This window comes from Leucoraja erinacea, chromosome 21 (genome assembly GCF_028641065.1).
Source record: "Leucoraja erinacea ecotype New England chromosome 21, Leri_hhj_1, whole genome shotgun sequence".
Taxonomy (NCBI): Eukaryota; Metazoa; Chordata; class Chondrichthyes; order Rajiformes; family Rajidae; genus Leucoraja; species Leucoraja erinaceus.
This window is the reverse complement of record NC_073397.1, coordinates 19,240,034-19,362,929: the sequence shown is the minus strand read 5'-3', so window position 1 is coordinate 19,362,929 and position 122,896 is coordinate 19,240,034. Positions and strand designations below refer to the sequence as shown.

The following is a 122,896-nucleotide window of genomic DNA, read 5'->3' as shown; positions in this document are numbered from 1 at the left end:
CTGGAATCTTGAGCAAAACACAGAGTTAGAGGAGCTTGACATGTCAGACTGTGGAGAGCATGATGTTTCAGGTCAGGACCTTTCTTTTGGTTCTTGCCGGTTTTGTGCAAGGGAACCTGCGTGTCACAAATTTGTCTGGGTTCAATTCAATCTGCTGTTCCTTTGCCCATTTTCTCAGGTAGCCAATAGACTTTTGTCATTGTAAAAATCAAGTAAGGAATGAATAGATGTGTACAAAATCATGAGAGGAATAGTTTGGGGAAAATGCACAGTCTCTTGTCCAGAGTAGGGGAATTTGGAACCAGAGGACATATGTTTAAGGTGAGAAGGGAAAGATTTAATTAGAACCCGAGGGATACCTTTTTCACACAAAAGGTGTGAGTATTTGGAACAAACTGTCTGATGAGGTAGTTGAGGCAGGTATTATAATGTTTAAGAAACATTTGGATAGGTCAGGTTTAAATGGATATGGGCCAAACGCAGGCTGGTGGGACGTGTAGATGGGACATGTTGGTCGGTGTGGGCAAATTGGGCCAAAGAGCCTGCTTCTACATTCCAAGAATCTATGACAACATTCTACACGATATCACCAATTTTGAGGTAATCTGCACATCCTCAATAAAACCATTAATTATATATGACAAGCAACAGGTGACCCAGCACTGATCCATGTGGTACATCTGAATACACATCCCTCCACTATAATCCCCTATTTCACCCTGCAATCCCTTACGTTCTAATTTTCACTGTCTGTCAACAGGTCAGCAATCAAATTGAAAATGGCTCTTCAGGAGGAATTTTAAACTCTGCAGAATTGGAGGAAATGCAAATTACTTTATGTTGCAACGGTTATGCTGCCTAGTTAATTACTGCAACAGACGATGCATTTAGTAGACACAAGGATCTGCAGATGCTGTTTTATCAGACACAGTGCAAAAGTAACTCGGCAGGTTTGGTAACATCTCTGGAGAAGGGTCCTGACCTGAAATGTCGCCTATCTGTGTTCTCCCGAGATGTTGTCTAACAGGGCTGCTAACATTGGGTGAGAGTTGGGAGTGAGAAATTGCGAGACCAAGCCCAAAGGAGCATAGCGACCGGGGGGGGGGAGGGTGTGAGAGGGGAGTGCACCCCTCCCATTGGTAAAGATCTTTTGCATTTTTCAACTTAAAATTGTGCAATCTGGTGCATACTGTAGCGAGTCTTTTAACTTACTTTTGAATGCAATATTTATGCTTTAAATTGGATTAGCTATGAATAAGGTTAGGCTAAATTACAGTCCTAATTACATTCCACAGTAGAGCCAGGCTCTGATTAACAGGTGCAGCACATGAATGATCCTAGTGTATTCATGTATGGAAATCAGATCTGCTTACCTGCTTAGGTTCACAATGCTGAACACCCTTTGTCCCAGCCTTGACTGCAGTACTATTCCAGACCTTGACTCTGGATGCAAACTTGACCTTGCTCCTAGCCCCTCTGCACTGACAATCTATCTGGCCCACACATAAAGCCCCATATCTGACCCCCTGGATTTAACCTATTACGTTCAAGTCCACATGTGCTTATCTAATGCGGTAACCTTTTATGTGTAACAAAATTTGCTACATCCATTGGCTTCCTTGTTACCCAACATGCTAGTTATTTTGTCAAGGAAGTCATCAATTGGTTGAACACAATTTCTCATCCATAAAATTATACTCACTCAGCTGTATGTATTCTGTTACCATTTCCTTCATTTTCTTAACAAACTGTCCTGAAGTCATTTTCACCCCCAATATTTTAAGTATCCGAAAATTTCTTACTTACTAATTACAGGAAAGGAGACCATTCTTACTGGAGTAGCCATACACATAATGTGGCATACGTGACAGAGCAGCCTGCCTGGTGCTATTCACTCATTCCATCACCGCTGCACAGTAGCAGCAGTTTGTACCATCGACAGGATACTGTACAGCAACTCATCCAGGCACCTTGGACAAACCCTCCACCTCAACAAGCTAGTAGAACAAGGGCAGCAGAAGCAAGGGGAACATCACCATCGCCAAGTTGCCCCTCACAGCTACAAATTTGGAAATATATCACTTCCTTCATCATTGCAGTATACGCTACATATATGTAGACTACATTCCCTCCAAAGTTTGAAAGATGCAACATGGAAACAAGCCCTTTGGCCCACAGAGTCCATGCCATCCACCGATCACCCGTTCACACTAGTGTTGTTATCCCACTTTCACATGCACTCCCCACACACTGGAGGCAATTTACAAACCCCCATGTCAGGGCAGAGAAAACCATAATTAAGTTGGCAGTAATTGTAAATGCTGCCTGGACTAGAAGGTATTAGCTACAAGGAGAAGTTGAAGGGAGACTTGATATAACTATATAAAATTATGAGGCATAGATAGGATAGACAGTCTGAACCTTTTTCCCAGGGTGGAAAGGGCATAGATTTAAGGTGAAAAGGGCAAAGCAAAAAGATGTGCAGGGCAATTATTTGTACAGAGTGTTGGCGCCTGGAATGTGCTGGATGGTGGTGGAGGCACTTATGATAGTGGCATTTCAGAAACTTCTAGATTGGCATATGGATATGCAGGGATATGGATTACGTGCAGGCAGAGAGCTTAACTTGGCATCATAAGCAGCACGGACATTATAGGCTGAAGTGCCTGTACCTGTGCTATATGATCTCTGTAACTGACTCTGCTGGTCCAGCAGTGAATGTGAATAAGGTTCTGGTAGCTTAAGTTGAAAATAATTCGCCAGATCACCATCCACTGAGTGTCAATGGTTGACCAATAATAGCCTTATGTAAGCATGTTAACGGTTAAGCAAAGGAAGGCAAATCTATGCCTCAAAGAGTGTTTACAGTTATAATGCTGAGCTTTGAAGCTATGGTTAATATTACAGGTCAGTAATAAGTACACCAGCTGGGACCACACATTGGAATTCACATCCTAACCATTAGTTCAAATGTTTGAAAGGATCATCTCTAACCCTCGGAGATGTTTCTGTATGGAAGTTCTAATGTACAATTGTAAGCACCTGGCCTGTTAAGAAAGTGAGATTCTGAGTACAGTTCACTCTGTTGGTCTTTAATGCCTCATTCTCCATTCCAGGCTTCAAAAGACATTTGGACAGATATATGGATAGGAAGGGCTTAGATGGATATGAGCCAAATGCAGACCAAACTCAGTCGGCATGGACAATGTGGGTTAAAAGGCTTGTTTTTGTGCTTTATGATTCTTTGCTAGGAATGTGGCAACTTGGATTTGAATTTAGGCAGCAGAGTGGATGGTCATTTTTAACTATCATACAGCATGGAAACAGGCCTTTCAGTCCAACTGGCCAACACTGACCAATGTGTCCCATCTACACTAGTCTCACCTGCCTGCCCCTTGCCCATATTCCTCTAAAACTATCTTATCAATGTATCTGTTTAAATGTTTCTTAAACATTGCAATCATACATGCCTCAACTACCTCCTCCAGTTTATTCCATACACCCACCACCCTTGGAGTAATAAAGTTACCCCTCAGGTTCCTATTAAATCTTTCCCCCTTCACCTTAAACCTAGAACATAGTATTTTTTTATTGATATAGCACTATTAAATCAAATCACGTTGAAGCCAGTAGGGTTTCTGAAGAAGGGTTTTGACCTGAAACGTTGCCTATTTCCTTCGCTCCATAGATGCTGCCTCACCCGCTGAGTTTCTCCAGCATTTTTGTCTACCTTCGATTTTCCAGCATCTGCAGTTTCTTCTTAAATACAATAAACCAAACTGTTTAGTAAGTCTGAAGAAAGATTCCGAGCCGAAACGTCACCTACTCCTGTTCTTCAGAGATGCTGCCTGACCCGCTGAGTTACTCCAGTGGGTCCATCTTTGGTGTAAACCAGTATCTGCAGTTTCTCCCTATACTAAATTAAACGATTTTCAGGCTTCTGAACGGTCCTTCCATAAACGAGGGTATTGTGCAATTCACATTTCCTCCACTGTGGACATTGGACTTTGTCTCTGGAACTGATGCCCTACAATGCTGAGAATTATATTCTGCACTCTGTATCTTCCCCTTTGCTCTACTTATTGTACATGATTTTTAATAGATTAGATTGATGGATTGTATTATCTTATCTGAGAGCATGGCAAAACAAAGCTTTTTACTGTGCCCTGATACATGTGGAAATAACCTAAACCTACACAACGTTTGAAGCTGAGATGTTTTTTTTCTTGAACTCCTTGGAGGAACAGAGTCAGGGGTCAAAGCCAGAGAGGTGGGAGTCAGAGAAGAACAGAGAATTCAAGTGACGGCAGGCAGAATGGTGGTCATGTACAAAGTGGTCACTCAACCTGCATCTGGTTCTTCCATTGTAGAAGAGGTCACATTGTGAACACTGAATGCACTAGGTTTCGATTTATTGCATGGAAACAGACGCTTCGGCCCACATAGTTCATGCTAGCCATTATTCACTTTCACACTAGTTATGTTATTCTATGCATTTCCCTCAAAATCTACCGCTCACCTATGTGCTATATACACTAGTCCTGTTATCCCACTTTCTCAGCCACTCCCTACACATTAGGGGCAATCTATAGAGGGCCAATTAGCCTACAAACCCACACATTTTTGAGATGTGGAAGGAAACTGGAGCACGTGGAGGAAACCCAATCGGATGGGCACAGGGAGAATGTGCAAACTCCACACAGACAGCACCCAAGGTGAGGTTTGAACCTAGGTCTCTGATGCTGAGGCGGCGGCTCTACCCGCTGCACCACTGTTGGAGGAAGTACAGATGAATCGCTGCCTATGTGTGGGTCATACAGCGTGGAAACAGGCCTAGCGGCCTAACTTGCCAATGCTGACCAACATGCCCCAAGTCCCAGTAGTCCCACCTGCCTACGTTTGCCCATAGGACGACAGATAGCACAATGGGCTAAGAGTTCGGCTGGCGACCGGAAGGTAGCCGGTTCAAATCCCGCTTGGAGTGCATACTGTCGTTGTGTCCTTGGGCAAGACACTTCACCCACCTTTGCCTGAGATGAGAAAAAACGGCGGCAGGCAGAGACACCGCGACGCCCTGGAATTCCCTTTCACAGAGATGCTAAAAAGGCCATTTCGTTGGCTTAAGCGTACTGACAGTGACAATGCCTCAATAAATCCTCCGGCAGCTCATTTTCACAACCAAGGGGTTGTGGCTAACAAGAAGATTGTTCCTCATGTTTTCCAGAACAATGGTTCTTTAAGGATAAGGGGGAAGTCTTTTAGGACTGAGATGAGAAAAAAAAATCCACACAGAGAGTGGTGAATCTGTGGAATTCTCTGCCACAGAAAGTAGTTGAGGCCAGTTCATTGGCTTAAGCGTTGTGATAGTAACTGCCTCAACTAACTCCTCCGGCAGCTCATTCCACACAACCATCCTTTGTGTAACAAAGTTACTCCTCAGATTTCTATTAAATGTTTCTCCCCCCTAACCTTAAACCCATGGTCTCTGGCACTTGATTTACCTACTCTGGGCAAGAGATGCTGTGCTTTTATCCAAACTATTCCTCTCTTGACTCTGGGTACTCCAAGATCACCCCTCATCCTCCTGTGCTCCAAAGAATAGTCCTAGCCTGCTCGACTTCTCCCTATACCTCAGCTTCCTTTGCTCCAAGGAAAGCAAGCCCAGCCTATCCAATCTGTCCCAAACCTAATGTCCTTTATACCAGGAGTCATCCCGGTGAATCTCCGCTGCACTTTCTCCAGCACAATGCCATTCCCCCTACAGCACAAGGACCATTGCAGAACCAATATTCCAAGTGCTTTGTAATGTTGCACCATAATGTTTTCCACTTCAATCTGCCCTAACCCTCGTGATCGCAACAGAAATTCAGGTAAGAGTTTAGACTTTAGAGATACAGTGCGGAAACAGCCCCTTCGGCCCACCATGTCCATGCTGACCAGCGATCACCACGTACACCAGCACTATCCTACACACTAGGGACAATTTACAATTATAACAAATCCAATTAACCTACAAACCTGTACAGTTTTGGAGTGGGAGGAAACCGGAGCACGGGAGAACGACAAACTCCGTACAGATAGCACCCGTAGTCAGGATCGAACCCGGGTCTCTGGTTCTGTGAGGCAGTAACTCTAGCACTGTGCCGCCGCATGTTGATGTTTCAACAGACCGAAGAGAAAATTAAAGCTACTTCCACATAATCTAGCAAAAAACATTTATTAGACTAGTGAACCTCATCATTTTGTCTTTCTCTCGTGGTCATGGTATTTGGTGGATGAAGGCTGCATCACAAATGTTTCAGTTTCACAATTGAAAATTATTTTTAACATCGTGTTTGCCACTGGCCCTTAGGGAGGTGGGGATACCTGTGACGGGGTTGGCAAAGTCCAACTGGCTTGGTGCATGTGGCTGGAGGAACAAGCAAAACGATCGACCATTGTGAGGGGAATCCAAGGGAAGAATCATCCAGGCACCTGGTCAGGAATAGGACAAAGGTCAGGGATGCAGGTTCGGAGAGGCGTCTATTCGCTATTGAGAGGAACACCTTGGTACCAGCAGGGAAATTCACTCTAAAAACCAGAGCAAAGAACAATAATGTACAGAAGACCTTGATTGGTAAATCTGTGGAATTCTGTCACAGAAAGTAGTTATGGCCAGTTCATTGGTTATATTTAAGAGGGAGTTAGATGTGGCCCCTGTGGCTAAAGGGATCAGGGGGTATGGAGAGAAGGCTAGTACAGAATACTGAGTTGGATGATCAGTCATGATCATATTGAATGGCGGTGCAGGTTCGAAGGGCCGAATGGCCTACTCCTGCACCTATTTTCTATGTTTCTATTTAGTTGCCTCTGGTTTTATATGAGTGTTTCTGCCAATCATTCTACCAGGAGAATAATGGCTGTGGTGAAGCATTTTGGTTGGCAGGAAACACGTTTCGTCAGAGCTGGTAATCAATCTCACAGCGACAGGATTTCCCTTGAAACTACGTCAGATGAAGGGACAATCAAACTGAGGAGCTGGGCTCTGCATGGCTGCGAGATTCAACATCACTGTGAATGTTATACGTACCGGTCAAACCATGGCGTCACACAGCACGAAAACAGGCCCTTCGGCCCAACTTGCCTATGTCAAGTAAGATTATCCATCTTAGGTAGTCCTATTGGGCCATATTCTAAAAAAATTAAAACCTATATCCTTTTGGAAAACCTAGAAGAGTGCTACTGAGCTCAGGCAGCAGCTGGGAATGTGTGACATGTCATTGAGAGCGAGCCAGAGTTTGCATGGCTACAGCTCATTGTGTCTGTTATTGCTGAGGATCTGGGTGTAGCCCTTGTGTCTCCTTGGTTTGTACTGTAGCAGTTTGGAATATTCCAGAAGGAGGCGCTTCCAGTAGCAGGAAACATCAACCATCCGCAAGTGATCCTGGATGAATCTGTGGCCCCTGGTGAGGACAAACAAGGGAGTTACTGGAGAGACAATCTTTATAAGGAGATACAAGACACTGCAGAAGCTGGAATCCTGTGCCAAATATAAAGTGGAGCAACTCAGTGAGTCAGACAGCATCTGTGGAGGGAATGGATAGGTAACGTCTGGGTTGGGGCTCTTCTTCAGGCTCTTAGTCTGGAACTGGGCCTGAAGTCGGCTCGAAACATTGTCTGTCCATTCCCTCCCCAGATGCTGCCTGACCCGCTGAGTTCCTCCAGTACTTTGTTTATTTAGTTTAATTTACAGGTATAGCATAGAAAGGCCCTTTGGCCCACTGAGGTCATGGCAACCATCGATTATCCGTTCATACTACTTCTCGATTATCTTACTTTCTCACCCACTCCCTACACACTGGGGGTAATTTGCAGAAGCCAATTAAACTACAAACTCACGTGTGTTTGGGATGTGGAAGGAAACCGGAGCGCCCGGACAAAATCCATGCAGTCACAGGGTGAATGTGCAAACTCCACACAGACAGCATCGAGATCAGGATCAAACCTAGGTTTCTGGCACACCGAGGCTGCAGCTCCTCCAGCTCTGCAACGGTGCCGCTCCTTGTATTGTAGTTTGTACTTTACTTAATCTTTACAGGGGATGGGACGTGCGACTGGGCCTAATAATCAACGTTGACAACAGGGAAAATATTGGAAATTACCTGCAGATATGGCTCCTACTGCACTCCCCGGCCTCCCAGTGAGCTACACGCGGCGGCAGAAGCTCCCAGCCAGTCGCGGCCATACCTCAACAGCAAGCCTGGCTTGCCCGCTGCAGAAACCAGGGACCCTCCTGGAGTTGTCTGAGGCTCGGCTCCTGCTCAACCCCGAAGACCGGGAACCGATGAGGAGGACTGTGATGGCGACGGACAAAGGGCCTTTTCAAGAAGGTGGCGGATGGAGGAGAGGATCTGTGCCGCGAGGCCAACCAGCCTTTAAGGTTGGCCTTAAGGTATAAGACTATACTGTTAAGAACTTTGTGGGAGCCTCGTTGTGTACTGCCTCTGTAAAGTCTACAATTACACCACAATCATTGTACGTTTGTACTTATCTATGATTGTGCTTTTCTATAGTATGATTTTATTTGATTGTATGCAAAACAAACATTTTCACTGTGCCTTGGTACATTGACAATAAATACTGCCATGTGACAAAAAGTATCATCATTGTCATCTTCACTTGCTCCTGCCAGCAGGTTGTTGGTTCAGTTCCCACACAAGGGACAGGAAAAGGGGCTGATGCTCCATACAACATGGAAGAAACTCTCCGCTATCGGGGCCGAGGCACAAGGAACTGCAGTGCTGAGATGCATCAAAGCTGTTCTCACCTTGCCAAGACTTGGCGGCAGATTGCCGCAGTAGTAATGCAAGTAGATAACAGTTGATCCTGACATTATGTTTAGCACAAATATTGTGTGGCGAAGGGCCTGTCCCTGTGCTGCACTAATGGCGGGGCAGACTCGAGGGATTAAGTTGCCTGCTAGTGTCCTTGTGAAATAATATCCATACTTCAAGGTACATCACTGGGCAAGAAGTACTTGAGGATATTGCCAACAGGAATGCAGTCTTTGCATTCAGCACCTGAAATCCAGTGCACCAGTCTCGGCGGGACAGAGAGAAACACGCACTGGACTTGAAGAAGGGCCATGACCCAAAACTACATTCTACGCAAGATCATGGCATCTGCAGTTCCTTGTGTCTACAGAGCTTGAAGTTCACTGTTCTGGGGACAGTGATATTTAGTTTGAGAGTTAACGCCCAGTGGTGGAAGCAGAGGAAACGTCTGGCATTACATTCTGCTCATGTTTGGTCACGCTGAGCACAGCACTGACGCACAATGCATGAAATGGGAAAGGCTCCAATCCCTTGCAATTAACTTCAGAGAACAAAACTAAAATTATGTTATGCGGCAGTGTTGAGTTGCTGCCTTACAGCACCAGAAAAATGGGTTCAGTCCTGATTACGGGTGCTGTCTGTATGGAGTATGTACCATCTCCCTCGTGGGTTTTCTCCGGGTGCTCCAGTTACCTCCCACACTCCACAGGTTTGTAGGTTAATTGGCTTGGGTAAAAATTGTAAATTGTCCTTAGTGTGTAGGAAAGTGCTAGTGATCGCTGGTCGGCGTGGACTAGGTGTGCTGAATGTCCTGTTTCTGCGCTGTATCCCCAAACTAAACAAAAACTATGGACATGATTAATTGTCGGTAACCCACTGCCTGTGTAGGGCTGATACAGAGTCCCGACCCGAATAATCGACGGACCCTCTACCTCCACAGATGCTGCCTGACTCGCTGAGTTACTCCAGCAGCATTTTGCTCCAAATACCTGGATCTGCAGTCTCTTGTATCTACATTTAAGTTGAAAACTGACAACTTAGGGATTTATACTCACCTCTCTGCAATCTCTCGAGCAAACTGGTCATTTTCCTTAACGAACTGCAACAAGTTCCTAAAAGACAGTCAAACAAATAAACACGCTGTCCTCTTATACACAGATACAGACTGGAAGCCATCCCTTCAACCCACCGAGTCCACGTGGCCATCGATCACCCGGTCACACTAGTTCTATATAATCCCACTTTCTCACCATTCCCTAGACACTAGGGGCAATTACAGAAACCAATTCACCTCCACGTATTTGGGATGTGGGACGTAACTGGAGCACCCAGAGAAAAACAATGCGTTCACAGGGAGAACGTACAACTCCACACAGACAGCACCCGTAGTCAGGGTCTCTGGCGCTGTGAGGCAGCAACACTACCGTTGCGCCACTGTGCCGTCCCACTGTTCCTCCAGCATTTTGTGTTTTGCTCAGGATTCCAGCATCTGCAGTTCCTTGTGACCCTAGAGGAATGTGAAATCGAACTCTGGCTCAGTGAGGCACAGGAGCCCTAGTCTGCGTAGCTGGTGCCCATGCCACAGGCTTACCGTACGTCAGAGAGGTCCCGGTTGACAGGAATGTAATGCATCCATGGCTTCAACTGTGGGTAAAAGAACTCCAGCCATTCATTCCCAACGTGGAAAACCAGGGATCCGCACAGAAACAGGTGCTTGAATCGGAAACTGGCTGCAACTCCTCGGAAATTAAACAGATATCTGAGTAACGAAAAAAATATAGGCATCCATTTCAGTGCAGTTTCACTATCATATAAAATTATAAAAGGACTGGACAAGCGCGATGCAGGAAAAATGTTCCCAATGTTGGGATAGTCCAGAACCAGGGGCCACAGTCTTACAATAAAGGGGAAGCCATTTAAGACTGAGGTGAGAAAAAACTTTTTCACCTAGAGAGTTGTGAATTTGTGGAATTCCCTTCCACAGAGGGCAGTGGAGGCCAAGTCACTGGATGGATTTAAGAGAGAGATAGATAGAGCTCTAGGGGTTAGTGGAATCAAGGGATATGAGGAGACGGCAGGCACGGGTTATTGATTGGGAACGATCAGCCATGATCACAATGAATGGCGGTGCTGACTCGAAGGACTGAATGGCCTCCTCCTGCACCTATTTTCTATGTTTCACTTTACAGCTTCCACGAACACTCCAACACCTTACTATGGATCAACCAACCTACAATTTCACAGTTTACCGCTCTTGTCCTTTCTAGGGAATGGATGACACCACCTTCCCTTGGTCATCGGTGCCGGCTGATTTGTTCTGTACCTTTTCATACCTCTAGTTTCCTTCCCCGGCTCAGTTTGAAGAAGGGTATCAACCCAAAACATCCATCACTTATTCATTTTCTCCAGAGATGCTGCCTGACCCGCAGAGTTACTCCAGCATTTTGTGTCTATCATCTTTGTTAAAGACAAGTTATGTCTAATTAATTTGAGAAGAGTATTTTCTGATGAAGCAACAGAGGGATGATGAAAGAAATTGGTGAGATAATCAATAATCATTCGGTAAAGTACCTTATAGGCTTGTCCACAGGATTGAAGTCCATGGAATGATAGACTTGATTTAAAATTACGAAAGGTATAGTTAGGACAGGCAGAACCTTGTTTCCAGGGTGAAAATGCCAAGGACAAGAGGGCATAGCTTTAAGGTGAGAGGGACAAAGTTTAAAGAAGATGTGGGGAGGTTTTTTTTTTACACAGAAGATGGTAGAAGCCTGAAATGCGCTAATGAGAGTGGTGGTGGAGGCAGATACGATAGTGGTGTTTATGAGGGTTTTAGAAAGGCATGTGGATATGCAGGGAATAGTCGATCATATAGAGATACAAGATCGAGAAAGGTGCAGATAAAGTGCAGCAAAAAAGTCCGTGATGGAGAAGCACTGAACTAGGAGACAAAGAAAGATGATCGAAAAATGAACTAAAAATGCCGTGAGGACAGAGCGGCTCAGTGGCAGAGTTGCTGTTTTACAGCACCAGAGTCCCAGGTTTGATCTTGACGATGGGTTCTGTCTGTATGGAGATTGTACGTTCTCCCTGTGACCCCGTGGGTTTCCTCTGGGTACTCCGATTTCGTCCCACACTCCAAAGACATATGGGTTTGTAGGCTATTTGGCTGTGGTAAAAATGGTAAATTGTCACTAGTGTGCAGGATAGTGCTAGTGTACGGGGTGATCACTGGCCACACGGATTTGGTGGACCGATGGGCCTGTTTCCGTGCTGCGTCTCTACAGTCTAAAGTAAAGTCCCAGACTGAGCCATCAGGGCCTGGAATTCCGTTTAGGGTAGAAATACGAGCAGATCCAATTGTAGCATTCAAACGGGGAGTGTGCAGAGGTATCTAAAAGGAAAACAATCGCAGGTCTACGGGGAGAGTTGGTGAAACAGGACCGGCTGGATTACTGTTAGATGGAGACAGTATGAACTCGATCTGCCAAATGGCTGTCTTCTGTGCTGTTGCCATTCTGCAACTCTATGAATCGACCCTTCCTTTTCTGGTGCTGGGATAATAAGTTATCATGCAAGCGATGGGGAAGGATAATTCTTCACAGGATGCAGAGCAAACCACAATGAGGACATATGCATCACTAGCAATGTTGGCTTTATTGACTTTTCCTTTAGGAAGGATGTCATTAAGCTGGAAAGAGTGCAGAGATTTACGAGGATGTTATCAAGACTTGAAGACCAGCGCTATAGGGAGAGGTTGAAGCATAGGAGGCCGTGGTGATCTTATAGAGGTGCATAAAATCATGAGGGGAATAAATTGGATGAATGCACTGAGGTGTCTACCCAGAGTAGTGGAATCAAAAACCAGAGGACATAGATTTAAGGACTGATAGAAAGGTTTAATGGGAACCTGAGGGGCGACTTTTTCAGAAGGTGGCAGGTATATGGAACGAGTTGCCAGAGGAGGTAGTGGAAGCAGGTACTATAACAGCATTTAAAAGACATGTACATGGACAGGAAAGGTTTTGAGGGATACGGGCGAAACGCAGATATGTGGGACTAGAGTAAGTGGGACATATTGGTCAGCATGGGGTAGTTGGACCAAAAGGCATATTTCCATCCTGTATGACTCTGTAACTGTCTGAGAAGATAGTGTTGAGCTCCCTACTTGAACCTCTGTAGTCTGCTCTTGTTCTGGTTTGATATGACTGAATGGTCATTTCAGAGGGCAGTCAAGAGTCACACAAAGCCAAATCAGCTAAGAAAACATTTTCTCCTATCGAGATTAATGATGCGTAGTTTTGTGGTTACCCTTACTGAGATCAGTTTTTATATTTTTGAATCCAGGGTATCAAGTTAATTGAATGTTTAATTCCACAACTACCATGGTGGGATTTGAAGTCAAATGACTGGATTATTAGTCCTGGCCCCTGGATTGCTATTTCAGCAATTTAGCCACTGCACCATCATTCCTGTGACATACTTGTATTTGCAATGCTCCACCAATGGAATTTCTTTAGCAGGGGGGTTTCCCAATGTGTCCTGTAAACAGATCAAATTAATAGATCAACAATTTACATTTATACGGAGCCTTTGATGTATAGAAAAGCCACATGGAGCAATATCAAGAAACAATGTTAATCAAGAAGGCGTTATGGCAAGTAACCAGAAGCTTGGTCAGATAGGAAGATTTTAAGAAAGAACCTAATCAAGGAAACGTTGAGAGCTGAAGAAATATAGGGATGGAAATTCCCAAATCAGGGTTAGCTCAGCTGTCTGTGGTGGAAACAATGACATTCAGAGAGTCCCAGAGGAGATCAGACCTGGAGAGACATAGTGATCTCAGGTTTGTAGCACAAAGGACCTTTCAGTAGGAGAAGCCAGTCTGTGAAGTAATAACAACAAAGACAAGGATTATAAAACCAGTGTTGCTAGCTTAGGAACTGAACAGACACAGGGCAGGTGGGCGTGGGTTTTGCCAGGATGAGATCAATTAATTGAACTGAGATTTGTAAGTCCTGCCTTCACCGATGTTGGTTTCCATTTCCAAAGGCAGGGTGAATATAGTTGTTGTGTACAAGGATTCACTTCAGTCAAGATTTTTCATGCAGTGGAACTTCGTGCCAACAGAGAGGGTTTGCACACAGTAAACTAATTGAGCTTCAGGTAGAAGAGAGTTTACAGATTACTTCAATTCAGCATCCAACTCCTACATTTTACCTTCTCAGACTTCCAGGCTTGGTTTTTAGTGTATTCTGCATCGACAAGCAATGGATCCTCCCGAGAGAGCAGAATAAGAGGATCTCGTTCTGAACTTGTCCTGAAATGGAAACAAACCGCTTTATTTCAACCTGTCCAACCTGATATCTGATGCAGACTGTGCAATCGTTTCACTGCACACCTACGCTCAGTTTGCTTTAGCCTACGCGATCTCCCAGTTCCCAAATGCTTTAACTCCCCTTCCCATTCCTATACTGACCTTTTCGGTCCTGGGCCTCCTCCCCTGTCAGAATGAGGCCAAATGCAAATTGGAGGAACAGGACCTCATATTTCGCTTAGACAGCTTACAATCCAGTGGTATTAACATTGATTTCTCTAACTTCATGTAACCCTTGCATTCCCTCTCTCTCCGTCCCTCCAACATCCTAGTCGTTCTACTGGTTTGACTGTCGTTCTGCTTAGTTTTACTGCTTCACTCGTTAGTTTCACTTGTTATCACCTTCTCCATAGCCAACAATGAATCATTGTGGGCTCCACCTTTCCTTAATTATTTTTGCTGGTTTTGATTTGTCCTTCATATCTGTTTCCCTTTCCCATAACTCTTGTTTAAGAAGGATCTCGACCCGAAACGTCACCTACTTTTCTCCAGAGATGCAGCCTGACCTGCTGAGTTACTCCAGCATTTTGGGTCTATCTTCTGATATCTGCACGTCGGATGTCAGGGAATAGACAGACTTAGACAGATGGAGCGGCACAGTGGCGCAGCGGTAGAGTTGCTGCCTTCCAGCGCCAGAGACCCAGGTTCAATCCTGTTTACGGTTGCTGTTTGTACGGTGTTTGTACGTTCTCCCTGTGACTGCGCGAGTTATCACTGGGTGCTCCAGTTTCCTCCCACACGTCAAACACGTACAGGTTTATAGGTTAATTGGCTTTGGTAAGTTGTAAGTGGTAAAATTGTCCCTAGTGTGTAGTGTTAGTGTCCGGGGTGATCGCTGGTCGGCGCTGACTCGGTGGGCCGAAGGGCTGTCTCCACGCTGTACCTCTAAAGTCTAGTCTAGAAGATACACAGATAGGAATCTTGTGTAAGAATGTGCATGTGATAATAGAGTGCTATCGGTGTGATAGTTTTACAGAGCTGCCACTGTAAGTGTGTGCCAATGAACATAATAAATCTGTCATGCACGTACATCACGTAAACCAGGGGCAGACTGCAAGACAGTAAAATGGGAACTGGATTCTGTCAATGGACCAATCCAATAATTGCACAACCTTCAACTGTGATTCATCTAAATACAACCTGTTCCCTGAGATTAATACCCCAGGGTATCAACAGGACTGCATCTCTCAATAATGTGCTCTTCCACATCAGTTAAAAATCCTCCTATTTTTTGTAGCAAGACGGTTTATTCCTTTAATTCCTTTACTACACTTTTAAGCAAAGGTAAACTTTGGAATTAGCCCTCATGCTGGGAGGCAGAAGCAGCGAGTGTCAGGTTCAGAGACTATTCAAAACCACGTGGAACACCCTTTTTAATTGAATTACCTTGATCCTCTAAAGAAACCTTTTGAGACTTTCTTCTCCCATGGCCATTCTTCAGCTGATCTAATAGGGGAAAGAATGATATGTTGTGTTAGGTGCTGCCGCCTGGAAACACACACCGCTTTCATGTACCAAGCACAGTTTTATCTTTCCTACCAAATAGTTTGTTCTCTTTGCTGCTTAAAATTCAAAAAGTCTATTTAAATTTCTATTAGAGATATTCCCTTTGTTCTTCCTCAAATCCTTCCAAAATTCCTACCTCTTATCTTAAATATTTGTCCTCTAGTCTCATACATCGCAGTCAGAACATAGAACAGTACAGCACAGGTACAGGTCCTTCGGCTCACAATGTCTGTGCCAACTATGATGCCAGGGTAAACTAATCTCCTGTCTGCACGTGATCCATATCCTTCCATTCCCTGCACATCCATGCTCCTTTCTAAAAGCCTCTTAAATGCCAGTACCTGCCTCAACCACCACCCTCAAGCAACACATTCCAGGCACCCACCTCCCTCTATGTAAAAAAAAACTTGCTCCGCACATTTACTCTCCCCCTCTCACCTTAAACTTATGCCCTCTGTTCTTTGACATTTCCACCCTGGTAAAAGGTTCTGATTGTCTACACTGTTTGTGCCTCTCTATGACGCTAATACTAATCACCATCAGAGCCAGACTGGAACTCAGAATACACGGGACTTGGAGGCAACCAGCACTCCCACTACATGCATGGGCAAACTGTATGAGGCGGTCTCTTCAGCACCAACTCCGCCTGCAGATCCAACTCACGTTTTCATATCCTTCCTCATCAGGTCCCAGCGTCCAAGCCCAGTGGGGTAAATTGGCCAAACTGCGGGGCCTCCCTCCCAGAAGGTCCATGCAGGGTACATGATGTCATTGTACTCTGATGTCTGTGAGAGAGAGAGAGAGAGAGAGAGAGAGAGAGATAAGAGAGAGAGAGGGGAGAGAGAGAGAGAGAGAGAGAGAGAGAGAGAGGGGGAGAGAGAAAAGGGGGAGAGAGAAAAGGGAGGGAGAGAGAAAGGGGAGAGAGATAGCGAAGAGTGATAGGGAGAGATAGATAGAAATAGAGAGAGAGATGGAGATAGAGAGATAATAGAGATAAAGAGAAATAGAGAGAGAATTATATTTAAATACACTGGAAAGCCAGAGTTATATATCATTTGATTACTGTTTATCTTTCAGTCCTATACCAGGCCGCCTGAGAGCAGGAGGTTGAGAAGGTGCTACATATTTTCCCCTTTGCTCCACCTATTGCACTTGCGATTGTATTTATATATAGTATTATCTGATGTGATTGGATCGCATGCAAAACAAAGCATTTTTCTGTACCTTGGTACACGTGACAATATTGAACATAAATGTAAGGTTAAATTCCCTCCAGATATGCTGCCTGACTGAATTCCTCCAGCACTTTGTGTTTTGCTAAGGATTCCAGCATCTGCAGTTCCTTGTGCCATTGTGTAAAATTCACATTTCCTTCCACAAGTTCTCTATGAGCATAAATTCTTACATTGCCTCTTGGGCAAAGACAAACTAAACAGTTTGCTGGCTGAATGCTCTGTTGCTCTCTACCACCCCCTACTGCCAGTACTGAACCAACACAGACACTGGACTGCCTTGGTTGCTCCAAATACAAAATAGTTTTTTGGACTATCATGATCTAGTTTATAGAGTAAATGATAGTTTATTGTATTCAGTTTGGGTTGCATCTAATGTACCTGCAAAGCTGCAGCAAGTAAGAATTTCATCTTTCCGGTTCATATCTGATACATATAACAAGTAAACACTCTGAACTCTTGAAATGTTGTTCATTACCCGTAGCATCTTGGAATCAAAGAGTGAGAATCTAGGCATTGGCACACATAACAATGAAACACTCATGACACTTGAGGTTTAAGGTGAGAAGGTAAGGATTTAAAGGAGACCAGAGTCTTAATTTTTTCACACATACCAGAACTGTGATCTTATTTGACAATCATAGAACATAGAATGTCACAGCACAGGAATGGGCCCTTCGGCCCACAATATTTGTGTCGAACATGATGCCAAGTTATAGATACTGTAGACGCTGGTTAACAGACAAAAGGACACAAGGTGCTAGAGTAACTCAGCGGGTCAGGAAGCATCTCTGGAGAACATGGATAGGTGAGATTTCGAGTCACCTATCCATGTTCTCCAGAGATACTGCCTGACCTGCTATGATGCCAAGTTAAACTGATCTCATCTGCCTGTTCATGATTCATATCCCTATATTCCCTACACTTCCATGTGCCTATCTAAAAGTGTCTTGAATACCACGGTAGTATCTGCCTCCACCACCACTCCAGGTAATGCGTTCCTGCCCCCCACTATTCTCTATGTAAAATAACTTAATCTTCATTAAAAGACAGCAAATTTTCATTACATTTTCCCCCTCTCACCTTATAGCTATGCCCTCTAGTGTTGGACATTTCCACCCTGGGAAAAAGGTTCTGACTGTCTACCCTATCTATGCCTCTAATAACTTTATATACAATGGTACTCTTACCTTGCTGAAAGATAAAACAGGCCTGACGGGTTTCATCCATTTAGGAGCCTGTGGGTAATCTCGGACATTGAGGACAAATTCCATGTCAGGGAGATCACTGATTATTTCCAGTATAAAATGCTCTACCCCACTGCACCTAAACACAAAGGAGAAAGGGCTGAGATTCCTCTGTTGATCAGGAGTTTGAGCTACAAATCTTTGATGGTTCAGTTGAGAGGATTTTTGGCCCAGTTGGAAGATTGTCGGTTCAATTCCCACTACAAGTTTTGAACCCAAAAACCTTTATTCACATTCTGAGTTAGATTGTGGCAAGAGCAGGGATTCCCTCTTTCAGAATAGAGATAGTGGGAGACTTTTGCAACGGCAGAGATGCTACAGTGATATTTCATCTGCTCCCTTATCTGCTTTATTCGGAAGAGGAGGGACTCTATACACGCTGCACCATTGTGCCGTGCTAAATGATGAAGTCAAGTTTTCATTGTTAACAGGTATGGGTACACAGTGGCGCAGCTGGTAGAGCTGCTGTCTCTCGGCACCAGAGACCCGGGTTAAATCCTAATCTCAGGCGGTCTGTCTGGAATTTGCGCGTTCTCCTTGTGACCGCGTGGATTTCCTCCCATATCACAACTACTTGCAGGTTTGTAGCTTAATTGACTTCAGGTAATTTGCCTCTAGTGTGTAGGGAATGGATGAGAAAGTGGAATAACATTAAACTAATGACAACGGGTGATCGATTGGCGTGGAAGTGCCTGCTTCCATGTTGTATCTCAAACACTAAAACAGATGATAAAGAATTTCAGTCAAACATATTTCAAGAGAAAAACGCATGCATATAGTCATTTCAATGCAAGAATTTTAGGCAGCCCAGTGGCGCAACGGTAATTGTCGCCTTACAGTGCCACAGACCGGAGTTCGATCCTGACTACGGATGATATTCTGTACGGAGTTCGTGCGTTTTCTCTGTGACTATGTGGGTTTTCTCCAGGTGCTCTGGTTTCCCTCCACACTCCAAAGACATACAGGTTTGTAGGTTAATTGGCTTCAGTAAGTTGTATAATTGGCTCTCGTTTGTGTAGGTCAGTGTGCGGGGTGATTGCTAGTCGACGCGGACTCGGTGGGGCAAAGGGCCTGTTTCCACGCTATATCTCTAAATTCTAAAGAATAAATGCATCAAATAGCAACAGGCTAGACTGCACTCCCACCTGGCAGGAAACATGCAGCTGTCTTGACGATAGAGTTGGCCCTTAATTATCTGGTAATGCGTCCCCACTTCTTGCCCAATGATCTCTGCCATCATGTCTTCAGAGATTCCTTGTCGGAAGGGTAAAAGATCTTCCTCAAGCACACTGCATGAAGTATAAAATATGTTCATCAGTCACTTAAGCGGTTCCAACATTTGTTAGTGGTTCTACAGCAAATATTGATAGTCTATTGCATATGTTAGAAATTGGAAATAAAAATGGATAATCCTGGAACATAGTGGGTCAGTTAGTGCAGTCAGTTTAGTTTATTACGTCTACCAAAGTACAGCGAACAGCTTTTTCGTTGTGTGCTATCCAGTCAGTGAAAAGACTATACATGATTGCGATCAAGCCATCTATGGTGTACAGATACAGGATAAAGAGTATAACATTTAGTGCATGATTAAGTAAAGTATGAATAAAGTTCATTTGAAGGTCTCCTGATAACAGCTAGAAAGAAATTGTTACTGAATCTAGAGATATGCGTTTTCAAACTTCTGTATCACTTGCCTAATGGGAGAGGGGAGAAGAGGGAGTGACCTGGGTGACACTGGTCCTTGATTATGCTGGTGCCTTGCCGAGCAGCATGAAATATAGATGGAGTCAATGGAAGAGAGGTCAGTGAAGAGAGAAAGAGCGTAAATGTTTTGGATCAACCTAAGATGTTACAAACCAAGGAAATATCAGATTCAGATTCAATTTAATTGTCATTGTCAGTGTACAGTACAGAGACAACAAATATACAATAGATGGAGGATAAGGAGAGTGTGAGGAAACAAACAAATCCTGGGCTATAATTGAAATAATTGGTTCTAAAGCCAAATGAGCCCAGGTACAGAATACGAGGAGGTAGGTTACTGTACAAATGTTTTAGCACACCCTATCAAGATTCTGAAGTCTCTTGACAGAATGGATGCATAGTAGATACTTCCTCTCAAGGGAATAATTAAAATTAGGGAAGAATAAGTGGTTCTCCATTTTAAAAATATGGAATTATATAGCACTGAAACAGGCCCTTCGTCCCAACTTGTTCATGCTGGCCAACATGCCCCATCTAAGCTAGTCACATTTGCCAGCATTTGGCCGTTTAAAACTTTCCTATCAGGAACCTTTTAGTACATTTACCAATCCAAGTACATTTTAAATGTTAAAGCATCTGCCTCAACTACTCCTGGCAGCTCATTCCATATAGCACTCACTGAGTCATGAGTCTTTAGAACTCTTTACTGGAGGGTGGTGGATTATTTAAATATATTTTTAAAGCGAAGAGAGATGAATATTTAGTGAGCAGATGGGTGAATGAACACCACAGGTAGACTGGAAATATAGTTCTGTTTCTTCATGGTCACTGAATCTCCTAGCTTTTAAGGGTAATTAGTGAGAGGCAATAAACACCTGCTTTGCCAACATGAGAAATGAGATGATCTAGCTTGCCTGGTGTAGCTACTGGGAAAGTTGAACATTGAGAGATACATTATCGTAACTTTGTGCCTTTGGCTACTCAAGATTCCAAACCCTGGATGTGTAGCTGCAGCTAATATTTACCCCCCCCCCCGACATTTCATCAACAAGCAATGGGATCAGGTTGAAACCAATCCAATCTTTAAATGGAGGGGGGGGGGGGGGGGGGGGATGATGGAGCCAAATGTACTGGAGCTTACAGCTGTAGGAAATGATTAAATCCAAACATAATTCAAAAAGCAAAATATGCCATCAAAATAGAAAAGTGAGCTCATACCGTTGGTGACAGCTGCAGTTATGTGTGCTACAGGGCTGATACGATTCCAACGCAGCCGCTATCTTGTCCTTGAATTTTTGCCAATCTTCATTTGGAAAATGATGACAACAATGTTAGAAATGGAGTTGTAATCAATAGATGCTCAGTGAATGATAGCTCAATTCTGACTAATGCCAATCATTCCATTTCATTCCACTCCTTCACTGCTCTGCTACAGCAGGTTGCACAATTATTAAATCTAATATCAAAATCGCTAACCACAGGAATAAACATTTATATTAAATACGTGGTTTTTTTTTAAGTTTAAAAAAAATCTATTTTCCAAGACCAGAGAATGAAGTTCAAACTGACAATATTGGTATCACCAGTTAACTTGAGATGATCATAATCTTAGAATTAAATCATAGATATTCAACAGCATAATCAGGAACCAAATACCACATGAATGGAGTTAGAAACCAGGAACAATCTTTTTCCAAAAGGCAGTGAACCCCAAGGGCAATTGAAGCATTCAAAACCGAGGAAGATCTTTACTCGTGAATACAGGTACTGTTGATCAGAATAATGATGACAGATCATCGACTGAACACCAGAGGGATGAGCAGCCTAATTCTCCCTAAGATTTAAGATTATTATTGTCGCGTGGAACAAGGTACAGTGTGTATGCATTGTTGTGCATGCTATACACCAAGTCAGATAAAACGGGGCAGCATTGTGGCGCAGCAGTGGAGTTGCTGCCTTACAGCCCCAGAGACTCAAGTTTGATCCTGACTATGGGTGGTGCTGCCTGTACAGAGTTTGTACGTCCTTTTTGTGACCGCAGGGATTTTCTCTGGGTGCTCCGGTTTCCTCCCACATTGCAAAGATGTACAGGTTTATAGGTTAATTGATTTCTGTACATTGTCTCTAGTGTGTAGAATGGAACGTGTACAGGTGATTGATGGTCGGCGTACACTTGCTGGGCCGAAGGGCCTGTTTCCACGCTGTATCTCAAAATTAAACCATACATAAATACAATCTCAAGTACGATAGAGCAAATGAGAAGGTAGAGAGTGCAGACTATAGTTCTCAGCATTAAAGCGCATCAGTTACAGAAACTAAATTTAATGTTTGTAAAGGGGTATTGGACAGTACCCCAGTTAATGGAAGAACTGTTCTGAAGCCTGATAACAGTGGGAAAGATGTTCCTGAAATGGAAAGGACTGTAGCATGGACTAAATGGAGTGAATGATTCATTTCTTTGTGCTCAGATTTCTAATTCTTTCTGCTTGCTGTCAACTGCAGCTTACTTTGTCACTGAGCAGCACATCACTAGGTTGCTTTTTTTTTTTTTTTTTTTTTGTTTTTTGTTTTTGTTTATTTTATAAGAAGTTAATACAGCACAAAACAGTACAGTGGCACCTAATTTTAGGTGCCAACTATGTAATACCGTAATCCATTCTATGTACAACCTCTAGTTTTATGTTATAAGAAGGAAGTAAGCAGAACAAGAAAAAGAAAACAATAGAAAGAGGAAAAAGTGGAAAAATAGATAGTAGAGAGTAGAAAAACGTGAAGTGTGTATATAAAAAATAAAAAAAGGAAGAGAGAAAGTGGAAAGTAGAAATAGAAGAGAAGGCCCCTTAAAAGAGAATTTTTCAAATCTGTATTCGGAGATGTAACTCTATCCGCGTCATGAACTGAAATCAGCAATCCTTACGGCACCGCTGCATCACATGATTCCAGAAAGTCGATGAAAGGAGACCAACTCTTTAAGAATTGGTCATATTTATCTATTAGTCGGAGTCTCATTTCTTCAAGGCGTGCTATGTCCATCATATTCCTAATCCACATTTTAACAGTTGGTGTGGTTGTATTATTCCAAAATTTAAGTATCAATTTCTTTCCAATTATTAACCCATAATTAAAAAAAACATTTTGATCTTTATTTAAATTGGTATCTTCTCCTATTATTCCAAATATAATCCATTCCGTTTTAGGTTCTATTCTTGACTTGAAAATCTTTGTAAATATATCAAATATATCACTCCAAAATTTATTCAACTTTGTACATCCAGCAAATGAGTGTGTTATATTAGCGTTTTGAAACAAACATTTATCGCATCTGGGAGAGACGTTTGGATAAAATTTATTCAACCTCGTTTTTGAATAATATAGTCTATGTAATAATTTGAATTGAATTAAATTATGTCTTGCATTAATAGAACAGTTATGTGTATTCATCAAATACTTTTCCCATCTATCCTTCGAGATCTTTATCATTAACTCTTGTTCCCAATCTTCCCTTAATGCTTCTGTTGAGGGTGATTCTCTATTTAATATATTATTATAAAAGTATGATATTAATTTTTGTGAATCAGCCTTAATATTCATTGCTTCTTCTAAAGGATCTAAAAATATAGTTTGAAATCTATGTGTATATTTCTTCATAAAGTCACATACTTGTATATATTTAAAATATTGATTATCCTTCAATTTAAATTTAAATTTTAATTGTTGAAATGATAACAGTTTGCCCACTTCATACATGTCCCCTACTTTCCTAATCCCCAGTCTATCCCATTGTTGATATGTGTTGTCAATGAGAGAAGGTTTGAATGCGGGGTTGTTCAATAGTGGAGTTAGTACTGATAAATTATTTAATTTCAAGGATACTTTTATTTGTTTCCAAATTCTTATTATATTGTGAATAATTGGGTTCTTCTTATATATTATACTATTCAATTTTATCGGTGAGAGCAGGATCGTTCCTATATCGTGCGGATAGCACTCCTCTTTCTCCATTCTTATCCACTCCAACTGCTGAGTGGAACTATCCAGCCAGTATATTATGTTCTTAATATGCACTGCCCAGTAGTAATATATAAAGTTAGGTAATGATAAACCCCCAACTTCTTTAGATTTGCACAAATGCTTTCGTTGAATTCTATGTGTTCTGTAGTCCCATATAAAATTAGTGATAGTGGAATCTAATTTTTTGAAAAAATATTTTGGAATATATATTGGGATCACTTGAAACAAATATATTAATTGTGGTAAGAAAGTCATTTTTATAGCGTTAATTCTACCTATCAATGAGAGTGGAAGCGTTTTCCAAAATTTAATCGTATCATTCAGTTTATTTAATAGTGGTGTAAAATTGGCACTAAATAATGATTTGTGTCTTCTCGTAATTTGAATACCCAGGTACTTGAATTTTTCTGTTGCAATTTTGAAGGGGAATTTTAGTAAGTGTCTCGAATCCTGTGGATTTAAAGACATAATTTCGCTTTTATTCCAATTTATTCTATATAACTAGGTTGCTTACAGGGTTTTGTGAGTGGATGGATAATCCAAAAAGCCAGCACAGCCAAAAACTCCTTCACTGCATTATCAGTGTACAATATTTATTCTTTACATAGATGCTTATTTAACTATATATTTTACTGTATTTTCTAGAAAAATAACAATTATACTAACAGTTCCTATTTAAGATTATCATTTAATTGAAACTTTCCAAGATGAGAGAATGTAGTAACCTGCAAGAATCCACAAAAAGAAACTAGATTCCTGAAATCTAAAAAAAAAGTAAATATTCAACAGGTCAGATAACATTTACAGAAAGAAAATGTTAACATTTCAAGTTTAAGGCGTTTCATCAGATCGCATTTTGTCATTTCCGGAAACATTTACTATTATTTCTTTCCCAATGATTCTGTCTGGGTTTTCTCCAATACTAGTTCCACAATCTTTTTTGATTAAGCAAGATTTTTGGCTTTTGCCTCAAGTAATATTGGCTGTTAAGAACAGGAAAAGCGGGAGCAATTTTCCCTTCGTGCCAGCTCCATCAGGCAATCAGCAAAATGAAGGAGGTAGTCACAGGCTTCAGGAAGTTGTGTGTGTTGCATTTACAAGCCTGTAATCTGCTGCAAGTAAGAATTTATTCATGTGTGTATATATTTATATTATGGTATATGGACACACTGATCTGTTGTGTAGTAAATGCCTACTATGTTCTGTGTGCTGAAGCAAAGCAAGAATTGCATTGTCCTATCAGGGACGCATGACAATAAACTCACTTGAACTTCATTGTTCTGTTGCAGTAGATATGGTAACTAAACACTTTTGACAAAAGGCTGTCAGATAAGAAGAGAAAAGAAAAACCAGAAGGAGGGATATGGGTGGGATACGTGGAGTTGCTTAGTTTAGTTTAGTTTATTATTTTTGTCACGTGTGCGAGGTATAGTGAAACATTTTTTGTTGCGTTCTATCCAGTCAGTGAAATTATTAGCGACAACGAAGAGACGGCCTACAGGGAGGAGGTCCAGTTCCTAGCAGCATGTTGCGCTGACTACAACCTGGCCCTTAACTCCAAGAAGACCAAGGAGCTCATTGTGGACTTCAGAAGGTCTAGGGGCGACACGCACATCCCCATCCATATTAACGGGATGGAGGTGGAACGCGTTTCCAGCTTCAGGTTTCTGGGGGTCAACAACTCCGATGACCTCACTTGGACCCACAATACCTCAACACTGGTCAAGAAGGCTCACCAGCGTCTCTTCTTCCTGAGGAGACTAAAGAAGGTCCATCTGTCTCCTCAGATTCTGGTGAACTTCTACCGTTGCACCATCGAGAGCATCCTTACCAACTGTATCACAGTATGGTAGGCAACTGCTCTGTCTCCGACCGGAAAGCACTGCAGAGGGTGGTGAAAACTGCCCAACGCATCACCGGTTCCTCACTCCCCTCCATTGTGTCTGTCCAAAGCAAACAATGTCTGCGAAGGGCGCTCAGCATCGTCAAGGATTGCTCTCACCCCAGCCACAGACTGTTTACCCTCCTCACATATGGGAGGCGCTACAGGACCAGCAAGTTCAGGAACAGCTTCTTCCCTGTGGTTGTTACACTACTTAACTTACCCATGGTGATTGCCAGTCACCCCCCACCCCTTCCCCCAGAAAATGTGCACTACTACTACTGTTTGTAGATATATATACATTTTACTGCTCATTATTCTATGTTCACTCTTCTGGGTGAGCTGCTAATTGCATTTCGTTGTCTCTGTACTGTACACTGCACAATGACAATAAAGATTGAATGTGAATCTGACTAAATCTATGTCTTTCATTATTCTGTAAGTTTCAATGAGTTGTTGGGAACATGCTGAACTTCCTAAGACTTCTAAGGAGATATGAGAGATGTAGGTGTGCTTTCTTGGCATTTCATTTGCTTCGATACGTGTGGTCCAGGGCCGGTGACTGACGTTTAGTGCAAGATAAAGTCCAGTAAAGTCCGATTAAAGATTTCCTCTGATGTTTTGTCTTGCCCTCCCCACATGGTAGTCCTGGTCTACCCTTCCTCCCCAGCCCACTCCTCTCCACAGACTGTAGCCCGGCTCATCGTCCTATCTGAGGGGTTATTTGACCGAGCTCCAGAAGCCGAGCCGGGCCGGCGCCGCGTTACCTGCTCCGCTGCCGTCTGCAGCCGCCCACAGACCCCAGCACCAGACAAGCGCCGCCAGCAGCCGCCATCTCCCCGCCATCGCGCACCGCGCCTGCGCACAGCCACCGCTCCGGGGGAGGGGGTGGGGGTGGAGCGGGCTTTCGTTACCACGGCAACCAGGGCAAAGTATGAACAACTAACTTCCTCAGCCTGGGAATACATTCATCCTTCATTTTGCACAGAAGCAACTGCAATCTTTCAGGATTAGGGTTTTGGGATTTTGGTTCCTGCTTTAGAGAAGTTATCACTGTGCACTCATTCATTGGACGGAACGTCAATCATGACAGAGTCCGCCTATCATTGGTACCCCGACTAATGTCCCGCCTACTAGGGCACATTGGATGTTCAGCATTGTCCTTCCCTGTTTATGAATTTTTAACATTTCAGAACAATTAATTAAAATATAAAAACATACTCCTGATCATTTTTCATCAATGTGGTACATTCACAGGTGTGGTGTTCCAGGCAATTTAATACTGTCTTTTTTGCAAAAACTGATTAAAGGAGCAAAGCTATTAAAAGAACATTCTTTATTGAAGGCATTAAATTATCAACTACTGGCACAATATATCAAAATTCATACAGTTTTCACTCATTAATACTATTCTGGAGATCTAACTTAGAGAGCTAGCAATCGTGGCCCACTCCAGAAAATGGAGAATAAAAATGTAGTCTTGCATTCCAATATCACATAGATACAAGGAACTGTAGATGCTAGTTTACAAAAAAAGGACACAAAGTGCTGAAGTAACTTAGCAGGAAAGGCAATGTTGCAGGTCAGGACTTTTGTTCAGACTAAAATCTAATTGAGTGTTGCATTGATTGTAAATATTCACCCTGCTGAGCAGAAGACTCATTCCCTACAACATGGGGCTAATATCAAATTATTGAACAAATTATCTGGTCATTTTCATGGCGCTGTTTATACCTTGATGAATGTATATTGGCTGCTTCTTGTAAATAATTAAATCCCCCACAAAATTACATCACTCAATACAATAACATGATTGCAGTAGATATTCCAAATTCCAAAAATAAAAGTGATTCACTATCTCAAAAGCATTCCCTGATCTGATGCTATCCCTTTGCTGTAATATGGTACCTACAGAACTTTAGTCTGATGACAAATCACATTGATGAATTTAGCTTTCATTGACCAGGTTTGAAGAAAACACAAAAGATAGGACACAAAATGCTGGAGTAAGTTATAAAAACAAAGAACTGCAGATGCTGGTTAACGTACAAAATGCCACAAAGTGCTGGAGTAACTCAGCAGTTCAGGCAGCATCTCTGGAGAACATAGGTAGATGATGTTCAGGTCGAAACGTCGTCCATCAATGTTCTCCAGGAATCCTACCTGACCTACTGAGTTACTTCAGCATTTTGTGTCTATCATTGGTATACACCAGCATCTGTAGTTCCTTGTTATCATATTTTGAAGAAAACACATTTCAATTTAGACATTCTTTCCACTGGTGACATTTTATGCTAAGATCAAAATGTGGTACAACATAGGTTTTAAAAAGACAGGATCCCACAAGACAGGATCTCATACAAATTTCTACAATATTCTATTTAAGCACACTACTTTAATCTGGGCACACAAGGAACTGCAGATGTTGGTTTACAAAAAAAAAGGTGCTGGGTTAACTCAGTGGGTCAAGCAGCATCGCTGGAGAATGTGAATAGGCAACATTTCGAGTCCTTACCATTCTTCAGACTGATTGTATCACGGGGGAGAAACCTGGAAGAGCGTTGGGGGCAGGACAAAACCTGGCAAGTGATACGTGGATATAGTAGATGGGGCAGATGAATAGGGAACAAATCAGGCCATGCAGATTCCCATCTAACTGGTGAGGTGGTATTCAGGAGTGACAGTGCACTGATCCATCTTGGTTATACCTTTGAGGGAAATGATTGAGACATGGTGACTGGTTTCTCATGAAAGGCAAGTGACAGGTACCATTACATACTCTTTGATGAGTACTAAACCAGTATTTCCTATCAACCGTTAAGCTGCAAGGTACAGAGCCACAAAGTAGTGCAGCTGGTAGGGCCTAAACCACCGCCAGAGCCCCGGGTTTGATCCAGACCTTGGGTGTTGCCTGTTTGCACGTTCCCCTAGTGACCATGTGGGTCTCCTCTGGGTGCTTCGGTTTCCTCCCACAGCCCAAAGACGTGTGGGTTTGTAGGCGTAGGAAGTGGATGAGAAAGTGGGATAACATAGAACTAGAGTAAACGGGTGATCAATGGTTAACGTGGTTTTGGTAGGGTGAAGGGTCTGTTTCCATGTTGCATCTCTAAACTATACACAGCAGAGAGTACTGTAGATCTTCACAGTATACCCATAATCCATAGTCCAGTACATCCATAATCATGGGTGATAAATCTGAGTTATCTGTCGGTTTAAGTCCAGTGTGGAGGCTTACTTCACATTCACTGTCCTAGATCAAGTAAAAAATTTCTCAAGTGTAGTGCCTTGAATACATTCAATAGCTTTCTGAAAAGCCTTTTGAATTTGGTATGATCCATTCAAACTCTCCTCTTAATTCTTCAATAGAGTCAACTTTCCTCTTGAACAGATGAACCGGGATTTCTGGGCCGCTTCAATAACTCTTCTAATTTTTCCAAATCATTTTCCATTGATTCGCTGTCGGCAATTTCATAAACTAAACTGTCTGTCACTTCAAGCCTGGCTCTCCTGGGGAGAAAATTTAATTAATTTAAGACAAGTCACAATAACATCTCCACAGCAATGAAACTAATGACAAAAAATTCACAAGCAAGCACCTTGGAGTTTTTAGTGAGAAAATAATTATTTTACAGGGCAGCACACAAGTACAAATTGTACTTAGAGCTACAGAGCTACTGCCTCACAGCTCCAGCACGCCAGGTTCGATCCTGAGCTCAGGTACTGTAAGTGTGGACTGAATTAATTGATTGAATGAAAGTAATAGGTGGAAGCATGAAGGGCACGTTTCATGTTAGCTCGTTGTAACAACGTAGCTTGTAATGAAGAATAAAACAAAACCATTCTTTGAGCCTTGTGCTTAGTGTGAATGAATTCTGGTGCTGAACAGAGTTCCATTTAGTTTAGAGATGCAGCATGAAAACATGCCCTACAGCCCATGCTGACCATCGATCACCCGTTCAACTGAGTTCTATGTTATCCCATTTTTTTCAACCACTGTCTACACACCTCTCTATAATCTCTACACAGGAAATCAAGAAATGGCAGAGGAATTGAATAACCTTTTTGCATGTCTTCACAGTGGAAGACACCAGAAGTGTGCCTGCAATCCTAGAGAGTCAGGGGGTGGAAGTTAGTGTAGTGGCGATTACTAAGGAGAAGGTGCTAGGAAAGCTGAAGGGTCCGAGCGTGAATAAGCCACCTGGACTGCACCCCAAGGTTCTGAAGGAGGTGGCCACAGAGATTGTGGAGGCATTAGTTGTGGTATTTCAAGAATCACTAGTTAGGAATGGTTCCTGAAGATTGGAAAATTGCAAATATCACCCCGCCGTACAGGAAGGGAGCAAAGCAGAAGAGCGGAAACTTGAATTCGGTGGTTGGTAAAATTTTACAGTCAATTATAAAGGATGAGGTTACGCAGTACTTAGAAGTTTACGATAAAATAGACCGAAGTCAGCATCGTTTTGTGAAGGGAAGATCTTGCCTGACGAATCTGCTGGAATTCCTTGAGGAAGTTAATAGCTGGACAAACAAAGGGGAGGCTGTAGATGTTATTTACCTAGATTTACAGAAGGCCTTCGATACGGTGCTATACTAGCTACTAGGGAAGATGATGGATAGCAGGTTGGCTGGATGGCAGAAGGCTAAAGAGTTGCAATAAAAGGTGTTTTTTCATGTTGGCTGCCAGTGACTAGTGGAGTTCCGCAAGGGTCGGTGCTGGGGCTGCTTCTTGTCAGGTTGTATTTATTTATTTATTTATTTATTTATTTATTAGTTCTTTATTTCGGACAGAATAAAATAATAAAAAGCAAATGTGAAACAGCATACAAAAAACAAAGCACAAATATTTATAAAGTGGCATAAACAATATCTATAAATAAATGAAATCATATGTGTCCGAAAAGGAGCAGGAAGAAGCCAAAGCTTATTAATTCCCACCCTTATTCAACTGCTTGTAATTATCTCATACAAATTTAGCAGCTATATGTACACCATATGTACACCAGCCACTATATGTACACCAAATTATTTACATTTGAACACTAATCAAATATTTACAAAGCCATACAAAAAAGAAAAAAAAAAAAAAAAGAAAAATAAAAGAAAAAACCCGCAAATACTATAGTGTCTTAGTCATATATACAACACATCACTCTATAATCACCCTTCCCAATACAATCAGTATAACAAATATCACAATCACCTATCCTCATCCCAATATCCTTTTAAACAAGTGTTTTTGTACATCTTTTTAAACTGAATTATGCTTGTGCTAAGTTTTATCTCCTGTTCCAGACCATTCCACAAATTCACACCACAGATTGCTATGCACATACTTTTAAGAGTTGTTCTGACATTGAGTTTTTTTAAATTATGTTCCCCTCTCAAATTATACCCACCCTGTCTTTCCATAAACAGTTTTTGTATATTTCTTGGAAGTAAATTATTTCTTGCTTTGTACATGATTTGCGCAGTCTTAAATTTAACCAGATCGGTGAACTTCAGTGTATGTGACTTTAAGAATAATAAACTGGTATGTTCAAGATATCCAACGTTATTGATAATTCTTATTGCTCTTTTTTGTAATGTGCATAAAGGCTGTAGGTTGGTTTTGTAGGTGTTACCCCATATCTCCACACAGTAACTCAGATATGGCAATATGAGTGTATTATACAAAGTATGTAATGATTTGTGGTCCAGAATGTGTCTTGATTTTCCCAATATTGCTATAGACTTTGCCAGTTTTGCTTTGACGTGGTTTATATGTGGTTTCCAGCAGATTTTGTGGTCTAAGATCACACCAAGAAATTTATTTTCATATACTCTTTCTATACTTATGTTATCTATTTTCAATTGTACTTGAGGGTTTATTTTATGTTTTCCAAATAGCATAATCTTTGTTTTGCTTAAATTTAGAGACAATTTGTTGACATCAAACCACTGTTTTAATTTATTCATTTCTGATGTGATGACTTCCAAAAGCTGCTTCAAATTGCCACCGGAACAAAAAATATTCGTATCATCGGCAAATATAACCAATTTCAGTATATTTGATACTTTACTGATTATATTAATTGAGTATATTAATGATTTGGATAAGGGGATTGAAGATTTTGTGGCCAAGTTTGCAGATGATGCTAAGATTGGTGGAGGGGCAGGCAGTGTAGTGGAAGCAAGGAACCTGCAGAAGGACTTGGACAGGTTAGGAGAATGGGCAGAGAAGTCCATTCAGTGATTTTTGTTGTACCTGTGTACATGTGACAATAATAAACTAAATATTTAAAAGACATTTGGACAGGTACATGGAAAGGAAAGGTTTAGAGCGTTATGGGCCAAATGCAAGCAGGTGGGACTAGTGTGAATGGGGCATCATGACCAAAGGGCAAGTTGGGCCAAAGAGCCTGTTGCCAAGCTGTATGAATCTATGACTATGTTATTCTAATATCGGAGATCACAAGGCTATAATTTCTTACCATTCTTCCAACTTAAGTTCGTACGTTTCTTGGCGCTCCCTACGCTTCTTCTCCCGCAGAGTCTCCCCATTAGCTTTCTGTGCTGCCACAATCAGAGCCCCAGCTGGAACCCTGGAAGATGAGTAACATGGATGGACAATACACAATCAACATCAAAAATCTCATGCAGCTAGACTAGTGACCTTGCTGGTTTTTCTCTAGTTTTGGGTGCCTCAATCTTTAAGCTCTTTTACAAAACAACAAATTGCAAATCAGGTAAAAATATAATCAGAATTCATCACTTTGAAACTTATCTCTAAGATATGCCAGTTTGTAGGTTAATTGGCCCTTTGTAAATTGTCTTCAATGTGCAGGGCGTGGATAAGAAGGTGGGATAACACAGAACGAGTGTGAATATGCATTCATTGGGCAGCGTGGACTCTTTATACTTTAGAGATGCAGCGTGGAAACAGGTCGCTTGGCCCATTGAGTCCATGCCGACCGGCGATCACCCCGTACACTAACACTATCCTACACATTGGGAACTATTTACAGAAGCCAATTAACCCATAAACCTGTCGCCTTAGAATGTAAGAGGAAACCAGAACACCCGGAGAAAACCCATGCGGTTACAGGGAGAATGTACAAACTCTGTACAAACAGCACCTGTAGGATCAAACCAGGGTCTCTGGCGCTGTAAGGCAGCAACTCTACTGCTGTGCTACTATGCCACGTGAGGTAGTTACGAAGGGCTGAATTCCTCCCTTGTTCTTAATCTCCAAGAGTTTTTGAGGGAGTTATAAATTACAGAACTTTACAATTCATCTTCATTGAAGCATTTGTTGACTCACCCCATTATTGCTCCAATGACTGTTCCTGCCACAAATCCACCCAGTCCAAGAGACATCCGGAATACTCCTCCTGTGATCGCTAAACATGAAGGATGCGTTTTACATTATCTTATTGTAACAATGTAGCTTGCAAATGATAAATAAAACAAAACGTCATTCTTTGAGATGTGCTCAGCGTGAATGGATTCTGGTTCTGAACAGTTTTGCTCATATGGAGACAGGAACCTTTGGAACCGCATGGAAACAGGCCCTTTGGCCCACCGAGTCCATGCCGACCATCGATCACCTGTTCACACTAGTTCAATGTATTGCCAGTTTCTCATCCATTTCTTACACACCAGGGGAGATTTACAGAGAGCCGATTAACCTACAAACCCGCATGTCTTTGGGGTGTGCAAGGAAACCGAAGCACCCGGAGGAAACCGAAAGGCAAACACAGGGAGAACATCCAAACTACACAAAGGCAGCACCTGAGGTCAGGTTTGGACCCGGGTCTCTGGTGCTGCGAGGCAGCAGCTCTGTTGGCTGTGCCACTTGTACTTGAGTTTGCCTTGATTCTATTTTGTATAGTATTATCTGCTTTGATTGGATAGCACACAAATCAAAGCATTTTGCTGTACCTTGGTACACTTGACAATAATAAACTTAAACCAAATGGCAAAATATAACAGGCAAATCCCATAAGGAATTCACAAGAAATGTATTTACTCAAATCGGTTGCAATGCATAACTCATGAAAGAAATCACAGCACTTAAAAATAATATAAAACATTAATTACAATTAATGAAGAAAAAAAAGTGAGATCCCATGGTTTAAATAATGGAACTGTAAGCAGATTCTCACCTCCAGCTACAGAATAGTATCTCAGGAGATTTTGATCACGATACACAGATAGACCAGTGCTAACTGTACTGTTTGGGGAAAGAAAAGCAAATTAAGAATGAACAAAAATAAATCATCAAAGTGCCCTGAAAACAAAAGTACAATTGTACACATGATTACGCAAGACCTGCAGCAGCCTGGGGCTTGCCTAGAATAGGCAACCTTCAACCAACTAGAGCACGGACTGAACTTTGATAATGGCGCCAAAACGGGCTCAGGGGACTATTTCTATCAATTTTGCTAACCAGGGATGTGCTTGGGTATGGCAATACTCTACTGGACTGTACGTAAGGAAATAATTTTACTGTGCATTCATACCAATGACAATAAAAGCACCATTGTACTCTTCAACTGAATCACTGATAGCATCTCCCAAGAGTACTACTACTGGTGTATGAATCACATCTCTTGCCCTCACTTTAAATATTATTTTCTGCTTGCACCATTTTTACAACATCTTTTGCTTCTATTACATTATTTATGTCTAATCTTAACTTTTTATCTCCTGCCCCCAATGAATTGTACTTTGAGCTGTGCCCACGATCTTTGAAGTATGTTCCTAAATGTCTGAAAAAGGTATCCAAATACCAGCTCTTTGGGTAAAAAATGTCTTACAACTAAGATAACAGGTAGAATTAAAGAGACAATATCTTCATGATATAATGTCACCAATGATCCCAGGGGAGAAATCTCGTCAAAAACTAAATGTCATTCCATTCATAATTTCTCCGCCACTTATAATTCTTTTATGTAATTACCTCCTTATGATGCTGGTTTACCCCAAAGCTAAGACACAGAATCCTGGAGTAACTCGGCGGATCAGGCAGCATCTCTGGGAAAAAGAATAGGTGATGTTTTGGATCAAGACCCTTCATGAGGTCCGATGGTCTCGACCCGAAACATCACCTATTCCTTTACTCCAGAGATGCTGCCTGACCCGCTGAGTTACTCCAGTATTTTGTGACTATCTTCACAGATTATATTAATGCGTATCTACTTTTATCTGTCTGGAAGCAAAAACAAATTTGTTCAATCTACCCTTGGTCTATCTTTAATTGGACATACGCAATTCCCTTTATCCTGTATCTGTACACTATGGGTGGCTCGATTGTAATTATGTATAGTCCTTCCGCAGACTGGATAGCAGGCAACAAAAAGCTTTTCACTGTACCTCCGTACCCGTGACAATAAACTAAACTAAACTATTTTCCATTTTCAGTATTTGTACTACAACCTTTCAGCTTGCTATTCGAACTACTAATTTAAAAACAAAATACTTAGCAAAGAAATAGCCACTTATCAAGAATTTCAGCATGTATTATGGAAAAACTGTTCAAAAAATGGGCTGTCAAGAAACAGTTATGAGTGTATTTAATCTGTTTGAGATTGTTAATTTATCAATTTATGGTCTTGAGGACAGAAATGTTCATATTCTCAAATTTATGATATCTTGAAAAATACTTAATCACCTTCGAGATGAAAGACAGCACATGCTGACATTTTGAGGAAAAAATGAACTGCCGGAGAAACTCCAATTTTAGGTGGCATAGTGGCGCAGCTGGTAGAGCCGCTGCCTCACAGTTGCAGAGACCCTGATTCAATCCTGACCTCAGGTGCTGTCCGTGTGGAATTTGCACTTTCTGCCTATGAATACGTGGGTTTCCTCCGGGTGCTCCGGTTTCCTCCACATGCCAAAGACGTGTGGGTGTGTGGGTTAATTGGCCCTCTGTAAATTACCCTGAGTAAAGAATGGATTCGAAAGTGGGAATGGATGATTGATGGTTGGCCTGGAGTCAGTGGGCTAAAGGCCCTCTTTCCACGCTGTATCGCTAAACTAAATTAAACTCAGCAAGCCAAGCAGTATCTGTGCTGGGATGCAGTGGAGGGTATTCCCACCTCAGAATCCGCCTGACCCGCTGAGTTCTTCCAACAATCTGTTCTTCTATCACTTTCCAAGCGGTGTTTTGTTGACTTCCCAGTTTAATGATAACTAAATTCTCAGATTTCCTCCAGATGTATGATAATGGTTCCAAGAGCTATAAACCTTTAGCTTATGTGTTATAACACCGACTAAACATTTCACTTACTTAAAAATGGTGACAAAGGCAGCCACACGCCAGCTCCATCGCCATCCATAACGGACAAAGCCTCTGATGGCAGCGTCCTGCGCCGACCTCTGATGGATGAGAGAATAAGCAGCATTGACGCAGGCAAATAGTTGCTCATTCACACAAGCTACACAGTTGGTCGCTACTCGCATCAATTATTATTGTCACGTTTAGTTTAGCTTAGCGATGCAGCACGGAAACAGTTTATTTAGCCCACCGAGCCCACACCAACTAACAATCATCCCGTTCTTTTCTACACCCTAGGGACAATTAACAGAAGCCAATTAACCTACAAACCTGTAAGTCTTTAGAATGTGTGAGGAAACCGAGGCACGCAGAGAAAACCCATGCGATCACAGGGAGAACGTAAAAGCTCTGTCCAGACAGCACTCGGTCAGGATCGAACTCAGGTCTCTGGTGCTGCGAGGCCGCTCTACCACTGTGCCACAATGCCGCTCACTACGTGCAATAACATAGTGAAAAACATTGTTTTGTGTTCTTTCCAGGAAAATTATTACCATAGTACAATCAACCTATACACAAGTACAACCGGTAAAATGAGAAAGAAAACAAAGTGCAGAATTTAATGTTACAGCTACTGAAAAGTGCAGAAAAAGGGCAAGGGATGCAAAGAGGTAGACTGGAAGATCAGAAATACATCCTTCGCTTTAGTTTAATTCAGATTATTGTGACCTGTGCCGAGGCACAGTGAAAAGCCTTTTGTTGCTATCGAGCCAGCAAAAAGACTGTACATTATTACAATTGAACTGCCCACAGTGTACAGTTACAGGATAAGGGAATAATATTTAGTCCAAGGTAAAGTCCAGAAAAGACCGATTAAAGATAGTCCAAGGTTCTCCAATGAGCTAGATGGTAGGTCAGGTCCGTTCTCAGTTGCCTAACAGCTGGGAAGAAACGGTCTCTGAATCTGGAGGTATGCGTTTTCACAATTCTGTACCCCTTGCCTGATGGAAGAAGGGAGAAGAGGGAGTGACCGTGGTTAGACTGGTCCTTGATTATGTTGCTGGCCTTGTTGGTTTGTGTGATGGACTGCGCTATGTCCACAGCTCTCTACAATTTATCGCAGACTTGGGCAGGACAATTGGCAAACGAAGATGTGATGCATTCCACTAGGATACTTGGTGAGAACATGGGGAGAAAGACAATGAGAGCAGGGTAGTTTTAATGCAAGTGGATGCTCAGTGGGCCGAAGGGCTTGCTTTCGTACTGTGTAATCTAATACTCACCACGGCTTCCAAGCGATTCCTGTAGACCTCAGCCTGACTCTGCTCGATGTAACGGGTTCTAGCATGTCGGGCAGCGGGAATTCCACCATACATCATCCCAACTATTCCTGCCACAAGGGTGCTCTTCCAAATATTGATTAGTTCCTCAGGATAATTCTTCATCTCGCTGCAGGCACAATATTCATATTCAGTTATCCCACTTTTTCATCCACTCCCTGCACACTAGGGACAATTTACAGAGGGCCAATTAACCTACAAATCCACATCTGGGATATGGGAGGAAACTGGTGGACCTGAAGGAAAACCCACACGATCACAAGGAGAACATGCAAACTCCAAAATAGGTAGCACCCGAGGTCAGGATTGAATCTGGGTCTCCTGCGGTGTGAGACAGCAACTCCACCCGCTGCGCCACTGCTCCACCTGTTGCATCCACTTTTTTCAATATTTTGAAAGTTCAAAAGATTGAGACAGTCCAGGTAATCATAAAGGATCCTTATTCCATCTCTCAGTTACCTTTTGCTCAATTATTACATTCACATAATGCTTCTGTCGATGTAGACACAAGGTATTACAGATACTGGTTTACAAAAATAAGACACAGTGTTGGAGTAACAGCAGATCAGGCAGCATCTCTGGAGTGTCTGAAGAAGGGTCTCAACCCGAGACGTCACCCATTCCTTCTCTCCAGAGATGTTGCCCGTCCAGCTGAGTTACTCCAGCATTTTGTGTCTTTCTTCGGTGCAATCAGCATCTGCAGTTCTTTCCTACATACCTCTGGAAAATATGGATAAGAACCCTTCTTCAGTCTGTTCTCCAGAGATGTTGACCGATGCACACTCCAGCACTTTGTGCTCTTTATCTGCTATGATTATTTGTCAAAAAGACTACATTTTGCAAGGCTTACTCCAGACAAAAATTGATTGGATTCATACTTACTCTCGATCAAACAGCTCCCGCAGTCTGTTCCATCCTGTCTCAGGGACCTGGGGACTACCAATAAATTTAGGAAGTTTCTCAGCTTGGCTTCCCATATCGTCTGCAGCATAGAGCCGAGGAAAGCGAAACATTTTGCAGAAGCAGAAGTTGTGTATAAATGCCTGTCACCTGGCAATTCTGCAGCACAGAGGCAGGTTGGAGGTCTGATGGTTTCTCGGTCTGCCACAATTGCTCTGCATTCAGCTGTAGATGCAAGAGTTCACTGTAAATCAACAATACAAACCAAACTCCATCATTTGTTTCAACAACCAGGTTCTCGTAGCAATACCAATTGCTCAATGCCCTGACTACTGGAATATTATAATACTCACTTATAATTTCCAAACACCCACACCGTTGTCCCTGCACCCTCTCCTCCCCACACTTTTACCCATAAACCAAAAATTATAATCTTTAATCTTTGCCATAAACCATTCCTACACCAACCTCTTACCCCTCCGGCTCTTTCCCTGCCCTTGCCCTCGTGATTCCTCGACTGACCCCTGCCCCTTGCCTTCCTCCATCATTGACCATGCTCCCCTGACACCCCGTCTTCACCATCTTGGCCCCCTCCTTCTGGACCTTTCTCTCTCATTTCCTTTCACTCCTTATCTCCTCATTACCCATCCCATCCCCCCCCCCCCCCCCCCCCCCTGCTCCTCCTCCCTCTCCACCTCTCCCTGCCCCTTCTCTCCTCACCCCATCACCCCTCCCTCATCCCATCACCCTCCCTCCTCCTCCTCACTATTTCCCTCCTTCCTCACTATTTTCCACCCTCTTCATACCTCCTCCCCCCTCTATCACCCTCCCTCTCTTCTCCTCCCACCTCTCTCCATCACCTCATCCTCCCTTCATCATCCTCGCTCCCTCACGCCCCCTCCCCCGGTGACATTGGCGGCTCCGGGCCGGTCCTGCTTTCGTTCCCGGGCATCAATGACAGCACAGACGGCCAACAGATTATGAACACATTCCCCCTTCCCCAGGCAGGAGACGCGCCCCGGAGACCGGTGTTCAGGAAGCCAGGAGCAGCCTTTACCAAAGATTATATATTTGGCGGTTACACAGAAAAGCTGGAGAAACTCAGCGGGTGCAGCAGCATCTATGGAGCGAAGGAAATAGGCAACGTTTCGGGCCGAAACCCTTCTTCAGACCCTCCTTCGCTCCATAGATGCTGCTGCACCCGCTGAGTTTCTCCAGCTTATCTGTGTAACCTTCGATTCTCCAGCATCTGCAGTTCCCTCTTAAACATTATATATTTGGCCTTTACCGAGGGCGGGCGCCCTTGAATTCTGGACCAGGCCTCAACTCGCCGCTGAGCAGACTCGGGGAACGTGGCATCATGGGAATTGTAGTCCATTTATAAAGCGCGCATGCGTCCTCTTCCCGCTGGAGATGTATTGGGAAGGTCATAAGGTGCTGGAGTAACTCAGCGGGGCGGGCAGCATCTCTGGAGAACCCATCCACTTTCTCCAAAGATGCAAACACCTATGCATGTTCTTCAGAGATATCTGCACCATCCGCTGAGTTACTCTAGCATTTTGTGGCTATATCTACGGTTGTCTCACAGCTGGGTTGCATGCAATACCCCCCACACCTGAGACCTAATGCAAAAGATGATGAGCCTTCCACTGGGAATTACCTCCCACAGCGACCCCGCTTCCTCTCTCCCGCTACCTCCATCCTTCCCCACTAACCCTGTTCCATGGTAGCTTCTGAGCACTTTAAGACCATAGGTTCATAAGACATAGGTGCAGAATTATACAGGCCATCGAGTCTACTCTGCCATTCAATCATGGCTGATCTATCTCTCCCTTTCAACCCCATTCTCCTGCCTTATCCCCATAACCTTTGATCATGGATTTTAGGCTCCTGTACCTTCTTCCCAATGGCAGTGAAATTGGAGCATGCCCAGTGTGTTGTGAGTCTTTGCTGGCTGCTTTTTTTGAGGCAGCACCTCCTACAGATCCCTTTGATGGTGGGGAGGTCAGTGCCTGATGGACAGTGTCTGATACATTTTGTGAAATGAGAGCATGGCCACGGTGGTGGTGAATCATTGTATGTGGAGTGTGGGGCTGGGGGATCAGGAGTAGTGGGATGTGTTGAGACAGTGATGGTACGAGTCAAGAGTGCTTTATTGTCATATGTCCCAAAACAGAATAATGAAATTTTTACTTGCAGCAACACAACAGATACATAAACATAGTAATCTGTAAAACCAATAATGTACAACAACAAAAAAGTTCAGTACAGTATATTTATATATCAAACAAACAAGCAAACAAACAATAATAGTGCAAAGTAAAAAACAATCGCTCCAAGTCTATGTAGTTCAGAGCCTATTTGGAGATTGTAGTGTGTATAGCCTGATAGTTGTAGGGAAGAAGCTGCTCCTGAACCTGGACGTTACAGTTTTCAGGCTCCTCCCGGTGGCTGGAGTTAAATGAGTGTATGGCCAGGGTGGTGTGGGTCGCTGATGTTTGGTCTGATCGTACTTATGTAGGGTATTACCTGATATGGACTGGACAGCATGCAAAACAAAGTTTCCACTGTACCTTGGTACATGTGATGATAATAAACCTAAATAAAAACGAAAGAGAGAGAGAGAGAGCACGCGAGCAAGAGAGTTAAGGAGGAAAAGTACCAGCTACATAGTTAGTCCCGTCTGAAATGGATATGTTTTGTTCTATCTGTACGTACGCATGTGTCTGACTAAAAATAGATATCAATATTAAGTGAAGCAGGTGCTGGTCAGAAATAAAAAGAAGCAGGGGGGAGGATGTGGTTAAGGAATTAGCAGAGGAATGAATAAAGGGAGAGAGAATCTGGACAGAAATGTGGAGCAACAGGTTAGAGCGGGGGAGGGGGGGGGGTGTGTGGTTAGGGGGGGGGGAGAGAGAGCAGGGGGATTAGGATGGGGACGGGGAGAGGGCAGGCGTGGAGTGAGGTGTTCCTGCACAATTTAAATGCACCGGATACAACCTGGGCTTATAATGTTTTCTGTATTATGTTATACCTTAACCAAAGTGCAGAATATAGCGTTATAGCTACAGAGAAAGCGCAGATTGCAAAAGGTGCTAGGGTTGTTGTGAGGTTAGTTAGGAGATCAGATTGCTCCTTAATTCATGATAGGACTGTTCAGTAGTCTGATAACAGCGGGGAAGTAGCGGTTCCTGAATCTCATGTTACTTACTGTTAACCCTTTGTATCTTGTGCCATCTGACATTATATTTTGTTTAGTTCCAGGCACCTCACTTGCAACAGAGATGAAGGTATTGAAGAGGATGTAGAGAAGATTTAACAGATGGTACCAGCAATATGGGCTTTGGAAATGTGTAGAATCTGAGCTAGTTCTTCTTAAAGCCGTGAAAGAGAGATGAAATAAATAACTAGAAACAAAATCTAAGGGTTTGGTAGAAAATGTTACAGGGAGCCCAATTATATTGGTAAGAGGTGTTGGTAAGGTGAAGAGAAAGCAGAGAAGATATGTAACAAAATGCATTCTGTAGTGAGTTGTGCTCTGGATTGCATTACCTGAAAGGAAATGGAAGCAGATTGAACATCAAGTTTCAACAAGGAATTAAAATTAAGGGCGGTGCGATAGTGCAGCACAAGAGTTGCTGTCAGCACCAGAGACCCAGGTTTGATCCTGACCTTGAGTGCCGTCTGTATGCAGTTTGTACGTTCTCCCTGTTTCCTCCAGGTGCTCCATTTTCCTCCCACGTCTCAAAGACATGTGGGTTTGTAGGTTAATTGGCTTATATAAATCGTCCCGAGTGTGTAAGATAGAGCTAGTGTACGGGTGATTGCTGGTCGGCGTAGTTTCAGTGGGCAAAAAGGTCTGTTTCCATGCTGTATGTCCAAACTAAACTAAACTAAAATAGGAAGAATATAAACAGATGTAGATAGAGGCAAGGTGAGTGTGACAAATTGTATAAGACTCCATCAGTCTGAAGAAGAGTCCCAACCCGGGGAACATCGCCTGTCCATTCCCTCCAGTGATGCAGCCTGACTTGCTGAGTGACTCCCGCACTTTGTATTTTCGGGTGCATGTGCAACGACATTGGTGGCTGACTTTAACTAGGAAGGCACACACGTGAAGAGTGCTCAAAAGGACACAAAGTGCTGCAGCAACTCAGTGGGACGGGCAGCATCTCTGGAGAAGACGGACAGGTGACGTTTCGGGTCAAGACCCTTGTTCAGGTCTCTATGAATCCTGTTTTCTCTGTGAATCTTCGACCAGGTTCTGAACAGGATTATTCGGGCATCGACCTGAAACATTTCCTCTTGAGATACTGCCTGACCCACTGAGTTACTCCAGCACTTTGTGTCTTTTTCTGGAAACAAGCATCTGCAGTGTTTTTTGTTTCTACTTCTTATTAATAGATCCAGGTTTACTTAATTTGTTATCGCTGACCAATGAGGAGTTTGTCTCTGATAGAACGCACAAAGTGCTGGAGTAACTCAGCGTGTCAGGCAATATCTGGAGGACACGGATAGGTGACGTTGGGTCGGGATCCTTCTTCAGAGTGCTCATTCCCCGTGAATGATTCAAATATAATATTTCCAGACAATGTGACATAACAATCCAACAATCAGTTCAAACAGCAAACTGAGATTAAACAGGTGAATTCATCAGCGCACTGAGGTGGATGCTCAAGATTCAACAACCTTTATTTTGAAGAGCTTTCCGATCTTTCGTTTTATTAGCTACATGTATCGCAGCTTGGTTTGGGAACAGCCCTGTCCAAACCGCAATATATTGCAGAGAGTGGTGGATGTATCCATGCTCTCCAAATATGTTACCTGACCCGCTGAGAATATTTATGCCCCTGTCCCACTTAGGAAACCTGAACGGAAACCTCTGGAGACTTTGCACCCCACCCAAGGTTTCTGTGCGGTTCCCGGAGGTTTTTGTCAATTTCCCTACCTGCTTCCACTACCTGCAACCTCCGGCAACCACCTGCAACCTCCGGGAACCGCACGGAAACCTTGGGTGGGGCGCAAAGTCTCCAGAGGTTTCCGTTCAGGTCTCCTAAGTGGGACAGGGGCATAATTACTCCAGTACTTTGCGCCTTCCTACACGATCAAGCACCCTTTTCTTCCCAATCATTCTCTTTGCACTGAAAATAGACACAACATTTCGAAGTCACTCAGCGAGTCAGGCAGCATCTCCGGAGAAAGGGAATTGGTGCCTTTTGGGGTCGAGACCATTCTTCAGTCTTCAGTCTTCTTCAGCTTTTACTCCAGCGATGCTGCCTGACCCGCTGAGTTACCCCAGCATTTTATGTCATGTTCGGGTGTAAACCAGCAACTGTAAGTTCATTCCTACACATTCTCTTTACGCTACATGTTGTACTTGCTTTTGAATTGACTGTACCCATGTACAGTATTATTTGACTGGATAGCTCGCAAATAAAAGCTTTTCACTGGACCTCGGTACACGTGACACTAATAAGCCGATACCAATATCAAATCTTTATTAAAACCTTGCGCACGATACATATTCAATCACATTTCAATCACATCGATACATATTCAATCACATCGCCAACATCGAAATCCTGAAATGCTAACTTTGGTCGAAAAATATGTACAAAATATACTGCAACAGTCTCTGCTCTGAGGAGATGCTGTACATACACTTTCACTTTGAAAGAAGTAGAATAAGAATGAAAATCTCTGCCGCGCTTCATTAAGAGTCATTCTTGACCGGATTCTAGCTATGTGGATCCAGCTGTTAATCCAGGAGGGTGATGAGGACATGGTCATCTTGACCCTGCCATAACATTTCTCCCGGGAAGTCCACCAACCCATGTTTCCGCGCCCTCATCAAAATGCCAACCACTTTATCCGAGATGGTGACATATCTGTCGAAGAGCTGGCCGAAGGTGACTATGGTCTTCCCGTCCTTGCCTTGAGCGCCCAGGTCACTAATGATGTAGCACAGTTCGTCAATTTCCCTGCGGACGTGTTTCTGGGCTCTCTCGCCCCTCTCCGCCGACTTGCTCCCTTCCTTGGGCCGCCCATAGCCTCGATCTCCTTTCTTCAGACGGAAGGTCATGGCGTAATCATAATCAAAGTCCTCACTGAAGGGGTTGAGTTTTTGCTTCTCGATGTGATCCTCAGCCCACCTTAGCCAAGTGCTCCTCAGATCTCCCATCGTGCCCACATGGACCTTTTGGACCAACCTTTTCCTCTTCACCCTGTCATCTCCTCCATCTTTACCCTCGCACGCTTCTTCATCATTCCCCTCTTTCCTCTTCTCTCTTCCGTTGGCCATCGGCTCCTTGCCTTCCCTCTCTGCTGTCGCCCAACTCTCGCCACTCTCTGACGCCTTGCTGAGGCGAAGACGCCTTCGGGTTGGGGACCTGTCTCCCAGAAAAGGCTTCGGTGCATCCTCCAATGCCGGCTGGTTGAAGCGCCCGGTCATCATAGTCACCAGCTCGTTGCTTTTCACGGTCTTCCTGCCGCCGCCCACGGTTTTAACAACGGGAAGAGTCCTGATGGACGGCCCAATCTCCTGAGATGCCATGGGTTCTTTAACGGACACCACACCTTCCCCGTTGGAGCTGCTTTTTGGTTTGAGCTGCGGCTGGCCCGCTGTCTGCATCTCGGTCACACACGGGCAACACTTGACATTATCTTCCTCGGCGGAGCTGCTGGGCTGCCAGCCGATCGGTTGTGTTTTCTGCCTGTCCGTGTGTTCATTTGCCCACTTCTGCCAGTTTCTAGCCAGGCTGTTCACCATAGAGACGCACCGAAACCTCCTGACAGCTTTACTGACGGCTCTGGGAAACCTGGCCTCAGCGTTCATTCTTTAAGTGTTCACCCGTACACTGACAGCGAGGGAAAGGGGAAAGTAAGCCTCGACTCTCTGCTCCCCGGGGCCGCTCTCAGGCGCTTTATATAGCGTCCTGTCTAGGAGGTATTTTGAAATGTATGTGGCATTCCAGCTTCAGGACAAGTGCTTGGTTCAGACTGGCGCCCGCACATGTCCACTCCCTCATTCCTAGATCGGTCTCCACTCTCCCTCTCTCCCCCCCACCCCCCTCTCTCTCCGTCTCTATCTCTCCATCTCTCATATATCTATATCTCTCTCTCATATAGGGTGATTTCACAAAAGGTCACTGGAGCGTAGATCCGCACCCACGTGACCGAAAATCTCAAGTGGAGGACATGCTAGACATCCGGTACATGTTAGTGGATGGGAAAACACACACTTTCCCACCCGTTAAAAACATAGAAAACGGCCAGGTTTTGATCTGCAATTTATTGTGCCAGTCGGGGTGACCGTGAGGCACAGCTACCTAGATTTACAGTTAAAAAAAAAGATAGAAACTAAGGTAAATTAAAGAGGGAGCTGAAGGTGCCAATCCAGCGGAAGTGAACAGCGGACATTTGCCGTGGAGATTTAAAGGTCCAAAATATCGGGAATTATCGCGTTTGTTCGCTGAATTTCATCAAAAGTAAGGCATTATTGACTGGCCGTTTTCTATGTTTTTAATGGGTGGGAAAGTGCGTGTTTTCCCATCCACTAACATGTACCGGATGTCTAGCATGTCCTCCACTTGAGATTTTCGGTCACGTGGGTGCGGATCTACGCTCCAGTGACCTTCCGTGAAATCACCCTATATCTATCTCTGCCTGTCGCGTTTTCTATCTCTATGTCTTCCTCTCTCTCCACTCTCTATCTCACTCTCTCCCCGTCTCTCCTTCTGTCTTCCTCCCTCTGTCTGTCTCTGTCTCTTTATGTCTGTCTGGTTTTCTCGACTCTCTATATATTTCTCTCTATTTATTTTATTTTTTCCCTCTCACTTGCTCCCATCCTCCTCTCTCACCCTATCTATCTCCGAACCCTCTCTCTCTCCCTCCCTCCACCCCTCCCCCCCTCTCTCTCTCTCTCTCTCTCTCTCTCTCCCTCCCTCTCTCTCTGTCACCCTGCTGCAGACTCTGCATCAATATACCCAGCCAATGCATTCTGCAATAAAGTGACAGGCCGACAGATAATGCCAACTCTCGGATCTAATAACAAAAAAAAGACACAAAGTGCTGGAGTAACTCAGCAGAATAGGTGACGTTTCGGGTCAAGATCCTTCTTCAGGCAGCAGTAAAATGGTTAAGTTTGATTTAGTTTAGTTTAGAGATACAGTGTGGAAACAGGCCCTTCAGTCTGAGACTGAGCCTACCAATGATCACCCATATATTAGTTCTATCCTACACAATTTTACAGAAGCCAATTAACCTACAAACCGGCAAATCGTTGGAATGTGGTAGGAAACTGAAGCACCCTGAGAAAACCCACACGGGCACACGGATAACACACATACTCCACACAGACAGTACCCATAGTCAGGATTGAACCTGGGTCTCTGGCGCTGCAAGGCAGCAACTCTACTGCTGTGCCATTGTGCTGCCCCTTGCAATTGAAATGTATGCAAAAAAAGACTTTCACTGTACTGAGCCCAGCCTGTGAATGCGGAGCAGAACAACCATGTCATCTCTGGGTGCCCGCTCTACCACCCACTAAATGGAGCTCAGGGCCTGGCAGACATTGACGCAGAGACAACAACCTGGCTGCTCAACACCCGGCTTGAGATCTAACTATTCCTTTAGTTTATTTATGTTTCATTCACAAGAAGAAGAAGAAGAAGTACATGTGACAATAAAGTACCATCGAACCATTTGTTTCTCATTAACAAGGTGCTTATTTTCAATTTATCACAGTTACACGGTATTGGAAAGATCGAAACTGCCCGGCAATTTGCAAACACCAATCAAACAGACATCACATTACAACATTGTCATCCTTTTTCACAATGCATGCAACTCCCTGTGACGACCAGCGTCTACTGAAGGTCTCCATTGTCCCTGTGGACAATGTGTGCACCCTCTCCAGGGACATATGGACATAAGTCCGGAAAAAGGGCAGGCAGTCGACTCGGGCAGCACCGGCGACTGCCCGATGCCTGATCTGTGAATGGCAATCTTGTCCAGGTCCAGCAGCAAACCGACAAGGAAATCCCCCCTCCAAGTTGGGTGACCACAGGTCAGGAGCTTGTGGCTGAAATGCAGCCAAAACTTGAGGAGCAGCTCCTTCAGATACTATCATAGAACCGTTGTGTTTCTTGGTCAATACATGGCAATGGGAGTGATCAGCGCGGACAGTGTAAGTCGCAGGGATTGCGGTGACCTCAGTGTGGCACAGAAAGCTTAATGGGAATGATTCAGTGATGAGGCAACAGGAGATAATAGAGTAAAATGACTTTGGAATGACCAGTGTGTTATTTCGGTGTGGATGTACTCTGCGTGCAGTCTCCTGTGTTCTGCTGCACTAATCCACAACAGTAGATTACACACTCTGCTGTCCTCTGTGTCACATGTTCCATTCAACTTCTTCCATGTAAACAGACCCATAACTTCTGACATCATGTCCACAAATGTCAAGCCTTAAAGGGGCAGTGCCTTCAGTAGATGTTGGTGCCTGGTGAAGTTATAATGAAGCTCTTCGCCAGTAGTGATTGATTTGCCACTGCTGAGACATAGTACGTGTATCGAAACAAGGAACTGCAGGTGCTGGCTTACATAGAATGACACAAAGTGCTGGAGTTACTCAGCACCTGAAGAAGGGTCCGGACCTATCCCCGTTCTTCAGAGATGCTGCCTGACCTGCTGAGTTACTTCAGAACTTTGTGCCCTATGGGATGTTAGAACCTATCCATACTGTCCGACTTTACCAAATTGAATTAGACATTATTGAAATTCAGTTTATTTGCAGTAATATTGGCAGTAATATTCAAGATTCAAGAGAGTTTATTGCCATGTGTCCCAGATAGGACAATTAAATTCTTGCTTTGCCTCAGCACAACAGAATATAGAAGGCATGAATACAGAACAGATCAGTGTGTTCATATACCATTGTATAAATATATACACACATGAATAAATAAAACAGATGAAGTGCAAATAAACAGATAATGGGCTATTAATGTTCAGAGTTTTGTTTGAGTTGAGTTCATTAGCCTGATGGCTGTGGGGAAGAAGCTGTTTCTGAACCTGGACGTTGCCGTCTTCAGGCTCCTGTACCTTCTACCTGAAGGTAGTGGGGATATGAATGTGTGGCCAGGATGGTGTGGGTCCTTGATGATGCTGCCAGTCTTTTTGAGGCAGCGACTGCGATAGATCCCCTCGATGGTAGGGAGGTCAGAATCAATGATGGACTGGGCAGTGTTTACTACTTTTTGTAGTCTTTTTCGCTCTGGGCACTCAAGTTGCCGAACCAAGCCCTTGGTCTCAGCAGTGGCAAATCAATCACTAATGGCAAAATATCAGACAAGATATGGAAATTTGAAATCACGCACCAGCAGATTGCGGAACAGTTTCTTCTGTGCTGTTATCAGACTTAAACAGACCTCTCCTGAGCTAAGGATGAATACATGATCTTCCAATCCACCTCATTGTACCCTCGCACTTTAAAAAAAAAATCTGCACTTTCTTTGTAACTGCAAACTATATTCTGCATTCCATTTATTTTCAACGTTTTACTATTTGATCTACTAATGTATGGTATGGTTTGCCCGGAAAAAATGCAAAACAAAGTGTTTCACTGTATCTTGACAGACATGAAATAGTAAACCAACCACACTGATACATCCTAAGCTCTCGTAACTCTCCAATCAGTCAATCTCATGCCATCTGCTTTAATGTCTGGCCTTTGTTCCAACTACCATCTGCCTATCAAACCGCCCTTGCCTATGTCCACCTATTACCTGCCACACTTTGTCCTACCTCTCCTCTTTCCCAGCCTTCACCCCCCCCCCTTTACAACACCTGAAGATGCATCGCATCCCGAAACGTCACCTATCCATGATCTCCAGAGATTTTGCCTGACCCACTGAGTTACACCAGCACTTTGTGTCTTTTGTATAGACCAGTATCTGCAGTTTCTAGTTTCTCACAATAGTCTGTATATCTATCTATAAACAGAAAGCTGTAAAATATTTAATAAATTCTGACAATGGAGAATGTTTAATTGGTAGATAATCTAGTAGTTTTGATTTCACTCCTAATGTGATTTTAGTGTAAATATAGATTGCCTTTCCTTTTAAATTGTGCCAGGGGAACTAATACAGTTAATTCTCCTTGTCCATCTGTCATCAGTAATTTGTAAATGGCAGCATTTGAGAATAGCGTGCTGTTTCTCTGCGGTAATGTTAAGGTCTCAGGGCTGTGTTGGACTCTGTAATTCAGAATTCCTTGTAACCACCCGGCAGAGTAGGGAAGATTACAGATGCAAAGGGAGGCATTTCCAGTCTCCTTCAAACTCAGCACATCCCCCAACACTGTAAGGCCAATGCACTGCAGTCACCATTGCCTTATCCGAAACAAGCCAGATAATATAAGGCTGAGAGAAGACCTGATAGAAGTGTATTAAATTATGAGAGGTATAGATAGGGTAGATAGTCAGAACCTTTTTCCCCATGGTGGAAGTCAAAGACTGGAGGCCATAGCTTTGAGGCGATCTTATAGAGGCGCACAAAATCTTGAGGAGAATAGATAAGGTGAATGCACAGAATCTTTTACCCAAAGTAGGGGAATCGAGAACCGAAGGGCATAGGTTTAAGGTGAGAGGGGAAAGATTTAACAGGAACCTGAGGGGCAATGATTTGGTAATGACAGAGGGCGGTGGGTATATGGAACGAGCTGCCAGAGGAAGTAGTTGAGGCATTTAAAAGACATTTGGACAGGTTCATGGATAGGTTTAGAGTGAAAATAGGCACAAACTGGTGGAGTAACTCAGCAGGTCAGGCAGCATCTCTGGAGGAAATAAATAGGTGACGTATCAGGTCAAGAGCCTTCTTACACAAGGTTTAGAAGGATATGGGCTAACGCGGGCAAGTTGGACTAACGTAGATGGGGCATCTTGGTCGGCATGGACAAGCTGAACTGAACGGCCTGTTTCCATGCTGTATGATTTTATGACTCTATGATTATCCAAATAAGGCAAGTGTTTGCTAACACTAAAAAGTGCGCTGGTGACTGATTTCCGTGAACAGGTGGGCATTTTAGGGAGACTGATCCAAGTATTTGAGTCAATGTCCCGGGGAGGTGACTGGGCACTGACCTCTCTCTAGAGTTACATAGAATGCGTGTTGTTAATTTATGAGACCAACGTTCTGCCAGAGAGCTCTGCTCTCAAAATAAAAACAAGATTTGGACTCTGATTGATATCCGAAACGAAAGGATGGGAGTCAGTGTTGACTATCAATAGAGCTTGCAGTTTAAGATGCAGTCCACCCTAGTTGTTTTACCAGTTGGCCACTGTTCACATCCATATATCGATATCATCTCTTTCACAGCCAACAATGGACCATTGTGGGCTCCACCTTTCCTCGGACATCGGTGTCGGGTCTAATTTGTTCTGAACCTTTTCATACCTCTAGTTTCCCTCTCACCTGACTCTCAGTCTGAAGAAGGTTTTCAACCCAAAACCACCTCCAGAGATGCTGCCTGGCTTGCTGAGTTACTCCCCCACCCCCTTCCCTTACTTTCAGTCTAAGGAGAGGTCCTGATCCGAAACACTGCCCATCCTTTTTCTTCAGAAATGCTGCCTGACCCACTAAGTTACTCCAGCACTTTGTGTCTATCTATGCAGTTTACCTGGAAATTTCCAGGATGTTTGCCTGGAAATGTAATTGCATAGGTTGTTTTTTTTTTCACTTTATGCTATTGAAAATTGAGTTATGGTGTAAAAACAAGGAACTGCAGATGCTAGTTTACACAAAAGAACACAAAGCGCTGGAATAACTCAGCAGGCGTGGTAGCAACTCAGGGGAACATGGATGGGCGCATGTGTTTGGTGAAACAGTTGTTGAGTCTATGCTTAATTTCGCCTCTCCTTATACCGAATATTCTCTAATCCAGGCAGCATTCCAGTAAACATCTTGTGCAATCCGTCCAATGCCTCAACATCCTTCCTGTAATGGGGCAACCAGAACTGCACACAATACTCCAAATGTGGTCTAACCAAAGTCCTATAAAGCTGCAACATGTCATCCTGACTCTTACACTTTGGGATATTTTATTTTGTGAAGGGCACTGTACAAATGCAAGTTATTGTTGTTGTATTCGTTGAACCTGGCCTGTTGTTAGATAATCATTGCCAGTGGATAGCACATTCCTGAACCTTGGGACCAATCAAATAGGCCACAAAGGTCTCTTCATTCTAATAGCTCACTCTACAGTCTGGAAACATGTATAAGGGTTGAGAAACACACAAAGTGCTGGAATAACTCAGCGGGTCAGGCAGCATCTCTGCAGAACATGGTAGGCCATGTTTCAGGTCGGGTCCCTTCAGTCCAAAGATGGGTCCCATAGGGACATGTCCTGATACATCACCTATCCGTGATCTCCAGAGATCACTCCAGCACTTTGTGTCTTCCCTTGGTAAACCAGCACCTGCAGTTTTTTAAAAATAAAAAGGAACTGCAGATGGTGGTTTATACCAAAGATAGACACAAAATGCTGTAGTAGCTCAACTGGTCAGGCAGCATCTATGTAGAACATGGATAGGGTCTGAAGAAGGGACCCGACCCAATACGTCACCTATCCATTTCCTCCAGAAATGCGGCCTAACCCACTTAGTTACTCCCAGCACTTTGTGTCTTTCCTTGTTGAACCAGCATCTGCAATTCCTTCTTTCTACAAAGGCTGAGATTTTCTATTGAGCTGATCCCACTTTTTTTCGCAGCGGGAAGAATTTCCGGAGAGTGAGGAATCTTTGGGCGGATATTCACCTTCGATGTGACTTCCTCAGTATTTCTCCCCGTGTACTCCTGAAATCCTTCTCCTCTTTGACCGACTTAAGTCAGTCTTAAAAATGCAAACCTGTTTATTTATGTCCCGCAGAGCTGGCGGGTGATGGAAAGTCTTTAGCACGGGATTGCTGAATAATTTGACAGGTGTTGGGAGGGGGGGAGGCAAGCATAAAATGATGGTTTCTGGTGTCAGGCAGACTACATTGATTCACGGATAATGTTATATGATTCACAGGCTCCTCATACGCAATAAAGCATCTGGATAAATATTCAGCTGACTCACGATTTAACATGTTTGAAAACAAACTGCTGGAGGGACTTGCTGTGGCAGGCAGCATCTGTGGATGGATATGGACAGGCAATGTCTTGGGTCGGGACCCTTCTCCAGACTTATTCGAATGGGGAGGTGGGGGGATGCTTGAAAAGAGAGGTGCGGGAGGTGGGACAAAGCCTGGCCTGCGATAGGTGAAAAAAAAGGAACTGCAGATGCTGGTTTATGAAAAAAAAAGGCACATGAGTGCTGGAGTAATTTAGCGGGGTCAGGGTAGCATCTGTGGAGGAAATGGAGAGACGACGTTTATGGTCTTCAGATTTATGCACTATAACAACATTTAAAATACATTTGGACACACAATGTATTTTGGATAGGAAGGGTTTAGAAGGATATGGACCAAACACGGGCAGGTGGGGCTAGTGTCGATGGGACATCTTGGTTGGCATGGGAAGTTGGGCAGAAGAGTCTGTTTCATTCTGTATGACTGTACAATTCATTGGTGTGGGGGGGGGGGGGGGGGGGGGGGGGGGGTGGAGAAAAGCTGTGTTACCCCAGCACTTTGTGTCTTCTTTTGTAAACCAACATCTACAGTTGCTAGTTTCTCCACTGATCACTTGGCCAGGTTTTGTCTTGTTCCCACTTCTCTTTTACAGCTTATTTCAATTAGTTTGAAAAATGGTTAGTTTCACCTCTAGCCTTTGTCCATTCAATTACCAGTCAAAAAAAAACCTCTCACCTGTATCCAACTATCACCTGCCAGGCGTTGTCCCGCCCCCCCACCATTGCAATCAGTCTGAAGAAGGGTCCCGACCCGAAATGTCACCTTTCCATGTCCTCCAGAAATATTGCCTGACCTGCTGAGTGATTTAAGCACTTTCTGATCAGTTGTTCACCAGTTTATGGTGTATCTTGTGTACTGCCTCAATGTAATCTATCTGCCATACCAACATTCTTGTACTTAGGTATGATTCTGCTGATGTATAGTAAGGTTTGTGCTGAACTGTTAGGAAAAAAAAGGAATTTCTCTGTGCTGATGTTCATGTGACAATAAAGAACCATCGATCCATTGAGACAACTGACAGGCTTAGGTTCTCAACAAGTTGACCAGCAGATGGTGACAGAGTCACAGCAACAAGCTTTTCATAAAGTTACAGTCACATAGCACAGAAACAGGCCCTTCAGCCCAACCTGTTTATGCTGACAAGATGCTCCATCTAAGCTAGTCCCATTTTCCTGCATTTCTTGCATATCCCTCTAAGCTTTCCTGGATTTTGGATGTCCTAGAGTGGATATATTGAAGAAAGATCAGTTTGAAGAAGGGTCCTGAGCTGAAATATCATCTGTCCAGTCCCCCCACACATGCTGCTGACCCGCTGACGTCCTCCAACACATTTGTGTTTGGTTGCAGGAAATGTTTGGACCAAGTGGTGCAGCGGTAGAGCTTGCTGCCTCACAGCGGCAAAGACCTAGGTTTGGTCACGACTACGGGTGCTGTCTGTGCGGAGTTTGTACGTTCTCCCTGTGACAGCGTGAGTTTTCTACGGTTGCCCCAGATCCGACACAATCAATGGTTCTTCACACGTTATCCCAGTGCAAACAAATGACTCTCCACATGTAATACTACAACAATCAAATGGTTCTTCACTCTATTCTATGCAATCAAATAATCCTTCACATGTTATGCAATTGGATCATTCTTCACTCATTCTGAAAAGGCCTTTATTTCTTACATGACAGCACGCAACAAAAGGTTTCCACTGTAACACAATACACGTGACAATAAACTAAACTAAACATTTCTGCTATTTTTAAACCAACATCGTCAAAAGTGTTCAAAAAAACAACAACCCAATGTTTCAGACATTGCTGTATTTTTTTCTTGGGTTTGACTTGGAGCTCCGTGCAAATTAATGTTTGACTTCAGGAGGTTCCAGGTCTGTTCTGGAGAATTGGCTATGAGATGTGGCATGTTTATTGGTGAGTGGATTAAATTCTTCAATTGTTTCCTCGTTCTTGAGATAAAAAAAAGGCGCCCATGAATCTATCGGTGAAAGGGCCATAAAATGTGTGGGGCTGGTGTACGGACCTCAGTACAAGAATCACATCTGTGATTCACAAGAGCCAGATGTGGAGCGCACTGTCGCAGTGTGAACCCAAGGTTGCTTGTCCTTCTTCCAAGGCTTTGACAGGTTAAATTTACCGTCTAGTCTCAGAGGACGTTGCTGCAATTATTCTGATTTAATTTCCTTCAGTTATGAAAATGATAGGATCTCAATGGGACAAGGAATATATGCGAGGTGGAGAAATATAAAAATCTATCTTTCAGGCATAAAAATATCGGGCTGCACAAAGGCACGCTGTACAGCAACTGCCACTGCACTGCGGGAATAAATGCATTGTAGGGGACAATCTATCTCAATGGGGTGTTGGGGAATCAACGGCACAGGGGGCCAAAGGGGATTTGCAATGCTGTTAATGGGCAATAAATAAATATGGGGGTGTCCCAAGTAGCCATGGAACTGAGGAGGTGGGGGGTAGGGGGGGGGGGGGGGGGGGGGGGGGGGGGGGGGGGGGGGGGGGGGGGTGGGAACACCTGGGGGATGGGGTCCACAGGGGCCAGGGGGGGGGATGTTGAACCTTATTGGCTGCCTATTCTACAATAGAATTTATGGCAATGGGGTAGTGCCTGAGGCACAAAAATATCGGGCTGCACAAAGGCACGCGGTAGAGCCACTGCCACACAGCGCCAGAGGCCTGGCTTTGATCCTGACCTTGGCTGCTATCTGTACGGAGTTTGCACGTTCTCCCTGTCACCACATGGGTTTCCACTGGGTGTTGCAGTTTCCGCCCACATCCCAAATGCGGATTTGCACGTTAATTGGCCATTGTAAATCGTCCCAAGTAGCCACTGGATGAGAAAGTGGGATTACATAGTGTGAATGGGTGATCAACGGTTGAAGGGGACTCAGTAGGCCAAAGGGCCTGTTTCCATGCTGTATCTCTACAATAAATTAAATGGCTGTGCTGAACATGATACCGAGCTGGCCTTAGGAGGTGCGGGGCACAATTGGGAACAATCTTGGTGAGCCCCAGGTTCCCAGCCGAGGGATGTAGAATCATAGAAATATAAATAAATCTATTATAGACTTTATACCTATGGTAGAATGGAAAGTAATCAAAATGTGCGCTTAAAAAGTGTCTGCGAGTTAATGGACCAAACAGATCTAAGCTACATTTTAATATAAAATTGCATACATGTAAGCCTACAAGTAACAAACAAAATGTGTAGATCACCTCTGAATAGTACATTGTTACAATACATTGTTTTAGTGACTGTGAAATGAAAAAAAAGTAATTTAATTAACTAGATGCTGGAAAACCAATAACTATTGTCGAAAAACCAGTCCAGGCATTAAATTTTGGGCTTCAGCCCCATCCTGCCCTTTGGGCTTCTACCCCATCCTAACTTAGTTGTGTGTGTGTGTGCGTGTGCGTGTGTGCGTGCGTGCGTGCGTGCGTGTGTGTGTGTGTGTGTGTTTGTGTGTGCGTGATGTGTGTGTGGGAGGGAAGGGAGGAGGGAAGGGAGTGAGGGAAGTAGAGAAATAAGGGAGGGAGGGAAGAAGAAGGGAAAAGAGAGAGAGGAAGGACGGTGGGAAAAGAAGGAGAGAAGGGAGGGAGAGGGCCGGAGGCAGGAGCGGATGCCGGGGTCCGGGCGTGAGCTGAGGCCGAGGCTTGTAAACGTTGCTCCAACCCCCGGCCCGGCCCTCCCTGTATTGTACAGTGCATCTCCCCGGGGAGAGAGGGGTGGAGCCGGGTGTGTGTGCGTGAAGCACGGCGACTGGAGGGGTGGGAGCGCTGCCTCGGGACCGTGAGGGAACAACCCACCTCCCCGTCTCCCCCTTCTCCATTCCCCCTCACACCCCCTCCCCATCTATCCCTTTCTTCCCCTTCAATCCCTCTACTCTCAGTCCACCCCTCTCTCCCCCCTCCACCCGGGGTAGATCTACCCGAGCCGAGAGTAGATTACTCTGGTGCGGGGCCCAATTGGGAGCAATTGGTCCAATTGGCTTAAGGCCGGCCCTGATACCAAGATAAACTAGACACCTCTGCACATGTTCCATATCCCTCCTTTCCCTGCATTTTCAACTAGACAATTGGTCCAATTGGCTTAAGGCCGGCCCTGATACCAAGATAAACTAGACACCTCTGCACATGTTCCATATCCCTCCTTTCCCTGCATTTTCATGTTCCTATTCAAATGCCCTTTAAACACCACTGTCTATTCTGTTTCCACCACCACCCCTGGCAGTGTGTTCTAGGTACCCACCACCCTCTGTGTAAAGAACTTGTTCTGCACATCGCCTCTCAGCTTTGCCTCTTTTATCTTAACGCTATGCCCTCTAGTCTTTGATATTTTCTTCCAGGGACAAATCTTCTGACTGACTACCCTGTCGACATATTGGAGGTGAAAAATCTATCTTTTATGTACCAAAATAATTAAAATCAAATGTGTAAGAAGGAACTGCAGATGTTGGTATAAACCAAAGATAGACACAAAAAGCTGTAGTAACTCAGCGGGACAGGCAGCATCTCTGGAGAGAACAAATGGGTGATGTCTCGGGTCGAGACCCTTCTCCAGACCTTGACATATAAATTAAAAAGCAGAATATAATACAATCAGAAGTGTTTTATTTAATAGAAGTATATTTTAATGGATTTTCCGTTCAAAATATCCACCGGGTGGCTCCAGCAATGGCTGCTTCGCCAACTGTGTGTCTACCCTTTCCTTCTTTGTGTTCTCTAGAAATCGTGGACGTATTGGTGATCATTTTCCAATGCTCTATAGATTCAGGATCAGTTCCTGTGGATTGGAGGGTAGCTAATGTTATAAGAAAGACGGGAGAGAGAAAACAGGGAATCATGGACCAGTTTGCCTGACATCGGTGGTGGGGAAGATGCTGTGTCAATTATAAACGATGAAATAGCGGCACATTTGGACGCAGTAACAGGATCGGTGCGAGTCAGCATGGATTTACGAAGGGGAAATCATTGCATGACTATTCTTCTGGAATTTATTGAGAATGTAACAAGGAAAATGGACAAGTGGATGTAGTGTACCTGGGCTTTCAGAAAGCATTTGATAAGGTCCCACATAGGAGATTAGTGGGCAAAATTAGAGCACATGGTATTGGGGGTAAGGTACTGACATGGATAGAAAATTGGTTGGCAGACAGGAAACAAAGAGTAGGGATTAACGGGTCCCTTTCAGAATGGCAGGCAGTCACTAGTGGGGTACCGCAAGGCTCGGTACCTGGACCACAGCTATTTACAATATACATTAATGACTTAGATGAAAGCTAATGGCATGTTGGCCTTCATAACAAGAGGGGTTGAGTATAGGAGCAAATAGGTCCTTCTGTAGTTGTACAGGGCCCTAGTGAGACCACACCTGGAGTATTGTGTGCAGTTTTAGTCTCCAAATTTGAAGAAGGACAATCTTGCTATTGAGGGAATGCAGCATAGGTTCACGAGGTTAATTCCCGGGATGGCGGGACTGTCATATGTTGATAGAATGGGGCGGCTTGGCTTGTATACTCTGAAATTTAGAAGGATGAGAAGGGATCTTATTGAAACATATTAAGATTATTAAGGGTTTGGACACGCTAGAGGTAGGAAACATTTCCCGATGTTTGGGGAGTCCAGAACCAGGGGCCACAGTTTAAGAATAAGGGGCAAGCCATTTTCAAACCACATTAAGCGCACTTAAGAATAAGGGGTAAGCCATTTAGAACGGAGATGAGGAAATATTTTTCACACAGAGGGTTGTGAATCTGTGGAATTCTCTGCCTCAGAAGGCAGTGGAGGCCCATTCTCTGGATGCTTTCAAGAGAGAGATAGAAAGAGCTCTTAAAGATAGAGTAGTCACGGAGCCCATGATCTCTGGTCAGAGATTGACATCGGGAACTGCAAGCCGAGGGAGCTTCGACCACCCCAACGCGGGAGTTTAGTTTGCCCCGACACAGGGGCTTCAACTGCCGGCTCGCCCCAATGGATGGTTTGACTGCCCCGACCGTGGGAGAACTAAAGAGGAAGCAGATTGGACATTTTTGCCTTCCATCACAGAGGAATGTGGGGAATCTACTGTGGTGGATGTTTATGTTAACTTTTATGTGTTTGTGTGTCTTATTGCTTTTTTTCCGAATGGCTGTATGGTAATTTGCACATCACTGTACCTAAATTGATACATGTGACAATAAAACAGTTTTGAAACCTTTGAAGTTCCTTATACACCTACAATTTTCTAATTTGAACTGAAAGAGAAAATTAAGATGAATTAATTTGTTCTGCCTGAATTTCAACAGGTGGTGCAAAACCAAATGAATTTGGAGTATATTTTTTAAAATCTAATAGATGATTGCATACCTGCCAATAAATTTATAATCAAAGACTTGTCCCACCCAGTCATTCCGATTTCTCCTTCTACCATCCGGCAGTAGATACAGAAGCTTGAAAGAGCGTACCACCAGACACAGGAACAACTTCTTCCCTTCTGTTTTCAGGCTTCTGAACGGTCCTTCCATAACATAGGGAATTACCGATTCACCTCTACCCCATTGCGAACATTGGACTTTATATCTGGAACTGGTGTGCTACAATGCTGAGAACTATATTCTGCATTCTGTATCTTTGTCTTTATTCTATTGTACTTGAGTTTGGCTTGGTTATATTTATGTATGCTATTATCCGATCTGATTGCATAGCATGCAAAACAAAGCTTTTCACTGTATTTCAGTACACTCGAGAATACTAAATTTAAACATAAACAGCACATTATTCCTGTAGAACACAGAGTACTGGAGACACTTGGACAGGTACATGGATTGGAAAGGTTTAGAGGGAGATGGGCCAAACGTGAGCTAATGGGATTAATGTAGAAGGGTGGTGAATCTGTGGAATTCATTGCCACAGACGGCTGTGAATGCCAAGTCATTGGGTATTTTTAAGGCGGAGATTGTCAGATTCTTGATTTATAAGGATGTCAAAGGGAGAAGACAGGAGAATGGGGTTGAGAGGGAAAGATAGATCAGCCAAGATTGAATTGTGGAGTTGACTCAATGGGGCGAGTGGCCTACTTCTGTTCCTATATAAACGATTGAATTTATCTATATCAGTCTGAAGAAGGGACCTGACCCAAAACATTGCCTGTCCATGTCCTCCAGAGTTGCTGCCTGACTCCAGCACTTTGTGTTCTGCACAAGAGTCCAGCGAGAATGAGGAGGGCCGCCACGAGCAAATGCCGAGAGCGTAGGGGGGCCGCGCTGCCGGGTGCGAGGAGGGCCACTTAGAATGAAGGGTGGCCCAGCCCTGGTTCACCACTGCCAGCAGAAGATAAGACTGTTCAATGGCCTTTTTGTAACGTTGTCGGCACCAGATGCTTGGCAAGTCATTGTGTGCTTCCTAGGTGAGGCCTGCTGTATGATTTTACCGGGTTTTATGTGAAACAAAACATTTCACTGTACCTAGGTACATGTGACAATAAAGTATCATTGAATCATTGCTTCTGCCTTTGCTTGCGTCTCTCATCTTATTCCAACTCAGTGAGGAGAGCAACAGATACAGCCTCTTCATGGAATGTGTGCTGGCAGCTGAAAATGTATGATTCTGCACAGACAGCTTTGTCATCATCTCCTCTCTGCACTCACCAATGCTATTTTTACAGAAGGAATCCCAAAAGCACTTAGGCTGACAGATGGTGAGAGGCTTGGGAGATAAGATTCTGCCAGAACGTGTGAGCTGATTTACCCCAGACCCACAAACTCTCCTCTTTGTTCGATATTTTCCCATTATTATTCACTCTCCGGCTCCATGAGCAACTGGGGAAGTCACCATTTACTGCCTACCTTTAGTTACCCTTGAGAAGCTACTGGCGAACCACCTCTGAAACCAACTTCTGATTCTTCTGTAGAAACTGGTTGCTGGTTTATACCAAAGATGGACATAAAGAGCTGGAGTAATTCAGCGGGTCGGGCACCATCTCTGGAGGAAAAGGATAGGTTTTGTTTCGGGTCAGGAACCCAGTCTGAAGAAGGGTTTCGGCCTGAAACGTCACCTATTTCCTTCGCTCCATAGATGCTGCTGCACCCGCTGAGTTTCTCCAGCATTTTTGTGTACCTCCAATCTTCAGTGTCTGAAATATACCATCGGTAAAGTCTGCAGAAAGGTCTCGACCCAAATCGTCACCTATTCTTTTCCTCCGGAGATGCTGCCGGATACGTTGAGTTACTCCAGCACTTTGTCCATTTCTGTTTCTTCTGGTTGAATTGCTGTTTAGGTGGGAGTTCCAGGTTTTAGACCCAGCGACAATTAAGAAACGATGGTTAAAAAAAATGCAAAGCGCTGGAGTAATTCAACTGGTCAGGCAGCAGCATCTCTGGAGAACATGTATAGCTGATGTTTCGGGTCAGGATCATTCTTCAGACTCTACCAATGGTATATTTCCAAGTCAGAATGTTGTGTGGTTTGGAGGCTCATCCTGGTGCTCCCACTGCCCTTGTCCTTCATGGTGGCAAAAGTCATGGGTTTGAGAGGTACAGTAAACCCTCGTTATAATGGTCCATGGGGGTGGTGTCCATTATTGCCGACTGTCCGCAATAACCGAGTAAGGGATTATCATTGTATAAGTAGCAGAAATTTACATGTGTATGCGTGATCGAAGGAGGGTGTGGATTCGGTGATCCGAAGAATCTGTTCACACGCTGTGTCTCTAAATTAAACAATAGTAAACTGAGGCAGCTGGAGGTCTTTTGCCAGATCAATGGTGGTCGGAGGCATTGGGTTTAACTGGTTAGCAACTTTGGGCTTAATTGCTTGGAAGTCACTGGTTTAACTGATTGAGAGTGTTTAGTTTAGCGGAATTGGGTTTTAACCAGTTCGAGGCATTGAGTGCAGCAAGGTATTTGGTTTAAGGTTTTACAGGTTGGAGGCATTGGGTTAGTAGCATTGAGTATACCTGGGTGGAGCTCTTGGGAGGTATTTGGTTTAACCAGTTGATAGCATTAGGTTTAATTGGTTTGAGGCAATGGGTTTAACCAGTTGGGTTCATTGATTTTAACGGGTTGGTAAGGTTTGGTTAGATCTGTGCAAGCCTCACGCACTGCATCAGAAGTCCAAGGGCCTAATCATCATGGTGGTGGCCTGCAGGGAGTAACTGGGGTTCCTGAAGTAGTGCCACTTGATGCCGTTGAGCTTTCGCAGATGGTTGCCAGCGGCGTAGTACATCCCATTGAGGTTGGACAGGCCACAGGCATCGAACCACCAGCCTGAGGGGAGAGAGAGGCAGATTCAAGGTCGGTCGTGATCCCAGCTACGAGATGCCCCAATCCATTAAGCCCAATGCCGTCAACTAGTGTAACCCAATGCTACCAAGTAGTTAAACCTAATGTCTCCAAATAATTAAACCCAATGTCTCCAACTAGTTAATCCTAATGCCTTAAACAGATTAAACTTAAAGCTACCAACTGGTTAAACCAGATTCCTTTAGCTGTCTGAAGAAGTTACCTCTAACTGTCTAAAGTCTGAATAAGGGTCCCAACCAAAAACGTCACCCTTCCCTTTTCCCCCAGAGATGCTGCCTGACCCGCTGAGTTACTCCTTACACTTGGTGTCTATCTTTGGTAAAACAAAGATGTGTAGTTCTTTGCTTCTACAGAGGTAGAAACTGGTTAAATTAATGCCTTAAACCAGTTCCACCCGTTAAACAAATATCTCCAACCACACCACTCCCTCCACCGACCCGCCCACCTGCCCGCCCAAGGTCGGAGGTCAGATGGTCAGGACATTAAACACTCTTGACCTCTGGCTGTCTTGGCGGTTCTCTGAAGATGCTGCCTGACCTGCTTAGTTACTCCAGCACTGTGCATATTTTCTTTATAGGTAATACCCTCTAGTTCTACACCCCCTCCAAAAACCTGAGGAACATTGACTCTGTTTCTCTCGTCGTGGATACTGACTGACCCATGGTGTGTTGGCTGCCATTTCTTTTGACTTTCTAAGATCTCTCAGATCAAAGGTGTATGGTCACACTGAGCAGGAATGTGGGTGGGGGTGGGTGGGTGGGTGGTGGGGGGGGGAGGGTGGAGTGGGGAAGGGGGCTCTCTCGTACCTCCTGTTAACAGCAGGGCACACTTGCAGTAGCAGTTGTCGTTGTCCGCGTCCTTGGTGCTGAAACTGGCCCCGTGAGCTGCCAGGCTGCTCTGGAGTCCTGCTGTGCCCCTGTACCCCCTCACGAAGAGCCTGCGGGGAGGAAAGATGGTTGGCAAATTTGCAGACGACACTAAGATTGCTGTGGCCCAGCCCAGCCATATCAAAGCAATGGCCAAGAAACCACTGCAACACGCTACAGCACGTAAAACAGGCCCTTCGGCCCACTGAGTCTGCGCTGACCAAAGATCCCCATCCACCAGCACTATCCAACACATTAGGGACAATTTACATTTTTTACCGAAGCCAATTAACCTACAAACTTGTACATCTTTGGCGTGCGGGAGGAAACCGGAGAAAACCCACGCGGTCATGGGCAGAACGTGCAAACTCTGCACAGACAGCACCCGTAGTCAGAATTGAACCAGCGTCCCTGGCACTGTGAGGCTGTGAGGCAGCAACTATCACTGTACCACCCTGCCGCACGTACTACCAGGGTAAATGAACCAATCTATCACCAACTAGAGCGGTCCGGTCCTACCATCTACCCCATTGGAGCTTTTCGGACTATCTTTAATCAGATGTGAGTTGCTGGGGGGAGCCCTGATGCAATGGGAGGAGTGGTGTGATCAGCGAACCGATACAAAGCTTGTTGTTAAGAGAATCCTGGTGAACAGTGTTATAGGACAGCATGGTGTTGCAGTGGTAGGGCTGCTGCCTTACAGCGCCAGAGACCTGGGTTCGATCCTGACTCCGAGTGCTCCGGTATCCTCCATATTCGAAAGATGTGCGGATTTGTAGTTCAATTGGCTTAGGTAAGAATTGTACATTTTTCCTAGTACATAGAATAATGTTAGCACACAGGGATCGATGGTCAACTTCGACTCAGTGGGCTAAAGAGTCTGTTGCCGTGGTGTACGTCTAAACTAAACTAAAGTGTTGGATAAACAGTCCATCTAATCAGCCATCGATCCAATGACATTCCTTTCGGTTGCCATACTGACTGCACTACAGACTTCAACGGCAACTAGTCGAGACCGCCCTAGGAAAACACTCCGCTGTTTGCTTTGGCCACAGCATTGAAGATTTGTTCTCTTCTGGACAAAAATAAGTCTCGTATTTACTTATCCTCAGCTGGCCCATCTGGCCACATAGATAGGACAGGCGGTCAGAACCTTTTCCCCCCCCCAGGGTAGTAATGTCAAAGACTAGAGGGCACTGTTTTAAAGTGAGAGGGGCTAAGTTTAAAGGAGTGTGACATGTGTGATATGTTTTTTTTAAATGTAGAGTGCAGGGGAAGGTACAAAGTGCAGAATATAATTCTCAGCATTGTAGTGCACCACTTCCAGAGACAGTCTGATGTCCTCAATGGGGTAGAGGTGAATCGGGCAGTACCCTGACTTATGGAAGGACCGTTCACAAGCCTGATAATGGAGGGAAAGAAGCTGTTCCCGAGTCAGCTGGTGCACGCCTTCAAGCTTCTGTACCTTCTGCCAGACGAAAGCTGGAAGAAGGAGGAATGACCAGGGTGGGAAAGGTCTTTAGTTATGTTTCCTCTTAGTCAGATAATTTTGACTCAGGGGTCACTATTTAAACATACAGGTTTATCTCTTAACGAGATAAGAATATCTTTTTCCTCTCGCAGGCAGGTGAATTTCTTTGTTTTGCGTGCTACCCAGTCAAATTGTACCATGCACGGGTACAGCAGATATTGCAAATAAGAAAATAAACAGAATGCCGAATGCAGTGTTACAGCGACAAAGAAAATGCAGATTAAAAAAAAGTGTAAAGGCTGCAGTGAGGCAGATTGGAAGATCAGAGTTCATTCTTAGTTTATGAGAGGATCGTTCAGTAGGCTGATAACAGCGGGGAAGAAGATGTTCTAGCGGCACGTGCTCTTCTGCCCGACGGGAGAGGGGAGAAGAGGGAGTGATCAGGGAATGAAGATTTCTTGACAATGCTGACCCATTTCTTCAAAGGATGGAGGAGGCTCTTTAAAGTCGAGGTGCTCTCATGAAAAAAGGGAGAACGTACAAACTCCGTATAGACAGCACCCACCGTCAGATAGAACTCGGGTCTCTGTCGCTGTAAGGCCGCAGCTCTACCGCAGCACCACCCTTAGTAAGGGTGTCAAACGTCACAGGGCGAAGGCAGGAGAATGGGGTTGAGAGGGAAACATAGATCAGCCAAGATTAAATGGCAGAGCAGACTCATTGGGTCGAATGACCTAATGGACGCAACAAAAGCTTTTCACTGTACCTCGGTACACGTGACCATAACTAAACTGAACTTCAGGATTATTCTGTGGATACTTGTTCTGCCTATTTACTAGCTTTCCATTTCTACTGAGCTTCCTTAATAATTGCAATGGAGACAATAAATACAGCCCTGCAATTATTTTCTGTTCCTGCGTTACATTGACCACACTCGAAAAATGTCTGGCAAAGACATGGTAAACAGTGGGACTGTTTAGAACAGCAAGACGGTGTGGAATGTGATACCAGAGCCAGGATATTTAGGCACTAAAAAACACTGAAATAGGCAGGCAAAAAGGCATAATAAAATTACAAAAAAGGCACAGAAAGGGCATTTATTGACAAAATAAGGCATAAAAAGGCATTTATTTCCACCACCAAAATATGGTTAAAAATGATACTATAAAGGTATACTACATTAAATGACCAAAGTTGCCTGGTTGCACATAATTACTAGCATTTTTTTCCAAATTATCTGGTGTTAAACTATGCCGTCTGTCAGACAGATTATGCTACAGTTGTGAAAAGCTTCTTTCTACCCCAGCTGAGGTCACTGGTGCATACCCAAAACGAGCTACCGACTCTATATTCATGTCGATATCTTGTGCATTACAACTACCTTTGAGAACTTTAGCTATGTTTTGTATTTCTTTAAGATCTTTGTTACCTAAAATCACTCTTTCACATTTTCCTTGTATGTCTTTACCTACATCGCCAGGAATTTTACGAATATCGTCAGTTACTTTGTTGAAAACCTGCAAGTTATTCACTAATGTTCGCCATGTTTCGCAAGGGAAGTGATAGCGTGGGAAGTTTGCAAAATTGGAAGCAATAAACACAAGATCGCGGTGGAGGGACTTTTTCTGCATGATTTCACTGACGATCCTGACTGCAGCAGATTCTTCTTCTTCAAAACAGTTGAGGATTTATTTTATCTTTTCAAAATTTGCAGCATTGTAGAGCACATGTACCCCACCTAGTCAAAACGGCTGAGGAGGTAGCGGAATCTCGGGTGCCATTTCCTTGAACTGCACACATGATGGCAAATCATCAAAAAAGGCATGAAAAGGCACATGGAAAAATCCTGGCTCTATTGATAACTTAGCTGGGGAGCCGATGGTTTTACTGTGGGTGATATTCAGTTTAATTTTAGTTTAGTTTATTGTCACGTGTCCCAAGATAGAGTGAAAAGCTTTTGTTGAGTGCTAACCAGTCAGCGGAAAGACAATACATGATTACAATCGAGCCATTTACAGGGTGAAATCTACACTACCTGTATTTCTTTCGCTCGCCACTCAAGCGGAATCTCTCGTAAAAGCCGTAGACGTGGTTTGCGTCCCAGTCCCTCAGCTCAATCCGTAGGGAGTAAGCTCGTTGACTGGTCAACCGGTGAATGGCTTCGTTTCCCAGCCAGTGCTCAGCTGGGCTCTCCCCGAAACCCTAGGCCAGAAACAGGAGAGTTGAGGCTGTGTGTTGACAGGGCATCTATCCACTGAAACAATGGCAGACCATCTCCGTCCTGACTCGTATACTACCCTGACCTATGAAAGCGAGTATACCGTATGCCTTCTTCACCATTCTCATAATTTTATATACTTCTATCAGGTCTTCCCACATCTTCCCGCGTTCCAGAGAAAACAATCCAAGGCTGTCCAACCTCTCCCTGGAGCTAATACATCCTAATCCAGGCATCATTCTAGTAAACCTCGTCTGCAATCTTAACAATGCTTCCACATCCTTCTTGTAATGGGGGCGACCAAAACACCGCACAATACTCCAAATGCAGCCTAACCAACATCGTATAAAGCTGCATCATAACTTCCTGACTCTTATACTCACTTGACCTATGAAAGCAAACATACCTTATGCCTTCTTTACCACTCTATCTACTTGTGTTGCCACTTTCAGGGAGTTATGGACTTAGACTACAAGACCCCTTTACACATTAATGCTGTTAAGGATCCTGCCATCAATTGTATGTTTTCCCTTACATTTGACCTACCAAAGTGCAACACCTCTCACTTGCCCAGACTAAACTCCATCTACAATTTCTCTGCCCATTTCTATAGCTGGACTATATGTTCATAAGTTCATAAGATCAGAATTAGGCCATTCAGCCCATCGCGTCTACTCCACCATTCAATCATGGCTAAACTATCTTTCCCTCTCAACCCCATTCTCCTGCATTCTCCCTGTAATCTTTGACACCTAACCTAATCAATTACTGTGTAGGAAGGAACTGCAGATGCTGGTTTAAACCGAAGATAGACATAAAAAACTGGAGTAACTCAGCAGGGCGGGCAGCATCTCTGGAGAGAAGGAGGCCATTTATGGCAATGAATTCCACAGATTCACCATCCCCTGGGTAAAGAAATTCCTCATCTCCATTGTATTCTGAGGCCGTGCCCTTTGGCCATAGACTCACATTACTGTAAACATCCTCACCACATCCACACTATCCAGGCCTTTCATTATCCGGTCGGTTTCAATGAGATCTCACCTCATCCTTCTAACCTCCAGCGAGTACAGGCCCAAAGCTGTCAAACGCTCCTTAAACATTAACCCAATTGTCCTGAGTTCGATCGTGACCTCTCCCTCACAACACAAACATCTCCTACTTTCTCCCCCACTGACCCAAAACATCTTCCCCCGTCTCCCCCCACCGACCCAAAACATCTCCTCAGTCATAATACAACCTTTTCATTCACCACCCTGGCCAGAACAACTTTCCCCCTCCACCTCAACCCAAAACCTCCTCTGGTCTCACCGACCCTTGTAAATCATCTCCACATTTCCCCTTCCCAATGGTTTATGTTTAGGTTTATTATTGTCACATGTATGAAGGTACAATGAAAAGATTTGTTTTGCCTGCTATCCAAACAGAGCAGATAGTGCTATACATACATATAATCAGTTCAAACTCAAATACAATAGGTAGAGCAGGGGTGGATACAGAGTGCAGAATATAGTTCTCAGCATTGTAGCGCATCAGTTTCGGAGACAAAGTCCAGTGTCCGCAGTGGGGTAGAGGTGAATCGGACAGTACCCTACCTTATGGAAGGACCGTTCAGAAGTCCAATAAGAGAAGGGAAGAAGCTGTTCCTGAGTCTGGTGGTGTGCGCTTTCAAGCTTCTCTATCTTCTGCCGGACGGGAGCAGGGAGAAGAAGGAATTAGCGGGAGTGGGGCAAGTCTTTATGTTGGCTGTTTTTCCGAGGCAGAGTGAAGTGCGGATGGAGTCAATGGTGAGGAGTCTGGTCTGTGTGATGGACTGGGCTACATCACCAATTTCTTGCAGTATTGGACGGAGCTGGGGTGCAACTCAATAGGATGCCTTCCATGGTGTCTCTGTAGATATATATAACATCTACAGCATTTTGCAATTTCTTGCAAATTCTAAGCTTCTTTGCAGTACATTCAAAACCTCCCACCTCACACACATCCAACGTAGCTCCCTCTCCCTTTCCCCTACCCTCCTCCTGCAGAGATGGACATTATTACCAGGACTTTCTGCCTCTCTGTTGTTCAGCTGTTTCAATCTGCTCCCCTCCCCGCAAAGAGTTACATTCCTGACAGCCCACACTACATTCAACAATACCCAAAGCGCTCTGTTATTTTTAAACTTGCTCCGATTCTCCGAGCTCAAGTCTTTCAGTGTAATCGGAGATCATTCCCACATCATTGGCATTCAGTCACACAGTGAAGACCCCAGAACAGGGGCAGTGACCTGGTCCACAAATGGAGATCTGCAGTTTCAAGTCACACTCTGTGAAGCCTCTACACCGTGCTGGCTTCTGGCATCAGCCCCGGTTTCGTGAATGGCTTGAAGCCAAAGGCTTCAAACTCTGGGAAACGCCGGAACAAACCCTTATCTTGATCACGATCACTCTCCCCCAGAAAGAAAGGCCTTCCCTGAAGCGAGTGTGCCGAGGGAGATGGCCAACGTTGCCTCAGGTCAAGTTGAGATTATTATCAGGAGTGGATACGAGGAACTGCAGATGCTGCTTTACAAAAAGAAACTGGAAATTTGATTGCTAAATCGTGTTTTTTTTCTCACTTTATGCAACTGAAAATCAAAACTGAGTTTCGATGCAGAAACAAGGAACTGCAGATGCTGGTTTACATAAAATAGCACAAAGTGCTCGAGAAACTCAACTGTTTTCAGGCAGCGTTTGTGGAGAACATGGATGGGTGATGTTTGGCTTGGGACCGTTCTTCAGATTGATTATGGGGGTGAGGGAAGAAAACTGGAAAAGTGGTGGGGGAGAGATACCTGTCAGCTTTGTCCTACCCTTCCTCTCATCCAGCTTTCCTACCCCCAATAATGTCTGAAGAAGGGTCCCGACCCAAAACATCACCTACCCATGTTCTCCAGAGATGCGGTCTGACCCACTGAGTTACTCCAACACTTTATGTCTTTTATTGAAATTACTGTCATCTTCATGTGTATGGTGAGGTAAAGCAACAATACAAAATCTGCTTGCAACGGCATGACATTTTAGATTTAGGTGTTTAGAGTCATGTGTACCGAGGTGCAGTGAAAAGCTTTGTTTTGAATGCTTCAAGCAGATCAGATCATACAATACATTAATACAATCAAGTTAAACACAAGTACAATAGGCAGAGCAAAAGGGAAGATAAAGAATGCAGAATATTTTGCTCAGCATTGTAGTGCACCAGTTCCATAGACAAGTCCAATGTCGACTATGGGGTCGAGGTGAATCGGACAGTACCTGAGATTATGGAAGGACCGGTCAGAAGCCTGATAAGAGAGGGGAAGATGCTGTTCCCGAGTCTGGTGGTACATACTTTCAAGCTTCTGGTACCCAGGCACATAGTCTCAGACAACATACGACAACATATATTGTACATAAACTACACATAAATTCTGTAAGATGAGAAAAATATAAAGATGGAGCTAAGAAAACAAGGCAGCATCATGAAGAGAAGGAATTGGTGATGTTTCAGGTCGAGGCCCTTTTCAAGTTGGAGAAATGAGGGCTTGTTGGCCAAGGATCATTGATGGGTTGGCATTGAGGGTGGGCAGTTGTTGCTATGGGAATGCGGCACTGTTGCTGGTGCCCTCCTGTGTGTGAAGTGTGAAACTAAGGCCACCCCTGTCAATGCCTTCTGGCACTGTAATGCATCAACTCTACTGCTGAACCACCGTGCCGGCCTTGATTTCCAGAAATTTATCGTCTGGACATTTATCTCACTCTAGTCTATGGGAGCTTACTATGCACGGACTGGCTGCCACATCCCTTACATTGTGACTACACCAAGAGACGACGTTAGCTGGCAAGTGGTTTAGAATTTGTAGGAAGGAACTGCAGATGCTGGAAAGTGTCTGAAGCTGCGGAAGGTGTTGTAGAAATCGAAGAATTGGTTTTTTTTCACTTACCAGTTTATACTCAGTCCAATTTCTCTGGAAGTCCAGGCTGCCATTAAACCTCCTCTGTATCACTGTCCAGCCCCCGCCACCAGTCTCCATGTCACAATAAACCTGCAGAGGAGGACAGAGAGAGGCGAGTCCCTGTTGGAATCTAATATTGATTTCCTGGTTAGTACAAGTGCAGGGAGCAAGGCAGAGAGAATGGTCTGATTACCTGCCGGGGGTCGGTGACGTTCCTGATACGGATGGTGTAGACACCACTCACAGTAGCACCGGACGCGAAGGCCTCCGAACAATCTGCGTAGATCTTCTCCTCTTTCTTGGGTTCTGCTGCTTGAGAAGAGGGAGGAGGGGGAGAAAGACGGAACCGAGGGAGAGGAATGACGAGACCCAAGAATGAAGGAAAGGTAGTAAAAATGGAGGGAATGAATGGTGGGAGAAAGGAAAGAGAGAAAGAAGTCAACAATGAGTAGGCGAAATAACTGGAGAGAAGAAATATTACTTGCTGGAGTCAGACAGAAGGTCAGTGAAGAGAAGGCGGTCATTGGCTGATCCAGGTGTGTGAATCTCCAAGAACAATCCCCAGGCCTGTTCTTGTGCTGTAGTGTTCTACATTCTGTGATGCTCTCAGAGCTCATCAATCAATAGATGAACGAGGGGAGACAGGGAACATAAAAGGACATATTGCAACCGGGAGAAATAAAATGCAACAGTTGCTGGAAACCTGCAACAAAAGAGAATGCTGGAAATACCCAACAGAACTGGCAGCATCTGCGGAGAGGGGAAAACAGAGTTTAGTTTAGTTTAGAGGTACAGAGCGGAAACAGGCCCTTCCGCCCAATGAGTCCATAGTGACCAACGATCACCCTCTATCCTACACACTAGGGACAATTTAAAAAGGGCAATTAAGCTACAAACCTGCATGCCTTTGGTATGTGGGAGGAAACTGCAGTAACTGGAGGAAACCCATGTTGTCACAGGAAGAACATGCAAACCGTACAGGCAGGACCCATAGTCAGGATCAAACTCGGGTCTCTGGTGCTGCAAGCCAGCAACTCTACCGCTGCGCCACTGTGCCGCTCTTATTTTTTATTTATGAGAAACGGGACAAAAGGCAAGTTAACGTAACCCTACAAAAGTCTGAGAAGTTTTGAAGCAAACAGAAAAGGCTGGATATCTGATATACAGTATTGCATGTAACATGCTGATTAGCACCTCACATTTCGCCTGGGCAGCGTACAACCCAGCGGTAGGAATGATGAATTCTCTCATTTCAAGTAACTCCTGCATTTCTGCTCCTCCCCTCTCTCCCCCACCCTGGTCGCCCTCCCAGTTCCAATGTTCACATCCTTGTATCCCTTTTGTTATCTCCCCTTCCCCAGTCAATGATGAGCCATTATGTGCTCCTCTGCTTTCAGTCTGAAGAAGGGGGTTCCTAACCAAAACGACACCTGTTCATGGCCTCCAGAAATGCTGCCTGACCCGCTGAGTTACTCCAGCATTTTGTTTCTTTTCAAAGACAAGTGCTGTTCCTCAAGCTTGCAATGGACATGGGTTAGACCAAAGTGGCTCTTCAGAGTGAGAGTGTGATGGAGAATTAACATGATAGAAACCACATTTGCATTGACCAGAACAAAGAACCGATAGTGTAGATCAGCAGTGGAAGAGTGAAGTTAGCTAACGTGACATCTTGGATGAGATGATTCCTTTGCCACCATTTGAGCAAACTGGGACGAAGTGTCACCAATGTCATCTCAGTAGCAGATATGTTGTTGATGTTGTACATTCTGTTTATCCGAAACAAACCATTTATCTTGCAATCGCTGTGAAGAATTTCCTTTTAATGACATTTCTTTCTTGAGCCAAACCCTAAGATATTTGCTGACTGTGTTTCTGGGCTTGACCCCTGAGAAGATTAAACATTCCTGCTCAAGTTACGGCTAAACTTTCAATTCCATTTGTGGTAGAAAGCTACGATTAAACGTTTCAGCACGTATGCACAGTCGGCATTCTTTACACAGTTTAGCTCGGGATGTCTCAGCTGGTGTGTGGTAAATCACATCGCAGCCTGTGATGGAAGTGGAGAATGCATTTTCATAGAAAACTGTGAAAATAAGAGTGCGTACTTTATGAATTTTTTGCTTTAGTTTTAAGTTGGAGAGATGTAGCGAGGAAACAGGCCCTTCAGCCCACGGAGTCGGTACCGACCAGCAATCCTGCATGCTCTGGGGACAAGTTACAATTTTACCAAGCCAATTAACCTACAAACCTGTATGTCTTTGGAGTGTGGAAGGAAATCAGAGATCCTGGAAAAAAAAACCCGTGCAGGTCACGGGGAGAATGCACAAACTCCGTACAGACAAGCTCCAGAAGACAGTATCTAATCCGGGACTCTGATGCTGTAAGACAGCAACTCTGTCGCTGTGCCAATTGTGTACTTATTATTGGCACGGAGGAAGAATTGATTAATTAACAGAAACTAAAACTGGGTTAAATGGGTCATTATTGGATTGGAAATTGGTAATTTGGAGTGTGCCTCAGCTATTAATGCTGATATTAATATGTCCGTTCCTCAAGTTTAAAGGAGATGTGTGGGGAAACTTTTTTTTTACACTAAGGGTGGTGAGGGTCTGGAATGCACTGTCGGGAGTAGAGAATAAAGCAGATATGACCTGGATGAAAAAGGATGGGTGACGTGAGGGGTGAAGAGCTGGAGGCGAGAAATGACCTAATGTGGGGTGTGTCCAGTAGGTCCATTGTTGGCTAGGGAAGGCGTGATCTCAAGAGAAACAATGTGGAGAACTGTGCAATGGGTAAAACGACGAGCGCGGAGGAAGGGGTCAATGAGGGAGGGGGAAGGGAGGATGAGGGGAGTGTAAGATGAAGTTACTGCAAATTAGAGAAATCAATTGAACAGTTGTATGTCCCTGTGTTGAACCATTGTATGTTCCTGTGTTGCATGTACAATGTACATTCTGTACATGTTATGCTCCGTGTTCCTACCTCTGCCCTGAGAGACCAGGGTGATGAGGCGTTGCACAGTGCCCATGATCCGTAGTTGTTGACGCTGCAGATCGGCGCTGTCGTTGCCGGCTGTGTTCAGACGTCTCTCTAGCTCCCCGACCGTGCCAACCTGCCGGGTCAGAAGCTGCTGAAGACGCTCCCGCTCCCTCTTCAGGGAGCCCACCTCACTCCGATGCCTGGCCTCCATGTCGAACACCTTCCTCTCTAAAAGGCTGAAGCAGGCGTTGCAGTTAACATCAGAGAGCGCGAGGTTCATCAATAAAGCTCTTCACTGTACCTTGGTGCACTAAAGAAACTAAGCGAGCGATTCCTTACAACATTCATCACAATAGTCCACACAGACAGCACCTGTGGTCTGGATCGAGCCCGGGTCTCTGGCGCTGTGAGGCAGCAGCTCTACCCCTGCGCCTGCGCCACTCTGCCGCCCTCCTTCTGTCTGGAGCGTCGATCTCTACAAAGCTGAGGCCACGCGCCAACTCTCGGACACCTCCTCCTACTTACCCCTGGACCATGACCCCACTGACGAGCACCAGGCCACCATCTCTAGCACCATCACCGACTTCATCAACTCCAACGCCCTGCCCGACCGACCGAGCCTCCAACCTCATCGTTCCCCAGCCCCGCACGGCCCGATTTTACCTTCTCCCCAAAATCCACAAACCTGACTGTCCCAGTAGGCCCATTGTCTCTGCCTGTTCGTACCCCACCGAACTCATCTCCAAATACCCTGACTCCATCCTATCCCCCTTCCTACCTATGTTTAAGACACCTCAGGCACTCTCTGCCGCCTCTGTGCATTCCATCCTCTAGGCCCTCAACCCCTCATCTTCACCATGGACGTCCAGCCACTCTGCACCTCCATCCCCCACCAGGATGGTCTCAAAGCCCTCCGGTTCTTCCTCGACCAGAGAAGCAACCTATACCCAGCCACTGACACTCCGCCTAGTGGTCCTTACCCTCAATAACTTCACGGTTGACTCCTCCCATTTCCTCCAAATACAAGTCGTAGCTATGGGCACACGCATGGGCCCCAGCTACGCATGGCTCTTTGTCGGGTAAGCCGAATAATCCTTGTTCAATATGTACCAGGGCCCCATCCCCGACCTCTACCTCCGTTACATCGACGACTGCTTTGGTGCTACCTCCTGCACCCACACACAACTGACTGACTTCATTCACTTCACCACCAACTTCCATCTGGCACTCAAATACACCTGGACTATTCCGATACTTCCCTACCATTCCTTGACCTCACTATCTCCATCGCAGGTGATAGACTTCTGACCGACATCCACCATAAACCCACTGACTCCCATGGCTATCTGGATTACACTTCTTCCCACCCTGCTTCCTGTAAGGACTTCATCCCCTACTCCCAATTCCTCCGTCTACGCCGCATCTGCTCCCAGGATGAGGTGTTCCACACCAGGGCATCTGAGATGTCCTCATTCTTCAGGGAACGGGGGTTCCCCCCCTCCACCATAGATGAGGCTCGCACCAGGGTCTCTTACATACCTCGCAACACTGCTCTCTCTCCCCATCCCCGCACTCGCAACAAGGGCAGAGTTCCCCTAGTCCTCACCTTTCACCCCACCAGCCGTCACGTACAACAAGTAATCCTCTGTCAGCTTCGCCACCTCCAACGTGACCCCACCTCTCGCCACATCTTCCCATCTCCCCCCACGTCTGCCTTCCGCAAAGACAGCTCCATCCGTAACTCGTTTGTCAATTCTTCCCTTCCCTCCCGTACCACCCCCTCCCCGGGCGCTTTCCGTTGCAACCGCAAGAGATGCAACACCTGTCCCTTTACCTCCCCCCTCGACTCCATTCAAGGATCCAAGCAGTCGTTCCAGGTGCGACAGAGGTTCACCTGTATCTCCTCCAACCTCATCTATTGCATCCGCTGCTCTAGATGTCAGCTGATCTAAATTGGTGAGACTAAACGGAGGCTGGGCGATCGTTTCGCCGAAAACCTCCGCTCGGTCCGCAAGAACCTACCTGACCTCCCGGTGGCTCAGCACTTCAACTCCCCCTCCCATTCCCCGTCCGACCTCTCTGTCCTGGGTTTCCTCCATGGCCAGAGTGAGCAACACCGGAAATTGGAGGAACAGCATCTCATATCACGTGACCGTGTGGATTTCCTACTGGTGCTCCGGTTTCCTTCCTTGGGCAGTCAGCATCCTGCGGGCATGAACATTGAATTCTCCCAATTTTGTTAGCCCTTGCTGTCTCCTCCCCTTCCTCAGCCCTCGGGCTCCTCCTCCTCCTTTTTCTTTCCTTCTCCCCGCCACCCCCCATCAGTCTGAAGAAGGGTTTTGGACCGAAACGTTGCCTATTTCCTTCGCTCCATAGATGCTGCTGCACCCGCTGAGTTTCTCCAACATTTTTGTGTACCTTCGATTTTCCAGCATCTGCAGTTCCTTCTTAAACTCCTTCTGTGATATGGTCAGCTTGCTGTTGCCTGTTTCACTGCATGAGTGGCTGAAATTCTAAACATGCAAGGACGGCGCAGTGGAACAGCGCTAGAGTTGCTGCCTTACAGTGACAGAGACCCAGATTTGATCCTGACCTCAGGTTCTGTCTGTACGGAGTTTGCACGTTCTCCCCGTGACCGTGTGGATTTCCTACGGGTGTTCCGGTTTCCTTCCATACTCCAAAGACATGCAGATTTGCAGGTTAATTGCCTTCTATAAATTGTCCCTCGTGTATAGGATAGAACTAGTGTACAGGGTGATCGTTGGCCAGCATGGACTCGGTGGGCTGAAGAGCCAGTTTCCACGCTGTATCTCTAAACTAAACTACGCAAGAGAACGGAGGGTTCGGGAAGTTGATGGACTCATTATGTTTCGGCCTCAGGACATGGTTCATCGAGACATGTCATGATCCAGGGCCCTCTGTGAAGACGCTGCCCCCCAGTGTTGGCTTGGATTCCGACCCCTCGACTCAGCTAGGTCCCTCACACAGCTCCCCATTAATCAAAAACCCATTCCTTTCCCTCAGCTCAATCGCCACAGCTTACGGACCAAAATACTCGGGACGTTTGTGTGCGTCAAATTGATGGATGGATTTTCTCCTTTGCTCCACCCAACCCTTGTACACAAAGCTGTTGAATGAAATCTGGAGTTTTCTTAAGATCTTATCAGATGCAGAACAAATTGAACCATTTGGATCGCTGGTTAGAACATAGATCATAGAATGTAGACGAGTGCAGCAGAAGAACAGGCCCTTCCATCCACAATGTTTGTGTTGAACATGAGGACAAGGCCAATTCGTACCAACCTCTCCTTGAGCCTATCCAGAAGTCTCATAAACGGCACTATCGTATCTGCCTACACCACCATCCTTGGCAGGGTGACCCAGATGGTCCCTACCCTCGACACTAAACGTTGTACCCTTTATCCTGTAACTGTACACTGCGGATGGCTTGATAGGGATGTATAGTCTTTCCGCTAATCTGATAGCAAGAAACAAAGAAGCTTTTTGTTGTACCTAACAAACGGTGTAAAAAAACTTGTTTAAGAAGGAACTGCAGATGCTGGAAAATCGAAGGTACACAAAAATGCTGGAGAAACTCAGCGGGTGCAGCGGCATCTATGGAGCGAAGGAAATAGGTAACGTTTCGGGACGAAACGTTGCCTATTTCCTTCGCTCCATAGATGCTGCTGCACCCGCTGAGTTTCTCCAGCATTTTTGTGTAAAAGAAACTTGCCCCGCACACCTGCTTTAACCTTTGCCCCTCTCACCTTAAAGTTCTGCCCTCTATTATTTAATATTTACATCCTTGGGGAAAAACAAGCTCTGGATGCCTACCCTAAATCTGCCTCTCATTATTTTATACACTTCTATCAGGACTCCCCACTACCTCCAGCTTTCTAGAGAAAACAATCTAAGCCTGTCTAACCACTCCCAGCGGCTAATACCCCCTAATTCAGACATCGATTTGGTAAATCGTATCTTCATTGTGCTCAGAGCCAAATAAGGTAGAAATGGTTCTGGCAGCATGTACAAGAGAGAATCAGGCTTCACTAGGTCAAGTTCAGGCCAAGAAAAGCAAACAAGCAAGCTGTTCTAAACCTTGGCCAAAATAAAACAGATTGCGCACAAAACGTTTGAGGCACAGTGCTGCAATCTACCCGCACTCATGCTCACATACAAACGAACTAAATGCACAGTCTTTTAAAAGCCCTGTCCCACTGTACAAATACATTCAAGAGATCTCCCGAGTTTCCAATGATTCGAACTCGGAGATTTACGGTTGAAAAATCTTCACGAGTCTTCCCGAGCTTACCGCGTTTCCCGAGGTACTCGGGGCTCTCGTGGTCATTTTTCAACATGTTGAAAAATCTTCACGAGTCTTCCCGAGCTCCCTCTTAAATTCCCGAGTACCTGCCCTTACCCTCTGTGCGTTACGAGGTTTTAAAGGATATCCCCCTATCCTTAAGGGACGTCCCCGAACAATCTTCCTGCTCCAACCCCTTAAGAATTTTGTACCCGTAAGTACATTCATTCTACGTGTTTCCCCGAGCACGAGCTTTCATTCCACGATTTTTTTTTTTTTTAAACTCGGGAGAACTCTTGAATGAACTCGTACAGTGGGACAGGGCTTTAACCAGAGTAGGGAAATCGAAAGGTCGTAGGTTTAAGGTGAACAACGCTTCCATAAGCTAGGGTACTGTCCGATTCACCTCCACCCCATTGGACTTTGTCTCTGGAACTGGTGCACAACAATGTTGAGAACTATATTTTGCAAGCTGTATTTCCCTTTGCTCTAACTATTGTACTTAAGTTTGACTTGCTTGTATTTATGTAAGGTATTGTTTGATCTGTTTAGATAGCCTGCAAAACAAAGCTTTTCACTGTATATCTTTATACGTGACAATAATAAACTAAACCTAGTTGAGGTGTTTGGAATTATAGGAAAAGAGGGAGAGGCCAGAGAAATGTATTAAATGAAGTACAACTAGAATGAGTCAAGATAAACTTGATACATTTATAGTGTACAGTAACCCTGGCGAATCATATCATTGATCACACAGTTGCCTTTATTACCTCAATAAATGGGAGATGTTAGTGGCTTGGCATGGATAGAGTAGACCGTCAGAAACTATTGCCCAAGATCAAAATATCAAATACCAAAGGGAATAGCTTTTAAGGTGAGAGGGTGGTGGGTGCGTGGAACGCGCTGTCGGGTTGGTAGTGGAGGCAGATACGAAAGATGCATTTGAGACAGTTTTGGATAGGCACATGGATATGCAGGGAATGGAGGGATATGGATTAATAGGGTGGTGAATCTGTGGAATTCAATGACTAGGCATTGGGTATTTTTAAGGCAGAGATTGACAGATATTTGATTAGTAAGTGTCAAGGGTTATGGGGAGGAGGCTGGAGAATGGGGTTGAGCGGGAAAGATAGATCAGACATGATTGAATGGCAGAGTAGTCTTGATGAACCGAATGGCCTAATTCTGGTCTTATGACATGTTCTTGTATGTTCAGGCAGATAGGGGTTGGTCTTGACATCATGTTCGGCTCGGACATTGTGGGCTGAAGGGCCTGTTCCTGTGCTTTACTGTTCTATGTTGTATGTTCTATTCAGTGTGTATTATGGCCATTGTAGAAGATATTTCAGCTGGCGTTTCCTTGTTTAACTAATGGCTATTTTTATTCCCTGAGCCCCAAGTGATACTTTCACTGCCAATTGAGTAATGATTTACTGTTGGAATCAACAGCATAGACAGCAACTCTTACTGAATTCCTGGGAGGGTGACTGCCCGGGAGAAGCTGAGTTTAATGCTGATAGTTTAGAAGACTATTTTTGTGTGTGGTTGTCACAACAGCAGCCTGACCAGTGACAGACAGGGCCCCAAGTTATGGCCCTGTCCCACAGTACGAGTTCATTCCAAGATCTCTCCCGAGTTTGCCCTGATTCGAACTCGGAGATTTACGGTAATGGCCTTTCGTCGGTACTCGGGGCTCTCGTGGCCATTTTTCAACATGTTGAAAAATCTTCACGAGTCTTCCCGAGCTTACCTGCCGTTAGCGAGTCGACTGACGATCTCCCTGGGACCGTGTGAGTTTCACCCAGGTGCTCCTGTTCCCTGCCGTGCAGGTTTATAGGTTAACTGGACTCTGCAAATTGCCACAAGTATGTAGGGAGTGGATGAGAAAATGGGATAACACAGGACTAGTGTGAATGGGTGATCGATGGTCAGCAAGGAGTCGGTGGGCCGAACGGCCTGTTCCCATGCTGTATCTCTAAACTAAACTAAACACAATAAATAACGCTTATACTGGTGCAAAAAAAAACCCCCCATAAGGAGATTAGGGCAACCAAAGACAGAGCGGCCAAACGTCAGCCTGAAGAAGGGTCCTGACCCAAAACATCACCTATCCATTTCCTCCAGAGATGCTGCCTGACCCGCTGAGTTACTCCAGCACTTTGTGACTTTATTGGGGTTGGGACCCATCTCAGGCTGAAACCTTCCATTCTGTGCAGCAACCCGCTCTGACCTCAAGCATCACAACTCTGAACATCGACACTCTTTCACACAACTCTCCTCTCCGGAACATATCCCAACACAGATCACTAGCTAGACACAAAATGCTGGAGTAATTTGGCATCTGTGGACAGAAGGAATGGGTGGCATTTCACGTCGAGACCCTTATTCAGACAAAGGAGGATCTGTCTGAAGAAGGGTCTCAACCCAAAATATCACCCTGTCCTTCCATCCAGAGATGCTGCCTGTCCTGCTGAGTTACTCCACCACTTTATGTCTAGCATCTGCAGTTCGTTTCTACACAAATCACTAACTCACTTGGCAAAACGCCTGATAATCCCTGATATTGTAGGTTACATGGAGACTACAGGATTCTGCACTCTGATTAACTATTTCGAGACTTACCGACTACGGTCATGTATTCTGCTGATATCGTGGGTTTGCAGCAGGAGCTGTTTCTCCAGCTTGTTCGTGCAAAGGGAGTTCTCCAAGAGTTGGATTTCAATCCTCAATGTCTGGTTTAAAAGCTGTTGAACAAGGGACAGATCAAAAGTCAAGAGATGGGAGACACACTGGGCTGGGGCTGCAGAGGGGTCTAGAGTGGTGTCGAGCTGGTGCGGGGGGAGTACTGAGTGAGCAGGGTGGCGGAGATTACTTTAGCTTAGTTTATTGTCATGTGTGCCAAGGTACAGTAAAAAGCTTTTTTGTTGCGTGCTATCCAGTCAGTGGAAAGGCTATACATGATTGTAATCGAGCCGTCCACTGTGCACAGACACAGGATAAAGGGAATAATGTTTAGTGCAAGATAAAGTCCAGTAGTCCCATTAAAGATAGTTCAAAGGTCTCCAATTAGCTAGATGGGAGGTCAAGACTGCTCTCAAGTTGGTGAGAGGATGGCTCAGTTGCCTGATAAAAGCTGGGAGGAAAACAGGAGGTGTGCGTTTTCACATTTCTGTACCTCTTGCCTGATGGGAGTGGGGAGAAGAGGGAGTGACCAGGGTGAGACTAGTCCATGATTATGCTGGTGGCCTTGCCAGACCTGCCAGATGTTGAGCCCAACGTTGGGGTTATGAACACACCACGTCACGTCTCCACAATCTGGCTCCCTGTTTGGGCATTTACTCGCTTGTAGAGAACTCTCTCCTTCTCCATCTCCCTCCTCCTCCTCCTCCTCCACCGCCATCCCTCCTTCCCACTTCACCTCCCTCCTCCTCCTCCTCCTCCATCTCCCCTCCATCCCACCACCATGCCTTCCTCTATCTCTATCTCCACCTCCCCATCTCCTGCACTTCCTTCTACTCCCTACCCTCCAGCCCGCTCCTCCTCACCTCCCTCCACCTCATCTCCACCTCCCCTCCCTTCTCCTCCATTTCTCCTCCCTCCAACTCACCACCATCCCTTCCGCCACCTTCACCTCCCTTTCTCCTCCACCGGCCCTCCCTCCACCTCACCTCCCTTCTCTTGCCCTTACTCCAGCTCCCCCCTCCTCCCACTTCTCACCTCCTTCCCTCCAATGTCCTCAGCACAGAACCAGGCGATCACCCATACACTAGCACTATCCTATACACTAGGGACAGTTTCCAATTTTACTGAAGCCAATTAACCTACAAACCTGCAAGTTTTTCAATGTGGGAGGAAACCCGCAGAAAACCCACGCAGACACAGGGAGAACATACAATCTCCATACAGACAGCGCCCGTAGTCAGGATCGATCCCGTGTCTCTGGCGCTGTAAAGCAACTCTACCGCTGCACCACTAAATCATCCTTTTAATTTCCAGATTTGTATATTCACTTTCTTGCTTTTTTAAATCCACGGTGGGCCTTTAAAAGAGGCTTGAGTCCTGTAATAAATAGGTTTTTTTTAATTTATTTAAAAGGGTGGCGTGGTGGAGCAGTGGTAGAGTTGCTGCCTTACAGGACCAGGGACCCGGGTTCGAACCTGACTACGGGTGCTGTCCACACGGAGTTTGTTCCTTCTCCGCGTGGGTTTTCTCCGGGTGCTCCGGTTTCCTCCCATAGACCTACTGGTTTGTAGGTTAGTTGGCTACGGTAAAATTATAAATTGTCCCTAGTGTGTAGGATGGTGCTGGTGATTGCTGGTCGGCGTGGACTCGTTGGCCAAAGGACCTGTTTCCGCACTGTATCTCTAATCTAAACTAAACTTGAATTCAAACACCCCGGGCGCTGCGGTGAGAATCACTCTCACATCCTTTGATCAATGGTACAAATCTCCAGATGCTGGTCCACAATGTCACTGTAGGCCGGATATTCAAATCCTGGCAAAGGGCTGGAGTTTAAAAAAAAGGCTTGGGAGTACTGCTGTTATATGACATATAACATTTCAGACACTAAAAGCTTGAGGGAGAGATGTGTGGAACAAAGAATTAAGTCATAAATTGGGGAAAAGTTGATCTTCAGCAGATTCTGTTTTTTCTCTGGAACACTAGAGGCCAAAGGGAGGCCTGATCGAAGTACATATGATTATGAGAGGCATTTATGAGGTAGACATGCAGAATGTTTCCCAGGGATGAAATATCAAAGATATCTAGAGGGCACAGCTTTAAGGTGAGAGGGCAAAGTTTAAAGGAGATGTGCGGGGCAAGTTTTTTTTACACAGAGGGTGGTGAGTGCCTGGAACGCGCTGCCAGGGGCAATGGTGAAAGCAGATACAATATTGGTAGCTATATTACCAATATTGGTATACAATATTTAAGAGACTTTTGGATTGCAGATGAATATGCAGGGAATGGAGGGATATGGATCACGTGCAGGCAGAGGAGATTAGTTGAAACATAGAAACATAGAAATTAGGTGCAGGAGTAGGCCATTCGGCCCTTCGAGCCTGCACCGCCATTCAATATGATCATGGCTGATCATCCAACTCAGTATCCCGTACCTGCCTTCTCTCCATACCCCCTGATCCCCTTAGCCAGAAGGGCCACATCTAACTCCCTCTTAAATATAGCCAATGAACTGGCCTCAACTACCCTCTGTGGCAGAGAGTTCCAGAGATTCACCACTCTCTGTGTGAAAAAAGTTCTTCTCATCTCGGTTTTAAAGGATTTCCCCCTTATCCTTAAGCTGTGACCCCTTGTCCTGGACTTCCCCAACATCGGGAACAATCTTCCTGCATCTAGCCTGTCCAACCCCTTAAGTTGAACATTGCATATTGGTCGGAACAGGCACTTCAGCCCATAATGTTCTCTCTGTGACTGCGTGGGTTTCTTCCAGGGGCTCCGGTTTCCAAAGGCGTGTGGGTTTGTAGGTTAATTGGCCCTCTGCAAATTTTCCCTAGTCTGTGGAGTGCGATAACATAGAATAAGTGTGAACGGGTGATTGATGGTCGGCATGTATCAGTGGGCTGAAGGGCCAGTTTCCACGCTGTATCTCTAAACCGAACTAAACCTGCGCTCCTCACCTGAGCTTCAATGTCAGTCAGCCTGCGTGACCTCTCCACCGTCTGACTCAGCAGATCGGTCCCTATCTCCAGCATGGTCACCGTGTGGTTCTGTACAGCGCTCTGCTGCAGATGAACCATCTCTGATCTGCTGTTGTCCACAATGTAACTTTCAAGCTGCAAGGTGATTACAACAATGATTATTGGAACGGAGACACAAGGAACTGCAGACGTTGCAATCATGAACAAAGAAACAGGCTGGACATGCTAGGACTTTATCCCTTGGAGTGCAGGAGGATGAGGGTGATCTTATGGAAGTGTATACAATCATGAAGCAAATAGTTACGGTGAATGTCTTTTACCCCGAGTAAAGGAATCAAGAACCAGGCGACGTTGTTTTAAGGTGGAAGGGGAAAGATTTAATAGGAACCAGACAACTTTTTCGTGCAGAGGGTGTTGGGTGTATGGAACAAGCCAGAGAAGTTAGCTGAGGCAGATACTACAGCAAAATTAAAAATAAATTTGGACAGGTTCATGGATAGGAAAGATTTTGAGGGATATGGGCTAAATGCGAGCAGGTGGGAGTGGCGTAGATGGGGCATCTTGGTTGGAATGGACAAGTTGGGCCGAAGGGCCAGTACCTGTGCTGTATGACACTAATTCAATGTTCCTGGAATATAAAGTGCTGCAGCGTCACCTTACTGTGACAACGAGTTTATTTACTTCACATCACAATCTCCACATGCAAATTAAAGAATGAACGATACTGGGAACTGGATACACTCCATCTAACATTTTGATAACCTTGAGTTAACAGCGTGACATTCAAAGAGAAACTTGCAGGTTTGTACTGCGGATCAGTATCAGACCCTAACTACAGCCAGATGGCGCATTTCTAGTCAAATCTGCCACCAGTGGTCCTCCCAAGATAATTCTAAAAATCTTCTAAAATCAGGATTTGTGCGATAACAGAGAAGGGTAATCAGGGAATGATTCAGAGAGCAATTAGCTCCGAATGTTGGCAAGATGCAGCCAAACTGATCGACTTTGGATTTCCTTGTAAAGTCCATGAGTCAAGTCAGCTTGAGTTCATTATCATCTGCACACGTGGGGTGAGGTCGTTGTCGTCGTGGCTATCTCCCGAGGTCGAGGATGATGCTCTATGTTCTGGTGTTTTTATGGACTCTCAGGTGGCTTATGAGTCCAATCCTGGCTTTGCAGCACACAGAACGAAGACGCCTGTGCGTGTGTTTGTTTAACGTGTACTTGATGTTGCACTCCAAGAAGCACACGGTCCTTCACAAATCAATCAACCAATGGCAAGTGAACCAAGACGATTGGAGCTGATAGGTCTGTTGCAACCTTCATCCGCCTTCACAACCGTTGAGTTCAAGATAACTTTGTCGGCCATGGGTGGCCCTACCAGAAGCTGGTGCTTCCGATGGCATCGCTCTCTGTGTCATGGGGGCACGCCAGCCTCTTCACCACGACAAGGTCAACGAACCGAAGAGGTACGGTGAGGTACAGGAACAATGAAAATCATCACAGACACAGAGGCAACACACAGAAACATACATTACTTGTAAAATTACAGATTCAATTCTGCGATACTGCAAAAAGAAAGAAGACTGTGTAAACTAAACAAGACATTAGCGCAAAACTAATCGGATCGGCGGAACTTGCCCAAAGGATCATTGGACCGCTCTACTGGGAGGGAGCTGCTGGAGATGATGGACATGAGGAGTAAGGGCAGGTTGGCTGCAGGAGGCACCTCCGGGACACAAAGATGGCCGGGCGAGGAGAGGGACTTTGGTTCACAGGCCGGGCCTGTTGAGGGAGGCCCTGCAGGAGCCTGGGACTTACTGGGATTGGGAACTGCTCCAGTAGACAGAGCACACGGGATGGACCCGACTTTAGACATGGCGGCAAAACATGGCGGCTACCGCATGCGTAAATATGCAAAAGATATTTCACTGTTGAGTTGCAGATGTGATCAATAAAGCACCATTGAACCATTGAAAACCAATGAGAAAAAACATCCATGGTAAAAAATGTTTGTTGAGGTAGGATGAGGATTGTGCAGAAGGACACAAAGTGCTGGAGTCACTCTGTGGCTTCCAGAACATCATGATGGGTAATCTTAGAGAGGTGTATAAATTCATTAGGGTAATAGACAGGGAAAATGCAGAGTCTTTTACTCAGAGTAGGGGAACCAGAGGGCATAGGTTTAAGGTGAGGGGGAAAAGATTTAACAGGAACCTGAGGGGCAACTTTTTTTTACACAGAGGTGTGTGAGTAAATGGAACAAGCTGCCGGAGGAGATAGTTGAGGCAGGTATTACCACAATGTTTAAAATACATTTGGACAGGTACATCGATAGGATGTACCTGTCCAAAAAAGATATGGGCCAAATGCAGGCAGGCGGGACTAGTGTAGATGGGGCACGCTGGTCGGTGTGGGCAGGTTATGCTGAAGGGCCTGTTTCCGTGCTGTACGAATCTATGACGAGGAATAAAATTAGGGTTACTTGTAACATTCAGTAAGGAATGGACTGCTGTGAGTTCGCCCAGCTGTAGAGTAACTTCTACGCCACAGAGGCCTCCAAGCTGTATCTGCAAATTGACGTTTTATGCATTGAGGATCAGTGTGGAACAAATGATTCCCGTTGAACAGACAGTACAATTGAAACTGAGATGAATGTTGACAGCTCCACGTGTATGCATTCCTTGCGCCTCCCATCATTCCGTGTCCCACAGACCCGCTGCTTCAATCTACCGGCCATGTGGCCGAAAAAAGATGGAGCATAGAACAGTAGAGCCCACAATGTCCATGCTGATCATGATACCAAGTTAAATTAATCTCATCTGCCTGCATGTGATTCATATCCCTCCATACCCTGCATATCCACGTTCCCATCTAAAAGCCTCTTAAACACCACTGTCATATCTGCCTCCACCACCACATGCAGCAGTGTATTACAGGCACTCACCACACTCTGTTTTAAAAAACTTGTCCCACACATTTCCTTTAAATTTTGTCCCCTCTCGCCATAAAGATATGTTATCGATAAGCAGAAGGAAATTCAGCCAAAAACTAATGATCCAACAAACCCATTCTAAAGATGGGTTACAAAAACCCTAGATTTACAATCACAACACTCTGGTGTATTATACTGCCTGCAATGTGAGATTCCTTCAATTACCGGGGAATCAAACATAATACAGGGTCGGCACAGTGACGCAGCTGATAGAGCCACTGCCTCATGGTGCCAGAGTCCCGGGTTTGATCCTGACCTCAGTGCTATCTCTGCGGAGCTTATACGTTCTCCCTGTGAGTGTGACCCATGGGTATCATTCGGGTGCTCCAGTTTCCTCCCACACTCCAAAGACGTGCATGTTTGAGGGATAATCAGCCCTTGTAAATTGCCCCTGTGTAGGGTGTGGATTAGAAAGTGAGATAACATAGTAGTGAGAACGGGTGAATGTTGGTTGGCATGGACTTGATGAGCAGAGGGCCTGTTTCCATGTTGCTGTATCATTTATAAAATATCAAATCATTGCCATTATTGGCTCAGATGCTTGTTTATTTGATTGATTGAAAGATACAGCATGGAAACAGATCCTTCAGCCCGCCGAGTCCACGACAACATAGAAACATAGAAAAATAGGTGCAGGAGTAGACCAATTGGCCCTTCAAGTGAACACCACCATTCAATATGATCATGGCAAATCATCTAAAGTCAGTACCCCGTTCCTGCTTGTTCCCCATATCCCTAAATCCCTAGAGCCCTAAGAGCTAAATCTAACTTTCTCTTTAAAACATCCAGTGAATTGGCCTCCACAGCCTTCTGTGGCAGAGAATTCCACAGATTCACAACTCTCTGGGTGAAGAAGTTTTTCCTCATCTCAGTCCTAAAGGGCCTAACCATTATTCTTAAACTGTGACCCCGGTTTTGGACTCCCTCAACATCGGGAACATTTTTCCTGCATCTAGCCTGTCCAATCCCTTAAGAATTTTATATGTTTCTATAAGATCCCTCTATCCTAAATTCCAGTGAATACATGCCAAGTCGACCCATTCTTTCATCATATGTCAATCCCGCCATCCTGGGAATTAACCTGGTGAGCCTACGCTGTACTCCCTCAATAGCAATAATGTCCTTCCATAAATTAGGAGAAACAAATTGCACACAATACTCCAGGTGCGGTCTCACCAGGGCCCTGTACCACTGCAGTAGGACCTCCTTGTTCCTAAACACAAATCCTCTGGCAATGAAGGCCAACATGCCATTAGCTTTCTTCACTGCCTGCTGTACGTGCATGCTTACTTTCAGTGATTGATGTACGAACACACCCAGGTCTCGTTGCATCTCCCCTTTTCCTAATCTGACACCATTCAGATAATAATCTGCCTTCTTGATAACCTCACTTTTATCCACATTACACTGCATCTGCCATGCATCTGCCCACTCACCCAACCTATCCAAGTCACCCTGCAGCCGCATAGCATCCTCATCACAGCTCACACTGCCACCCAGCTTTGTGTCAACTGTAAACTTGGAGATTTCACATTTAATTCCCTCGTCCAAATCTTTAATGTAGATTGTAAATATCTGGGGTCCCAGCACCGAGCCATGTGGCACCCCATTAGTCATTGCCTGCCATTCAGGAAAGGACCCATTAATTCCTACTCTTTGTTCCTGTCTGCCAACCAGTTCTCCATCCATGTCAATACCCTACCCCCAATACCATGTGCTCTAATTTTGCACACTAATCTCTTGTGTGGGACCTTGTCAAAGGCTTTTTGAAAGTCAAGATACACCACATCCACTGGCTCCATTCTACTTGTTACATCCTCAAAAAATTCCAGAAGTTTAGTCAAACATGATTTCCCTTTCATAAATCCATGTTGACTTTGACCAATCCTGTCACTGCTTTCCAAATGCGCTGCTATAACATCTTTAACAATCGACTCAAGCATCTTTCCCACTACCAATGTAAGGCTAACTGGTCTATAATTCCCCGTTTTCTCTCTCCCTCATTTCTAAAAAGTGTCAAGTCCACAGGAACTGATCCAGAGTCGAGAGAACATTGGAAAATGATCACCAATGCATCCACGATTTCTAGGGCGATCTCCTTGATTACTCTGGGATGCAGATCATCAGGCCCTGGGGATTTATCTGCCTTCAGTCCCAACGGTTTATCCAACACCATTTCCTGACTAATGTGGTTTCCCTTCAGTTCCTCCCTCCCACCAGATCCCAGATCTCCTAGCATTTCTGGGAGATTGTTTGTGTCTTCCTTAGTGAAGACAGAACTAAAATGCTCATTTAACCGTTCTGCCATTTCCTTGTTTCCCATTATAAGTTCACCTGTCTCTGATTGTAAGGGACCTACATTTCCCTTCACTAATCTTTTCCTTTTTACCTATCTAAAGGAGCTTTAAAAGTCAGTTTTTATATTCCCCACAAGCTTTCTTTCATGCTCTTTTTTACGCCCTCTTAGTTAACACCTTTGTCCTCCTTTGTTGAGTTCTAAATGTCTCCCAGTTCTCCAGTTTGCTGCTTCTCTGACCAATTTATATGCCTCTTCCTTGGATTTAACACTATCCTTGATTTCCCTCGTTAGCCACAGTTGAGCCGCCTTCCCCGTTTTATTTTTTCGCCAGACAGGGATGAACAATTCAGCCATGCGGTCTTTAAATCTTTGCCATTGCATCTCCACCCACCACTCTTTAAGTATAATTTGCCAGGTAATCCCTGCCAATTTCCATCTCATACTATACCTTCAAAGTCTCCTTTCAGACCTTAGTCACTGAATTAACCGTGTCACTTTCCATCCATTGACCATTGATCACCTGCTCACACTAGTTCTATGTTATCCCATTTTCTCCTCTACTCCCTACACACTATGGGGCAATTTACAGAGGGCCGATCAACCTACAAACCTGCACATCTTTGGGATGTGGAAGGAAACCGGAGCACCCGGAGGAAACCCATACGGTCACAGGGACAACGTGCAAATTCCACACACAGGGAGCAGCCGAGGTCAGGATTGCTCCCAGGTCTCTGGCACTGTGAGGCAGCAGCTCCACCCGCTGCATTACATGATCTAATGCCCCTGTCCCACTTAGGAAACCTGAACGGAAACCTTTGGAGACTTTGCGCCTCACCCAAGGTTTCCATGCGGTTCCCAGAGGTTGCAGGTGGGTGCCGGAGGTGGCAGGTAGTGGAAGCAGGTAGGGAGACTGACAAAAACCTCCGGGAACCACATGGAAACTTTGGGTGGGGCACAAAGTCTCCAGAGGTTTCCGTTCAGGTTTCCTAAGTGGGACAGGGGCATTACATAAACACCTGTCCATGGGGCAGAATGCAGCTGAATTTTCTCCTCAGTTAATGTTGCACATAATCAAGTAATGTTGCAGTGATTGCTAAACTAAACTAAAAAGCAGAAACGGTCCAAAATTAATTGAACATAGATTGCCAGCAGGCTGACATGCTTGGGGCCTTTGGGACCATATTAATTTACTAAACGACTAGCAATCAGCTAACGTTATTGAAACATGTAAAGATTTGTTTTAACAATTGATTTTAAAGCATATGTTTGCAATTAGTACTAATGATAGCATCTATGTTTTTCTCTGTTGCACTTATAAACACAGCAAGTTATCCCAAAGGCCCTCCCAAGAACAATTATCACAGAAAAGAATTTGAGGAGAGGGCATGATTTCAGTGTTTTGATAGTGTGCTCTCGAAGTGGACTCTGATGCTGATGGAAACAAGCCAGGGAGCAAATTATGGAGTGAGTGAGAGGGCTAGTCTAAATGAGCAGACCCGATGGGCCAAATGGTCTTCTCTGCTACTACTTTCAATGTTTAATTCAGCCTACGTTGGATGTTTGGTATAGATAGGGTGAACAGTCAGACCCTTTTTCCTAGGCTGGAAATGTCAAATAATTGAGGGCACAGCTTTAAGGTGAGAGGGGCAAAAATTTAAGAGGATGTGTCGGGCACGTTTTTTTACACATGTGTTGTTTAAGATGCTTTTAGATGGATAAGCCTCACACAAGTTTATTCCCAGCTGTAATCAGGCAACCGAACCATCTTTTCACCAACTAGAGAGCGGTTCTGACTTTCAATCCACCTCACTGGGAACCTTCAAACTATCTTTAATCAGATTTTACAGGGCTTTATCTTGCACTAAACATTATTCACTTTACCCTGTATCTATACAGTGTGGGCAGTTTGATTGTAATCAGATGGTCATTTTACTGACTGGATAGCATGCAACAAAAAAGCTTTACACTGTACCTGGGTACATGTGACAATAATACATTAAACTAAGCTTCAGTACAACAGGTAGTACAGAGAAGAAAATACCAGTGTAGGTTAAGGAACAGTTACTTTCCCACAACCATCAGGTTCTTGAAACAACCCACACAACTCTAATCCTAACATAGACACAAAATGCTGGAGTAACTCAGTGGGGCAGGCAGCATCTCTGGAGAGAAGGAATGGGTGATGTTTCAAGTTGAGACCCATCTTTAGACACGTCACCCATTCCTTCTGTCCAGAGATGCTGCCTGTCCCGCTGAGTTATACCATCATTTTGTGTCTATCTTCGGTTTAAACCAGCATCTGCAGTTCCTTCCAACACAACTCTAATCCTATCTTGGCAATGGAACACTATTGGCCACCTCTTGCACTTCCATGGACTTTTTTCTACGTGTCTTGCTTGAATGTCTTGGGTTTAATTTTTGCACAGCCTCCTTCCTTTGGGAAAGTTTATGTTTTTGTGTGTTGTCTGATTCAATGTGCTTGTGATGCTGTAAGGTTTCCGTTGTACCTGTATCTCACCATGCTTATAAACAGGTCTTGATTATCCTTGTGTGTTTTTAATGCTACCTCTCAATGTGATTCACCACTAACTACACCCCTTTGCTGTTCCTGCCCACATTTTGAATCACTTGTACCTCTACACATTTAACAGAGGCTATGGAGGCGTTTGATTTGATGGGCTGTAGGTTATAGTCATACTGCACTGAAACTGTTCCTTCATCCCAATTCGTCCATGCAAACCAAAATGCTCCGTTTAAGTTAGTCTCACCAGCATGCATTTGGCCCATATCCCTCCAAACCTTTGCTTTCCATGTGCTATTGTCTTTTAAATGTTGTTATAGTTCCTGCCTCAACTACCTCCTCTAGCAGCTCATTCATATACCCATCACTCTCTGTGTGAAAAAGTTGCCACTCAGGTTCCTATTAAATCTTTCCCCTCTCATCTTAAACATATGTCCTCCAGTTTTGGATTAGTAAGGGTGCCAAAGCTTACGGGGAGGTCAGGAAAATGAGGTCTCGACCCAAAACATCACCCATTCCTACACTCCAGAGATGCCGCCTGACCCACCAGTTATACCAGCATTTTGTGTATGTTTAAACCAGCATCTGCAGTTCATTTCTACACAATTCTAATCCTACCTTGGCAACAGAACACTATGGACCTAAAACGTCACCTTTCCATATTCTCCTGAGATGTTGCCTGACCTGCTGAGTTACTCCAGCACGTTGTCCCTCTGTAAGTTAGCAGGTTCAATGCTTTGCCTAGACTTAGCATCATGCAGGTATGTTACAAAACTTACCTTCAGCGGCGCTACAGTTGTGTCACTGGCTGTGTGCGCGACTTTGGCGCCTTGGGGGGGGGGGGGGGGGGGGGGGGGGGGGGGGGGGTTAAAATGCGTTTTTTTCTCTCCTGCCTGCCGGAGTTTTATTTTCTCGGGGTGTGAGCTTATGCTGAAGATTTGTTCCGACTGCCGGTCTGTGAATTTTTTTTTTTAAATCGCGGGACAAGTTCAGCGCTGGAGTAAAATTAAAATTAGCTTCTAATGCCGTGAACGGCGACAACGGGGATGGATTCCAGGTACGGGACAACGAAAGGAAAGCCGTTTATTTTACATATAAATGTGCTTCTTAGGATTACCTTAATCCAAATTTTACATTGCGAAAAGGTGACTTAGGCCCCAGTATTTTTCCTGCCTATATGGGGTTTAAATTCACCGCAACAGCAACGTTCCAATCGATCGCGTTCCACAAAAACCCACTCGCAACATGATTAAAATGGCCATTAATTTACGGGAATTAAACACTAAATTCCTTCCATTTGGCCTATAAATTCATGACAATGAGATTTAAAAATCATGTTATGTTGTGAATTCTTGTGTGAATGTTATTTGGACCTTTAGGCTATTTAAAAATGTTAATCTTTTCTTAAGAAAAGATAGATGTTTAGATCTAGTAATTGAATTTTGAAATTAGCTACAATTGGGTAACTAACTAATTATATGCTTTCAGGTCATCCAAGTAAGATTGTTTCATATTTGTTTCAGAATGCATCAATCTATAATAACAGAAAATTTCTTTCAGTTCTCTTAATTTTTAAGAAAGTTATGGGCTTTAGACTGTCCTCGATCACAGCTTTTGTGTTAAGTCAATGGAAAAGCAATAGGGAACAAGATGCTAATTTCCGAGTATGAAAATGGCCATAACTTTTTTAATACTGGAGATATGAAAGTGAATTAGGTGTCAAATTAAACTTATTTTTATGCTTTATCTGATGGGATAAATTGCAGGCTTGATTTTTTAAATCTCAAAATTTTGTAGCATTGCTACATCACGCAGCGCAGAACAGGACCTTTGGCCCAACTCGTCCATACCGTCCAAGTTGCCCCATCTAAACAAATCCCATATATCCGTGTTGGACCTATGCCGCTCCAAACCTTTGCTATCAAGTGGGTAGACAAAAGTGCTGGAGAAACTCAGCGGGTGCAGCAGCATCTATGGAGCGAAGGAAATAGGCAACGTTTCGGGCCGAAACCCTTCACTCCATAGATGCTGCTGCACCCGCTGAGTTTCTCCAGCACTTTTGTCTACCTTTCCTATCAAGTACTTGTTATTGTGTACAGAATACAGAGAAGGTTCACCAGACTGATTCCTGGGATGGCGGGACTTTCATATGAAGAAAGACTGGATAGACTCGGCTTGTACTCGCTAGAATTTAGAAGATTGAGGGGGGATCTTATAGAAACGTACAAAATTCTTAAGGGGTTGGACAGGCTAGATGCAATAAGATTGTTCCCGATGTTGGGGAAGTCCAGAACAAGGGGTCACAGTTTAAGGATAAGGGGGAATTCTTTTAGGACCGAGATGAGAAAAAACATTTTTCACACAGAGAGTGGTGAATCTCTGGAATTCTCTGCCACAGAAGTTAGTTGAGGCCAGTTCATTGGCTATATTTAAGAGGGAGTTAGATGTGGCCCTTGTGGCTAAAGGTATCAGGGGGTATGGAGAGAAGGCAGGTACAGGATACTGAGTTGGACGATCAGCCATGATCATATTGAATGGCGGTGCAGGGTCGAAGGGCCGAATGGCCTACTCCTGCACCGATTTTCTATGTTTCTATGTGCCTTTTAACTAATGGGACTTATTAACTAATAACCAAATGTAAGATGCCCGAGTTCTACATTCACAGATTGCTGGAGCTTCACAGCAAGGAAACAGCCCCTTCCATGCCCACAAAGTTATCCCATCTACACTGGTCCTACTTGCTGGCGTTTGGCCCATATCGCTGCAAACCTTTCCTATCCATCCATGTAGCTGTCCAAGTAACCCGGGCGTACGAGGGAAGACCCGGGTGGGCTCGGTCTCACCTTATGCAGCCACTGGCTATTGTTGCGGGTGGACGTCTCCAGTTGGCGAAATTTCTGATCCGTGGCGCCGGCTTGGCTCGGCGGCCAGTCCCGCTGCAGGATATTGATGTCCCGCCGGCCGGCCGCTCGGCCCGTCTCCAGGGCGGGTAGCAGGAAGGTGAAGCTGCAGGGAGTCCCCTGGCCTCCCCTCGCCAGCCCCTCGGCCCCTCGTAGCTCCCATCCCAAACTCAGCCAGGCGCCCAGGACTGACAGAGCGACGGCGTCGACCCACATCCCGCAGACCCGGGTAAAAAAATCACCCCCCACCCGCTCAACTTGCCCCCCTTCCCCGGGCAACCTGTCCCCTCCGGACACCGGCTCTACCTCTCAGCTGCTGCCCGCTCCTCCCATCCTCTGCCCCTCTCCGTCTCTCACTCCGTTATATCTTTCCTCTGGTGTAGCTGTCACCTATTTGTCTCTCTCGGTCTTCCTCTTTTCCCTCTTCTTCTTCTTTCCCCTTTGACTTTATTTCTATCTCCCTCTCTCCCGCTTTCTGTGTCTCCCTTTTCGTTCTGTCTGTCTCCCTCTCTCTTTAACTCTCTGTATCGAGGTGTCTCGCTCGCTCTTTATCTCTGCGTTTCTCTCGTTCCCTCGAACTTTCTCCCTCTGACTTTCTCTCTTTCCCTCAGTCGCTCTCTGTCTTTCTATCTCTCTCTGCTGTTGGTCTCTCGCTGTTGGTCACTTTCCGCCGGCCTCACACTCTCTCTCTCTCTTTTGTATATCCCTCTCCCTCTCCATCCACTCCCCCTCTCCCACCTCTGTCCCTCCCTTTCCTTCCCTCTTCTCCCCCTCCCTCCCTCCCTCCTCTCCTCAACGCTCACAGAGGCGGGATGGAAGAACAGCCAAAACGCGATGTGTCGTCTCCTCCCCCCCACCGTGTCCCGTTCCAGTGGGGGACTAGCTGCGAGAAGTACTGGGTGGAGAGGAGGCGATCTGTGCTTCGGGGCGTGGGGAGAGTATAGGAGTGGGGGGTGGAGATGATGGGTGGGTGTGGGAACGGCAGGCATGGAGGGTGGGGGTGGTGGGATTTGTGTTGGGGGGAGAGGAGGGGATAGTGGGTGGGTCTGTGAGAGCAGAGATGGGGAGCAGAGAGGCGCTGCCTGTCCCGCTGAGTTACTCCAGCACTTTGTATCTATCCGTGGCGTTAGATGTGGGACGGGGTGAGTGTGCAGCCTCCGGAGTGTCTGTCCCTCCTGTTGTCACCGCTCACCCGCCCCGGTTCCCCGAGCTTCAGAACACAGGGGGGGGGGGGGGGGGGGGGGAGAGGGACAGCGGACCCTTGCTGACAAATGTGGATGGGACAGAGTCCAGGCTGCAGACGGACCTGCACCGCCACTCCGTGGACATGCTGAAGAGGTACAAACAAAGTGGAACATAAAACACTGCACTCAAATAAAACACTCAAACTTAAATCCAGAATGTGATTGAGAGGGGAAATTGAAAGTAAGCATGCAGGTACAGAAGGATGTGAAAAAAGCGAATGGCATGTTGGCCTTCATAATAAGAGGAGTTGAGTATAGGAGCAAAGAGGTCCTTCTGCAGTTGTACAGGGCCCTAGTGGGAGCACACCTGGAGTATTATGTGCAGTTTTGGTCTCCAAATTTCAGGAAAAACATTCTAGCTATTGAGGGAGTGCAGCGTAGGTTCATAAGGTTAATTCCTGGGATGGCGGTTGATAGAATGGAGCAGCTGAGCTTGTATACTCTGGAATTTAGGATGAGAGGGGATCTTATTGAACCATAAGATTATTAAGGGTTTGGACACGCAAGAGGCAGGAAGCATGTTCCCGATGTTGGGGGAGTCCAGAACTATGGGCCACAGTTTAAGAATAAGGGTAAACCATTTAGAACGGAGATGAGGAAATACCTTTTCACACAGAGAGTTGTGAGTCTGTGGAATTCTCTGCCTCAGAGGGTGGTGGAGGCCAGTTCTCTGGATGCTTCCAAGAAAGAGTTATATAGAGCTCTTAAAGATAGCGTAATCAATGGATATGGGGAGAAGGCAGGAACTGGTACTGATTTTGGATGATCAGGCATGATCACATTGAATGATGGCACAAAGGGGCCAAATTGGCCTACTCCTGCACCTATTGTCTATCGTCTATTGCCTATTGCTATGATTTAATGATAGAGCAGCCACGATTGAATCGCAGAGCAGATTTGAAGGGCCAAAGGGCCTAATCCTGCTCCTACGTCATATGGTCTAATGGATCTGATCCGAAATATCACCTATCCATGTTCTCCAGAGATGCTGCCTGTCCCGCTGAGTTACTCCAGCACTTTGCATCTATTTTTGTAATCCAGCATCTGCAGGCCCTTGTTTCTAAACCTAAACCTTATTGAATCGTGGGGGTTACGCAGCGGTAGAGTTGCTGCCTTACAGCGAATGCAGCGCCGGACACCCGGGTTCGATCCCGACCACGGGCGCTGGCCGTGCAGAATTTGTACATTCTCCCCGTGACCGTGTGGGTTTTCTCCAAGATCTTCGGTTTCCTCCCACACTCCAAAGACGTACAGGTATATAGGTTAATTGGCTTGGTAAATGTAAAAATTGTCCTTAGTGGGTGTCAATGTGCGGGGATCGCTGGTTGGCGCAGACCCGGTGGGCCGAAGGGCCTGTTTCTGCACTGTATCTCTGAACTAAATCTAAGCTGAATGGTCTACCCTTGCTCCTGATTTGTATGTTCATGTTTATAGATGTCCGTATGTTTCTCTAGCCTTGCTACCAACACCTTATCTGTCATAACTCCATTGATCCAACTTGCTTGGCTTTTCCTAACAATTCCCCATTGAAAGGGCTATACAGTGACACAGTAGTCGAGTTGCAGCCAGAGCGCTAGGTTGGATCCTGACTATGGGCGCTGCCTGTACAGAGTTTGTACGTTGTCCCTGTGACCGCGTGGGTTTTCTCCGAGTGCTGGGTTTCCTCCCCAAATAATGTACAGGTTTGGAGGGTAATGGCTTTGGTAAATTGTGCCTAGTGTGTAGGATAGTGTTAGTACGGAGTGATCGCTGATCGGCGTGGACTCGATGGCTAGAGCATGTTTCCACGCTGTATCTCTCAAGTCTAAAGAAAAGGTCTCATTCTCGGAGTTCTCATTTGGGTCCAGTACACAATGTGGTCTGTGGAACGCCTGCCCTCTGTTGGACATGATCCAAATTACAGTTTCAAACTCTCCAGAGGGACCAAACGTGGAGGCACACGGAACTGCAGATGCTGGAATCCTGAGCAAAACACAAAGCACTGGGTGAACTCAGCGGGCAGGCAGCATCTGTGGAAAAAATGGACAAACGTCGGTTCGGGTCGGGACTATTCTTCAGACTGAAGTTGTAATAGGTGGGAGAAAACTGGAAAAGCCAGGTGCAGGCGGGACAAAGCCGGCCAAGTGATAGGTGGACCCAGGTGGGAGGGGGGGGGGGGGGGGGGGGGGTGATTGGCAGGTGGATGGAGTAAGTAATAGAGGGTAGAGATGAAAAGGAGACAAACGGGTATCAGGTAAGGAGAGCAGAGGAGGGGTGAAGTGAAAGCCAGAAGCAGGGATATAGGTGAGAGGGAACAGGGGAAAGGGAAACTGGGGGAAATAGTTTAAGAGATTAGTATACAAACTTAAGGCACACGGTATTGGGGGTTCAGTATTGATGTGGATAGAGAACTGGCTGGCAGACAGGAAGCAAAGAATAGGAGTAAACGGGTTCTTTTCAGAAAGGCAGGCAGTGACTAGTGGGGTACCACAAGGCTGGGACCCCAGCTATTCACAATATACTGTATATTAATGATTTTGACAGGGGAATTGAATGCAACATCTCCAAGTTTGCGGATGACATGAAGCTGGGGGGCAGTGTTAGTTGTGAGGAGGATGCTAGGAGGCTGCAAGGTGACTTGGATAGGTTGGGTGAGTGGGCAAATGCACGGCAAATGCAGTATAATGTGGATAAATGTGAGTGGCAAAAACATGAAAGTAGACTATTATCTGAATGGTAGCCGATTAGGAAAAGGGGAGATGCAACAAGACCTGGGTGTCATGGTACACCAGTCATTGAAAGTAGGCATGCAGGTGCAGCAGGCAGTGAAGAAAGTGAATGGTATGTTAGCATTCATAGCAAAAGGATTTGAGTATAGGAGCAGGGAGGTTCTACTGCAGTTGTACAGGGTCTTGGTGAGACCACACCTGGAGTATTGCGTACAGATTTGGTCTCATAATCTGAGGAAAGACATTCTTGCCATAGAGGGAGTACAGAGAAGGTTCACCAGACTGATTCCTGGGATGTCAGGACTTTCATATGAAGAAAGACTGGATAGACTCGGCTTGTACTCGCTAGAATTTAGAAGATTGAGGGGGGATCTTATAGAAACTTACAAAATTCTTAAGGGGTTAGACAGGCTAGATGCAGGAAGATTGTTCCCGACGTTGGGGAAGTCCAGAACAAGGGGATCACAGTTTAAGGATAAGGGGGAAATCTTTTAGGACCGAGATGAGGAAAACATTTTTCACACAGAGAGTGGTGAATCTCCGGAATTCTCTGCCACAGAAGGTAGTTGAGGCCAGTTCATTGGCTATATTTAAGAGGGAGTTAGATGTGGCCCTTGTGGCTAAAGGGATCAGGGGGTATGGAGAGAAGGCAGGAACAGGATACTGAGTTGGATGATCAGCCATGATCATATTGAATGGCGGTGCAGGGTCGAAGGGCCGAATGGCCTACTCCTGCACCTATTTTCTATGTTTCTATGTTTCTATAAGAGGGAAATGCGGGACTCGGGGAAGGGAGATGAATGTATGAAGGAGGGGAATGGAGCAGGGAGACTAGGGAGGGTGGTGGATGACAAACATATTGCATGCATTATGCATTCGCTCCGTGACCCTGACCCCCACTCCAACCTCTCTCACACAGCACTGTCACATCTGTAGCTCTAGGGCAACACAGTGGAGCAGCATTGGAGTTGCTGCCTTACTGCGCCAGAGACCCGGGTTCAATCCAGACTATGAGTGATGTCTGTGCGGAGTTTGTACATTCTCCCTGTGACCACGTAGATTTTCTCTGGGTGCTCCGGTTTCCTCCCACACTCCAAAGACGTGCGGGTTTGTAAGTTAATTGGCTTCTGTAAATTGTAAATTGACCCTGGTGTGTAGAATAGTGAGAGTGTACGGGGTGATCGTTGGTTGGCATGATGAGCTGAAGGACCTGTTTCTGCACAGTATCTCTGTATTTCTAAAGGACTACCACTGGAGCACATCACTGGCCCCTGAACATTATAGTAACCCAGACACAGGTAAAGGAGAATCGGTCCTGACTGTAAAATAAATAACAAGTTTAACAAGTTTTTTACTTTATTAGATCATGTCAAACACAAATAAGAACAAATGGATGTTAATACAAAAACACAACAATAATAGTTTATCCACAACACAACCTTTCACTGAGAATATCTGAATATGTATATATATTTATAAAGCAAAGAGATACATTAATTGCACCAGGAAAATCAAATTGTATGTTATCTTAACAGTTGAATAATTCAATGTTATACTGTAATTTTATGTGACATTCTGGATGTACTAAACAAGTTTGATTTTCAAAATTTACATGGATACGTTGGTTAAACAGCAAAACTGTGTGAAATAGGGTGGCACAGTGGCACAGCTGGCAGAGGTGCTGCCTGCAAACGGCAGAGACCCGGGTTCGATCCTGACCTCGGGTGCTGTCTGTGTGGAATTTGCACGTTCCCCCTGTGACCGCGTGGGTGTAGATTTCCTCCGGGTACTCCGGTTCCCTCCCACATCCTAAAGACATACGAGTTTGTAGGTAGATTGGCCCTCTGTAAAATTGCCCCTAGTGTTTAGGGAGTGGATGAGAATGTGGGATAACATAGAACTGGTATGAGTGGGTGATCGATGGTTGGTGTGAACTCTGTCGGCCGAACGGCCTATATCCATGCTGCATCTTCCAATCAATCAATTCACATTGAGGCCAATGCTTGTATCTGCTTTAAACATTGAACCTCTTTTGTATACAAGAACGATGGCCAGGGTGGTTGATCCAAATATTGTCCTGTCCATCTTCTTGCACGCACCCTCGACAGCAATATACACACACGGATGTCGTATCAACTAGCTGGCCATGAGGGAGCAACGTCTGTTCCCTTGGTCATCATGTTCATCAAGTTCACCTGTAATTGGGTCTTGACTAAGTCTCCTGCTAAAGATTAACCAACACAGTGGTTTGGGATTACTGGTGGAGCCTTGGGAGCGATGTGGTGGGTTGTCCAGGTAGGAGATGTAGCTCAGGTAACACATGCAAAGATGGGAGCACAGTAGGAATGTTAGAGTCAACATGGATGCTTTATTTACCCAGAGACACAGCACAGGGTGGAGCAGCAGGAAGAGGCCATTCGGACCTGCAGCTCGTTCTAACGGATCACGGCTGATATATGGCCTCTTCCCAGACACAACACCTTCCACCTAATAGACCATCCCAGGACGTTGCACTGAGGTGGAGCAAACAAGGTCTGATACCAAGTCTCACAAGGATGCATGAAGGGTGTCCAATGATTTGATCAGAGGTAGTGGTTTAAAGAACAGAGATGACGATGGGGTGAGGAGATGGGTTGGGGTGGGGAGAGTGGGGAGAGAATGGAGAAAAAAACAGAAGAGAAGGGCCGATAAGGAAAGACAGGGAAAGTGGGATAGAAAAGGGGAATGAAAGTAGCAAGAGGCAGAGAGGGGCATCAGCGTGTGGGGAGGTGGATGCAGGAAAGCAGTTGATTGGGGATGTGGTAAAGGGCAAGTGGGCGAAGAGAGGGAGGAGAGTTGTGGGGAACAGAGGTAGGTTAGGTGGTGGAGGAGAGGCAGGGAGAGGAAAGGGGAGGGTGCGGTAATGGTAGTTGGTGTGGGAGAGGGGTGGGGTGAGGAGGGAGAGGGGGAGGAGAGGAGGAAAGGGGTGGAGGGTGAGAGAGGAGGGGAGGGAAGAAAGGGGTGGAGGATGTGAGGAGGGGTGGAGGAGGCATAGGGTTAGGAGTGGGAGGGGGGCTGTGTGGAGTGGGATGGACAAGGGTAGAAGGTTAGGGAGGAAATGAAAGGCCGACTGCCTCTGACCGTGTGTGCAATTGCTCCCCCTCAGTGTGGATAATTCCATCTGACCTGGCATCCACAACCTTTTGGGAGATGAAGGAGATTCCAAGTTTGGCAAAGTCTACACAAAGTCCATGATCCATCTCTGAACATATTCCTCCTGTTGGTCTGCCGTGTGCCTCTGCCTCCCACCTTGTCAGGACCCCCCCCCCCCCCCCCCCCCCCCCCCCCCCCTCTTCACCAGCGAGCCCCCTCCGTTACGACGAGATGCCGCCCTCCTCTGACCTCCATCCGCTGGCCAGTTGCCTCTTCCTCCATTTGTTTCCTCTGTGTCTACGTGTTTTTTTACCTGTAGGGCAAGAAGTAAAAGATAAATAAGCTTGTGTTTTATTTTGGGATCACCTAGAATCAGACATTTACCAAAACCTCAGCTGTCTCTGAGACTTGTGCTAAACTCCTCGAGTTCCCCAACCCGTGAAAGCAAGAAATGGACACAAAGAGGAGTAAGGGGAGAGAGGCGGTAGAGGAGGAGAAGGGTAGAGGAGGGAAAGACAGAAGTTTAGTGCCAGAGATCCGGGTTCAATCCTGACTACGGGTAAGTCAGTAAGTAAGTACATTTTATTTATATAACACGTTTAAATCAACTCGCGTTGAAACCAAAGTGCTTTACATAAAAGAAATAATTAAGTTTCCATACATCCGTAGAAAAATTTAAAAATAAGAAAAAATGACACAACACATTATAGGATTCAACATGAACGTCCCCCCACAACAGAATCAAAAATTTCCACTGTGGGGAAAGGCATCAAAACGTTAAGTCCTCTTCCTCTGTGAATCACCCAAGGTCGGGGCCTATTTGTGGCCTCCGCAGCCAGTCTGATGTTTTCAGGCCTTCTTTCCAGAAAGCCAGTCCGGCGTCGGGTGAACACTCCTCGGCGGCTTGGAAATGTCCGGATGCTGCCTGTATGGAGTTTGTATGTTCTCCCTGTGACTGCGTGGGTTTTCCCCAGGTGCTCCGGTTTCCAAAGATGTACAGATTTGTAGGTTAATTGGCTTCGTTAAAGTTAGTGGATTGTCCCTCGTGTGTAGTACAGTACTAGTGTACGGGATGATCACTGGTCGGCACGGACTTGGTGGGCTGAAGGGTCTGTTTCCGCTCAGTATTTCAAAGCTAAATAAACGAAATTTGAACTATCATGAAATTGAGGGTTGTGGGGAGAGATTGAGGGGTGAGGGGGGAGATTAAGGGGTGAGGGGGGGGGAAGATTGAGGGGTGAGGGGAGAGATTGAGGGGTGTAGAGAGAGATTGAGGGGTGTGGAGAGAGAGTGGGCAAGTAGTGTTGAGGTCAAACGACCCAGCCGTTAACTTATTGAATGGATGGTGAGGTGTGAGTGAGCGAGAGTTTTATCCCTGCTCTGATTTCTTCGTTGGTGCAGAATTCAGAGTTCTGGTGATAACAGGAATTATGAGATTAGTTTGCTGGCCCCATTTAGTGCATCCACTGAATTAATTTCCAGGCATTCTTAATTTTGGAGCAAGGTCATCTGTATCTACTCCCCATGAAAGGTCCTCTACCGAATCGGGTAAACAAGTAAATAAGTGCTTCTAAAAATGATTCTGTCTGACCGCAGTCCTGGACTAACCTGTAATAATTCCAAATTGGCAGTCTAAAACACTGAGTTTTTCACAATTAGAACATTCTAGAAAATTCTCCCTAAAGAACCACTTGCATAAACTGGCCATTAAAAGTAGCCAAGGATCTCCTGCCAATGACTAAATTATATACTAAAATCAGAGTATTAAATTGAGCTGGTTATTGTCATTATGTTGGAAAGAGTGCGGTGCAGCCTGGATGTGCATTCTCAAAGTGCTGGAGGAACTCAACAGGTCAGGCTACATCTGTACAGAGAATGGATAGGCAACATTTTTAGGTCTAGACTCTTCTTCAGATTGAATTAGTGTTGGTGAGGAAGCTGGAAAAGAGGAGGGGGTGGCACAAAGCTAGACAGGTGATAGGTGGATAGAAGTGAGAGGGTTTGATTGGCGCATGGGTGGAGTAAGTGGAAAGGCTTAAAAGTTAAACGGTGACAAAATGTGTCAAATGAGAAGCGAAGAACCTGAAACGTCACCTATCCATATTTTCTCGCGATGCTACCTGACCTGCTGAGTTACTCCAGCATTGTGTCTTTTTTTTACCAATCGCAATGGGCTGATCTCCCCATAAGGGACTCATAACCCCTGAACAGCTCACCGACTAGATAGCTGTTCTGACCTACCATCTACTTCATTGGAGACCCTTGGACTGTCCTTTTTCAGACTATACTGGATTTTATCTTGCACTAAACGTTATTCCATTTATCCTGTATCTGTACATTGTGGGCGGCTCGATTGTAATCATGTATAATTTTTCCGCTGACTGGATAGCATGCGACAAAAAACCTTTCACTGTACCTCAGTACACGTGACAATAACAAATTAAACTACACTAAATGTAAACTGACACTAGATGGGAAAACTAAAACTAAGCACCTTACCCCTGGGGCAGTGTCTTCTCCTTATTCTGCACCTCCTCGACATCGTCAGGGCAACACAGGGCTCCGAACGATTCATTGAAGCCGAGAGCTCTTGTCGTGTCCTGGTCTCAATCCCCCACTTGTAGCCACAAGTCTGCTGGCTCCTTACGCAGGGACCCCACTCGCTCCACGGCCCCACCTCACAACCATCTGAGGAAAGTCAGAATGGCAACAAAACAGTCACCAGAGGGTTATTCATGGCTTAATTATGTTGTTAGGCTGCAAATAGTGCAGAGATGACTTACGAGGCTGTTACCAGGACTCGAGGGCCTGAGCTATAGGGAGAGGTTGAGCAAGCTAGGACTTTATTCTTTGGGGCGCAGGAGGCTGAGGGGTGATCGTATAAAGGTGTACAAGATCAAGAGGAGAATAGATAAGGTGAATGCACAATCTTTTACCCAGAATAGGGGAATCAAGAACCAGAGGACATAGGATAAAGGTGAGAGGAACAAGATTTAATAAGAACATGAGGCCAACATTTTAGTTTATTGAACATTATTTTCTTTATTCTGTTATATTTAAGGATTGTGTTCACAGGCCTGTAATGCTGCTGCAAGTAAGAAATTCATTGTTCTGTTTTGGTGCATATGACTATAAACCACTCTTGACTGCTGCAATCATTCTGCAGAAGGGTACTGACCCAAAAAGTTGTTGTCCATTCCCTCAGAGATGCTGCCTGACCTGCTTAGGTACTCCAGCATCTGTGTTTTGCTTGTGTTTCTGTGTGTTGTCTGTCTCTATGCGCCTGTGATGTTGCTGCAGACTCATTGTGCCCGTAGCTCACTGTACTTGGGTGGCACAGTGGCGGAGCGGTAGAGATGCTGCCTCACAGCACCAGAGACGTGGGTTCAATCGTGACTATGGTACTGTCAGTGTGGAGTTTGTACGTTTTACCTGTGATCGCGTGGGTTTTCTCCGGATGCACCGATTTCCTCCCATATTCCAAAGATGTGCAGGTTTGTAGGTTAATTGGCCTGTGTAAACTGCCCCAAGTGTGTAGGATAGAACTAGTGTACAGGTGATCGATGGTCTGTGGACGTTATGGACCCAAAGGGCCTGATTCCACGCTGCATCTTTATACTAAACTGAACTAAGCTGTATCTCTAAACTAAATGTTTAAAAAGCATTTAGACAAGTACTGGGATAGGATATACGTTTAGAAGGATATGGTCCAAATGCACACACTTGTGAGTAGTGTAGATGGACTAGTGTAGATGGACTAGTGTAGATGGATTAGTGTAGATGGATTAGTGTAGATGGATTAGTGTAGATGGATTAGTGTAGATGGACTAGTGTAGATGGATTAGTGTAGATGGATTAGTGTAGATGGATTAGTGTAGATGGACTAGTGTAGATGGATTAGTGTAGATGGACTAGTGTAGATGGATTAGTGTAGATGGATTAGTGTAGATCGACTAGTGTAGATGGACTAGTGTAGATGGATTAGTGTAGATGGATTAGTGTAGATGGATTAGTGTAGATGGACTAGTGTAAATGGATTAGTGTAGATCGACTAGTGTAGATGGATTAGTGTAGATGGACTAGTGTAGATGGATTAGTGTAGATGGACTAGTGTAGATGGATTAGTGTAGATGGACTAGTGTAGATCGACTAGTGTAGATGGATTAGTGTAGATGGATTAGTGTAGATGGATTAGTGTAGATGGATTAGTGTAGATGGATTAGTGTAGATGGACTAGTGTAGATGGATTAGTGTAGATGGACTAGTATATGTCAGTTGGTGTGGGGAAGTAGGGCCAAAGGGCCTGTTTTCATGCTGTGTGACAGAGGGCTGTACGACACGCAGGGCAACACAATGGCGCAGCGGTAGAGTTGCTGCCTTACCGCACCAGAGAGTTGGCTTCAGTCCTGACTAGGGGTGCTGTCTGTACGGAGTTTGTAAGTTCTTCCTTTGACCGCGTGATTTTTCTCCGGGTGCTCCGGTTTCCTCCCACACACCAAAGCCAAACAGGTTTGTAGGTTAATTGGCTTTGGTAAAAAATGATGTATATTTTCCCTAGTGTGCAGGATAGTGTTCGTGTACTGGTGATCGCTGGTCGGCAGGGACTCGGTGAGCCGAAGGGCCTGTTTCCGTGCTGTATCTCTAAAGTCTAAAGACTCCATGAATCTATAAGAGGACACTAAACTCAACTTGGCGAGAGGTGAACAACGTACCCACACATTCCATCAGCCAGGCCTCTGGAGCGGACCCTTTAGGACAGGCTGTGTAGCACTTCCCCTTCAGTAGGTAGTGGTCGGGTCTACACCTGATGCAGAACTCTCGGCTGAAGCAGTCTTCACAACTGGCGGCCTTGCACCCTGGTGGAATGAAAGGAGGCAGAATTATCCCTTCACTCCAGCCCTCTGCTCTGCTCTGTGGGAACTATAGAGGAAAGATCCGCGCAGGCCTGGAAAGAATATGCAAGATGTGATTGGTATTGGTTTTCACTACTGACACCACATTCATTGTATCAGACAGCTGTGGAGGCCAAGGCAATGATGGCGGAGGTTGAGAGATCCTTGATTAGTACGGGTAACAGGGCTTATGGCGAGAAGGCAGAAGAATGGGGTCGAGAAGGAAAGCTAGATTGGCCATGATTGAATGGCGAAATAAACTTGATGAACCTATGAACCAAGAACTGATGAGCTGAAGTTGGGTTCAATATGTCACAAGCTGTTCAACTGATGGGACATCTCATCAACAGTTGGTGATGCCACATGTAGAGCATTAAGTTTGGTTTTGGTCACCCTGTTGTTGGGAGGATGTCATTAAGCTGGCAAGAGTGCAGAGGAGATTTACAAGGATGTTGCCCGGACTCGAGGGCCTGAGCTATAGAGAGAGGTTCGCAGGCTAGAACTTTATTCCTTGGAGCGCAGGAGACTGAGAAATGATCTTATAGATGTGTATGAGATCATGAGGGGAATAGATAGGGTGAATGCACAGTCTTTTACACAGGGCAGGGGAATCGAGAACCAGAGGATATACTGGTAGGTTTAAGGTAGGAGGGGAAAGATTTAATGGGAACCTGAGGGGCATTTATTTTTCAATCAGAGGACAGTGGGTGTATGAAGAGTTGCCAGAGGAATTACCTGAGGCAGGTGTAATAGCAACATTTAAAAGACACTTGGAAAGGTACATGGATAGGATAAGTTTAGAGGGATATGGGACGAACACAGGCAGGGATATGGGGCGAGTCTAGATGGGGCAATTTGGTCGGTGTGGGCAAGTTGGGCCGAAGGGCCTGTATCCATGCAGTATAACTGAATGACACTGGAGTAATTTGGCAGTCCTGAGCCAAAATGTCACTGTTCTCCAGGCAGCATCTCTAGCAGACATGGATAGGTGATATTTGGAGTCTGAAGAACGGTCCCGACTCTGCAGATAGACACCAACTCTAGAGAAAATGAAGAGGTGACATTTTGGCTTGAGACCCTTCTTCGGACTGAGAGGACCCCAAATGTTGCCAACCGTGTTCCCAGAGATGCTGCCTGACCCGCTGAGTTACTCCAGCACTGTAATCCAGGTTCGCTTCAGGTTGCTAGCACAGAGGATGGAAGGAGCAGCCACTTACTGAGACAGCGGTTGGCATCTTTGCCGCGCACACTGTAATGGCCCACAGGACAAACGTGCATACACTCCCCGTGTTGTCGGATGCCCTCCCTCCTGATCAGCAGGAAGAGGCGGTGCTGGCAGCTCAGGCAGCCATTGTCCGCTGAGCAGTCCTGGCAACTCCTGCACTTCGGCAGCGAACCTGCGGAGAGAGGGGACAGAAGAAGGTGTCGGGGCATGCGGGACTGTGCACGGCTGGGCGGAGGCTGCAGTTCTCGAGGCTTCTCTGGTCAAAACCAAACCTACCTGCTCCATGGACGGGTGTACAGTAGGCATTCTACACATGCACCTTGTGCACAACTGCACTGCAAACAGGAGCAATGTGCACAGGTTTATAATGTAATCTATATTACTAAAAGTCTGTTCTTGACCGGTTTTGGCCATCTGTGCTGCGATTTCCGAGAGAACGCCGCCACCTACGGCCGTCATTTTTGGCCACCTCGCTCAGAGCCCCCCTCCGCCACATGTGTGCCGAGGATTTTTCCAGTCGATGAAAAATGACAGATATATTAATGATTTTACAAAATTCCCCATTCTCTCTGCTGCCCCCGCTGGCGGCAGGGGGGATGGACTATAAAACCAGGAAGTGGTGTGCCGCAATTAGTCTGCAAGCTGGAGGAAGGCAGAGGGTCACGTTTCTCTGAGCTGTGAATAACACTGAACATATGTCCACACAACTGTGAGTAAGTCCCCTTAATGTGGTTTGAAAATGAAAATATGGTTAAAGTAAAAAGGCACTGCCTGCAAATGGTTGTTTGGGGGGTTTGGGTTGAAATAAAAAGGCACTCTCTCTCCCCCCCCCCCCCCCCCCTCTCTCCCCTCCTCTCCTCCCCCTCTCCTCTCCCCCCTCTCTCATCTCCACTCCCCTTCCTCTCTCTCTCCCCTCTTTTTCTCCCCCTCCTTTTTGGGGAAACCAGCATCTGCATTTCCCTGTTGCTATAGAGCACTGATTCCCAAACTTTTGATACCCTTGTACCCCTTCGTAAATTTCCATAAGCATCTTGTACCCCTCCTTAAAAACAATCATATTGCATTGTAAAAGTCGATAAAAATTGCATACATTTTATTTTGGAATTCTATAATATAAAGTATAATTACTAGAATAAAATGAATAAATTATCCATTAAATCCATTAAACTTTAGGGCTTATCTGACAATAAGCACATTCAGTATTCCCACTGCTTAACAGCCCTGGAAAGCAGTTGAGCAGTGAAGCAGTGGCCCTTCATTTCGTCTGTTTTTTCCAGCCTTGATTCTTCTAAATTTTTGCTTTCAAACTATGAACTAGTTGTATTTATTGTTCCTTTGTCAAAAGCTAAGATTATTTTGTCGTTTTTATTGCTTTATTATGCTTTGGTGAGGGGGAAGATCGTGCTCGTCTGTGGTCGGTATTGAGCCCGGGTCTGTTGGGTTGCTGCTGGGCCATCTCCGTCCCCATCCCCATCCCCGTCCCCTCCCGGGTGTCTCGACCCTGTCTGGGGGCAGCCGGAGGTGTCGGGCTGGGCTTGCAGCAGACGCGGGGAGGGGGCTATGTTGCTGCAACGCTTTGTGTGTATGGCTGGTGCTCAGCTTTCGCCAGCGTGGGGGGTGGGGGTGGGGTGTAGGCTGCATTTTAAACCCTTGCTAATTTTAGCATTTCCAAACCAAAGGCAACACTGCTTTAGCATTTCCAAACCAAAGGCAACACAGCTTTAGCATTTCCAAACTATATTTTCAAACCACATTGAGGGCACTGACAGGTCAGTAAAACCACTCACAGTTTAGTAAACATGTGTTCAGTGTTATTCACAGCTCAGACTGAGAGACGTGACCGTATCGCTCCCCCACCTTGCAGAGACTGACTGAGGCACTCAACCCTTTCGGGTTTTATAGTTCCTCCTGAAGGGGCGTGGCCTTCAGGAGAGGGAATCTCACTATTTTTTAAACACTAATAACTCTTTTATTTTTCATCGATGGGAAAAATCCTCTTGTCCTGCGCAGCGGAGGGGGACTCTGACTAAGATGGCCAAAAATCACAGCCGTAAGTGGCAGCGCTTTTTCCAAAATCAATGTACAGAACAACAGGAAGTGGTCAAGATCAGACTTTTAGTAATATAGATAGATTTGGAAATATGTATGTATAAAATAATTTGTAACCACGGTATATTTTTCAAATAATGAATCTATGTTTCAGTAGTACATAGCTGAAAATCGCTGTGTACCCCCTGAAGACCTTTCATGTACCCCTGGGGGTACTGAGCGGGTGAGGCAGCATCTATGGAGCAAAGGAATAGGTGACGTTTCGGGTCGAGATCCTTCTTCAGACTGATGTGAGGGTGGTGGGGGCGGGAAGAAGAAAGGAAGAGGCGGAGGCTGTGAGAGAGCTGGGAAGGGGAGGGGAAAGGGAGAAAGCAAGGACTACCTGAAATTGGAGGTCAATGTTCATACCGCTGGGGTGTAAACTACCCAAGCGACATACCGCCACCAGCCCCACATCAGTCTGAAGAAGGGTCTCGACCCTAAACATCACCTATTCCTTCGCTCCCTAGATGCTGCCTCACCCGCTGAGTTTTTCCAGAATTTTAATCTACCTTCGATTTTTCCAGCATCTGCAATTCCTTCTTAAACACCGTAAACAGCGATAATGCAAACTGGTGAAGTACGAACAAGTGTAACAGGAATAGAGTAACTGGGTATATAGTTAATAGGTGTAAGTAAATGGCCAGTAAACAGGTCCCATTTGAATCGGATAACCGTGAACAAATGTCACAGGTGCATTATAAGCAGCTGCACATTTAGCAATTTACACAAAACAGGCAGGTTTTAACTACCTGTATAGAAACCAGGTGCATCAGTAGAAGTTGTGTGGTGTATAGTTTCCGAAAATAGGAACACTGCAAACTGTGAAGAAGGGTAACAACCTGAAACGTCACCTGTTGATGTTCTCCAGAGATGCAACCTGACTCGCTGAGTTACTTCAGAACTTTATTTTGTAAACCAGCACCTGCAGTTCCTTGTTTCTCCACCACTTGCCATGCTTTATCCTGCCTCCACCTCTCTTTTCCAGTTTTCTCCCGACCGCCCGCCCACTAGAATCAGTCTGAAGAAAGTCCTGACCCCAAACATTCTCCAGAGATGCTGCCTGACGCGTTGAGTTATTACAGAACTTTGTAGGTTTTTTTGTAAACCAACATCTGCAGTTCCTTGTATCCACATCACTGTGAACAGTGTAAACGGGTACATAATGACCACTGGAAATAGTTGTATTATACAGGTGCACCAGAAACACATTGCAGATAGTAATGCTGGCCACAGTGCCACCCTCTAGTTTAATGGTTACATCAGGGTGAGAGTATTTATCCTGCAAATTAATCCCAGATGAAGCTGTGTGTGTGTTGCAAACCTCTTTCCTGGAATGGAACTGGTTTACACACATTGGTTATTTACTATAAATAACTGTTCTCCACCCACAACGTGATAATTTATTTGTCCTTTCATGAGAAGCGCAGAGCCTAGGCCAAGTAATCTGCTGGGAATCCGCTCAAGGCTAGAGTCTGGGGACACAAGGAATTGCAGATGCTGGAATCGACGAAAACACAAAGTGCTGGAGGAATTCAGCGAGTCAGGCAACATCTGTGGAGGGAATGGACAGGTAACTTATCGGGTCAAGACCTATTGAGGGAATTTCTGGACAGACTGGACAAAACCTTGTCTATTCATTCCCTCCCTGCATGCTGCCTGGAGTTCACAGAGTCCATAAGATAATAAGGCGTAGGAGCAGAATTAGGCCATTCAATCATGGCTGATCTATTCTTCCTCTAACTAAAACAGTCAGTTAAAAGTGCTGGAGAAATACAAGTCACTCCACTCTGCTCAAGCCACCTTATTCCTGCACCGTACCCATTATGTTGGCTCACAGCTCAAGAACGTTGCGTACTCAATAAACATTTACTACTACTCTGTGGCTAATCTAAATATTTACTGTTATTCCGCGGATATCTTAAAGAGCAGTTATGTCTGCCTATTCCTTATTTAATGACAGGAACCTTATTTAATTGGCAGGAACAGGTAATTCAGCCACACCAGAATGGAGTGTTGGCCTAAATTAGGCTCATTTGTGTCATTGAGTCGCTGACATAATTTGGGCTCCTAAACTGGTTCAATGAAGCAAAATTTTGTACCGGCTGCAACATCTGGATAAGCACAATAACCCATTCTGCTATTAAGACTTAAGATAATAATGTAACACATAAGTCACACAGAGGCGCAATGGTGGAGTTGCTGCCTTACAGTGTCAGGGACGCGGGTTTGATCCTGTCTATGGGTGCTGTCTGTACGGGGTTCGTATGTTCTCCCTGTGACTGTGAGTTTCCTCCATGTGCTCCGATTTCCACCCACATTCCAAAGACGTGCAGGTTTGTAAGTTAATTAGCTTCTGTAAATTGTCCCTCATGTGTGTCGGATAAAACTAGTGTACGGGTGATCGCTGGTTGACTCGATGAGCTGAAGGGCTTGTATCAACCCTGTATCTTGACCCTAAACAAAACTAAAAGCCACAGGAGATAGACACTAAAAGCTGAAGTAACTCAGCGGGACAGGCAGCATCCCTGGCGAGCAGGAATAGGTGACGTTTCCCATTCCTTCTCTCCAGAGATGCTGCCTGTCCCGCTGAGTTACTCCAGCTTTTTGCGTCTATCTTTGGTTTAAACCGGCATCTGCAGTTCCTTTCTGCGCTAAAGGTTACTGGAGCAGAATCAGGCCATTCTGCCCAATGAGTCTGCTCTGCCATTCGTTCATATCTTATCTATTTTTTCCCTTTCAACCCTATTCTCCTGCCTTCTCCCTGTATCCTGTTGTGCCCTTATTAATAACGAGGCTATCAATCCCCGCGTTAAAAATACCCAATGTCATTGGCCTCCATCACCGTCTGTGGCAATGAATTCTGCAGATTCACCACCCTCCAGCTAAAGACATTCCTCCTCATCCCCATTGCTAATTAAAAGATTATTGGTGGTGTTATTTGATTGCTTTCTACCAGAGTTTACAGATTGCTACATACAGCTCATAACCTACAGCCACCATTTTTCTTGCATATGCAGCGTCTTGTATCATTTATGTTTCTCTGTGTTGTCTATGTGCCTTTGATGCTGCTGGAAGCAAGAACTTCATTGAACCTGTAACTCCACATACTTGTGCCTTTGTCAATAAACTCGACTTGACTTTGCACAATAGTTACGCGGAAGCATAATTGCTACTAGTAACATGAATAGCTATGGATGGTCAAACTGTTCTCCATTTAACGCTAAAAAATACACAACGTGCTGGAGTAACTCAGAGGGTCAGGCAGCATCTCTGGTGAATATGGATAAGTGGCGTTTTGGGTCGGGACCCTTCTTCAGACCGATTGTATTGGGTGTGGAGGGAGAAAGCTGGACCAGAGGCATGGGCATCTGAAGAAAAGTCCACATCTGAAACATTACCTATCCATGTTCTCCAGAGATGCTGCCTGACCCACTGAGTAATGCCAGCACTGTAGACCTTATGTCTACAGGTCTCTGTTCAACACTGCTCGGTTGAAGTACAAGAGTTGGTTCCCAGAGAGAGGCACTAAATCGCAGAACCCTTAGCTTGTATCTTACTACTCACTGCTCTGTCAGCTGTAAGCTCACACATCCCCTCTGCGATACAATGCCCAAAACTGAATTTTTAGTTTAGATTAGAGGTACAGCGTGGCACAGGCACTTGGACCCGAGAGACCAGTAATCACCGTGAACATTAGTTCTATCCTACACACTAGGGACAATTTACAGAAGCCAATTAACCTACAAACCTGCACGTGCTTGGAATGTGGGAGGAAACCGGAGCACCAAGGGAAAACCCATGCGAACACAAGGAGAACATACAAACTCTGCACAGACCGCACCCATAGTCAGGATTGAAGGCAGTAGTAAAGCAGCAACTCTACCGCTGCGCCACTGTGAAGGTACAGGAGCCTGAAAACTGTAACGTCCAGGTTCAGGAACATCTTATTCCCTACAACTATCAGGCTATTGAACTTACTGAACTCCACCCAAACTCCAAACTACATACTGCTTTGACTGCACCCGGAACTTTGGGTTTTTGTTTTGCTTTTTACACAAATTGGGTTTGTCTTTATTTGTTGAACTTTTATATTGGTGTTTATTATATTATCTATTGAGTACTGTGTTTACAAACCTGTTGCGCCCAGCAAGTAAGAATTTCTTACAAGTAAAAATAGGTCGGCCAAGTGGCGCATTGGGTAGAGTTGCTGCCTTACAGCGACCTGGGTTTGATCCTGACAATTGGTGCTGTCTGTACGGAATTTATACGTTCTCCCCATGACCACGTGGGTTTTCTCCGGGTGCTCCGGTTTCGTTCCACACCAAAGACATACAGGTTTGTAGGTTAAATGGCTTCGGTAAAATTGTAAAACATTGTCCCTAGTGTATCGGATAGTGCTGGTATACGTTGAACCCAGAGGGCCAAAGGGCCTGTTTCCGTGATGTATCTCTAAAGCCTAAAGACTAAAGTCTAAAGTCTATTAGATACACATAATAGGAGTCTCCTGTGAGAATATGCATGTGATTATAGGTAGTTGCAATTACAGTGTGATAGTTTTACCGACCCGCCACTGTAAATGTGTGCCAATTAACTTGGAATAGAAATACGGGGATCTCTGGTCGATGCGTACTGGGTAGGCCAAAGTGTCTGTTTCCGCGCTCTATCTCAAAAAAATGTAATTACATTGTTCTGTTTTGGTACATATGACAATTAAACACTCTTGACTGAACTAACAACAGCTTGGCAACCTGTATACAATCAGCACCACCTCTCTGCTTTGTATGCTGTGTATAAGGTGCCTTCATTCCTAAAGTCCAGATCACTTACTGAGATGGTAAATAAAACCATCTCACCACATCACTTCTGTCTGAGAAGATTCCTTTTATCCAGCTCAGCACCCGACCTTACAATCTCCATGATGCAGACCCCAACTCAACGTGGCCTGGCTCTGCTAGATCCCACTGCTCCCCCCCTCCTACAGGGAACCTCAGTAGTGATGAGTCTTCCCCTTCCCCCTCTTTTTGCCAGGTTACCCCCACCACACCCCACCCATACAACACGCCCCCCTCCTCTCTGAACACCCACTATCCCCCCCACCAGATCTTGCCTCGGCATTTGTCCACTCCCCGACCCTCCTCTGACCCCAACCCTCACCCGTGTCGTGTCTTCATCATCTCCCCTGACCTCCCACTTTCTGATACGGAATGGTCTGCTTCAACCGAGGCCTCACCTTCGTTTCCCACCGCCCCCTCCTCAATGAGTTCCAGGTCTGCCACAGCGTGGAGCTTTTCTTCCATCACTGCTCCGGGCCTTTTTCTATGAGACGGAATCCTCACCACCCAGTGATGACCCGTTCTCCCATCTCCACTGGTCCCCCTCCTCTTGGACTCCCCAGAATGGCTTCTACCCTCGCTAGACCTCTTTATTTCTAACTGCCAGCATGACATCAACTTTTCCACTCCCCTTACCTACTCCAACCTCACCCCCTCTGAATGTACAGCCCTCCGCTCACTCTGCAGCAACCCTGACATTGTAGTCAAACCTGCCATGGTAGTTGGCACGTTGACCTCTACCAGGATGAGGCCAGGCAGGCTACAACTCTCAGACACCTCCTGCCTATCCTTGGACCATGATCCCACAGATGAGTACCAGGCCTTAATCCCAAACACCATTGCTAATCTCATCACTTCTGGCTGTCTGCCTTCCACAGCCTCCAACCTTATAGTTTCCCAGCCCCGCACAGCCCGTTTTTACCTTCTCCCCAAAATCCACAAACACAACTGCCCTGGCAGACCTATTGCTTCTGCATGCTCCTGTCCCACGGAAATTAATTCCACATACCTCGACTCCACATTATCCCCCCTGGTCCAATCGCTCCCGACCAATGTCCAAGATAGCTCACATGCTTTTCGTCTCTTTAATGACTTCCGCTTTTCGAGCCCCCACTCCCTCTTCTTTATTATGGACGTCAGTCACTCTACACCTCCACCCCCCACCAGGAAGGCCTTAAAACCCTCCGTCTCTCCCTCGACCGCAGAACCATCCAATTTCCCTCGACTAACACTCTACTCCGCCTGGCAGAGCTAGTCCTCATCCTCAACAACTTGTCCTTTGACTCCTGCCACTTCCTCTAAGTCCAATGCGTAACTATGGGCACCTGCATGGGCCCTAGCTATGCCTGCCTTTTTGTACGATAGGTTGAGCAATCCCTGTTCCAGCCATACACACTGGGCCTATCCCCGAACTCTATCTCCGTTACATTGATGGCTACATCGGTGCTATCTCCTGCACCCATGCAGAACTCATGGACTTCATCCACTTCACCACCAATTTTCATCCTGCAATCAAATTAACTTGGACCATCTCCGACACCTCCCTCCCCTTTCTTGATCTCACTGTCACAAGAAATAGACTATTGACTGACATCTATTGCAAACACAATGACTCTCACAACTATCTCAACTACACTTCTTCCCACCTTGCTTCCTGCAAAGACTCTATCCCCTGCTCCCAATTGCTCCATCTATGCCGCATCTGCACCCAAGATGAGGTGTTACATACTGGCACATCTGAGATGTCCTCATTCATTAGGGAACGGGGGTTCCCCTCTCCCTTCATAGATGAGGCCCTCACTCATGTCTCCTCGGTGCTCCGCAGCTCTGCCCTTGCTCCCCCTCCCCCTAGTTGCAACAGAGACAGTCCCCCTCATCCTCAGCTTCCACCCCATCAGCCGTCGCATACAACACATAATTCCCCAAAATTTCCGCCACCTCCAACGGGATCCCACCACTAGCCGCATTTTCCCATCTCCACCCCTTTCTGCCTTTCGCAGAGACTGTTCCCTCTGCAACTTCCCTCCAAACCTGTCCTATACATGTACTTGTCTAACTATTTAGTTAACTGTTCCGCTTTCCGCAGAGACCGTTCCCTCCGCAACTCCCTGGTTAACTCACCCCTTTCCACCCAAATCACCCCCTCCCCAGGTACCTTCCCCTGCAACTGCAGAAGATGCAACACCTGTCGCTATACCTCCTCCCTCGACTCTGTCCAGGGACCCCGACAGTCCTATCAGGTTAGGCAGAGGTTCACTTGCACCTCCTCCAACCTCATCTACTGTATCCGTTGTCCTAGATGTGGACTCTTATACATCGACGAGACCAAACGCAGACTGGGCGATTGTTTCGCAGAACACCTTCGCTCAGCCCGCGTGAACCAACCTGATCTCCCGGTTGCCGGACATTTTAATTCTCCTTCCCATTCCGACACAGACCTCTCTGTCCTCGGTCTCCTCCATTGTCTGAGTGAGGCTAAATGCAAATTGGAGGAACAACAACTCATATTTTGCCTGGGCAGCTTACAGCCCAGTGGTATGAATATTGATTTCTCTCACTTCAGGTAGCCCTGGCATTCCCTCTCTCTCTATCCCTCCGCCACCCAAGTCACACTAGCTTCTCATTTTCACCCTACAAACAGCGTACAATGGCCGGTTTCCTTTATTATCATTACTTTTTTGCATATCGTTCATTCATTGTTCTTTATCTCTCCACAGTCCACATCACTGTCTATATCTCTTGTTTCCCTTATCCCTAACCAGTCTGAAGAAGGGTCTCAACCTGAAACGTCACCCATTCCTTCTCTCCAGGGATGCTGCCTGTCCCGCTGAGTTACTCCAGCTTTTTGTGTCTATCTTCCTTTTATCCTGACTCTGGTTTCTAATCTCCAAGCCATTCTCCACCCACATGGCCTTAATTTCATGGTCAATCAACCTTGTCTTGTTTCCATGGAGTATATATTATTGAAGACAAAGATCAATGGATTTTTGGACACCAAGTATGCTGAGGGAAATGGAGATCAGGTGGGAAAGTGGAATTGAAATGGATGATTACCCATGGCTTTCTTGACTGAAACCACAGGTGTCAGGGGCCATGTGCCTGGCACTGCTCATGTACTATGGTCTTGTTACATATTGATGTCTGTGGAGCTGGACTTAATCCATGACCTTCCAACTCAAAGGCACCCACTGTGCCCTGCTTGAAACTCGACCCATCTCTGGAAATTCAACCAGCTGTTTTCTGATCCAGGAAGTTTCTCTGGGAGGTAGGACACGTTCCCACTCTGCCTTAGTGACAGGGCTGTGAAGGAGAGGGAAGGAGGAATGTGGACGGAGGTTGAGCCACATGGCAGCTGCTCACAGACATGGACACTGAGACGGCAGTGGAATGAAGCCATCACATGTCGGCTGATGCAAGTAGATACACTTATGAGAGGCATAGATAGGAGTAGACAGTCTGAACTTTTTTTCTCAGGGTGCATAGGCTGAAGACTAGAGGCCATAGCTTTAAGGTGAGAGGGGCAAAGTTTAAAGGAGATGTGCAGGTCAAGATTTTTACACAGTGGGTGGTGAGTGCCTGGAACGTGCTGCCAGGGGTGATGGTGGGTACAGATACAGAGAAGTGTTTAGGATTCTTTTCATATGGGCTTAATAAGATGGAATTTAGGAGAAGTGACGGTATGTCACATTGAGAGTAGAACATAGAAGCCCAGAAAGAACAGAGACATAACAATGAATTAGGGAGCATTGGCTACAGGGAGAGATTTTTTGGTTCGGGGAGACCTGATAGATGTATATTAAATTATAAGAGGCATGGACACGGTGTCAGAACGGAGGGGAAAATCAAATAAATTGGCATTATATTCAGCATGAACATTATGGGCCAAAGGGCCTGTTTCTGCCCTATGTTCTACATTCTAAGGATCCTGAGCCCAAATGTCACCTGTCCAAACCATTATTTTGCCTTGCTGGAGATAAGGTCGATGATAGGCCAGGGCGGCTCTCTAGTTGGTGATAGAATAGTTCCGTTGCCTGATAACAGCTGGGAAGAAACTGTCCCTGAATCTGGAGGTGTGCATTTTCAAACATGCACCTCTTGCCTGATGAAGAGGGGAGAAGAGGGAGGAAGTGATTGGGGGTGAGACTGGTCCTTGCGTAAGCTGGTGGCCTTGCCAAGGCAGCGTGAAGTGTAGATGGAGTCAATGGAAGGGAGGTTGGTTTGTGTGATGGTCTGGGCTACCACCACGATTCTCTGCAATTCCTTGCGGACTTAAATGGAGCTGTTTCCAGACCATACTGTGTGTATGTGTGTGTGTGTATGTATGTATGTGTGTATGTATGTATGTATGTATGTATGGATGAAGAATCAAATGGACAGATTTGGTGGGTCTGGGCGGAGGGGTCTATTGTATGACAGAGAGTCACAGAGACGGCAGATGCTAATATCTTGTCCAAACGTTAAGCCGCTGGAGAAACCAAGCGGGTTGAGTTGCAGTGGGACAGGAACCGTCAACGTCTCGGGTGTCTGGTCTCAGCCCCAAACGCCGACCGACTGTCCATTTCCCTCCACGGATGCGGCCCGACCCCCCGAGTTCCTCCAGCGCTCTGCATAACCCGCTCCGCGTGGGAAGAAAGATGCACATCACACGACAGAGCAATGCCACTGCCAAGAACCGGAGGCAGTGGGAGATAGCCGCTGGGAAAGGTGCCGAGAGGGAGTGAGTTGGTCAGTTGGTCGGGGCCACGGCAATGGGGAGAACACAAACTTCTCCGGTCGGATAAGACGCCACGAAGCTGAGATTTGAAGGGTCCCTGGCCGAACCGTCATCTATCCACGTCCTCCAGACATTCTGTCTGACCCGCCGTTACTCCAGCACTTTGTGTTCTACTTAAACTCCATCTGGCCCTCCGCGTACCTGGCCGTTTCTTTTATTTTTGATTACCTTCTTGGGTGGATATGCCGAGAGAGGCGGGGAGATAGGCGACCAGATACGGCCACGGATGCAGAATGGGAAAGATACCCAGTCAGTGGGCGGTGAGGGGGTCTGGGGTGGGGTGGTGAGAAGGGTTTTCACCGTCCGGACGCTGTAGAGGGAATGGCGCGGCGGTAGAGGAGCCCACCTAGCGCCCGAGACCCGGGTTCGATCCTAATCTCGGGTGCTGTCTGTACGGAGTTTGTACGTTCTCCCTGTGACTCGGTTTTCTCCGAATGATCCGGTTTCCTCTCACATCTCAAATGTAGGTTAATTGTAGGTTCGCTGGGTTCTGTAATTTCCCCTAGTGCGTACGATTGAACCGGGGTAATCACTTGTCGGCGCGGACTCGGTGGACTGAAGGGCCAGTATCTCTAAAACTAAACTAAAGAGATGAAACCCACGTCTCTGCCCACAAGATAGACAAAGAGACCGCCGACATCCCACCGGGATTGTGGAGACACGGTGAACAACAGCTGCTGTTTATCAAGAAAAAAGACACAAAGTGCTGGAGTAACTCACGGGCCAGACTGCATCCCTCTCCCCGAGGTCTGCCTGCTTTGTCCTCTCTCTGAAGGGAGTTCTGTGAGACACTCTCGCTGCTCCACCTTGCCTCAACCCTATGAAAAACAGTCTGAAAAAGTCGCGACCCAAAACGTTACATATCCATGGCCTCCAGAGATGCTGCCTGACCCACTGAGTTACTCCAGCACTGTGTATATGCAGGTCCCTGCTATTACACATCTATGGAGAACATGGATAGGCATTGTTTCGGAATTAGCTCAGCTCCCGAACTGGGGAAATATAATAAAAAATAAATGATATTTTGTTATCACTTATGGAACGTCACTGAAATGCTGAGTAAAAACTGAAACCGCAGATGCTGGTTTATACCAAAGTTGGACGCAAAGTGCTGGAGTAACTCAGCGGGTCAGACAGCATCTCCGGAGAACTTGATATAGGTGATGTATCGGGTCGGGACCCTTCTTCGTGAGTCTGAAGATTCACCTATCCACGTTCTCCAGAGATGCCGCCTGTCCCGCTGAGTTACTCCAGCAGTTTGTGTCACCCTTCGATTTGACCCAGCACCTGCAGTTCTTTCCTACTCGCGTTGTATCCATCTGTCAGAAGCACTCGCTGTAGTGGAGGAGGGACGGAGAACCGGGGAAGGCTCAGCGGGACTGGGGTCCCATGTGAAAAACCGCGGCGCCCTTTCCTCCCTCTTCACTCCCCTCCCTTCCCTCCCCCTCCCGCGGCCGCTCGGCACCTGTATGCCCCGCTCCCTCGCTCGGAGTCTGTGCTCGGAGTGCGGGATTTCTCCATCCAGCCCAGAGTCAGCGCCGCTCGAACCTCCGGGTGGGCGGGTGGAACCTGCCTCCCTGCGGGGTCCCTGCTCTCCCCCCCCCCCCCCCCCCCCCCCCCCCCCCCCCCCCCCCCCCCCCCCCCCCCCCCCCCCCCCCCCCCCCCCCCCCCCCCCCCCCCCCCCCCCCCCCCCCCCTACCCTCCTCCTCCTCCCCCCCCCCCGACATTTACCTCTCTCCTCTCTGCGCCCGCTCGCAGCCAGCAGCCCAGGAGGAAAAGTCCCGCTGTCAACGCTCTGGGATACATTGGTGTCGGAGGCTCACTGGCCACGGGCTCCAGCAAGAAGCCGCTGCGCCGCGTGCTGTGGCCGGAGGGACTGTCCCGGGTCAGGAGTCGGTGCCAATACTCCGTGCCAACGCTCGGCTCTCGCCGCCTGCGCCCCGTCCCATCTACAGCGAGGATGCTTCACCCCAAACTCTGCTGCAGACCGCAGTGGGAGCGTCAGAGGGTTGGGTTAACCCATTGGCAGCCGGAGCGACTTGGCCCGTTATCCGCTTCTCCCCTATCTCTCTCTCCCACACACACATACTCCTCCCTCCGCCACCCGCGGAGACTCACCCTCGACTTTATACGATGTCCCATTTTAATTCCGACATTGTTTCCGGACGCGCTGTGCTGGAAGAGAGAGACCCGGGGTCACACCACAGCATGGCTGGGTTAGGCAGGGCTCCGGTGGTGCCGGGTGCTGCCTTCCCTCTGGGCTGCACAGAACGTTCTCCGTGCCGGGATGTGCCCACACACATCAAAGCAGGATACATGGAGCATAGGACAGTACAGCACAAGAGCAGTCTCTTCGGCCCACGAACACGATGCCAAGACCAACTCTTATCACAAGAGTCAAGAGTGTTTTATTGTCATCTGTCCCAGACTTGCAGGAAAACAGAATATGTAAACTCCGTAAACAATAAAATAATCGAAAAAAAGGTTCAATACTTACACACATAAAATACAAACAATAATAGCGCGAAAAAGACAAAACCAATGTCCCCTATTCTAGGTAGTTCCGAGTTTATTTAGGGTTGTAGCGCACATAATCCACGTTCCTCCATTCCCTGCCCATCCAAAAGCCTCTTAAATGCCACTATTGTATCTGCCTCCACCACCACCCTTGGTAACGCGTCCCAAACACCTGCCACCCTCTTTGTAAAAAACCTACCCAGAACTTCTTTAAACTTTGCCTCACTCGTCTTAAAACATTGCCTTCTAGTGTCTGATTTTTCCATCCTGGGGAAAGGGTTCGGACTGTCTACCATATTTATGCCTCTCTTAATCGTTTATACTTCTTTCAGGTCTCCCCTCAACTCCCGCATTCCAGAGAAAGTCCATCCAATCTCTTCCTGTAGTTAACACCCCCTAATCCAGGCGTCAGATGCTGTCAACGATGCTGGTGGAGGGGCAGCTGTTGTAGGTCTGAAAAGTAACACAAAAATGCTGGGCATATTTGGTCGACTAGACAACCTCCCTGAAGAAATACCTAAAAGCTCAGGTAGCATCCACGGAGAAATACTCAACTTGCCAGGCAGCATCCACGGAGAAATGCTCAACAGATTGGGTGGCATATTCAGAGAGAGTAAAGGTTCAGTTAATGGTCAGAACATTGAAGGGCCTTGGACCTAAAACAATCTGTCTGTCTCTCCTAGAAGTATATAACATTATGTGTACCATAGATAGGATAGACAGTGAGTCTAGTTTAGTTTAGTTTAGCGATACAGCGCAGAAACAGCCAATTAACCTCTGTACATCTTCCGAGTCATAGAGCATGGAAACAGGCCCTTCGGTCAACTTGCCCACACCGACCAACATGTCCTATCTACCTGCATCTGGCCCATATCCCACCACGTGCCTGTCTAAATGTTTCTTAAACGTTGCGAGTGTCTTTAGAGTGTGGGAAGGAAACCTGAGCACGGGGTCACGGGGAGAACGTACAAACTCTGTAGTCAGGATCGAACCCGCGTCTCTGGGGCTGTAAAGGCAGCAACTCTATCTTTGCGCCACCGTGCCGACTCTTTAGTCAGAACCTTTTCCCCAGGATGTTGACTGACCTGCTGGGTGGCTCTGGTCTTTTCTATTTAGGGTCCAGCTCAGAACAACAGAAACGGGACTGGGTCTACCTCGATGCATGGGCCCACGGTTTGGGGCGGAGATGGAGTGTAGGGTTAGATACAGCAGGGGGCTGACAGATTAATGGGTGCACCGTACATAGGTACAGTAACACGGGGGGACATGAACAGACAAGGCCATTCTGCTCCTCCCCTCAAACTGATCATGTCCAACCTCGCTCCACATAACATTCATGCCCTCTGGGGTTGCAAACGGTAATTTTTGGCAATTAACAAGCATAAACATTCCTAAATGCTTTCACTGCACCAAAGCGCTAATCTGTGTCATTTCAATTCTATGATGTGTGATAAAGTATTTTGTTCGGCTGAAACTGCAGTTATAACAAATCAACTTATTTAGTATGTTTAAGAAAGAACTGCAGATGCTGGAAAAGGGTCCCATCGAGACCCTTCTTACGCGATGTTTCGGGTCGAGAGGGAGT

General features: G+C 45.5%; 5 protein-coding genes across 8 annotated transcripts; all 5 read right to left on the bottom strand.

The window, feature by feature from the left end:
* Positions 1 to 6,201: 6,201 nt before the first annotated feature.
* On the bottom strand, positions 6,202 to 26,653 carry poglut1 (protein O-glucosyltransferase 1). Its single transcript, XM_055652315.1, has 11 exons — positions 26,540 to 26,653; positions 21,098 to 21,182; positions 19,321 to 19,464; positions 18,119 to 18,254; positions 16,360 to 16,481; positions 15,577 to 15,636; positions 14,034 to 14,133; positions 13,297 to 13,355; positions 10,405 to 10,572; positions 9,869 to 9,925; positions 6,202 to 7,442 (listed from the first exon to the last, which is right to left on the bottom strand). Exons 1-11 carry the CDS (start codon positions 26,616 to 26,618, stop codon positions 7,286 to 7,288), a joined length of 1,167 nt encoding a protein of 388 aa, XP_055508290.1. The 5' UTR covers positions 26,619 to 26,653; the 3' UTR covers positions 6,202 to 7,285.
* A 424-nt stretch (positions 26,654 to 27,077) lies between these two features.
* On the bottom strand, positions 27,078 to 39,652 carry timmdc1 (translocase of inner mitochondrial membrane domain containing 1). Of its 4 annotated transcripts, none has more exons than XM_055652313.1 (8): positions 39,556 to 39,652; positions 38,250 to 38,492; positions 37,311 to 37,476; positions 36,043 to 36,131; positions 33,917 to 33,984; positions 33,073 to 33,151; positions 32,243 to 32,353; positions 27,078 to 29,279 (listed from the first exon to the last, which is right to left on the bottom strand). In XM_055652313.1, the coding sequence occupies exons 2-8, from the start codon at positions 38,378 to 38,380 to the stop codon at positions 29,141 to 29,143; spliced, it is 783 nt and encodes a 260-aa protein (XP_055508288.1). In that variant the 5' UTR covers positions 38,381 to 38,492; positions 39,556 to 39,652; the 3' UTR covers positions 27,078 to 29,140. The 4 variants fall into 4 exon arrangements, with proteins under 4 accessions (XP_055508288.1, XP_055508287.1, XP_055508285.1 ...); XM_055652312.1 differs by lacking the exon at positions 39,556 to 39,652 and adding an exon at positions 39,325 to 39,349; XM_055652310.1 differs by having other exon boundaries at positions 27,079 to 29,279; positions 38,250 to 38,511; positions 39,556 to 39,576.
* Positions 39,653 to 43,748: 4,096 nt separating this feature from the next.
* Positions 43,749 to 45,255, bottom strand: abraa (actin binding Rho activating protein a). The gene has a single exon (XM_055652719.1). The coding sequence runs from the start codon at positions 45,100 to 45,102 to the stop codon at positions 44,026 to 44,028; it is 1,077 nt and encodes a 358-aa protein (XP_055508694.1). The 5' UTR covers positions 45,103 to 45,255; the 3' UTR covers positions 43,749 to 44,025.
* Positions 45,256 to 56,542: 11,287 nt separating this feature from the next.
* On the bottom strand, positions 56,543 to 94,127 carry angpt4 (angiopoietin 4). The gene is made up of 9 exons (XM_055652309.1): positions 93,840 to 94,127; positions 83,161 to 83,316; positions 80,147 to 80,268; positions 73,225 to 73,457; positions 70,436 to 70,551; positions 70,231 to 70,332; positions 66,105 to 66,271; positions 62,539 to 62,669; positions 56,543 to 61,696 (listed from the first exon to the last, which is right to left on the bottom strand). Exons 1-9 carry the CDS (start codon positions 94,110 to 94,112, stop codon positions 61,536 to 61,538), a joined length of 1,461 nt encoding a protein of 486 aa, XP_055508284.1. The 5' UTR covers positions 94,113 to 94,127; the 3' UTR covers positions 56,543 to 61,535.
* A 7,074-nt stretch (positions 94,128 to 101,201) lies between these two features.
* Positions 101,202 to 107,919, bottom strand: rspo4 (R-spondin 4). The gene is made up of 4 exons (XM_055652308.1): positions 107,090 to 107,919; positions 105,693 to 105,836; positions 103,480 to 103,668; positions 101,202 to 101,293 (listed from the first exon to the last, which is right to left on the bottom strand). The coding sequence occupies exons 1-4, from the start codon at positions 107,304 to 107,306 to the stop codon at positions 101,202 to 101,204; spliced, it is 642 nt and encodes a 213-aa protein (XP_055508283.1). The 5' UTR covers positions 107,307 to 107,919.
* Positions 107,920 to 122,896: the final 14,977 nt, after the last annotated feature.

Bases quoted from the DNA above. Each gene is read 5' to 3' on its own strand.
- poglut1 (XM_055652315.1), bottom strand. From the start codon at position 26,618: ATGGCGGGGAGATGGCGGCTGCTGGCGGCGCTTGTCTGGTGCTGGGGT. The intron at 14,134-15,576 runs GTAATTCAATTA...TTTCCATTTCAG, and splicing joins GGTTTCTTTAGAGGATCAAG to GACAAGTTCAGAACGAGATC. The intron at 7,443-9,868 runs GTGAGTATAAAT...TGTCCTCACCAG, and splicing joins GCTCGAGAGATTGCAGAGAG to GGGCCACAGATTCATCCAGG.
- timmdc1 (XM_055652313.1), bottom strand. From the start codon at position 38,380: ATGTTTCGCTTTCCTCGGCTCTATGCTGCAGACGATATGGGAAGCCAA. The intron at 33,985-36,042 runs GTAAGTGAAATG...TTCCCCAAACAG, and splicing joins GCCTTTGTCACCATTTTTAA to TACAGTTAGCACTGGTCTAT. The intron at 32,354-33,072 runs GTGAGTCAACAA...CTCATCTTCCAG, and splicing joins GTCATTGGAGCAATAATGGG to GGTTCCAGCTGGGGCTCTGA.
- abraa (XM_055652719.1), bottom strand. From the start codon at position 45,102: ATGAACGCTGAGGCCAGGTTTCCCAGAGCCGTCAGTAAAGCTGTCAGG.
- angpt4 (XM_055652309.1), bottom strand. From the start codon at position 94,112: ATGTGGGTCGACGCCGTCGCTCTGTCAGTCCTGGGCGCCTGGCTGAGT. The intron at 66,272-70,230 runs GTAAGTGAAAAA...TTTCTGGCCTAG, and splicing joins ATTGGACTGAGTATAAACTG to GGTTTCGGGGAGAGCCCAGC. The intron at 62,670-66,104 runs GTAGTGTAGATT...TCCTCCCCGCAG, and splicing joins GGCGAGCGAAAGAAATACAG to GCTCTTCGTGAGGGGGTACA.
- rspo4 (XM_055652308.1), bottom strand. From the start codon at position 107,306: ATGCCCCGACACCTTCTTCTGTCCCCTCTCTCCGCAGGTTCGCTGCCG. The intron at 103,669-105,692 runs GTACGTTGTTCA...GACTTTCCTCAG, and splicing joins CTGGCTGATGGAATGTGTGG to ATGGTTGTGAGGTGGGGCCG. The intron at 101,294-103,479 runs GTAAGGTGCTTA...CTTGCCCTACAG, and splicing joins GAGAAGACACTGCCCCAGGG to GTAAAAAAACACGTAGACAC.